Consider the following 144179-nt stretch of genomic DNA (forward strand, 5'->3'; position numbering starts at 1 on the left):
ACTTGCTACCTGGCCTCCCTGTGGGCAGGTCATCCTTTCTCAGACTCCCCCCCCCCCCCATCTGTGAAAGAAGACATAATAATGGACAAAAGAGACAAGGACCACACTTTGCATATGAACAGCCTGATCCTGCCTAAGGCCATTGGACTCAAAGGGTTTAGGTGTGCTTAACTCTTCTTAGGATTGGGCTTCTTAAACTGTGATTGATGGCTACTTGCCAAGATGGCTGCATTTCACCTCCACTCGCACAACTCTGAATGCCAGTTGCTGGGCTACACAGGTTGGGCAGAGTGCTGTTGGTGTCATGTTCAGCTTGTAGGCTTCCTGGCTGGCTATGGTGAGAACAGGATGCTGGACTCTTATTCCTTATACAGTGGTACCTCAGGTTAAGAACTTAATTCGTTCTGGAGGTCTGTTCTTAACCTGAAACTGTTCTTAACCTGAAGCACCACTTTAGCTAATGGGGCCTCCTGCTGCCGCTGCACGATTTCTGTTATCATCCTGAAGCAAAGTTCTTAACCCGAGGTACTATTTCTGGGTTAGCGGAGTCTGTAACCTGAAGCGTATGTAACCCGAGATACCACTGTACACGCAGCAGGTGTAGATTGGTACCCATGTCATTTTATTTTAGATTTCAAGCCTGTGGGCTGATTGTATGTAAGCCACTCTGGGAGCCTTTTTGGCTGAAGAGTGAGGTACAAATGCTCTAGATTAATAATAATAAGTTAGGCTTAAAATGAGCATTCTCTTAAAACCAAGAGAATCGGTCATAATGCATGTGTGTGGTTTTTTCAGTTTGCAAAAAGAGGTTGCTCTAGCACCAGAGCACTTGTTCCATTGGCTTTGGTTGCCTTGATGTACAGGCCACAAGAAGGGTGGCATCTATACATCCGATTCTACATTCTACTACATTGTACTTATGGGCCGGATTTAGGTTTGATGAGGCCCTAAGCGACTGAAGGTAATGGGGCCCTTTATATGTCCAGCTGTCCTTTGTCAACAACAAATTGTTGCTGTTTTTGTGTGTGTTGAATATATGCTATATGCTAATTTATGGACCTAATAGGTATCTAAAGCCATTTGCACATCACAAAATATGTATTTTATCAAAGTAATTGTTGAACTGAAATAAGAAGTATATTAATAGTGAAATAATTACCAGTGATATTTTAGGGAGCAGGCTAGCTGGCGGGGCCCATTCCTTACATCATAGGAACCTACACAACACAAAACACTGTTGCGGTATGTAGGTTTTATTTTATTTGTTTTTTATCTTATATTTTGGAAATGTACATCCAGGTTTCTTTCCTTTAAATTTTTTTGATGTCCCCAAGAGAGTGGGGCCCTAAGCTATAGCTTGTTTAGTTTATACGTAAATCCAGCACTGTTTGCAGTCCACTTAGGAAGTTACGCGGCATAAGCTGATCTTGCATCAAATGTACTATTGGGAATAATGGAGACTCCAGTTATCTGGACATGCCAGTTCTACTTGATGCACTCTGCCTAGTACAGTATACTCCTACTACTGAACCAGTACGAAATGTTGGGAGTAGAACATACTGTTCATTTTGTATCACTGACTGACACATCAAAGAGAAGCATTTCTCCTACAGCTTGGCACAGTCATGTCCAGGGTAGAGAAAGAGATCCAACTATATAGTCTCATAGAACAAAGCCAATCTGTTTTCATGCCTGTTGCTTTTCCCACTGTTGCATTTGACTATTCTCACTCACACACCTAATGGGGAGTATGATCTGTTGGAATATTTATGTTGTTAACCTTTCCATCTAAAAGTACTTCTAAAGGCAGCACATTTGGGACATTTATTCTCGGATGGGGATTCCCCCCTCCCACCCCAAATTTCATCCAGTCAGCATAATCATACCTTCAGTCCTGAATCCTTCTTGAAGCTTCTTGTTCCCACTGGAAACCATGAAGGCAAAGCATGCAAACATTCACTTACACCTTACGCTAGCCACCACCTTCCTACCAGCCATGGATTCCTTTGGGGTAGGTTTTCATACTGGCAGAAGGGAAGGCCACTACCAGCTCTTCTCCAAACTATAAACCCTCATCAAGTTTCCCAGCCCTGCCTGCATTGTACAGATTTGTTCTATCTAGAGCTGATGGTGCTCAAACACATTGAAGTCTGTGGCATTAGGTAGGTGCACATAACTCAGCATTAGTTTAGACTGCTAATTAAGTGACTGGGTGGGACTACCCTTGAGATTACGCTAAAAGAATGGGATATAGATCATGGCAAAAAACACACCCCCATTCCCAGGGACTGGCTTGTGATAGTCCTCTTGATGGTGTTACGTTTTTTCAACAAGTATAATTCTGCTATATTCCCTTACAATTTTCAGCAGGTTTTACTCCTAGAAAGGTGATAATGTACATTTTATTTGAATACGCAGCCCTGGAAGGACCACAAAAAAAATAGTGTTGTTTCTTCCCATACAGAAAGCCTGTTTGTACTTTGGCTTAATATGGATTTTATGCTGCTGGTGTGCCTATTAATTCCCCAGTGTCTAGGGCATGGGTAGGCAAACTAAGGCCCGGGTAGTCAAACCCATTGACTTCTAAATCTGGCCCGTGGACGGTCTGGGAATCAGCATGTTTTTACATGAGTAGAATGTGTCCTTTTATTTAAAACACATCTCTGGATTATTTGTGGGGCAAATGAATGTGTTCATTCTCCCCCCCCCAAAAAAACCCCACAGTCTGCTCCACCCCCCCCCGAAGATCTGAGGGACAGTGAACCGGCCCCAGGGCCAAATTTAGATGAAGAGAGGCTCTCTAGGCTACTCCACTTGTGAGGCCCCTCCTCCTCCTCCTCCTCCCCCACCCCCGCCCTCACAACTAGAAAAAAAGTGTTGTACACAAAATTGAGTGAAGCCAAGGATGATGACGGGTATTTAAAATTCTGCAATTCACAATTTCTCCTTTAAAGGGCAGGCCGCAGGTGGCTAGTGTAAGGTGTAAGTGAATGTTTGCATGCTTGCCCTTCATGGTTAAATTTAACCTTCATGGTTTCCAGTGGGGACAATGGGGATGGGCAGGCCGCAGGCAATTTACATATCTTTTCCATGTGAGTTTGTGATGTCTTACCTGCCATTAAACCGCAGAAAACCTTAAAATTGTTAATAAACCTATAGTTATCAACAGCTGTGTGTAGCCTGATAGTAATAGTTAAGATTGTTAAGATTCAGCTTACAACACACAACACGATCAGATCACAAGGTGAATATAATTGAAATGGAAAAGGAGCAGAAAAAAGGTTTGGAATGAGTTTACTCTTTAAAAAAAATAGAATTTAGGCAAAAACTAAGCATCTCCACTGTAAGATTATGGTTGTATAGTGCCATCTAGTGCTTTTCTTCATTATAACAATGCATAAGCAAATGCTCTTTCCTGGGTAACCTGTCTTCCAATAGAGTTTATAGGTTTATAGGTGAGGAGACAGTAGAGAGGTTTCATTGTATATGTATTAGAAATGGCCCCTGAAGCCCCTGAACAGTTTTCTGCTTCAATGCCACTGCAATCCAACTGAGGCATTAAACTTTTGCCTTAACGCTATGATTACAAAACTGGTAAAACACATATATCCACCAAGTAATCACATAAACTGGTCTGAACTTTGTTGGACACATCTGTGCTGTAAAATATTGCTAATATTTTTGATTGCTTACTTTGCATTGTTTATAACACATTGACATTGCATCATCAGGTATTTCTCTCTTTTTTAAAATTGCTTTTCTGTTTAATCATATAATCAATGCATACTGTGTTACAGTCAGGCACAAGGTAATAAGAAAAAAATAACTTAAATATAACACATATGCATATTAGTAATAATCTTAACATAACTTATTCTTCTACTCTTATATGCCTTGACATCATCAGCTATTTCTTAAGAAGCCACAGCCTGCATTTGCTTTATGCCGGGTCACGTATCTTGGAATACTTCATGTTTGCAGTACTTCATATGCTTACATATGCAGTACTTCATATGCTTACAAACCTTGCTGGCACAAAGCAAAACATTCAGACACATATATGCACACTGTGGTTTGTTGAGAAGGAGCAGAAGATACAGGGTCGAAAGCCATTGTCATTTTTTACAACCGTTCTCAGTGGCTGTATCATTTCACACAGAGATAATTAATAGCACAGTAATATTATAGGAACAAAAGTAAGCCTTAATAATCTGCCTGCATGCTTGTTGCAGTGCCTTAGTCTGAAGAGGGAATCTTATTCTCTTTGGACTGGTGCAATTTAATTTTAGTGCAATAATAGAAGTGCCTACACTGATTCTCAGATATTTTCAGTTCCAGCTGAATGCTGGTTGCAATGCAGATAAGCCCTGTCACCAATATCAAATCAGCAGAGGCTGTTATGTTTATTTAAGTCAGAAGATGCAGATACATCTATCCAAGAGACAATATTGACAAACATCTGCAAAGGAGAGGACAGAAGAAGAGAGGGCAAATAAATAAAATAGGAAGAAATGGATCTGATTAACAGACAAATCTGTTGAGCCATATGGATTTTAATGAAATTCACTTCAGTGGGTTCAGTTTCACTGTGACTGGAATGGAAGGGAGGCAAACAGTTCAGTGAAAGTGAGAGATTCTGAGATATATAAAAATAAACATAAATTAAGATTCTGGTTATGCAGCTAATGTGTACGCAATAATCATTGGGTATGCAGCCATTTAATAAATGTTAATTATAGCTTGATCCACAGTTATCCAGTTATACTTGGCTGCTTGTGTTTAAGCTGAGTTAAACTGAATTGAATTTGTTCCCGCACTGAGCTCTGGCAGAACCAGGTTCTCTGTTTACTCACTCAGATTAGGTCCTGCCCCCCACCATTTATTCCAGTAGTTTCCATCACACCTTCACAATCAGCCTTTCCTGCCTGGAATAATCTTCCCTGCAGCAGAGAAATCTCTTTCCATGCTCATCCAATCTTTCCCTTGCTCCAATGCTTAATTTGAGCCAGGGTCAAGAAACAATGCCTCTGAAGATATGAAGCCCAAGACATTTAGCTGCCTGAGGCAGAACAACAAATAGGGCCCTGCAACCTAGGCAGAGTGCATAGTCCTCAAGGCTGGTGAAGTTTTTTGGCACCCAAGACAAGAAAATCCCACCAGTGCTTCTCCCTGGCAGAAAATATAGCAATAATATATAACTAAGAATTTGCAACCACTCTTCCTAATGATAGGGCACAGAGCAATTGCAAACAGTCCTTGTGCCTGTGGGATAATAGAGAAGGCCTCTAGACTAGAGGACACCATTTTCTGGCAGATCTGACTTTTGGGTCCTTATTTTTTTAGAATTAAGCAAAGAGGACTCCCCCAAAGAATTCCTCTGTTAATGTGATACAATAGCAGTCACATAACATAACTTTGTCCATGTTCCATTCCTCCATATACTCCATGTTGGAAGTCTGTGTGCAACTCAGCAGAGGGGTTTTGCATGGATTAAGACAGAAGAGTTAGGGTCATCCAGATTCTCATATTATTCATGTAACTTTAACCTCTTGATCCGACCTATCTCTTTGTTGTTAGACTGATATTCTCAGGTTGCATCTTGTTTTTTAGAGCTAGACAATGTGCCATTCACGTTATGCACTTCCTACAATAAATAACTTTATTTTTCTTACCTATAAGCATCTCTGCAACAAATAAGCCTCCTCTTTAACCACGATTCACTCACCAAACACTGCTCACTCAGCAACCAAAAGGGTTTCAAGTAGGTGACTGATCCAGCTAATCATAATACTCCAGTTATTTTTATTTATTAGAGATGACAACCCTGGTTTTCTGGTAGATATCCTTAGTAAATCACTGTCCCCTTTTTGCTTTGGGGCAGGCTTTTTTCTTTTTATTAGCAACCATACACATGGAATTGGTTTTCTTCAAGTTTCAGCTTTTCCTCTCAGCCCACCCGAGGAATTAAACGCCAGGACTTCTATTTGGGCATTTACTTCCCTTAACTGAGGGAGAATGAGGGTATGCTGGCAAACTCTACACCTTGCAGCATGTCACATTTCTCATCTTTACAGCCCTCCATGCATTGAATTTTGATCTCCATGATCTTTTGAAGTGGGGAGGGAGACTTCCATACTTATGGATGCTTTCTACAGAATTTAGAGTTCTAGTTATGTGTTGTGAATAGGTTTTACGGTAATGGATGCATCTAATCACAGTGCACACGCATGTAAATGAACACATAAGGTACTGAGGAGTACACAGCCTGCCATTTCACAGGCTTGGCTAATTTGAAATGTTGGGAACATACTGCAAGAGGCTAGCTATCTTATTATAGCATAGAAGAACATTCAGCAATGCAAAATTGAGTGTTGGTGTCCCAGCTAGTGACGACTGGAGTTAGAATATGGGTGTTGCAACCATGCCAGAATGTTCCTATTGCTGCCAACTGGAATGTTGTTCCCTTCTCATTATGGACTGGTTTGTTTGCACAGAGGTTAGACAATGACAGCTATTTATTCAGCATTCATTCTGATCTGTTTGCGGGGAGGTTAGATGATGAGTCAAGCAAGTGTTATCCTGCACTTTCCAGTGCATTTCCCTGTCACTTTCCTTATAACAAAAAGTTTGATTTTGGGGGGAAGCAGGCTAGTTGTGCAAGACCTCTCAATCAATTAATTGCCACTGGTTTAAAAACCGTTTCCCTCTTCTTTTAGCTTGGATTCACAGGTGTGTGTTGAGTTGGGCTGTGTTTTGGAGAGTGCAGTTCTAGCTTTATTGTACTGAGGTGGGCTTAGTCCTGAACGGCAGCACGGAAAAATTGGAGGAAAAAACAAGAACTGGCAGTCATGAGGGACTGAACAGCTTATGGCAGGAAAGAAAGAGCCCATAGTAGTCACTTGCTGGGAACTGGAAAACCCTGTTTCCCAGTGAGCTACTCAATGGGCAGCAGCAGCAGCAGCAGCACTGAGCTGGATGTGCTGGACTAATAATGGTCTGATTCAGCTGAAGGCGCCTTCCTGGGGTCCTGCGGGTTCCGCCTGCCGCCTGCGCTACTCCGAGGCCCCTACAGACCCTCAGGGCCCTCTTCCCTCTTTGGGGCGCCCCCTTTCTCCTCAGACCAGCCGCCTCCCGGCCGAACGCGGGGAGGGAGGGGGAGCGGTTGCTAGGAGACGAGAGCGGCGGCCCGTGTACACAGCAGCAACGCGGCAGCGAGGAGGACAGGCCCTCTCGCCCGGCCTGTACGCGGGGTCCTCGCTCCTTTCTCAGGGGCCTCTGCGCTTCTCCACCCGCTGCAAAAATGGCAGAGGTGAGCCCCTTCCTCACGGTGCAGCCTCTTCCGTATCTCCCCTCCTCCTCCGCCGCTCTAGGGCTCCCCCCTCCCCTTTATTACCTTTCCTTAACAACACATTTTCCCCAATCCATCCATACCTAGGAATCGCCTCCTTTCTCCCCAAAAGGAAACAAGGGTTACTAGGCGCCCTTTCAGGTACTGTATTTCCACGTCCCCCTTCTGCTGCCTCCACCCCCCCGCCCCAATACTATGGAAGAAGTAGAAGAATATCTTCTTTCATTTGCCAGTCGCAGTAACATACATGATAGCGTGAGTTTCGCCAGTTTTAATAGATCTAAACTTTGCACGCTTGTACGTAGGCTCACGACAATGTCCTTTCTCGCCTTATTTTATAAAGACATGGGGTGTCAAAAAAACCCTCATCCCATCCCCTTGAGTATGTACACACACCACACATTTCCTCGCCAGAACTTAAGGATGCGCTCTCACTACCTTGCACCATTATTGTACGCAGAAGTAGCATGGTTTAAGAATGGTGAAAAAGTAGGATTGTAATCTGAGTTAGTGATGGAGCCAGGTAGAACTTTGTTCTGGATTAATTGATCCAGAATAGTTTACATGTCTGATCATACACCTATTTTAAGCGTTTCGCTCTCCACACTTTCCCATGCCTTACCTCTTGCCCAGTTCTTCTTCGCTACCCATCATTGTGTCCTAGAATTCCTGCCCATGAATTTGTCTAATTTGTTTTACCCTGATCCCTTCCTTTCCCAGAATGACTCTCTTAACTTGTTTCTCCCACATCTGTATTCCATCCTGCCCTGTATTCCATCTCTGTCATCATTCTCCATTTTGTTTTCTATTCCTTTTACTATCCTTTCTTCTAATTATCACTTGCTGACATCTGTCAGGGACTGGAGGAAAGTTTTTCTCTCTCCCCTCATAGCAGCAGAACTCACAGATGTGCAGTGAAGCTGGATGTTGGGAAATTCAGGACACCAAAAGAAAGTACTTCTTTATGCAGCACATAGTTAAGCTATGGAGTTCCCTCCCCCAGGAGGCTGTGATGGCCACCGACTTGGATGGCTTTAAAAGAGGATTAGACCAATTCATGGAGGATAATGCTATCAGTGGCACTAGCTATAATGGTTATGCCTTGCCTCCATGATCAGAGACACTAATGCTTCTGAATGCCAGTTGCTGGAAACCACAGGAAGAGGGTAGTGGTGCTCTTGCGCTCAGATCCTTTCTTGCTGATTTCCCACAGACGTCTGTTTGGCCACCATGAGAACAGGATGCTGGACTAGATGGGCCAATTGGCCTAATCCAGCAGGGTTCTTCTTATGTTCAGTTTCCCTTTTCGTTCTCATAATGCCTTCTCTATGTATATTGGTGACTGTTCTTTAAACCTTGTTCACTGCTTTCCTATCAACCATTTCCCCTGTGGGCTTGAGGAGACAACAGTAACTCCAACAGACATGTGTAGTGCTGAACTTGAAATGGAGAGAAAAAACGTCAGGGGCACAAACTCTCTTTTGTACTGGTGGAACATGTGCTGATCCTATGGGTTGTCAGTTTAGTAAGAAATCAACATGTGGACTAATCTTTGTGTATTGTTGATGACCATAATAATAATAATAATAATAATAATAATAATAATAATATCCCGGAAAGCATTTAACATCACTAGCCATCCCAAGGTCCCTGCCTCTATTCCATTTTTGTGGATCCCCCCCAACACAATGGCTGGATCTCTTTTCTGTCTCTTGTTTGTAGTTCCCTACCTGCTCACTTTCTCTTCCCTTCCTTATATCTTTTTTATGCCCCCGCCTGCTTTTACTCCTTCCTTCATCCCACTACCTTCCTTCTCTCTCTGTCTCATAACAACTTTGCTAAGGCACTTGGGATGGAGTGAGAACTCAAGTTTGTTCTCTATTACTAGTTGGTTGATCTCATGTTTTAAAGGATGCTTTATGCTATTTTAGTCATTATGTATATAAGATTATTTTAATGATTTGTCAATATTTTACTGTCAAAGCTTCCTCCCTGGGGACAGTTGGTAAAGGGTGGGATAGATAGACTCAAAATAAACAAATGACTCCTTTTTTGTTTCTCTTGTTTTGTATGTCTGTTATTATTTCAATCCTCCTTTCTTTCATCTCTCAAGTCTTTATTTTTCCCTCCCCCCCTCACATTCTGCAAGGGTTTCTTTAAGAGAGGCCATTTTTTGTGTGTCTTCTAGTACAGTTGTCCTATGCACCTTGTAGCTAACAATCTTTTTGTCATTTCAGCTAGCCGTTGCCTTTTCCCTTAGTTTTGTCCTTTATTAATTGAAATGTTCCCAGCCTGTGTTTCTTGATACTCTGGGCAAACGGGGGGCAATAAACCAAGCTTTATGGGCTGAATAACTGAGTTTGGCATGAACTCAGACAGGGAGAATAAAACAGAGGCAGCCTCACTGCTCTCCTTAGCCCACAAAACATCTTTACTTCCGTTTGATTTCACACATATTTTTCTGTCAGCAAGTAGTTTATCATGAGTAGAGAATACTATTACATTTTAAGCATTGTGAATTGAAATAGTTTTATGGTGAGGTGCAATATTGTGTGCTATAGGCTCAGTGGCAGCATGGCGATACAATTGTGATATATTGGCTTCTATAGCTAAAATATATTAGTTGAAACAAATGGGATCCTGTTCTCCTCTCTCCACATCTTTCTCACTTCCTTCCAGTTGATCAGCATTCATGCCCACTGAACATGCTTGGTTCTCATTGAACTGTTCTGGTGTTTCCCCCTCCATTTTGGATTTTTCTTTGTGAGTTGGGGTAGACACACTTGTGCACAGTTCTGGCTGGGTTAAAATCTTGGATTTTTCTATTTCTGTAGGCAGTTCTCACTTCTTAGAAATTCAATTGTTGGGGCTGTTTACAGTATTTTTACCTTTCAAATCAGTCAGTGTTATGTGGTCATTGAGTCCTCATTGGACTCCTTCAGGCTCCCTTACAGATGGGGTTTCCGGTGTGGGATTTGTGTGCACCACAGCTTCCTCAGAAACCTCCCCACTAGTTACCTGTCAAGCCCCCCTGCCTGTCTCTTTTTTTAAAGAAACGAGGGTTTGTGTGCTCTTTTGTTTAGGAGGGATTGTCTTTTTAGGGGTGTTTTAAAAAACTCTTTATTTGTTTTGAGATGTGTATAGGTGTTTTCCTTTTTTTTTTTTTTTTAGATATAATTTTTATTAAATTTTCTTTTACCAATTATTCAACAAAATCTTATTCTCATATTTTACAATTTTTTGAGCTTCCACCAGCTCCTCCACCAATCATCCATATTTCTAATTCAGTACGCATTTTTCGCGTCTTGTATTGCCAGTTAGTAATATCTTAACACTTCTGTTTTTCTTTTACAATACATCTTTAACAATCACAAAGCCTCTTTGAAACCGACTAACGTTGTCTGTACATCACATCTATTTTCCAGATAATCCGTAAACTTTCCCCAGTCCTCTATGAATTTGTGGTCTTTTTGGTATCTTATTTTCCCAGTCATTTTGTCCAGTTCTGCGTAATCCATAAGTTTCATTCTCCACTCTTCCAGTGTTGGTAGATCCTCTTGTTTCCATTTTTGGGCCATATAGGTGTTTTGCTTTTTGCCCGTTTTCTTTCTTTTAAGAGTCTGAGAATCTTCAGTTTTTTCTTCTATGAAATGGGTATTATGTGGTGCCCACGACAGTTTCTTAAATTTCTAAGTATGGCCCTGAGCTCCAAAAGGTTGGGGATTCCTTATCTATTTGTTAAAATGTGATGTTTAGTGATCTGTGTGATTTTATGTAAGAACAATTTAGGCTGCAGTATTATACTCACATGGAGGTAAATTGTATTAAACTCATTGGGGCTTACTTACTTTTGAATACAAATAGCAGTGTTTTTATTTCAGACCAACTTAGTTATTGAAAATGTAAACAACTCAAAATGACTTACTTCTGAATAAACATGCATAGGATTATGCTGCAAATCAGTTTCTTTTCATCAGACCTGTGCTTTATCCAACTTAAATTCAATATCTTGTTTCTAATAGTTGTTTCAGAGGAAGTGTACAGAAATGTAGGACAAACATTGTCAAACAAATGGCTTCCAGGCTGTGGCATGTAAACCATGCACTGTAACCTGCCAAGTCCTAGATATACTCTCTAACTTCCTGGGACTACAAAGTATTGATAAACCTAGCATTATTTTAAGGCTGAAATGGTGTTGATTTCCCCACCCCATCCCAAGTAACTGCTTAGTGAAGAATTGAAGAACAGCATACTTTGAAGTGACATCTTCAAGGAATATATGATCATGAAAACAAAGACAGCAGTTGTGATATAAACACTGGAATCTTTAAAAGTTTTGTTTTATAATTGGATACTTTGTGTAATGGTAAGTCTTTATAGATGGGCTGAAGTCATGTTTAAAAGACTCTGCTTGCCTAAAGGATTGTGCATTTAAAATAGGATGGAATGTAAGCTTCATATGGTATGAGTTGCCATAATCACAGATGTTTTAATCAAAAGGAGGTACCTTGGAGCTATTATACCAATGTCTTGGTATATGTCATTATCTTTATCAAGATGCCTTTGGTGACTGACTGATAGATTCTCCCTTTCCTTTCATCCAGGAAAAATATGACAAACCTGCAATAGAAGAAAATATCTTTGAAGCGTTGGAAAAAGACTTCCAAGAAGTCATCAATGAGCTTACAGGAGATCAAAGCCTTGAGAAATTTCGCGTGGAATATGAGAAGCTCCACACGGTGCTAAGAAAGTCCTATGAGAATGAAAAGCGTCTCATGGCAAAATGCAGGGAGCTGAATGCAGAGATTGTGGTGAATTCGGCTAAAGTGGCTACTGCCCTGAAACTCTCACAGGATGACCAGACAACAATAGCATCTCTGAAAAGGGTAAAGGAAGCAAAACATGTGAAATGCATAACTGATGCCATAGTAATAATGGAGGTCTTGAACCCGTAAAATGTTAGCACTTACATGATCCTTAGTATGATGACTTTGTGTGAGTTACAGTTTGTAGTGGAAGTTGATGTCCCTTTACTGTTGCTCTCAGCTCTTCTAATTCTGTTAATCATCTGTGGTGGAGAGGGAAGATCAGATTATGCAGAAAAACTCACGACACCTATACTAAATATTTAATAATACATATTTAAACCATACATTCACATTCAGTTACATTGACTTTATTCTCATGTCACTTGAAACAGTTGTTAAACTAGAGTATAATGTAAATGTATATGTGTAGTGTACGCATGCTGAAGTTGTGGGTCCTTGCTACTCCCCCTGTTCTTCTTCTGTATCATTCCTAGAAAAGTTTTTAATGAGGTCAGTGTTCACCATCAAACTGGCATTTTCAGAATGTAGGTCAAATGTACCCATGCAACGTTTGGCATGTGGTAAAGCTATTGTGTGATTGTTTCATCACATACATGCCTCCAGTTCTCAACAGAAGCCACATTTACAGTGTAACAGCAAAAGTGCTGAAAGTGAATTTAAAATAATATGCAGGAAATGGATTACTGCGTATGTCAGACTGCTCAGAGCGACACAACATACATTTACAATGTGCTAATTTCATAGTGTGAATTTGGTAAAAATATAATGTATTTATATATCTAATTTTAGGGGCTAGCATAAGATTAATTCTAGTTAGATCTAACAGGTTTTTGCATTCTTTTTGTTTTGTATCTTCAATCAGTCATACTTGAACTGCTTATTTTATTATCTTACCATATTAATACTTCTTTGTCCTTTTACCCTGATACAAAAAGGAACAACCTTGTGTTCCTCCATCTGAAATAAAACAAACAAACAAGAGGACACTTTCATAATGTTGTGTATAGTCATGCTCTAGCCAAAGTAAATGACAAAAACAAAAGCCCATTTGGGTATTAAGATGTCCTTCATCTGAGTGTACAGACTCCTTTGACTATGTCAATGAGAGCAGGAACAGTATGGAGATGAGAAGAGCAATTACTGTACATTATGCACCAAATTATCCAGTTGTGCCACTGTGGTCCTTTGGGAACTTTTGGGAATGCACAGTAAAGTTGCAGCTTAAGGCTATTTGATTGGACCATTTTTCACTTAGGCAGGTGAAATACGACACCTTTTACTTAGGCAGGTGACACTGATTTTAATGAAACTATTATGACAGTATTGTAAAAAATAACTGATATTATAGATCTGTAGAATCTATTTGATGGCTTGCTTTGGGGCTGCAGTGCTAAGAAAAAACATCAATGAAATTTTGTGGGGTTTTAATGGGATAAAGAGTGCCTGGCGTGTTCTGGTCCATGGGGTCATGAAGAGTCGGACACAACTAAATGACTAAACAACAACAACAAATGGGATAAGGAATATTCCTGTAAAATATTATTTCCCCCTTCATCTGCTTTGTTGAACAAAATTGTTCCTTAAACAAATTTAAATGTAACATGGATATTAAATACTGTTTTAAAACATGGAATTGTACCAGGATTAATTTTATGGCACCAACAAGTGGTTTTCCTTCAATGCAAATAATAGCTTTAGATGGGTGATTTCAGGACTAAAGCAGAGGAAAATCACACTGCCTGCTGTGAGCATGACAATTATCACCCCACTGCAGGACTGTTATTTGCATTTTAAAGAAATGAATATTAAATATAAAGATGCATTTAAAACCAAACCTAGATTGGCCCTTAGATTCTAAACACAAAAATAGTTCGTTTGAGGCTAATTCTTCTGTTCTTAAACATATTGTTAGTTATGTGTATAATGCTTTATTGAACTGGACAGTAAGCTTAATGTTATCACTTCAAAATCAAACAATATTTACATCATAATGAGATGTGGTATGAGAGCATAGAACATAGAAGAAATATGGTAGATGTAATAAGTGAAAACACATTTCAAAAGCTTTATGATAATCCTTTAGGGAGCTTGCCTTTTTGAAAAAAGTTTTACTCAAATTATCCTGAGCTGTCCCAAAAAAGAAGAGAAGAAGTTAGATGTGGTAGCAAGCAGCTTTCCTGACCTAAGAGCCACAGCTATTAAGGGGATGACCTACTTGCTACCTGAACTCTCTCCATACTTTTATGATTTGATGGACTAGTATATGATGGTTAACAAAGAAAGGGAAAAAAATCCCTGGCTATGTGCTGGAAATAATATCCCAAACAGTAGATTTTAAGTTCTGTGACAAAACACATGGCTTCAGGTCATGGTTGAGTACCCTTCCTTTGACCCCCATTGTTTACAGGCTAGCTTAACCATAAATTGCTTTGCATTTTAATCATTCTCCCAAATATTCATATCATGTTTACTCATTTATGAGATAAGCAGAAAATATTAAAAATACTAGCTTGCTTTCCCCTGAATTTCTTGTTTGAATCAAATAGAATCATAGAATCTTAAGAGTTGGAAGCTACCCCAAGGGCCATCTAGTCCAACCCTCTGCAGTGCAGGAATCTCAGCTAAAGCATCCATGACAGATGGCCATTCAGCCTCTGCTTAAAAACCTCCAAGGAAGGAGAGCCCACTACCTCTAGTGGGAGTCTGTTGCACTGCTGAACAGCTCTTACTGTCAGAAAGTTTCCCCCCGAATGTTTAGTTGTCATCTCCTTCTGGACTTTTTAAGAGAAAAGCTGGGTTTTTAAATTATGCTTATAGAAATGTTGGGCAAAATATGGATAAACTTGGCCACAGATTCCAGTGGACTTTAAGCAAGATTCATGCTGATGAAAATAAACAACTTTGAAAATACAATATAATTAGGTATAATGTTCCATATTAGTAGGTATGGATTGCTTAATTGAAAGTACTAATATTTACTGGCCAGACAGAATTGGCTAATAGAACAGAACACAGATGAAGACCAAAGGTTGAAAGAAGGCTGAAAACTTTTATTCATTAACCTGGAGGAAAATTAATTAGCTAATTGTTCATTTTTAATTAAATATATGAAACTGTTTTCTTCAACCATCCACAGGAGATCGAAAAGGCCTGGAAAATGGTGGATGCAGCTTATGAGAAGGAGCAGAAAGCAAAGGAAACCATCCTGTCTCTTAAAGAGGAAATTGTGAACTTGACTAAATTAGTGGAGCAAGGATCTGGATTATCATTGGGTCAGGAGCATAAGTGAGTTGCATCAGGACTGGGAGAAATTGCCATTCATTGAGACTACATTTGATAAAGATAATGCAAATAATCTTGCAAAAACCTGCACGTATTATCTTTTAGGTGGGAAAATATATTTCATGCATGAAAAGCTGTGTGTTTGCACCCTCAGAATAGCTTGACCAATTTTATTCAAAAGCCACAGCAGTCTATCCCCTAGCCAGGATGCCTTATGTGCCCCCTCCCAGCAAGTTTTTCTACCACTGATTTTAGCAGTGGTACAAATAAAAGAAGCATGGCACTGGGGTGGGCAGAAAGGTTTAAACTCCTTGGCCAAGTCCAGTTCCCTGATGAGGATACAAATTGCCCCTTCCTGGTCTTCAGATCAACCATATGATGAGTGGGGAGAGGGCAGTAATGGGGGGGGGGCTGTGTGCCCACACACATTTTCCCCAACACCTACCACTGGTATGTGGTCCCCAGAGTGTTGGCCAAAGGTGAATGTGGCCTTCAAGCCCAGAAGCACTTGCCACCCCTGATCTAGGATTTATGTTCTCGGGAATGTTAGGCCATGGGGGCATCTGCAATCTCTGCATTGATTAGTGGTTTCTATCCTTGAAAAATGTTAAGAAATTGTTGGTGTGCAAGAGTGTGATTGGTAGATGGGAAAGCAGTTGCCACAACCATTTGGTATTGCTATATTTAACTTGTACTGTTAATCTTGTGATTTTAGGTTTGCTGCTGGGAGCACCTGTGTAACAGTTGCGTAGCAGTTGTAGCATACTTGGAGCATAAGTTCAAGCTGCCTTCCACATGGCTTTTTAGTTGGAACCCAGTGTCTTTCATTGTTACTCAGTGTGTCTAACTTTTGCTGTTGATAATAACAATAATATGCAATCAGTGTAGATGGCACCTTCCCTGTGGGTCCCTGCTTTGAGGAGCTTACAATCTAAATTTTAGCACTGCAGTATGTGGTTGTTTCATTTACATGTACAGTTAATAGTTAATGCAGGGCACAGGAACTAGAGAGCTTTGCCAAACGCTTCATGGAAAAGGTGGGAAAGTATACTGGTCAGCAGGAGAGAAAGGGAAGTCTTCTTTGTTGGTCAGAAGGTCTTTGGAGGGCCGGATGAGCAGATATGAGCAGATATGAGCAGATATCCTGGGCAGATTATGTTCTTGTCTGTACATCTCTTGGATCCTGGACATTTATGTGTCATGTAATATCTCAGATTAGCTGAGACAACCTATTCAAATCCAAAGGGAGACACCCAAAAAACGGCAAGGCAGGAGTAGAGGAGTAGAGGAGTGGGCATACAGTGAACATGCTGCAGAGCATGACAGTTTAGAGTTCTGATCATTAGGTTGGAAGGAACTAAGTTTGAATCATGAATTCAGCTGAAGAATAAAAACTACTGGGTTATGATTTTTGCTACTAAGTAGTAATAGGGTGCTTTTAGTAAATGTTCACAGACATGCAATTTAGTTGACAGGTTTTGTGAGCTAATAGAAGGGGAGTTTCATGTAAAGCTGTTATATCTTTGAACTATCATTTCCCACAAAGCACCTTTTGTGGAGAACACGGAGAAGTTGACTTAGATCTTTTTTTCCCCCACAGCCTGCGGGAATTGCTAAAATTCAAGGAAGAAGTAACAAAGGAGCGAGACCAGCTTTTGTCAGAGGTTGTAAAGTTACGTGAAAATGTAACAAATATGTCAGATCAACAGCACGAAGCAGAAATGACAAAAACTGTGGCTGAACAAACCATTGCTGAGGTCTGTGTAAACCCTATTTGCTGTCACTTTTGTCTTTGTCTAGAAGGCTTTCCAAGCTTGCCAATTTGTCTCTGTTAACTACCACCTGCTATTTTACTTCCTAAACCTTTTCCAGGCGGGTTGGTGAGAAGTCGTCAGTGACAGAGCATCATCAGTGCATTTAATCTCTTTCATTGATCTCTGACATATCTTTTTCAGAACAGTTACAGATAGGTAGCCGTGTTGGTCTGCCATAGTCAAAACAAAAAAAATTCCTTCCAGTAGCACCTTAAAGACCAACTAAGTTAGTTCTTGGTATGAGCTTTCGTGTGCATGCACACTTCTTCAGATACACTGAATCAGAAGTTGCCAGATCCTTCTATATAGTGAGAAGGTGGGGAGGGGTATTACTCAGAAGGGTGGTGGGAATGGATGATTGGCAGATAGCTGTGATGAGCCTGTTGACGACTCTTAACGACTGCAATAGGTAAGTCTGAAGAAGTGTGCATGCACACGAAAGCTCATACCAAGAACTAACTTAGTTGGTCTTTAAGGTGCTACTGGAAGGTATTTTTTTTTCCTCAGAACAGTTTTCCTTCTGTAGGGGACTTAAATGTTTGCCAAATCTGCACCAACTTCCCAGGTCTGCTGCATCTGCTGCTTTATAAATACTGAGAGGACATGTTCCTACCCTGCTGAGTTTATAATCTAGATTAGATTGAGGGGAGACATCAGAGGAGAGGGCAGAATGGAGGCAGGAGTAGGTTTTTAACCTTAGGTAGAGGGGAAGGGGAACAGCCTGAGAACCAGGGTTCCTTCTTCTGCCGGTTCCATCCCTTTTGCTTGCATCCCATCTGGCATCCCATCTGAGTTTTGTGATCATTTCTTTCTTGTACTTGTAAAACCCATATGGGTTTGTGGGGTAGATAGTGGGGTGTTCAGCGATCTCTAGATTTTCTTGCCCCTCACTCCTCAAAAACATTCCTTTCACTGTTCATCAGATCACTTCTTTGTCTTCCCTGAAGTCTCCCTAAAACATATTTTGTTTCACAAAACCATTCCTTAACCAACTGTGCTTCACCCTCACCTCCATTCTTCATGTGAAGCATTGACTTTATCTCATTACCCCTACTTAGCCCAATACTGATTGTAAGTTCTCTGGCTGCGGTTCTGATCAATTTTACTGTGTAGCGACATGGGTAGCACTGTGGTCTAAACCACCTTGGGCTTATCTATTGTAAGGTCAGCAGTTTGAACCTGCACGACAGGGTGAGCTCCCATTGCTTTGTCCCAGCTCCGGCCAACCTAGCAGTTCAAAAGTATACCAGCGCAAGTAGATAAATAGGTACTGCTGTGGCGGGAAGGTAAACAGAGTTTCCGTGCGCTCTGGATTCCGTCACAGTGTCCCATTGCGCCATAAGCAGTTTAGTCTTGCTGGCCACATAACCCGAAAAAAGCTGTCTGCAGACAAATGCTGGCTCCCTTGGCCTGAAAGCAGAGATGAGCGCCACACCCCATAGTCAAATCCGACTAGACTTAACTGTCCAGTGGTCCTTTACCTTTTTACCTTTACCTTACTGTACTGTACAATGCTGTGTAAATTGTTTAAATAGCAAAAAGTAGAATGCTGAACTTATATGTGGGTAAAATACACACTTACCGATTCCCCTGATTAAAAGAAAAATATATTTTTGCCATTTCCTCCTCTATTGCTGTTTGCAGCTTAATCAGGAAATCCAGTTGCGTCAGAATGAGGCTTCGAGGGAGGCCCGAAGAAAAGAAAAAATGGAGAGGGAACTAAAACAGCAGCAGATGGAATTAGACAGTAAATTGGCTGAAATGAAGGCAATGCAGCAGAATATGAATAGAAACAAGGAGGAACTCCTGAGAATTGAACAGCAGCTCAAGGAGCAAAAGGTAATGTAGGGTCTGACATTGAACTTCCTTAAAAACACACACACATAGACTCTTCAGATCAAGGTCAGATTTTCAGGACAGAATGAAAACACTTGGGGAAACTAAACACTTTCTTTTTCTTGGTCATAGACGGCTAATATAGATTTTGACAAAAATCCCACCTGCTCCTTCACTCGCACTGAAGTAATTTGAGAATGCCTTCTAAAGATTTGTGGCAAAATAGAACAATAAAGCCACATGCACAAAATTACATCCTGGTCCCTTAGGTTTGTTAAAAGTATCTCTGAGTGTGAGCCTTTATTACATGACATGAGATAAATGAATGCATAACTGTGGGATTCTGTAACATGGGAAGCAAACATGGTTCCCTACTGTTGGACTCCATCTCCCAATCCAACAGCATCTGGACTGTACCCCCCGCCCCACTGTAAGATGACAGGGTACTTCCTGTTTCCTCTGAGGTCTGCCAAGGAACAAATACGAGAGCAGGAATCAGGAAGGATTCTAAAGATGGGACTCATGTCTGGTTTGTAAAATTATCCAGCAGCACATAACACAGTTTTACATATGTGAATCTAGCAATACCCATTATGAGCCCATTGATAGTTCTTGAAATTATGGTCTTTCCTTTGTTACTTAAAAAAAAAGTTGCATTGAAAATGTGGCAGCTCTGGATAGCGACTAGTAGTTGCATTTATGTCTTATTAAATGGGCTACTGGCTTTCTACTGAATATTTCTATGAACTTGATTCAGATGCGTTTGAACCTTTTTAGTGAATACATTAAAATGAATATGCCATATTTTCTTGTATATAAATGAATTTTATCAGAAAACTCACTTGAATGTATTTAGTTTCTGTAGGTCTTCAAGAACTCACTTTGGAAATTTCAGTGTCTCAGGGTATATTCACACACAGTTGGTTTAAGCAGCATGGCATCTGTGGGGGAAAATCAGCTTATGCTGACTTATTATTTGACTTATTATTGTGTGAATGCTGCTTTTTTTTGTGCAAAGGGATAATCCACACCACCACATTTGTGGTGTTGGGCCAGAAGCTGATTTTGGCTGAGAAGAGCATGTGTATGACTGTCTCAGTGTGGACTGATGCAGCTTGAGTAGCAGAAACTGATGTTTTTCTGCAGTTGCCTCAAACTAATAAAACATAAGAATGGACTTTCACTTCTGCCTAAAACAGTGTTCATGCTCTGATGCCATGGCTCACCAGACTGTCATTTCATACTAGTATATTTCTTAACATACAATTGTTGCTCATTTCCCTCTGAAATATTGAAGCCTGCAGATAAATAGGGAAGCATGACAATAATATTTTCCTATCTGTCACTTGTGAGGTTAGCTGTCAGAATGCTGGTAAAGATCTTTAGACAGAAGTTGCTGTCAAAGTGCAAAGTATTCATTTTTAAAAACCAAAATATCATTTCTTAGCATTTTTCTGATCAGGCCTTAAAATGGTCTAGATTATTTTTTCACTCCATTTCCCCTGATGCTGCAAAGCCCTATGAGAAGCAATTTTAGTAAACAGTAAAAGAGGTTTGGTAATTGTAAAGCAGTTTCTTCCTGGAACAAAAGTCTTCCTGGAGTTGCTTGTGTCATGCAAATGTATAGTCCTTCCTTCCATTCCCTGAGTGTATTTGGGTAGACGTCTGTGACAGTTGTTCATTTAGATGAAGTATTTAATAAAACCAAGCACAGATTCAGTGTATATGCAGAACTGAAAGGAAAATTTTATTGTCTCTGTCAAATACATTGGTCCTGATGTAGCCTTTTAAAATAGTGTGATGATCCATTTACACATTATGAATGGTAATTGTGGGCCAGTCCTGGCATAGCTATTAGCAGCCACAGAATGGCGCCAAGTTTGCTTTACTAACATGCTTCTCTGCTCCCAGAATGTATTGTGTGTATTGATTTTAATCAGTCTGTCAGATAGTGATGTCTTGCTACCCTTTTCTGTCCTTCCTATTGAGGTAACTGAATTTCACTGGAATATGCACTTCTATGGACTCAAGTAATTATGAGCATGTTGAACATATATGAAGTTGCTTTATATTAAAAATACTATCTAGACTAGTATTGTGACAGCACCCCTGAAGGTGCACTCTTCCACTGTCTCCCAAGACAGACGGACACCAACCCATCTAGACCAATATTATGACAGGCAGTGGTGTATCATGGTCTTAGGGGCAGTCTTTACCAGCTTTACCAATGGCAATCCTTTGCCTTGAAATACTTGAGATTGAGCCTGGGATCTTCTGCAGTGATACAATATGTAGTCTACCATCTCATAATAGTCCCTGCTTTTTATTAATGTAGCATATGTCTGCTAAGATTTATAATTATAAAAACCATTTGACTATTGCTCATTTGCAGTGATTACAGGAAGTGTTATACACTACCAAATGTCAATAAGGCATTAAAATATTTATTGGCTACCTGTGAGGGAGGCTTACAAAGATCCTACAAAAAAGATTATACCCCCTGAGTTATTCATTAGAAGCTGCCACTCTCATTCCCAGTTTCTGAACAATTGTCATATTTCTCAAATAGGATACATTACTAATATGGTGGTAAATGGCATTTGATTAAAAAAAAAAAGTGAAGGAATTCTGTTCTCCTTAGAATCTTTGTAGAAGCTGAGGGTGGTACTAGTATATTATAAATACATTTATGGCTTTGTGCCACAATTCCACAGATTCTGAATGAAAGAGCCACAAAAGAACTTGAACAGTGTACAGCAAGAAATCTCAAGCTCCAGCAAGAAAATGAACAGCATACTTTGGCCATTGATCAACTCATGCAGGAGAACCAGCAGAAAACCACAGAGCTGAGAGTAAGTTCAGTATGACATCAGATACTATCCCAGTTTCAAAACTGCATTGTACAAAATGGCTGCTTAGTAGGTGTGTAACTACTAGATTATGTGTCTAGATGTTTGATCGCTATGAGGCTTCCTTTGAAACACAAATAGCAGATATGGAAAGACAATTCTTGTTGGGACAGAACATTCTCACCCCCAGTGAGAATTACATTACAAAACATGCACATGAATTGCACTGACATCCAGGATAGCCCAAACTTTGGAAGTGGTGACATCATAATCTGCTCATACAATTTATTTTCTGCAAAAACCTTATTCTTCCTATTATGGCCTCTTTTCTATTCCAATTTGTTCCCCGACCTTTTGTGTTTTTTACATTGTTTTTGTGGCATCTTAGAGATTCCTGTCTTTCCAAGATAGGCCAATCTCTCCTTGAGATGAAAGGCACTATATATACCTAAGATATTGCCATTGTTCATCTCTTTTGTCTAATCTCCAGTCAAGAACACATCTGCAGTTACAACATGGTTTCTGTTAAAGAAAAGGACAGAAAACCAATAGTTTATTGAGCTTTAGTAATGTACAACCTGTTCTTCTAAATAGAAGAAGTCATTTGCTGATGAAGTGTTTGCTTCCAAGGGGCCTGGTTGGTTAAAACAATGGAAGCAAGTTCTAGAAGCATATAAAAATATTTATCTGGTGTAGTAAAAGGATTCCATTTCAGAGTTTCAGGCTATCACGATTATTTTCTGATCTATGTTCATGTTTATTAAAAAAGTCATTATCAAAAGCTATTATCACAGCCGATGACCTTCCTTTGGATATGAACAAAGAAACTTTGGGCACCTAAAAAGCTAAAAAATTAATTGTGGCACAAATTTCATCAGATACATGGAAGACTCAAGCCTACGAAAGCTTCTGTTGCACAGTTCTATGAGTGTCAACTTAGAAGTAAGCCTTATGAGTTTAATGGGTCTTACTTCCAGGTGCATAGGATTACACCCTAAAATGAACCTTGTTGTTGTTGGCATAAGTTACCAATATTCTAAACTCTTTTCAGGAGTGGGGCTACTGTTGGCTGATTAGCCAGAGCCCAGAAGAGGGAATATAATACTTTAAAATAGATGTTGGCTTGCACCACTCTTTTTGCCAGTGTAAGTAAGATCTGCTGAGTTGCCAGGTCATGTGACTGAACTAAAAGGTTAAGAATCAGCGTCTCTTGTTATCCTGTCCCGTCCCACCCCTGCATACGTTTGAGTTCTGCAGGCTGAGTCCCAGCTGAGCCACAATCAGGGAGTTACAGCAGCTGAACTAGGACAGCCCAGGATCTTCCTAGTCCAAACTCACTCATCCTGGTGAATCTTGGGTTTGGAGTGCACTGTTAGTTCTTCTGTCCAGCTGTCATTAGGCAAGTGATGGCAAGCTGAGTACTTGGTACTAAAGCTCAAGAGTGCAGCGGAAGAAAAAGGATAGAGAGAAAAGAGGATGAAAAACAAAAGCTGTGCTCTGTAAAGCCTTCAGGGCTCTGAATATTTTCATTTATTGCAAATGACAATGGCTATTATATTTTTTTTTTTACCCAACACATTGCAGTAGGAGCAAAAGTTGATATATACCTTACTAATCGTTGCCTCTCTATTCCTGTTCTTTTGTTTTCTGTAGGCGAGAGAAGATGAGGTGTCTCAGATGCGTCAAGAGATTTCAAAACTTTCTAAAGTGAGAGAGGTTATGCAGCGAAAATTACGTGCTGTAGAAGAGCAAAAGACTCATGCTGAATTCGAAAGGGATACCCTTAAAAATCAGATAAATGGGCTGGAGAGAGGTAGGAGTCAAATTTAATGCAGTGATATGGAAATTTGGTTGGGCAAAACAATTTCCCCCCAATATATGTCTTAGCTATACTTCAAGTGTTACAGAAAAAGGCAAGCTCCTGAATTCCCATGCTATGTCAACTGTGGGTTTATTATTGTTTAGTTGGTGGTGGCAGGTTGAGGGTATGACAATGCGCTTCAGCATATCTTAAAAATAAATCAATTCTTCTTTATTTTTGTAATGTTTGAAGGAAGTATGGGAAAGCAAACATGCATCTGTGAAATGTGGGCAGTTGCAGTTCCCCTTGCAAGTATTTTCCATACGTTTTGTATCTCTGAGTCTTCGTTCCAACCATTTCAGAAAAGACCTGGTTGACATGCTTGGGAAATCTGCTATTAGCAGTTCCCTGCAGGTGCAGGAACTTGCAGTTTCCAGTAGAAAATAGCAGAATGCAGAATTCCAAGTATTTTGATGCAGCAGGGCTGAGAATTGTGCCTAGTTCTTGGTTAGGAATACAATGCAAGTTGTGGGAGCAGCTATGAATATGTAGTTATGGTCCACTTCTCTTGCCAGGAATCCACCAGAGGTTTATCTCTTGTGTCCTGAGATGAAAGAAGTCAATGGAATATTAAATACTTCATTGTATAAAGGCGAAGTTGAATTTTCATTCTCTCGGTCTTAGAAACCAAATGAGCTTTTCCAAGAGATAAACAGAGTGAAAACAAGATAAAATCACAATATAAAAACACACAATACAGAATCAAAATAAAAAACAAAACCAACCCAATAACCCCCTAGTATTTGCCTAGTATTGTATCCTGTTGTGATACATGCTTTCATTATATAAATGAATAATTATTAAAGCAAACTTTTAATACAGAAATAGTAATTTAAAAAATAAAAAATGGAAAGTGGGGGTTGTTGTGTATTAAATTCTTGCCATGGATTCACTTGATCTGATTAGACTTTCTTTGTGATCAAGAGTCTTCTACTTTGTATGGATTTTGAGTGTTGCCAGTGAATTAATGAATTAATATTTTTCAGTTACCAGCTGTATGGATTAGTGTATTTCATCAGGGTTATCCTGTATTGCAAGGTTTTTAACCCCACACTCTACAGTAAGCCCAACAAAATCAGACCTCCCTGCAGCTGCAGTAAGCCCTGGAAAGAAACCTCCCACTGGCATGTTCATTTAGGAGACCTTATTGTTGGAACTACTCCTGGGCCTCCATACGTCTTAATTTGGCAGAGACATACTTAGAGGTTGGTTAGGTTAGCACCTGCCAAGGCCACAGACTCGGTGGGGGGGGGGAGGGTTGATGGACAACAATTGCAGCTCTCTCAGCACCTCAGCGGAACGATCCTGACATGGCATGGGCTGATGCAGCAACCCTGCAGAGCCCCCTCCCTAGTCTGCAGTGGTACTGTCTGTAAGGACGCTGCTGCTTGGTCCGCTGTCCTAGCACGGCAGCTGCTCCTGTCCCGTCCCCCGCTCCCTCTGTTTGCCCTGAGAGCGGCCTTTCAGCTGATGTGGTGACAGTTGAGGCTTTTAATTCACCATAGCTGATTTGCTTTCCCCTGTTTTCTCTCCTGCCTTGACCAATTTCCAGAGTGTGTGCCACTGCATGTTCACATCAAAGAGCAAGGGCCATTGACTTAAGCAGGGCTTACTTCTGAGTAAAGTGTGCACTGGGGCAAAACCTCCAAGTTAGTGCCTTTCTGCTGTCACCTTGTCAGAAGTAATGAATAATCATATTGACTTTTAGTTTTAAAGTAAAACTGTGTTTAAAAAATAAAATCCCATAATGTTTTGTTTTGTTTTGTTCAAGTTATGCAGTCTGACTCTGAACTCAAGGTTTATCAACTTTTCCTGTGTTTTAGAGTTGGAAGGTGCAAAAAAACAAGCTGAAATTGACAAAAAAGCTATAGATGAGCTGGTGAGAGAAAGGGACATATTGAACAAGGTGAGTGTGTACATCTGACTCTAGAAAATGCATCTCTCAGTCATTTGTACAAAACCAAATCCTAGTTGTGGTCATTAGTAGTCATTTGGTCAAGTATGAATATGCACACTGCTGCTGGAAAATGCTTCCCCTTTCTTGGGCCCATCAATCTTCTATGAAAGGGCTGCATTTTTGGTGGCAGGGGCTGGGAGAAATTCTATTACTTTTGTGGCTGATGTGGTATACCATAATAGAAATGAGGTGGCAGAGAGTTTTAGTCTTTCTTTTACTGGAAAAAAAACTTTGCCGTTCCATCAGGTGACCTGATGGACAGCAGCAGCATCCTTCTCATTGAGAGTGGCCCAATGGGAAAAACACGACAGGGGCATTATTGGTAAAACTAAAAATCAGTCTGACAGATATACATCTATTGATCATTAGTGATGACTGGATCAGCCTATTTCTGTTCCATGTCAGTTTTGCATGGACTCAGTCATACGTCTGTTTCCTTTTTGGTTTTGCAGATTGTGTTCTGATCCATGTAAGTCCAGGACTAGTTGGTTTGTGACATAATGCAGACTGAACAAATTTATCCTCCATCCCTATTGAAAAGAATTATTCTTGGATATAAATGTAACAAAGTTCTGCAGTTCTGTAGACAGTTTGTTTGGCAAAGTTTCACTGATGCCAGTTGTGCCCGGGATTGCAAACTTTGTCCACTATCTGTAGTAACATGCAAACTTTAAATGGAATGTCTTGCATCTTGGGAACAAGCATTTTAAAAAAATGAAATACCAGGTGTTAAGAGTACCACCTTGGGATGATTTATGTACTTTTCTGGCAATGAGAGTCAAACTATATGTTACATAGTCTCTCCACATTTCTTCTTTCATCAAAAGCTGTGGGAGGCTGCAGTGAGGGGTGAAGCAGGAATCTTCTAGATAAGGAGCTAGGAAGATTTGAGCAGGAAAACAGCCGGAGGAGACATAATTAAGCAGTCTTCTCCCCCACCCCAACTCCTCTGCTGTTACTTTCATTCTACTGCTGCCTCCTATGGCTGCTTTTCATTAAATAAGAAAAAGTCAGGAAATTCCCATGTCATGTATCTCCCATGTAATGTCATGTTTGGACATGAGTGCTTGGTATTATTAGGCTTTGTGAAATCACTCTTATACAATGTGTCCCCTAACCATCTTCACCGTTTGTTTGCAGAACTTGCTCAAGGCTGCTACCGTTACTCAAAAGCAGATGAACCTTGTTAAGCTCCATGAACAGTCAAAGAAGAACCTGGAAGAAGAAATTCAGAATTATAAGGATGAGGCTCAGAAACAGCGAAAGATAATCTTTCAGCTCGAAAAAGAGAGAGACCGCTATATCAATGAAGCCAGTGATCTCACACAGAAGGTATGAGAGAGTTGTTTGCAGACTTTTGCCTTCAGAACTAACAAGATGTTCCTTTCAGTTCTTGACTTTCTATATGAATTTTGCCAAGGTCCTCTCAGTGGTCTTTAGGGTACAAGAATAAAGTTCCAGTGAGTCATACTTATTCCTCTGCATGTTCTTTACATCTTAAAAAGTCCACTTAAGCATACATTCTGGTATCTATAGTTAGTGTCCTAAAAACCTTCCTGTTGCTTGCTAATCAAGAGATCTAGGATCTAAATTAAACATACTTAATTATGCTGCCAGAAAAACTATAATTCTGTGATGGGAGTAAATTATGCAGATTAAGGAAATTGACATCTTTTTACTTAACTAGCATGTTTTGCTTGATGTGAAAAATTTGCCGGTTGGGGACAGAATAATTTTGTTTTTGTTGGAACATATAAGCAGGATGCATGGGATTTTGTGAATTAGCTGGCATGCGGAAATGGGAGAAAAGGGGTGAAGAGCCTGCAGAGATTACAAGGAGCTGTGCAGAGCATGTCTTATCAGGCCTCAGATAGCATGCAGAGGGACAAAGAAAGGCAAGTGCTCCCTAGAAAATTGCTTGCCCTTCATTTCTCTTCCCATTTGAGAGACATTGCTAGGTTGTTACAGCTGTTAAATCCTGAATGACTATATAAGGGTTTTTTTGCATTTTTTAATCTGAAAGCTTGGGCAAGTGGGAAAAAGCTTCCCCTCTTGCTCTCCTCCAACCTTACCCTGCACTCATTAGCTTGTTGCTTTTGTAGTACAGCCCATACCTCAACCACTAACATTTATACACAGATATCTCCTGGCTTTGTGCACTTAAGGTGAAATTGCTTGTGTATTAATTATTTATCCACTATAAAATAACTTACTCTTTTCTCAGTAATATAAAGGACACTGCATTATAATTAAGAAGGGTTTTTTTAGATTGGCCATGCGGATATCTAGATTTATCTCCCTGCATAAAAAGCTGTTACTTCTCAGTATGTAACTTGAATCTGATCTGTTGAACTAACCACAAGTTGTGAATTTTTGCAGAAGCTATGTCATAGCCTGTTTTGTTCACTCAAGCTGGTTAGGTGGAGCTTTCTTGCTTGCTTGCCCTATGTGACTGTAAAATGCTCTGTTATTTGCTTGAGAACTGACTGAAGAGCTCTACATAAAACTCACTGACAGGCATGCTAGCTTCCAGTCTGTTTTCTACTCATTGTTATTCCCTCCTCACTTTATGATTACTTTCTGTATCTTCATCTGATTAACAGATATGTGCCTTCTTGTATGACAGCATGTATAAATTCCTTGTAATAACAATCCCATTTAAGTAAGATTTGTTATTATTTTGGTATCTTAAATTGTCTTGTGTTTATGGCAGTGAATCCTTATCAATAGCATTATATACTGTGTATCGGTATGTGTGTGCGTGTGTGGAAAGTGAGAGAAATTGATGTAATCACTTGTCCACAGTCTCTTGATTTGTTAAGTAAGCAAGAAGAGGATTTTTTATGTGGTAGCATGATTTTTACATTTCCCATTGTATGTATGTATGTATGTTTGACAAATGGATGCCAACAACAGGAGCCATGGCCCTTTCAGTACTGCACCACAGTTGATGTTAACCATAGGAAGGAATATTAAGAACTCTTGGGTATTCTTAAAAAAGATTATTGAGGCCTGTTATGAACAAGGCACATCAGTCATTGCTGCCACCTCAGAATGGGCCTTATAACTAGAGGTGATTGTCCAAGTTTGAGTATATGTAATTCCAGTCCAAAATGGAAACATCATAAACTAAGGAAAAAAATACATGTGAATTCTGACTTTGGACAGCCTTGGCACATAGCTGGTGCAAATACATTTTGCAAAAAGATCAGGATGTTTATAGATCATCAACTTTAAGTGATAATTAGCTAAATATCTGTTTTATCATTGAATGCATTTCATATGGTACTCTCTAGCTACACATAAAAACCAAGGAGCAAAAATGCTAATACCTAAAAATTGTCGATAGGTTGCACAAATAAAACTGTGAAAGAAGAACATAATGAATACGATTTTGGTGATTTTGATGTTTACTGCATTCCCTTCAGTGCTTCTTCCCTTTTTCCCTTTGTCTGAGAAGCTTATCCATAACAAAGCATGATCTTCCTGCCAAATTTCTATGTTTAGGAGACTTGGGGACTTTCCAAACCAGCTGCTTATTGAGCAATCATGCTGATATATTCACACACAACTTGAGCAGAAATTATACAGCATTGTCTGTTTATTGAGTATTCATCCTGATATGTTTGTGTTGAAGTTTTATGATATTGCCAACTAGTGGTTATTATCCCATACTTCCTAGTGCAATTTTCCATCACCTTTCTTACCAAACATTTTGCTATTAAAAAGGTAATGGGATATTTGTGCTAGAAATTGTTGTGTAACAATCAGGTTTTGTGCGAATAAACAATCCAACTGGAAGCTCCAAAATAATAGTAACGCTCAAAATCTTTACAGATAGGTAGCCGTGTTGGTCTGCCATAGTCAAAACAAAAAAAATTCCTTCCAGTAGCACCTTAAAGACCAACTAAGTTAGTTCTTGGTATGAGCTTTCGTGTGCATGCACACTTCTTCAGATACCTGAAGAAGTGTGCATGCACACGAAAGCTCATACCAAGAACTAACTTAGTTGGTCTTTAAGGTGCTACTGGAAGGAATTTTTTTTGTTTCAAAATCTTTAGTTCAGTATGTTGTTGTTGTTGTTGTTTAGTTGTTTAGTCGTGACCGACTCTTCATGACCCCATGGACCAGAGCACGCCAGGCACTCCTGTCTTCCACTGCCTCCCACAGTTTGGTCAAACCAAAGAACTCATAATTGACTTTAGGAGAAAGAAAAGTGTATTTTTACCATTGCACATAAATGGCGAGGAGGTGGAGAGGGTTGGTAGTTTTAAATACCTGGGCATTTATATCTCTGAGGACCTCTCATGGACTGCAAATATTAATATGGTTGTGAGGAAGGTGCAGGGGAGGTTGTATTTCCTGAGAATGCTCAGGGGACTGAATCTATATCAGCACCTACTTCTGTCCTATTATCACAGTACCATCGAGAGTGTCTTAACCTATAGTATATTATCGTGGTATGGGAGCAGCTCTGAAACGGATAAAAAAGCTTTACAGAGAATAATTAAAATTGCCCAGAATGTTATTGGGCTCCAACTACCAACCCTGGATGAGATCTTCACGTCTCGCACTTTGAAGAAGTCACACAATATCCTGAGAGATCCCACCCATCCTGCTCACAACTTCTTTGAACTGTTGCCTTCGGGCAGAAGATATAGGACAATGAAAACACGAACCACACGCCTTCTGAATAGTTTCTATCCAAGAGCTCTGATTGCACTAAATAATGATCTCAGGGCCAGCTGCAAGGAATAGCAAGCAGGGAGTAGGAAGGAATGAGATAGGTTTTAGGTTATGTTATGCCTTTAATAGGTTATGTTATATTCTGGATTATGTTATGTTTTTATAGATTATGTCTGAATAGGATGAGAGTGATGGAGATACGTGCAAATGTGTATGTGAACCCGGTCTTTGGGTGGGTGTTTGATTTTCGTTGTTGTGTATACTGTGTATATACGGACAATGACAATAAATTTATCTATCTATCTATCTATCTATCTATCTATCTATCTATCTATCTATCTATCATCTATCTAAACTCATATTGGTAGCTTCGAGAACACTGTCCAACCATCTCGTCCTCTGTCGTCCCCTTCTCCTATTGCCTTCAATCTTTCCCATCATCTGGGTCTTTTCCAGGGAGTCTTCTCTTCTCACGATGTGGCCAAAGTATTGGAGCCTCAGCTTTAGGATCTGTCCTTCCAGTGAGCACTCAGGGCTGATTTCCTTCAGAATGGATAGGTTTGATCTTCTTGCAGTCTATGGGACTCTCAAGAGTCTCCTCCAGCCCCATAATTCAAAAGCATCAATTCTTCGGCGATCAGCCTTCTTTATGGTCCAGCTCTCATTTCCATACATCACTACTGGGAAAACCATAGTTTTAACTTTGTCGGCAAGGTGATGTCTCTGCTTTTTAAGATGCTGTCTAGGTTTGTCATTGCTTTTCTCCCAAGAAGCAGGCGTATTTTAATTTTGTGACTGCTGTTACCATCTGCAGTGATCATGGACCCAAGAAAGTAAAATCTCTCACTGCCTCCATTTCTTCCCCTTCTATTTGCCAGTAGGTGATGGGACCAGTGGCCATGATCTTCGTTTTTTTGATGTTGAGCTTCAGACCATATTTTGCGCTCTCCTCTTTCGCCTTCATTGAAAGGTTCTTTAATTCCTCCTCACTTTCTGCCATCAAGGTTGTGTCATCTGCATATCTGAGGCTGTTGATATTATATACTGATAATTCAGTATATAAAGCCCCAAACTTGTGACCATTGTTAGGTCAAGGAAGTAGCATAACATAGCACTAGAATTTGTAGGCATCCAAAGAAGCTGAATGTTGAAAGATTCAGGACAAAGTATTTCTCCACACAGCACATAATTGAAACAGTGGAATGTGCTCCAACAACCTGTAGTGATGACACAAATTTGAATGATCTGCACTGGTTGCAGGTTTGCTACTGGGCTGGATTGGGTTAAAGGTGTTATTATTTGTATATAAGGCCCCTAACAACTTGGAAGAAGTATACCTATGAGATCACCCTATGCCACATGTACCAATAGACTGCTTTAACTCAGCAGAATAGGCGCTACTCTAGGTGTCACATAATACATAATGCATTTGCAAGAACTTGATATATGAAATAAATAGTTTAATTAAAAGAAGATTGATGGAAGATAAAGCTATTCATGTGGGCACACGTTACAGGACTAATTTTCTATGTAGGACAATTAATATATCTCTTTTCCTTTATTACTGTTTTTCACTGTAGTATTATTATTAAATGTTTTTTATAGAGCACTTCATGGCATAAAGCCATCAAAGCAGTGTATTAGTAAAAACAGAATTCTAAAACAATAAAACTATACATACAGACTCAAAAAACAATGAAACCATTTAATCAAATATAAAATTGATCTTCACAAATGACTAATTATGCTTCAGGGAAAACGTTCCTAAACAAAAATGTCTTTAGTAGGTGCCTAAACAGTATCACTCTAGGTTCATATCTTATGTGATTCCACAGAGCTGGTGTGACAACACTAAAAGCCCAGTTTCTGCTGTAGCCTGAGCACACTTCTGGGGTGTATGGTACTCTCAACTGAGGAATGCAGTTGCCAGGCTGGTATATAGTGGGTAAGGCAATCCTTTAGATATCCTGGTCCCCAGAGTACAAGTAATGCTCTGCAAAGTAACCTTTCAAATGTAGTCTGAAAGCAAAGATTGCTTAGTATTTATTATTATTATTAGTAGTAGTAGTAAGTGACGCAAATAATGTAGATCCAACGCAGAATTTGTGATAAGCAACTTAGTTCATTTAACAATGGCTGCACTCCAAAGCATAGTTACAGGAAAGTAAAACTTAATGAATTCTGGGATTTATTTCTTAGTATGCATGCTTAGGATTGCACAGTAGTTGGTGAAAATGGAGAGTGAAAAGCAAAATACAAATAGATCAGGGCCAGTGCTATTTTTCTGGAAAAGAGGTGCCAGAACTCACCATGAACACCTCCCTTATTCTCTTAGAATGGCAATGGTGCCCACTTGAGAGGTGCTGGAACTAAGTTCTGGTGAGTTCCTGCTGCAAAAAGCCTTGATCAGGGCTATGGCAAAGGTAGGAGAAGCACCATGGCACATGATGTCTGGGCTGAACAAAAGCACTAATGCAAATTGACCTAAATCTGGCTTCCTAGTATGAGGATATTGATGGAACCAGTGGCCAGCTATAGAGCTAATACTTCTGTGCTTTGAAGCAACTCAGAAGCAATTGCCTTTTTATATTGTTCTAGTTGACCCCAGAGAGCTTCCCAGGATCAAATAATTTAGTCTATTTTTTCAGCTGATCTAGTCACAACTGAGGTTTTCTTTCAGATTTTTTTTAATGTAGATCAGTTTCCAAAACTTATATACTGATTTGTAAATAATGTATGATGTGCCAAATTGTTTGTGAGAGAAACAACCCTCTCCAGGCTTCTTATTCCAATTTAGGCACATCAGTTTGCTAGATAGGTTGCTTGATGTACATTGTGCACTGTGGCCCCAGTCACAGTGGAAGGATGCTGACTGCTTTCAGTCTGAGATGACTACACCCTGTACAAGATCAGTACATTGAAATCCAGGAAGTTTAGCATTTACAGTTTCATATGAGTTTCTGATGAAGAAATGTTAGAGTTCATTAGTTCATTGAATCATGCCGTAGAGCAGAGGATTCAGATTACCTTTACAGATGACAACCTCCAGCAAATTGACCAAGTGTGAATAACAGGTGCTATGCCAAAAGTGAATCTAGAATTTTAAAAATGCATTTGAATTAGTAAAACTATTTCAGATGGTACAAGTTACTTGAGTCATGGCACATTGTCCTAGGAAGACAGATATTTGTGTCAGTAAGTAAGCAGTCTGTTCTGATCCAGCTTCATGTATGTATGGCAGTTGAAAATCTGACCTTCAATGCAAAATCATTCTACTGAAGCTCATCAAGTGATACTTTGTGCATTCTTCCCAACATGCTATCTGTAAAGGAGATTATTACAGAGTTCTCAGGAAAAAAAGAAGAACTCAGCATTGTAAGGGAAATGTTTTCCTAATCTCAGTTGACAACTCTTGAGTTATTCATAATAAAATATCCATTAATTCATCCAGTTCCAGTTTGAGAGTTATTGGAGAGGTGTTACTCCCACGCGACAATTTTATAAATTCTTATGAAAGCACAGTCAGCCTCAGAACCATGGATGCCAACTTGTAAAACATAGTAAAGTAGTTTATTATTGTACTTTTGTTCATCAACTCCCAAGATGCATGGTTACAATTCAGTGATCTGTTTTCTAATTTTGCTTCAGCCTATATAATCACTAAGCTAGGCTTCAGATTTGAAATACACATTATTGATTTTGAGCTCACTTTTATTGCTATTGGCAACTTGTTTTTAACAGGAAAAAGCAAAAGGTAGGAGTAGGAGTTAAATTATAAGCTGGGTCTCTGCTTTTGTTTTAAACTGTAAGCAGTTTTTAGGCATCTCTGCAGTCAGCAACAAATGCACTTGAGTACCATTGCCACTTCTGCAATAAAACTTTCTATATTTAGATGTACTTTATCTCCTGAGTTGGTTAGAGGTATCTGGTAATCAATTAATTAAGCATTCGCCCCAAAGCTTGCACACTGATAACCCTACTATACACTAGCAAAGCTTGAATTCTTTCAGCATAGACAAATGTGCTGGTTGCAAGGTCTACTACTGAGTAGCTGTTCTGAACATTAATGTTATCTCTTCCTTTGAAGGTTCATGAACATAAATTTATGAATTTAAACAATAGACCTCAATGCAAGGAAGCTAGGCAGGGTGGACGAATTCCAGCAATCTGTTTCATTACCATCTAATGTCAAGGTAATGAAGAAACCATTTCCAGAACCTCAGATATCTGAAATTTAAAATTTATCAGGTTTCTCTGGCTTCTCCTTATGAGTTTTATTAGTGAAAATACATTTTTAAAATATTCCCATGTCTCTCATTACTGCAAAGTTTGTACAGCTCTCCCCAGTCAGTTGGATAAATGAAGTGGAAACTACATAGCATATATGTAAATAATTATATGGGAGGGGGGATTTTGTACAAGAAAGCACAAAAAACCTTGATGCTAGAGATAGGTTTCTTCCAGTATCTTGCATGGCAGTGACAAACAGGAAGGCATATTTTCCAAGAGGAAGCTGTAGTAGTAAAATGTTTTTCCTGCGGGTTTCATATCTTACGAACTTCACTATTTGGAGGTTTTATGCTCTCCTTGCTTAATTTGAGAGCTCATATGTGCCCTGCTCTTCAAGAAGGCAATTTTCCTTCTTCCCTATCAATATAGTATAGTGTAAAAAAATATGGAGAGGTATTAAGATTTAAGTGTTTGTGACACCTTCAATTTCTTCATGGCAAACTGTCCAGTGCATTCCACATGATCTGCTTCCACTCATTGTCTCCATGTATTCTCCTCCAAATGCTTGTTTTCCTTAAGAAAGGTGAATTGTGATATGATTAGGCAAATCATTTTGGCTGTTTTTATCCTTGCAAAGAGGTATGCAGTACAATGGGATATCCGGATTGACAGTTATGATAAATGAGAATGACAAGAGCCCATAGTAGCTCAGATACTGAGGATTCTCATGCGCACCTGAAGTTATAACACAGAGCTGTCCAAGATTATTAAATTCCACTGACCATATAAAGAGTTATTCATTGGCTAAAATGTTCCATGTAGACACCTTTTTTTTAATAAACTATACTTTGCTCTCCTCTATTCGAAACTAATTGCAGCTCCTTAAGACAACCATTTCACACTTTGGCAGAGGGCAAGATTCATTACTAAGGTGATGTATTGATTCCTAGGCTAGTTTTCAGCAACAAATTTGAAATCTGTCATTAGACAGTTCAAACAACCTGGTCACTACAAATGAGAGAAAGACAGCAATGTTGCATTCTTCATAACATGTGGTTTCATTTCATATTAACTACATGCACATGTGTATATACATATACACAGAGGTTGCAGGATGCGGTTGGTGCTGTGGTCTAAACCACTGAGCCTCTTGGGCTTGCCGATCGGAAGGTCAGTGGTTCGAATCCACATGATGGGGTGAACTCCTGTTGTTCTGTCCCAGCTCCTGCCAACCTGGCAGTTTGAAAGCACAACAGTGTGAGTATATAAATAGGTACTGCTGTAGCGGGAAGGTAAATGGCGTTTCCGTGCGCTCTGGTTTCCGTCATGGTGTTCTGTTGAGCCAGAAGTGGTTTAGTCATGCTGGCCAAATGACCCAGAAAGCTGTCTGTGGACAAATGCCGGCTCCCTCAGCCTGAAAGCGAGTTGAGCACCGCAACCCCATAGTCACCTTTGACTGGACTTAACCATCCAGGGGTCCTTTACCTTTACCTTACCTTTACACAGAGGTTGCAATCCCCTACCCATTTACCGTACCTAGGAGCATATCCCTTTGAATGTAATGCAACTTATTTACAACTAGATATGTATAAGATTACACTGCAAAAATCTTTTTAATAATTGCAGAGTGGACTTGACCTCTTCCCAGCTGCTTTTATTCCTGTTGGGGGAAAGATCTCGGGAGATCCTGTTGGAGAAAAGCTGGGTAGAGACAATTTTCAGTGGGAAAATGGTGTGTGGGGAAAGGTTATGATCCTGCCTTCCCATGCTAGTCTCCTCCTTCAGATTGCAGCTGCATTCTTTTACAACACAATAAAGTCTGTAAATATAATCCAGACCTTAGCCCAAATCTTTCTGGTTGAACAGAAATCTTTGTATTTGCAGTTAAGTCTGTATATAGAGCACTGCTAGTCGTCATAGAAGGATGGTTTAATGATATTTATTTTATGCTTTCTCTGACAGGTCCTCCATCACATGGAAGATATCAAAGTGCGGGAAATGCAGATCTTTGACTATAAAAAGCAGATAGCAGAGTCTGAAACAAAATTAAAACAGCAACAGAACCTCTATGAAGCTGTGAGATCAGACAGAAACCTCTACAGTAAAAATTTGATCGAAGCCCAGGTACTAAAACGCAGTTCTCTTACTAAGTTTGTTTCCCATTTTAGTTGAGCCTTGCAGTGGTGGCTGGCAACATTTTGACATGGGAGGGCTGCAATTTTCAGATTGACAGAAATGACTCTGTAAATTAAAGACAGTATAAAATGTGTGTGGGACGGAAAAAGCGTGTGGCTTTGAGTTTTTGAGGATTATTATTATTTTTAATGGCTTGATATTTTCAGTAGGAGGGCTGTGGTCCTATAGCCCAGTCTCCACTTGAGCCACCCATTCTCGGTTAATATCTAGAAGATATAACAATGTTGACATGATTGTTTTCATATCTTTGTCCCTCCTGTGGGAAAAGTTATATTACAAACCTCAGCCACATTGACCTGACTGTTTATGCAAACAATCATGACTCTAGAACAGAGCTTTCCAAACTCTGTGTTGCAACACATTAACGTGTCAGCTGCAGTGTGTAGGTGTGTCACGTGAATGCTCCCCACGCTCATCCCAGGGCTAGAAAGGGGTTAGTTTAACCTCTAGTTTGCTAGTAAAACTGAATTACTGTGCTGCGAAAGGATGCATGTCTGAAAAGTGTGTCACCAACATGAAAAGTTTGGAAAGCTCTGGTGTAGAACATAGAGTCTAGGTGGCTGCAGGGGGACCATCCACGATACAATCTTCACATGTATGTCTTTGAAAGATGAAGTCAGGAGTCAAATTAGGAAAGTGACAAGTCTCTGGTGGTTCTGGATTACAGGAGAGCTTTCCATATCAGATGTCCTCCAAAGATGATCTAGCAATTTGTACCCAGTGGAGAAGGGAACCGTTTTTCAGATGGCCTAGCTCAAGAACATTACAAATAAATGCTCTTGAATGATATGGTTATCTGAATATAGTATTGTTTTAAAGTAGATGCCTTGAAAATGTCTGCCAAGGGGTATCCAAAGCTCCAGGGGACTAAAGGAGAGTCAAACAAGACTGTATCAGATTGATAGCTCAACCATCAATTTCCTTTTGTCTTCAGCTTTGTGTGAAGAATCAATAGACATGTATAAACCAATATTAAACAACAAATTATTTTCTACAGTAGGGAAAAGCTGTCATTGCAGCATGTAGGAAAAAGATACAGATTTTTTTTCCTGAGGGAAAGTTAGCCCATCAAATTAGTAAGGAAGTAGCTACAGAGGTGGCCTGGTAAAGAGAACATAACTTAAATTTGACTATGGAATTTCTTGCACAGACTTGTACCTGGCTAGGAATATAGCCCTTGCCCAAATGGAAGTGGGTAATTATGGCATCTATAAGGTGTTAATTTATTTCAAAAGAGTGTGGGGAGCAAGAGGATTCAGTTAGCATTAATTGCAAAATTCAGGAGTAGGAGAAAACATCTGTAGCTGAACATAACTTTTATAGTATAGTCAAGCTATGCTATAGCAATAAGACCATCATTCATAGTTCAGTAACAAGCCAGCCAGCCATGAAAACAAAGATGGTCTTATCTGAAAAACTATGCAGAATTGTCATCTCTCTTGGGATATAAGCTTAATTGGTGCAAGCTTGTTTGAGAAAGCAAACCTCTTGGTAGGCATTTTCAGATTATTTAATAAGGAAAATTCCGCCATTGCCCAACCCTGTTCACACTGCTTCTGATCTCCAGGGTATCATAAGCTCAGACACAGTAAAGCCATTTGATAAAGGAGTTGTGGCTGAATTTCAGTACTTGCTAGGATGGTTTCACATTTTTGGATCATTCTGGTTTTGGGAATTGTTGCTTGTTAATTTAAACGAATGTAACCTCAAGCTTTGCAAAATTCATGGGAGCTTTTCCATTTTCATTACCATAGTAGTAGATTTGGAAACATATGTGCATACCAACTTTTAAAATAGCTGGCTTTCTTCATGAGGATTTGTAACATATCTAGGATTATACTCAGCTTTCTCCTGTTCTCTTTACATGAGTGATGATGTGTATATCACATGATAAGCCCTAGTTTCAAAGGATGTGTGTGTTTGTGTGTGTGATATTTGTTATGTTGTGTTTACCTAAGTGAGAACCAGAGTTCTTATTTTGTCATTGTATTATACCTTTATATCAGACAGGGGCCTGAGACCTTGCTCCTGCTTCTTGATATTTTTTTTTGGCTTTTGATGCCATTGTTCATGGTATCCTCCTGGACTGGCTCTGGGGTGGAGTATGGCTATGCTGAAAGAAAAATGTGGATTTTGTATCTATCGCTGCTTTAGAACCATTGCTACCTGCATATAGTAAGCCCTCAAATCTGTCATGTTAGGATGAAATCAATGAAATGAGAAAGAAGCTGAAGATTATGACACACCAGGTAGACCAGCTGAAAGAAGAGATCTCTGCTAAAGAGGCAGCTCTTGTGAAAATGCACCTGGACCACCAGCGGATAGAAAAAGAGAAAGAGGCCTTAAAGGTAAGGAACTTCCATTAGAAAAAGTGTCCCAGTATTGATCAGAGGTAAAGGAATTGGTTTTAAGTTATTGAATTGGCAGAAATGTACCTGTTTACCTACTTGAATAGACTTTTTATTGTCTATATAAAAGACATCTTTTTTCTGTCAATAGCTGTTGAAGAGCAGTATTAAAATATATTTCGTCTTGTGTGGCTCTTCAGAGTGGACCAAGGGCAGGAGCTGCTGCACTAGTGCTGTTGTGGAACATTTATGGTTTTAGTAATGGTAGGAATGCATTCTGCAGTCATTGCCAGTGAAAGCAGGGAGAGCTGGAAGTCTCCCATTCCATTGCCCAGAAGAGGTCCTGCCATTTGGCATATGCTGGTGTACTGCTCATTCTGCTGTGATCCACCCATCAGCCTGAGCTGATAAAAGTGGTATCCGATTTGGTGTTGTGGATTCCTGGGGATTTCAGCAGCCATATTAAAGCTGCCAGATCCAGGTGCCTCAGGACTTAATGGCTGCGATGGCTGCAGTGGGGCTGTCCCAAAACGTCACCAGCTCAACATAGACACACTTGATCAAGTAGCTGGATGGTGATCTGAAAGGGGTTGGTGGGATTTAACATCTATCAACTTGTCATGGAGAACTCACTTCCTACTTAGGTTTAGGCTTGCATGAGCCTTTCCCCTCCTGCAATGATGGGGCACCTAATAAAATAGTCCCTCCTCTGGAGGCCATTGGATTCCATAGAGCTCTGGAGGATTTTCCTGCCAGGGTGCCCTGGGATGATTGGGAAATAACTGATTCTACTAACACTTGGGGTTCCTCAAAAAGACTCTGCAATTCAAACTGAGTTCTCTGCTGGCCCATGCTGGTTATTAATCATACTTTTTGGTCTACATTTGTTGAATTGACTTCTGCTTAACAGATTTGTAGGATAGGAGTATTTTAAATTAAGTGTTACCTAGTTTGTAAGTGGCAGGGTAGAGTCAATATTCCATGGTTGCCCTCATTTTTCTGGCAGGGCTTGTATCCCTTTAACATTTGTGTGATTCCTGGCATGGAGATGCATAGATGGAAAATTGTCAGTTCTTGAATTTTTGCTGGCCATGCAACTATAAAAAGTTTACGGTCTTGCCAGGAAAAAACATAGTAAAGAGTATTATAGAGATCTAATACTTTTGCTGGAAATGGTTCCTTTTTAGCTGAACATACATAGCTGTCTGATACTAAGCCAATGAATCTTACTACTAAGTAATTATATATAGGATTGTAGTCTTAGTTCCCTTCTTGACAGGTTGTACCAATGCCATTTTAGCCACCTGCCTTCATTCGTGTTTCATTAGCCATTTGTGCTTGGAATCCACTGAACTATTGGTGTCTGGATTGCTCTGTCATAACATTATTATTGTAAGTGTGGATATACCCAGTAAACCCTAGTGGTAGACTACACTGATATTTGGCACAAACTTCTAAGGTTAAATATTTGCAAGTTAACTTGAGGAGTTTGTTGCTTAATCATTAGATAATTAGGCTAAGGTCCCAGTCCAAACTCCCACCTCCTGCTTCTGGCCAGTGGGGCTTTGTGGAGTGGCAGGGCCACCGCTGCATCTGCAGCCCTGCTCCTCATGGTGCCTGTGGAGGCAGGTGATGGTGGAGGATGCTCAGGCCTGATCCATACATGATGGCTGTGCCAGCTCAAGCTAGTGCAGCGATTGGGCCTTATGCCATTGTGCAGTAGCTGTAAGACTGACTTGGGATCCAGTCAATCCTGGGCTGGCACAGCCCCCCCATCCTTTTGAATGCCCCACCCCAGGGCTTTCTGCTGGCTCCCACTGGTGAGCTTCACACCAACTTGCACAATTGGCAGCCTGTGGGAGTTTGGCTGAGTCCAGAGAGCTGGGAAGTGAGATACCACACCAAATCTAAACCCCTCCCCAGGTGTAAGGATGGGTATGGTGAATTGTATGGTGAATGGTGGGACTGAATAGCCACAGACTGATCTTTTGTAACTTTAGGGGAAAAGAAGATCAAAGATTTGAAGAGAGACAGCTGAACTGGTTGAAAATGGAGAGTAGACCAAAAGGAATAGAGAGGCAAAACCTAATATAGAGCAGAGATATCCAGGATTCTGGAGTTGTTCACTATTGGAAGCTGATGTGGAAATACTATTCTTTGCATAGTTTTATTTCTGGTATTGATGGATACAATTAACATTTGAAATGCTGTGCAAAGTTAGTAATTCCGCCTTCCCTGTAGTATATTAAGAAAGAAGAAAAGATACACACAGGGAGAGATTTTAGTTTTTCATTACCAAATAACTAGATTCCTTGTGAGTGGATTTCTGGTCAGGTGGAAATTGAGGAGCAGCAGAAAGTCATAAATCTGCGCTAAATCAAAAAGAAAGTAGGAGAATACTGTCAGTGCTAGCTGAATCTGGCTGCATGAAATGTAACTTTCTCAACTCTCTCTTTTTGTCTTTTTAAGATCAAGAGAAACAGCATCCATAGCAGGTCATTTTTATTTTCACTAAAGGGGGAGATCCCTTCCTTGCTACATTTTGCTTTGCTTTCTTTTTGTCAATTTTATGCTACGCTCCAGTGACTCTGTAGGTTTTCAACTATTGTCAGCACATTACTGTTATGACAGAATGTCAATAGAACTCTGTAAAGGGGTGATGAATTTGGGTTCTCGGTCTGTCTGCGAGTTGTTATATCAGCTATGGAGAAAGCATTCAGAACTTTACTTCTTGTGCAAAACTGTCTCCTTTAACTAGCCTCTAATGCTGCCTTGTCACTGTGGAGCCATCCACCAACAGTTTGACAGCAGCTTGATTGCTGTGCTCTTTTACCTGTTCAATTATTCAGCAGCAAAAGTGTCTGTGGCCTATCCTCACTTTAGTAACTGGCTTGAGGGCATTCTGCTCTGATGCCTACAGAATTTCTGCTAAATACCTAGAATGCTAAGAGTTTCCTCCTCCCTCTTTTACATCTTTCCCAACCCCAACCCAAATATTATGCATTCAATTCAGTGGGTGTCCTAGTATGCAACTTCTACATTTGTCTTTGGTGCTTTGGCTAGGATCCAGTGGATCAGTGGGAAAGCTTACCAATGCACCGTATGTTCTCTGTCACATGGGAATGTGCAGATCCTATACCTGAAGGTATTTAGATCATACCTTTGTGAGATTTCTGACACCTCTAGGGCTTCTGCTTAACATGGGGCTCCTGGATTGTCTGGTAGTTGTTTGGTTTTTGCTTTGCAAGATAGCTTAGATTTTCATGCACTTAATGCATCTGAACCAGAATATTTGCTTATATCAACAGCTTCTGCCAACATCTAAAGCTGTATCTTGTTTACAGCTTGTATATTCTGTGACAAAAAGGATAGCGTTTTGATATTAAAAAAATGTTTCAGCAATGCTGAACCACATGAACAGTTTTACTCTTCCAGACAATTACTTTTTACACGCTGTTGCTTGCATTTAATACTAGGCAGCATCCATTTTTGCTCTGCTGATAAGAGTTTGATTAGTGTCCAAACTGGAGTAAGTGTGGTGCAAATATTGTGCATATGGGAAAATAAAAGTTTTATTAAAGAAAACAACACGGGAGCAAGGTATTTTATTAGTATAACAGAACAGTTCTACCAGTTCTCTTAAATTATTGCTTTCACAACCAGTTTTGTTGTTGTTGCATTGCTTTTTCTCAAGAGACCAAACACACATCCCCATTTATTGGAACCGGCCCTTTTCAGAATCTGTTGTGACAGAGCAGGATCAAATGTCTCTGTCTCTGAAAAACATCCTGTCCTGAAAATATATTGCAAATGTTTCTTGCTTTTAAAGATATTTCCCAACTAAGGAATCAATAGGAATAGCCTTTTCCTTTCTATCACTTTAACAAAGTGATTGTCCCTTTAACAATTGAAGCACCACAGAATATTTGGTGGTTCCTTTGGCATGGTATCATTATCATATTTGAAAATAGCACACCTTGAGTTTCTCCCAGTGAACTACTGTACTAGCAATGTATCTAGGAATGATACAACTTTGCTAAAGGCAAAAGCAATAAATTACAGATAAATAACAGCCCTATTATGTGCAAACTTTATCACCTCAATTCTTGACTGTGAACGTGTTGTAGCTTACAGTATTACATAATATTATCTTATGTACTATCCTTGAATCTTTGTTTCTGAGTTCTCTATGCTGTTCCAAGCACACTATAAAAATGTCAGCAGCTTGAATGAAGGTGACCTGGACTGCTTCCATGGTTATGGGCTTTGTCTGAAAGTATTCTCTGTCCACTGCAGGGGTCATGCTGTTAAGTCATCTGATTGTAGTGATTTCATGATCAATCAACCGTCTGTGTGATTGTGTCAGAATTTTCTGTGTCAGAAAATGTATAATTTCACTTGCACCAATTCCAGACAAGTTTGATAAATTATAAAGATAGTGGTGGGTTATTACTGTAAGCAACTGAATTCTCCACTATCTACTACTGTTCATTTCCCCCCTCTGTAAGTTTAAGAAATGCCTGAGAATTACAAATTGAGCCTAAACCACACTGACATTTCTCCTGGGTATGATGTACAATACAAAGATGTTGGACATATTGTTACAACCTTTCTTTTATAAGAGTTTAGTGTGCATTTGTGTGGTATTTCTCATTTGCTGTTGAGAACCAGCAAACTGAATCCAACAAAACATGAGAACCTAAGCAAGAGTACAAGATTGTCTAAATCTTAATAATCCTAAATTCCCAGGTTTATAAAGTCGGAAGCTGTTACTAAACACAATTTATTTCCTGTTTCTTTTGTTTCTGTCAGAGTGAACTGCTTAAAATGAGACAACAAGCTCTGGAGACGAAACACTTTATTGAAAAACAAGAGGAAGAAGAAAGAAAACTCTTGAAAATTATTTCTGAAGCTGATGCAGAGAGGATCAGGCAAAAAAAGGAATTAGACCAGGTAAGTAATACAAGCACTGCTTCAGTGGCACTTACTCCAATGTGACTCAGTTGAAGCAAATTGGCATCAACCCTTTTAACATACCATAGTGTTATAAAACAGAAGGATGCCAACTTGTCCTAGTTGAAGATCTGGCCTACTGTCAGGACTGCTTCAGACCCTCTTCAGTAATATTTTTATTTACTGACAATATGCAACATTTTGGTGTTATGTTGTTGTTTTTTGTTTGCTGATGAAGGCAGTGCTCCTCCTTATGCTTTATGACTGACAATTTTCATACTTTCAGCCCATCTGTAGAATCTTGTCTTGGCCTGCCACTTTTTCTAGGTTATCAGTGAAAGAGACATTCTGGGGAGCCAGCTGGTTCGTCGCAACGATGAATTGGCTCTTCTATATGAGAAGATCAAAATCCAGCAATCAATTCTGAACAAGGGAGAAATGCAGTACCGGCAAAGAATGGAAGACATCCGACTACTCAAGCTGGAGATCAAGAAACTTCGTCGGGAGAAGGCAATACTTGGCAAGAGTGTAGCTAATGTGGAAGAACTCAGGTAGAAAGACAAAATGAATCAATTTTGCTTGTGGCTGCGGCCATGACACTGCTTTTGAGACACTGGGGAATGTTTGTTTTCATGCATGACAAAGATTTGTGTTGACATATCAGTTATTTCAAGGAATGATTTGCTTCACATGACCTCGTACAATACTAGATTTAAATTCAAGCAAATAAGCCAATCAATAGCCAGGAAAAAGAAGCATCATTTTAAAGGGAAGTTGCTGGTACCAAACTATCCCACTTCCAAACTTTACTTACTTCTACAATTGCTACAACGTAAAACTTGACAGGCTGCAATGGGGAAAGTGTTCAGAGTTCAGTGAATAACATAGTGGGGCCCAGGACCCACATTAGCAGAGCTGTTTTTTATTAGGTAATTCATAGTGGAAACAGAACATTTGACATATTTATAACAAGCCCTAATATGTTCTCAGTTTTTTGTCCTTTAGATTTATCAGGTAGCTTGATCCTAGTAGAAAGATTTGCTTAAATTTTCATTCGAGATTGTGTTTACCTCAAAGCAAAATTTTATGGGCTTGCTAGATTTATCTCCTCCTTTTTTGTGCTAATACTTTAAAAAGAAAAAGAAAAAAGACCTTGCTATACTTGAGACATATTTTGTTCTTTTGGGAAAACATTGTTATATAGTCACTGTGGGCTTGTAAGAAAATAGACTAAAGAAAAGGACTGCTTTCAGTGAGTTACTGGTTTGGCAAAGGAAGATTTAGTTCTGTCTTCTGTTAAGTAAGATTTATGCTGTTGGCAAAACTTCACAGACATTAATAAGGTTTGCTCTAGAGAGTTACTCTGCTAGTCCCAAAGAATAAGAACAATAAAATAGGTAAGGTGCTTTTTTTAATTAATTGGACTTATTTCTTTGGGTGAAAGAGTGTGCAAATTTCATGGAACTTTTTACTGTAGCTAATTCTCAAATGCTAAATGACTTTTAGGCAATTAAATAACAGGGTGCTTCTAAGCATTTTTCCTGAAAAGTAAATCTTATTGAAATCAGTGGATGTTACTGTGTAGTAAGTGTATATAAAATGCAGCCTAACATAGTTTTAAAATATTTTGCAGGTAATGTGCCAGTGGTGGCTATAATGAACAGATTTTTTTTCTCTTTTGGAAACTACTGGAGAAAGAGGCAATGGTCGTGCAATGTTTTTATTGTGAACTTTAGATATTAGAGAACTAACAATTTCTGTTGAGTGGCTTAGTAGACTGATACCTTTTTGTGGGGTGTGTGATATTTTTTCCCCTCTAGGCCCAATTGGCTAGTGGTTTTAATATATGGGGAGAGGTCCTAACAGAGGATTTTGTCTCAGTGCAGAACTTGAGAGAGATGACTTGAAGGTTCCTTCCCGCCCTAATTTAAGATTTTATTTAGATTTAAGCATTCTAGAAAGATGTGGCATTTATTTGTTGTCTATGGTCAATGACACACTTTGGATTTTGGGCTGAAATGTATTGGGCTGGGTGCTTGATTACCATGTGGAAATGCAAGTATATGCTACTGTGGCAAGGTTAACTTCTGTTAATGGCATCAGCAGCTCTCTGTTTTAATGAACTCCCCAATCATTGCTAGAATTGCCAGAAAATAGTTATTTCATCATTTGCAGTGCTAAGCTGCTTTAATTGGTAGTACAGTTACTTCTTTGGGTTTGGCCCATCCATCTAAGAATCGTTTCATACATTACAAATGTAAAATGTAAAATTGTTAATGCATCCTGTTTATGGCACTAGTAATTAATATTTTTATACTTGGAAATAGAAATGAAATAGAAGGTATATAACTAAAATTATAACAATAAGAACTTTGAAAATCACTTACATCATGGTGTATAAATTGTTATCAAGCTAAAGAGACTTGGCTCTTCTATATGAGAAGATCATATGTTTTTATTTAATCAGAGCATTTATACCTTGCTCCTCACCCGAAAAGATTCCAATGATGGCTTATGTCTGATCAATGAAACAAGACCATCTACTGTATGTCTACAGGCATACAGTGTAAAAGACACTATAAAGAAAAGGGGATAGGGGAAGAGGGGAAAAACACACTTGGGAGGTTGTCCTCCTCAGGACTAGCTGGAATGGAAAAAGTTCAGGGGCAGGAGGCACCCAATGAAGCTGATCTTTCAGCAGAGCTGAGGTAATGAGCTGTTCCCCATCTCTAAGGCAGTCTTCCGGCAGTAGCAGCTGGTGGAGCTGTGCAGGAGGCGCTGTGTTGCTCTGCTGTCTTCCCAATGCTGTATGTTGCTGCCATTTACCAAGAAGTCGAGGGGCAGGGCAGCAGGTGTTTAGCATGGCATGGTATGGGCAGTGGTGTGTCCAATCCAATATACCTGCATTGTGCTGAGCTTCTGTTGCCTTGTCCCCCTGCATCTTGGTGGCAGTGATGTCCAGCGTTGGGAAGACAGGAGAACAATGCAGCCCACCCACACTGCCCTGGCTACCATTCTTGATAGTAGGCTGCCTTAGAGACACAAAGCAGAGGGCATTCCTTCAGCTCTGCTGAAAGACCAGATCCACTACTGCCTGCTGGAATGACTGTTACCAGGTGATAGTTGATGGAGAGGTCTAATGGAGCTGGCAGTAATTAAATGCTGTATTTCTTGTTGCAGCCATGTAAGAAGTCACAGAGAGCCCAGTGCACTGGCATCTGCATTTGTAGAAAACACATGATTGAAAATACACATTTCTCATGTGTACAGATTACATTTTTTGGCATGCCTTAATATATTTTATAGGTATATTTTTACTCTTAAGTCTGGTGAAGAGATAATGAGGATAGGTGGGAGTTTTTTCAGTTCCGATATTTGGCTGAAACACTATGAATAGAAATGTAAGTGGGACTTCCTCAAGCTGCCCAAAGGAACAATTTAATGCATGTTTCCTCAGCTACAATAAACTTCTGGAGTCTGCCTGCCTTGAAACAGCCTTCAGTTTATATCCTTCGATGAATGTTCAGTTGTAGGGCCACCCCCAAACATTTTGGTACCTGAGGCAAACCACAAAATGGTGCCCGCCCCCCAACTAGGGAAGAAGGAATAAGTGAAGTTCCTACATTAGGAACAAAGGGGAATAAATATCTACATCATAGTTTGTTGCCTCTGTGGATCCTATTGCCTGAGATGGTTGTCTCAAAAAATAATAGCATTACAACATGAAACTCTTCTACAGCCAGTGCTGGAAATGTTTGCTTGAGTAATTGAAATTACTAGTAAATACATGCGAAAGAAGAATTGTACTGAGATGGCTACGCGTTTGTCTCTTACACCAAATAAGAGAGTTAATAAACATTTTGCCATATTGACTTCTTTGCAGAGGTCATGGTGTTTGTATTTCTTACTTTTTGAAGGCAAGAAGTTTATCATATGCAGAAGGAGTTACTAAAGGAACGGACCCGCTGTAGAGCCTTGGAGGAAGAGCTTGAGAACCCCATGAATGTTCACAGATGGAGAAAATTAGAGGTAACATTTCACCTTTCAAAGAGACCCGGTTTTTCAAATAGATAGCATGGTGCAAAGCATATTTTAATCCTGTGCAAACTGACATTAAAAAGGGCAGACAGGCTAAAATTTTCACACCATATTCTATGGTGGTTAATGACAGACAGGCTTTATAGGCACAAGGCATTTGGGGATTATTTTTGCGTTGCTTCCATGATGTATGATTGCAGAAAGTTTTGCAGAATGAAAACTGATAAAGCCCAAAGAGAAGAGAAAGGTCTGAAGGTGAGATTGAAAGTGAAATAGTTGATTAACTTTGACGGGGGATAGAGTATTAAACAATTCAAAGGGAGTCCCACCCACCTTAAAGAAGGAACGACTCTTCCATGGTCAAATGTGAAATGCTGCATTGGATGAAGTTTACAGAGAACAGAAGAGAGAACAATTGAGTTGAAGCAGAAAGGGCATGTATAAATTTGGGAAAGAAAAGAATCTTAGTAACCAGTACAACATTCTGTGTAGTCTATTATAAACACGTACACTCGTTTGCTTCACAACTGAAAGCAAAATAAATAAAGATCTCTTTTAATATAAGCTAAACCCATGAGCAGAAATGATACATTTGAACATTTCTCAAGCTGCTGAGATTTCTGTTTTGCATGCATGTTGGTCTTTTATGCAGTGCCAAATGTTGTTCAGCTGACCTCTCAAATTGGTTGCAGTATTCAAGTTTCTGAAGAACTCAAGCTGAATGTTTTGGTTGTATTGATTTGCCCAGCAGACAATTCTGATATTTTGATGCTTTATTTTTATCTGATAAAGTATTCTGGAATTTCTCCTTTAGAAGCAGATAGAATATAGAATATAATTGAATTTAAATGCTTAGAAATTGCTTATATTTTAGAAATATTTACTGTAACCTGTCCATAGCCTGTGGGATAAAGTCAGCTATACATCTAAATCTTACACATAAACAACAATTTGATACTTGCAGAAAATGAAGTCTTTGAATTCTAGAATCATTTTGAAATAGCTTGATCATCCAGTATATAGAATCAGTTGAAATAATTTGTAACAGTGCCTCAGTTCATCTCCAGAACAAAAAAATAGAACAATTCCTGCAAATCAACACTTTGGCTGTTAAAGGCATAAAGCATCTATGTTTTAGTCCTTAGGAATTTATTAATTGGGCATGTTTTTGTAAACAGATGGGAGGATTCTAGAAAGCTTCTCTCGGCAGCCTGATTCACATTTTACAATAAGCCAAACAATGGCTTATCAGGTTCATGCAAACATTTGTTCAGTGGTTGCAGCTTGTTGTTAAGGAGCAGAGACCTAAACTGTGATGCCAGGTTCAGATGACATTCTGAGCCAAACCTTGGCTTAACTGCCACATTGTTCTAAAAGGACTAGGGAGGAGTAAAGTGCATGGGAGCTCTTCTCTGAGAGCCAGCATGTTTGTGCAACCCCCGTAAGACATAGTTTGGCTTACTGTTGCATGCAAACAGGGCCAGTGTTATGAGCCAGTGTGTTGTGGTTGTGGTTGTAGAACACAAGGGAAAGTATTTGCAGTCTATCTCATTAGGAATCACTGGGTTCATTTGTTTTTCAAGTGTGAAGATAGAATAGCAATAGCATATATAAGAAAAATGTGGTTTGCTAATATCCCTCTCTCCGCTCGCTGTCCTGTGCTAGAAAACCCTGTAATTGCCTGCATTGTTATAGGACTCCCTTTGCTTCTGGGACCCTGCTGTCATAGGAGATTTTTCTTGCAGCATGTTGCAGTGACTAAACTTTCACACTACTGCCCTGCAGCAAAATAGCAGATGCCCCAGGGCAAACAGCTCTAATGTTGATCACTGTTGATAAAATGTTCTGGGACAATGTGCATGTCAACACAATTTTCCATGTGAGCACCACCTCTGGAAGTAATTGATGACAGTAGTCGCTCTGGAGCATTTTGCCAATGTATTCCAAAACTACCAGAATAAGAACCTAAGAGCCCTGATCAGCCCACAGACCCATGTGGACTAGCACCCTGTTTGCACTATGGTCAGCCACATACTTATGGGAAGCCTGTAAGCAGGATATATATGAGTGCAACTGCATTTGCCTCACTTGTGTTCCTCGACAAGTGGTACTCAGATACATGCCTCCTCCAGTTCTGAAGGTGGTGCACAGCTATCATGACTAATAGCCATTAATACTGTAATCCTCCATGAATTTGTCCAAACCCATTTTAAAACTCCAATTTAGTAGCCATCATTTCATCCTGTGGCAGCAAATTCCATAGTTTAACTATGCACTGTGTAAAAAAATACTTCTGTCCTGAAACTTCCAATATTCAGCTCTCATTGGGTGGCCCTGGGTTCTAGTGTTATGAGAGAGGGAGAAGAGCATTCCCCTATCCACTTTCTCCACGCCATGTATAATTTATTCATCATTTCTATCATGTCCTCCCTTACTGAATTATTGTATTTTAATATTTTGCTGGAAGCTGCCCAGAGTGCCTGGGGAAACCCAGCCAGATGGGTGGGGGTATAAATAACAACAACAACAACAATTATTATTATTACTACTACTACTACTACTCCTCACTCCTCCTCACCCCCAACTGAAACACCTCAAATGTTGTTTGCAACTTTCCATATAGGGAAGTTGTTACAGCTGCTTGGTAATTTTGGTTGCCCTTTTCTGCACATCTTTCAGCTCTAAAATACACTTTTTGATATGTGGTGGCCACAACTATACACAGTATTCCAACTGCCCCAAAAAGTACTGCAGCAATTTTAATATTCCACCGAGCAAAGGGAGGAAATTTTATTCCAGCTGCTGTTAAACTATTTGCTGAAAAATCTATAGCACAACTATTATATGGTACACAATTAGTTCCCCTCTCTAATTTGGACTCCTATGAAAAAATACAATCAGGATTTCTTAGGTCAATTCTCTGAACCCGTAAATGTGTCCCTAATGCAGCCCTGTGACTGGAGATGGGCCTATATAGGATTGAAGCCAAAGTGTGGCTACTCTATACACATGGCTAAGACTTAATAAGACTCCAGCTGGGCTGTTTCCCTTGTTGCTAGTTGATAACTATCAAACAAAATGGTGGAAGGGCATTACAAGAAAACTGTCCTTTTATGGCCTTTCTCCTGAATAGTTTGGAAATGGGAAGGGCCAGATATATAATCAAAGAACAAATCTGGGACATAGAATTCCAAACTGATTTTATCTGATCCTCTAAAATCTATAAATCTCTGCACAAATCTCAAATATCCCATCCAGCAAATGTTAAACATTGTTGGACATTTTCCAGAGCCCATTTTAATGTTCTCCCTTCAGCACTACTAGAGGGCAGATATGTCCATGCAATTCTAATGAGATTGAATCCATTGGGCACGTTCTTCTACACTGCCCGTGGTACCTGAAGAGAGCTTTTTTTACCTTTATTAAGGAAATTTCCTGGATGCTTAGAGGAAACTTCTTGCTGATAAAAATCTAGATATCATCAGGCCTGTTGCAAAACTCTGTTTTATAGCAACAAGGACAAGACAGGCTGTGGTGACAGTGATGGCTGACGAATGAGTACTGATTTTAATCTCCGGAATTCAGATTTTAGCTGAAGGAGTGTTATTTTTAATGTAAATAAGTTTATAGGCAATTTTTAATTACATCCGTTTCTTCATGTGGATGTGGCATATATTGTTATTGTTAACTTTGCTGCCTGGTCTTTGACCGCATTAAAAATTGATTGAGGGGCTATATCAAAAGTTCTTTGAAAGCCCAATAATACAAAGTGTAGCATGAATGTTACAATTCAGAAGATGGTACTACTGGCCAGAAGACAACAATCATGTGACTACGTTCTATTGTGTTCAGGATATGTTCTTGCCTGCACATGATCTGTTGATCAATGAAACTGATGCTTCCTCAAATCCTAAATGAGGTGCATAGGCAGATCTCCATGACTGCTCTGTGTGGAAGCAATTTGAACCTGCTACAGTCTAGATTGGTAGCTTGGGCTGTTCATATTGCTAGGGGAATAAATAACAGCTTTAAAGTTTAAGTTTTATTATGTAAGGCCATGTTTAGTGTGGAAGGTATTCATTTAAGTTTTGAGCAATTAGGCATACTACAAGGCACAGAACTTGCAACTAAAAACTTGTATTCCTATTCATGCAGGCCAGCGACCCAAATACCTATGAGTTGATACAAAAGATACATGCATTGCAGAAACGACTTATTAGCAAGACGGAAGAAGTGGTTGAAAAAGAGTTGCTCCTCCAGGTACAGTTGGCATGTTGGATGTATTCTGCTTACATACATGTGTTTCTCTTGGGTCATTTCCATATTATTGGGTTCATTTTTGCACAGGTGTTATTTTTATTTGCTTTGAGGGATCCATATATCATCCCCTAAGGCTGTGCTTCTGTTGCAGGAATACTGTACTCTCCAAGCAATCAAATAAGTATCTTGTGTTGCTGGGAAAATGCAAACTTCCTTCAGCTAGTGCAGTCAGTGGTGATGGGATCATGTGGAATGTGGATGTATGAATGACTGGTGTGATGAATAGTGCATGTGATGTGAATGGTTGCATGGAACAGAGATCTATTTGTCTTCAGAGCTCCTTGCTGGCTAATTTCTTTTTCTAATGAGCACACTCCTTAGAAGACTTGTCTAAATCAAAAAGGCTTCCTGCTGCCTTCTGACACATTGTTATACATAATTTTGCTAGATTAACACAATTTTGCTTCACATCACCAGTGCAGAACCACTCAGCTGTAGTATGCTAGATGGAAGGGAATAGTCTTAGTTGAGGCATCTCAGCTTCCTACATTCCTCCAGCTGAGCAATTCTCTGGGGTACAGAGCCGTGCTGTTCTTTGTTTAAAAATGGCTCTACAGCAAAACTATAGAGCCAGGGCCATGGTACCGTCACTGCACAAATCAAATCTGACTAGAAATGATCTCTGAGAAAGCTAATAGAATAAAGGAAGAAATGTGATGGATTGTATGCAAAAGCCTTGAGTGCTGTTCAGATATTCTGGTATTCAGTTTATGGAATTAAACACAGTGCATGTCCAGTAACTAGCTTTAGATGGCAGCACTTATTCACATATAAACTTTGTTTACATGAAACTTTGTTGCTGCAACCCACATTTCAGAATAAAAAAATGTAGTGAAAAGTCCACCCCTCTACTTCCACTTATAGCAACAACAACAATCAAAACACCAATTTTGCCAGCTTTAAAGGCAGCATTATTTCCTTGGTCAGGTCGTTCTGAATCATTTTGATCATGCCACTAATTACCAGGTCAGTAGAGAATAATGCCTGTTGGATTTCCTACTTTGCTTATTATGGCCTTTGGTAGAAGATTTCAGTGGGTTTTTTATGACTTAAGAGTAAGACGTGTTTTCTACATCACTGGTTTTTCTTGCAGGGGACGCTAAGTATTTCCTCCTTTTGCACATTATTTCTGTAGTTCATTTTTTTGTGGTACATACATATTGATGTGTTTGGGAATGCCACTAAAATCTGAAGGGAAGGTTGCACATCTTTAAGATGTACCTCTGCTTTGTATTACATTTCACACAGTATGCAAGTCCATTAAGTGCTCTGTGTCCCAAAAGGCAGTCTGTCTTTTCCCAACACAGAAAATACAAGTAGAGATGCAGGATGATGCTTTGACTTGGTGGAATGACACCGCCTGTGTTCATACATGTTCTCCCTCTAAGTAGAATTGTCTAAGCCTTGTGTTTTTATGTCTCTACACAGTGATTGTAAATGCATCAGGTAAGCAGAAATTTTTAATTGCCTGAATAATCTTATGTTGCTAAAATGGAGGCATACAGGATGCAAATTGGAAACAGGCGTTTGCCTCTTATTTAAGTAGCATGAGGTATTTTTTGGAATTTCCTGTTCAATATTTTATCACTTGATGAGCACAAGGAACATACTATTAATGAAGAAAGAGATAATTTTAGAAATTTCCTTAGGAAGTTCAGCATGTGTATATGGGTAAAACGTAGCAGTTAGTATATAGTCAGAAGAGTTAATTGGATTTCAGTTTACACTAAGATGTAACCTCTTCCTTCCTCCTCTTATCATCAGCTTGTTGATCATTTATAGGGTTTTGTTTTGACTCCTCTTGAGTCACTCCCTTGCTGCTAGTTTAGCATGAACCAGCATGAGATTTAAATTTAACAGGTTTTGACTTGCCCTATCTGCATTGTGGCTCATTTTTTAAGACCAGCTTAGCACATTGTCCTTTAAATCAGTTAGTGTGTAAAGTCAAGTTTGCTCCCTTCTGCTGGAGGTCAGTGTCTCTCTCCTCCCCTCTTCACTTTCCTCCTCTCTACCCCCAAATTTCTGGCATATATATGGTTGATAGTTCAGAATGGGATGCTGGGTGTTAATCAAAAGCCCTGGTTTTGGTACCTCCCGACATACAAAATTATAAGATGTATGATTTTCAACACAGTATGTTTAAATAAATGGCAACCTTTCCTACAATCATGAATCCGTACCCTGAGGTCTTCATCTCATCAAGAGACTAATATGAACCAAGCTGGACCTTGCTGTCATCATCTGAGGCCTTTCTTCCTGCGTCTCCTCCATGAGAAGCCTGGAGGTTGGTAACATGAGAATGGGTATTTTCTATGGTGGCTTCCCATTTGTAGAATGCTCTCCCCAGGGAGGCTCGCCTGGTGCCATCATAATATGTTCTTAGGCACCAAGCAAAAACTTTCATCTGTAACTATGCCTTTGGCCTTTAAGTATCTGTGGCCTTTTAGAAGTGGATAGGATGTTTTTAACGTATTTCCCCTCCTCTTGGCTTTAATGTATCTTTGTGGGGTGTTTTGTTTGGCTTTGGGTTGTCCTGGGCAAAATAATAATAACAAAGTAAGTAAGTAAGTACCGTAAGTAAGTAAGTAAGTCAGTAAATAAAACTTTTCCCTAGTTTGTTTGTTTGTTTGTTTGTTTGTTTATACATTTAATCCCACCTGATGTACACACTTTTCCTCTCTCTCTTTCTCTCCATTTTATCTTGAGGTAGATTAGGCTGAGAGACAATGACTGCCCTAAGTCATCTAGTGGGCTTCATGACCACTACAGCACACTAGGAATAAGGGAACTGAGCAGAAGATCTGAATGCCCCATACACCATGGCAATTTTATTCCTGTTATATTCTGAACATGATAGTTTGTTGGTGAAGCTGAACTGAAATGTTGAACTGTAATCAGTGCTAGTGTTGTCCAGGTAGTAGATGCTGTGCATAGCAGCATAGCTCAGAAGCTCCTATATATAGTTGTAAATAATCTGGATAAAGGCCCTTGTGTTCACAGATAGTTGACATTTTCCCACCTTCAGCTACTGTTCCAAATTGCCCAGCTCTCCCAGGAGCTGCTCTGCCATTGCAGGAAGAAATGAGGTCTTTTGTTGATTCCTGTCAGTCTCTGAGCCTTTCTTTTATGTTGCTGTGGGTGGAAGGTGATAACCTGGAAATAAATGGGTCCCTATACACCACAGCTGTAAATGCTACAGGAAGATTTGCCACTTCCAACAGGAGATGAATTTTTATGGGTCTTTCATTGCATTCAGGTCAGTTTGGTTTCCAAAGCCTGGGGAGATTGGGTCAGAGTGAGAGCCTGGCTAGTGTGGTACTTTTATTCTCTAGAATACTCTGAATTTGAGGCCGCAGTATTTTGGAGAAAGCGTTTTTGTTGAAAGAGCTATTGTAACTTTTTGAAAAATGGAAAGATACAGTGAATGTGTGTTTGTGTGTGTGTGTGTGTGTGTGTGTGTGTGTATGCGTGTATAAACTTTTGTCTACTGTTATAGTATCCAGTATATTTCGGGTGTATCATTAGATGTAATGCTAAATAAACTTTGGGGATTTTATTTTATTCATAATAAAAATGACTATTAGAGAAAGCCCCCTTATGCTTACTCCATTAGTTATGATTACGTACAAAGTCTGGAGACTTTCAATTGTGCAGCATCCTCACAGCAGCAATAAACTGCTTACACAGGAAAAAAAAAGAGAAATCTCATAATTAATAAAGCATCTGTGTCCCTTAACCCCTATTTATTTCAGTCACCTCTTCATCCCTAAAAATCATCATTTGATTTATCTCGTATGTGCAGCCTGTAGTACTGTTTATATTGAATGGTTGTTGTCAGCCTGTGTGTCTGTGGGAGAAGGGAGTGTCAAAGGAACCATGCCTGACTCTCAGATAGATGCTTTGTTGTGCTTTTAGCACAAGCCAAAGGATAGAGCCAGCACCTTTATTGCTTGATGCTTTGTGACTACTGTGGAGAGCAGAAACACAGAAGATCTTTCAGTGTCTTAACAAACTCTTCTTTCATTTTTCTTCTTCAGCAGTTCAGTACTTCAGCTGGTCTAGTTTAGTAAATTGGGGGATGGGGAAGATAAAATAAAAGTAAGAGCAGTTCCCAATTGTTTCCTTACCGCTTATTTTTTTCATTGGGACATAGGAATCTAAAACACACAATGATCATGCAGAGTACGAATGGTTGAAGCCTTGGAACTGTACTAATTTGTGGGGTGGAGGAGTAGTAGAAAATAATGACCCCTTATGGAATAAAGCTGCATTAGTCTGGTTAAAGGAACAAAAGTTTGATGTCTTAAGTTTCCTTTTGCCACCATTTTATACTTCCTTCTACACCTTCACAACAGCCATGTGAGGTAGGCTAGGCTAAGTTGATTACAGGCCCAATGCAGGAAATGAGCAAAAGCATATGCTTAGAGTATTTTCTTTTTGTTTATTAAGGTTTGCCCCCACCCCAAAAGTTCTTAGTTTGCTGAAAGTTGTGAACTGCATGTGCTCAGGGTCCTCCCCATCATGCCATAATGAATATATTGTGTTACTCTTTAAGATAACACTAGATTTTTTGTGGTACCTTATTGCATGTATGCATTTTGGGGGGGAAGGGTGGCCTATTTTGGGAATTGCACCAGGGCCCCCAACCACCTTAATCTGCCCTTGCTTGCCTGAGTTTTCTCTGGACCCAGCTTTGCCTTATTGTCTAGAATTTGAGGCCTCTTGTCTCATAGTAAAAGCCTGTTATCCTGTACTACACAGCTCCATCCAGATTTTGTGCCATGCCTCTCTGGCTTTCAGCTCAACTGCCATATGACATTTCCTAAGAAGAGTGTAAGGCATTTGGATTCCTGTAAAAAAAGAGAAGTTGACCAGTAAGCTTACATGTCCAGTAGAAGCAGTAGAATAAATGACAGAGAATCTAAGTTTTCTGTACAGAAATTTAAGACTGGGTTTTTGCATTTTTCCACTGGTACAGGAGCCATAGCAGTTGATTCATTCCCATATAATGTGACAATCATGGGAGACCCCTGCCCCCATAAACAAATGTTATTGGGTATAGATGCTTGCATGGGCTCCTCCTGTATCCTATGTTACTGCAGTGGAGCTGGAAGGTGTTGTGCAGCTGTGGCTCCTATGCTGATAAGAGTGTGAGCACTGGATCTAAGCCGGGGGAAAGGAGCTTTCAACACATTCCAGAAACTCTCGGTATATTAATGGCTATTCTAAAGATAATTTGCAGCTTTAGGCAGGAGCTGATAATTGGGTAATTCCAGTAAACATACTGAAGAAAGCTCTGACCCTACATTAAAGGACATCAACAAAACCATGAACAAAGGGATACTAGTAATCCAAAGCTTGTAACTGTAGAGGAATTATAAAGAGAAAGTTACAAGGAGAAAGTGAGCATTTGTCTATTTAGCTGTTTCATTTGTTTTGTCTGTAAGCTGCTTTGAGTCGCTTTCAGGGAAAAAGTTGGGGTATATTATTGGCATTCTTCTGTCCTGAGAGACAATGGAGTGTCCCCCAGGAGGAAAGGCAGACTCCTGTGTTAGCAGCACCAAAGTGACCTTCCCAGGGTTCAAGCCTGGGCAGTGTGCATGGAGGTTCTGGGCTGCCCAGACGACATGATCCCCTTCTTGGCCTTGCTGTTGTGGTCCAAAAAAAGCAGAGCAATATGGTTGGCACCAGCTTATCTGCAGGAGTTGCCAGAAGGAGGCATATATAACCATCTTAGGGACTCCACTCCATAATTGTATAAGTTTTACTCCTTAGCCTTTTCTTCCCCTGAAGATATCAGATATCAGAAGGATCAGTTTCCCTTCTTCTAGATAGACTACCTTCTCAGGTTGAGAAGCCCCATCTGCCCCTCACTTTCCTCTACAGCATGTGCAGAAACCACCTTCTTGACCGTTGGACCCACTATTGGTCTCGTCCACTCAATTTGCCATTGCCTTCTTTGCATGCAGGGGAAGTCCCTAACTCACCGAGGGTTTGAGACCCATCAGCTATCCTCACCTGGTATACTAGCCAGTTGAAGCAGTTCCCGGGGTGTGGCTACTGTCACATGCTGTGTGACAGCTTCTAGGAACTACAGGTGAGAACTGAGTGCAGGGTGGGGACCAAATGTGGACCAACTACCCCAGGAGGAGCACAAAGTGTCCCCCACCAGAGGTACTACCCATCCCTTAGTATATAAATCAATATATACTAATGCTAATAATAATTACAAGGGCTTGAACAAGTTGGAAAACTCCAATCCTTCCTTGGATGATACTGTGGAATGTGCTGACTCACTGCACTAGAAATGTCTTTTTTTTTTTTAAATATAGTTTTTATTAACAGGCCAATCAAATCACATTAATTCCTGTCAGGGAACTGCCATCGGAAGGACAGGAGGTGCAGAGGCTCAATAAGGTTGAAAGAGGTGTTGCAGCTGAAGAGGGAACCAGTAGGGGGCGAGCAGTAACTCCAAGGGAAAGTGAGTCGGAGGGATGGCTCAGAGACGGTTCCAGCGAAAACAGTGGAGAGGTCTCAGGACCTCCTATAGGGACACCCACTCCTCGCCGGAAACTGTCACGCAGGGAGGCCAGGAGACGTGTTTCCGTTAAGGAGCTTTTATGTTGGAAGCGTTTCCGAAAACAACCACTTTCGGATTCTGCCAGCGATTGACGCAGCCATGCAGGAGGGGCTCCGTCACAGGCAGAGGTTTGAAAACCTGGTCAAACTCTGAGGGATCTGGATTTTACACACAAGCAGCTTATCATCCCATCACAGCAATCCGAAAGTCTTCGAAAGCCAGCTTGTGCAGGCAAAGGCATCATGAGTGAACCAGCCGGAACCGGAGGAGCAGGAGCAGCTGGAGGAGGTCCAAGCCTGGAAGAAAGGTACAGGGCGTTGGAGCTCCAGCTTGCCATGCAAACGGCGAGGCTTGAGGAGAGGAGGGCTCAGGATGCAGAAAAGGGAAAGGAGAAAACCACCTCGCTCGCCAGAAAGGTACCGGGGTTGGTGCAGAAATTTGGGGGGGACCCCAGAAGTTATCATGCCTTTAGAACTGAAATGCAGTACGCTCTCAACCTGCAGTATGATGACTTCCCTGACGAGGAGTCGCGAGTGGCTTTTGTTATTGGCCATCTCGAATCGGGGGCGAAGGACTGGGTTAGACCCTTGATGGCAGTGAATAATGAGATCCTAAAGGACACAAGGAAGTTTTTTCGTGCCATGGATCTGATGTTTTCCAGCGACATTGAGCAGGGAGTGGTACGAAGACAGTTAATGGCTTGCAAACAGGGGAGCCGATCTGTTCGAGAGTACTGGACTGAATTTACTATGTTGATTCATAAATTGGGGTGGGACCTATCGGCGGAACCCATTCAAATGCTTTTCGAAGAGGGGCTTTCTTCGGCCGTGAAAGATGAACTGTCCCGGGGGCCCAGGGCGGAGTCTATGGATCAGCTGACCAAATCCGCGCTGGCCATAGGAGCGCGCCAGGAAGCGAGGGCTTTGGAAAGGCGGGAAGGGAAAGGAGAACGTTGGAGGGAGCTTCGCATTCCGGACATTCCAGAGCCACCTTTCCCGCCGGCAGAGCCGATGGAAGTTGGAACAGCGCGGGCGCGCGCAGTTTCAAATCCCAGTGATGGGCGGAAGAAGGAGGGAAAGAGCGCCAAGAAATGTTATCTCTGCCAACAGCCAGGGCACTTTGCCAGAGTCTGCCCACAGAGAAAGGAGTGGCAAGGGATGGCAGGGGCTGTTGGGGGAAAAGAGGAGGAGAGCAAGGAGCAAGTAAAAGCCAACGCCTGGCTGCCACCGTCGGGGCACAGCAGCCAGGCCAAAGAGCAGTGAAAGTGCCCACGCCAGAACCACCCAGACCCGCTTTAGTGATAGAGGTGTCTCTAGAGTTGCCAAACGGGCACCCGCTACAGATCAAGGCGCTTTTGGATTCAGGCAGCTCCTGTAATTTTATGAGTAAGGAGTTTGCAGCTGAGCATCAGATACAGACTATCCCTTTAAGTAACCCCTTGCAGGTGACCACGATTGATGGCAGAGAACTGCTGTGAGGAGAAGTTAGCCAACAGACTGTCCCGATGATAATGAGGGTGGCAAGGCACACTGAACAGATAGCGTTTAATGTGGCCACCTTGGGAGGAGCTCCCATCATTTTGGGGATGAGCTGGCTGGCACTACACGATCCACTAGTGGGTTGGCATCAGAGGGTGGTCTCCTTTGGGTCAGCGCATTGCCTAGAACACTGCAAGCAGGGGAAGGTTCCGGGAGGAGCCAGAGTCGCCCTAGCCGGAATGGAAGTAATGGATAAAGGGAAGGTGCCCCCGCAATACGCAGATCTCAGCGACGTGTTCAGCGAGAAGGAAGCTGACCAACTACCCCCGCATAGACCCTTTGACTGTCAAATCAATTTACTCCCTGGGGCACAGCTTCCTGTAGGCAAGTTGTACGCCATGTCAGACAGAGAAATGCAGGAGCTAAGGGAGTTCATTGACAAGAACCTGAAGAGAGGTTTCATCAGAGAGTCCAGAGCGGTGGGAGGTAGCCCAGTGTTTTTTGTGGATAAAAAACACACGGATAAGCCGAGACTGGTGTGTGACTTCAGGGGGTTAAACGCAGTGTCAGAACCTTTGGCCTTTCCAATGCCCAGGATTGATGACATTTTGACCAGGGTACGGAAGGGAAAGATTTTTACAAAGCTGGACCTAAGGGGGGCGTACAATCTGATACGTATAAGGAAAGGGGATGAATGGAAAACCACCATGTTCACCCCTTTAGGGGCATTTGAATATTTAGTTATGCCATTTGGATTACAAGCAGGGTCGGCGTGCTTCCAAGCTTTTATGAACCACGTACTGGGGCCTTTGCTGTACAAGAATTGTGTGGCCTTCCTAGATGACGTGTTGGTGTACTCTGAGAATGAGGAGCAGCATGTAAGAGACGTCAGAGAAGTGTTGAGCAGGCTGCAGGCCAACCGGCTGTGGGTGAAGCTGGAGAAGTGTCAGTTTCATACCAAGGAGGTGGAGTTTCTGGGGTACCGCCTGTCCGACAAGGGATTGGCCATGGACCCCGGCAAGGTCCAGGCAGTACTGGAATGGAAAACACCCAAAACAAAGAAGGATGTGCAGAGGTTCCTAGGGTTTGGGAACTTTTATCGTAAGTTCATTCGAAACTTTGCCCACCTGACGGCGCCCATTACGGACTGTCTCAGCAGTAAAAAGAAATTCGTTTGGACTGAGGAGGCGGAGCGAGCCTTTGAGGAACTGAAAAGGGCCTTCGCCTCGGAGGAGCAACTTCTGCATGTGGACTTACAAAAAAAGATGAGGGTCGAAACAGACGCATCAGACCGAGCCATAGGGGCGGTGCTTCTTCTGCAGCCAGGGAAGGAGGAGTCAGAGTGGAGACCGTGTGCCTTTTTTTCGCGGAAACTGAACAAATCCGAGAGGAATTACACGGTGTATGACCGAGAACTTCTGGCTATTCATGAGGCCTTCCGGAAATGGAGGCACCTGCTAATTGGCGCACAACATAAGGTGCAAGTGTGCACTGACCACAAGAATCTAGAGTATTGGAGAACGGCATGAGTGCTCAACCAACGGCAGTTGAGATGGGCTCAGGAGTTCTCCAAATTTAACTTTGAGATTTGTTACGTGCCAGGCCCAGAGAACGTTAGGGCGGACGCTCTCTCACGGAAACCTGAATATTTGGAGGGGGAGGGAGCACCCGAAGAAAGACATGTCATTCCAGAGGACCGCTGGGTGTGTGGGGCGGCATTGGTGGGGCAAAGAGAACTGGTAGAGGGAACGGAGAATGATGAATACGCCCAGGACAAACTCAGGGGTCTCAGGAGGGAGGGAGACAAACCCGGAGGTTTTGAGGAGAAAAACGGGGCGTTGTATTACAAGGGAGCGTTATATATACCTGAAGGAGATTTGAGAGAGAAGGTACTCAAGCAGCTGCACGATAGCCCCACAGCAGGGCATTTTGGGCAACACAAAACCATGTGGCTGGTTACCAGGGAATTTTGGTGGCCCAAGGTCAGGGAAGATGTGTGGGAGTATGTGAGAGGGTGTGACCAATGCCAGCGAGCCAAAGGGGAGAGGCGGGCGCCGGCAGGGTTATTAGAACCGCTACCCACACCTGAAAGACCATGGGAAGCAGTGGCAATAGATTTTATGACTGATCTGCCAAAGTCCAGAGGGAAAACAGCCATCATGGTTGTGGTAGACCTGTTAACCAAAATGGCCCACTTTATAGCCTGCTCACATGCTGTCACAGCGGAAGAAACAGCGAAGTTGTTTGTAGAACACATCTTTAGGTTGCACGGGGCTCCATTGAGGGTGGTCTCAGACCGCGGCAAACAATTTACTTCCAGGTTCTGGAGAAAGCTCATGAGCTTGCTGCACGTGGAAGTCAATTTTTCCACTGCCCGGCACCCTGAAACCAACGGGCAGGCGGAGAGAGCAAATGGCATACTCCAACAATATCTGAGGTGTTATGTCAATGACAGAGAGAATGACTGGGCCGAAAAGTTGGCGCTGGCAGAGTTTGCCTACAATAATGCAGAGAATGTGTCCACAGGGATGAGCCCCTTTTTGGCTAATTACGGGTGTCATCCCAGGGCATTCCCAGGGGATGGAGGGGAGAGGTGGAGCGTCCCAGCGGCCGAACATTTTGTAGAAGAGATGGAAGCGATCCATCATCAGCTCCAGCTCAACTTAGAAAGGGCCAAGGCACAATATAAGGAGCAGGCAGACAAGAACAGAAGGGAAGGTGAGGCCATAAGGGTGGGGGATCAGGTGTGGCTGTCCACCCAAGGGTTGCCGTTCAAAGGGGGGTGTAAGAAGTTGAGACCCAGAAGATTGGGACCCTTTGAGGTCATTCAGCAGGTCAACCCAGTGGCTTTCAAACTCCGGTTACCCAACCACATGAAATTGCACCCAGTGTTCCACAGGTCGTTACTGTCACCATACAGGGGGGGACGTGAAGGGGAGCACACCAGGGGACCAGCCTTGGAAGAGAGGGAACGCAGCAACCATGTAGCGGAAATCCTCGATTCCAGGTGGAAGGGAAATCAGGTAGAGTATTTGGTGGCGTGGGAAGGGGAACCGGAGTCAGAAAACACCTGGGTGACTGCAGGGGAGGTCAATGACGAGGTTTTAACAGAAACGTTCCACCAAAGATTCCCGAGAAAACCACAGCCGGTAGAAAGGTTTAGGAGGGAATACTTCGGCACCACCGACGAGGAAGAGGAAATGGAGGGATTCGCGGAGTCGGATTTGGAAGAGGGAATGGACTCTGATGACGAGGAATACCAAGAGACGAGGAACAGCAGCAAGTGGAGGGAAGTGTTCGAAACTACGGACGATGAGGAAGGTTCTTTCAGGGGTTTTACCTCCTCCCAGCCAGAAGGGGAGGGGACGGGAGGGGGTGAAGGGGGCCCTGGAGGGGAGGTGGATGTCAGGGAACTGCCATCGGAAGGACAGGAGGTGCAGAGGCTCAATAAGGTTGAAAGAGGTGTTGCAGCTGAAGAGGGAACCAGTAGGGGGCGAGCAGTAACTCCAAGGGAAAGTGAGTCGGAGGGATGGCTCAGAGACGGTTCCAGCGAAAACAGTGGAGAGGTCTCAGGACCTCCTATAGGGACACCCACTCCTCGCCGGAAACTGTCACGCAGGGAGGCCAGGAGACGTGTTTCCGTTAAGGAGCTTTTATGTTGGAAGCGTTTCCGAAAACAACCACTTTCGGATTCTGCCAGCGATTGACGCAGCCATGCAGGAGGGGCTCCGTCACAGGCAGAGGTTTGAAAACCTGGTCAAACTCTGAGGGATCTGGATTTTACACACAAGCAGCTTATCATCCCATCACAATTCCAAATCACATTAATTCCAAATTATACAGCCAGATTTTTAAATTTTTGTTGGGGGTACCCATACATCAAGCTCTGAAAGGGGACCAAACATCACTCATGTTGCTGCTTTAATTAAACAGTTCTATCCAGTTCTGTCCAGATAGTCTCTTTGTTACTTTCCTCATCTTCTTGTTATCATATATTCCTTTCTTTGCGATCTCTGATAGTCTTCACAAGCGGGTTGAAAACAAACATCCTCTGTGTGGATTTTGCACTCTCCAAAAATCATATCACATAAAGAACAGACGCCATTTCCACACCTCCATAAAGAACATTCCCTCCGTCTGTCCGTTGATTTCCCCAGGCTTGCCAAACATATCTCAGGGGGCCCTGCCAGGTCAAGATCACATTCCGATAACCATACGTTCACATTCTGATGACCCTGGTCCTCCTCCCCCTCGTCCTTCTATAGGCAAGCCTGTCTTAGCGAAACACCATTTGTAACTGCGTCATAAAACTTCCTCTCTTTGATCATTTCCACACAGTTCTTGATCTCCTGCTTGTGATTAATAATTTGCAACGATTCTTCTCACTGGAGGGGAGGGTTATTAATGATGATTCTTCACTTGATTTATTGTTTACCCCCTCGCTCCGCTCACAGAGATCCATTAATCAGCAGTCTACTCCCGATCTTCACTTCATGTATGTGCATTAGCTTCTTTCCAATTATATATTTCCAATTATATATTCTGAGCTAATGCGAACCAGTGCGCGAATTAGAGACAGCGTCCGGGAGAGCCGGCCTCACTCGAGGGCTTCGTGCCAAGTGCCCACACCCCCTTCTTTCAAATCCGGGGGTGAATTATGGACACCGCTGGCAAGGCAGCCCCCCCCATTTTCTTGGAGGGGGGTAAGGGAGGCTGCGTACTCCCATATCAGCCTCTTAATTACCTCGTGTGGGTCGGAGAGATGTTATTGTTGGCCATCTTCCAATGCGCCCCCTGGTGGGGCGCATTGGAAGATGTCAGAAGGATGCCTCTGGGTGAACACATGGTTTTCCCCATGTAATGTTTTGTTAATGCATATATTTGTACAAGTTTGCAGTCTAGGATGGTTTTGAATCAAATTGTGCAACTTTACTGGTTATGTACCTAAAAGGAATCTTCCTTACTTTGAACTTTGGGAGAGGCAGACTTTTCTAGAATGTTCTGCTTCATGATATGCTCAGCTACAATTCTTATGTTCACAGAATCATGTCAGGAACCTCAAAAGTCTAGTCTAATCTCTTGACAGTGCAGGAAACCTGCTACTGCAGCATCCATGCTATGTGGCCAGCCACTGCTTACAAATCTCAAATGAAGAAGTATGTACTATTACTGTGTAAGGGAGCAAATAACAAAGAGTAAATGAACAAAGTAATAGTAATTACCTTGTAGATATAGCTAGCATAGCTTGAGGAAAAAGTGAATTATGCATGTCTTTATTTGTTTAAAAATCTAGCCGTCTCCCTTTAAAGCAAACTTCCTTTCTAAATTTGATTTTCTGTCTTAACTGACTAACAGTCTGGTTTACTTATCTGCACATTCAAACCAGATAATAGTGCAATGACATCATATTACCTGCTGGTTGTCAATCATCTTCTCTAAAGACTTGTCATGATCATAAAGAAGGTATATGCAGGAAAAAGAATGGCTTTAGCTGAGAGACAGTGCAAAAAGAACTCTCTGTATTCCAGAATAAATTGTGAAATCCTCAACATATTAGATATTTCACATAGGTTTGGTAGCATCCCACTCCCAAAGTCTGATTCTAAAATCCACATAGTGAATTTTGAAGTCCTGAACCCTTAAACTGTTTTGGTTTAAGAGGACTCTTGTACCCTTAATCAAACAAATCTTTATGCTGGGATTTCTATTCAAGAATGTAAATATATTTCTGAGCAGTGTTTTCAGCCTGAAGTTGGTACTTCACCTTGATATCTGATTTAGCCTGAACCTAAAAAATGGTTATGGAGCATGTGCTGTATTATTTCAGTTTGATGGGTTGTATCCAGTGAAGTCCTGTTGGTTTCAAGGACTTTTGTCTATGCCCGAAATCTTTCCAGATGCCCAGGGTACCCCCAGAACAGATTTGGCGGGGGGGGGGCACGGAGGGAATAAGCCCTGTTTAGCTTCACTGATATAGGCCTGTTACACTTCACATTCTTGCTTTTAAGTCTTGGCATTTGTTATTCCCTAAACCGTTCAGGGATCTCAAATTGTTTGACATGCTTCTTCTCTGATCCCTTGTTAAAGTTTTCTAAAACCTTTCCAAAACCCCATTTGAGGATTGGGCAGCCTCCTTGGTCCTTGGGAGGCAATCTGGGATGGAGAGTCAGTTCTAGCTGGGCTGGGAGCTGTTGCTTGAACTTGGCCCTCCCTTCCCCCTTTTCCAGTTGCCCCCCCCCCTGCAATGTTGGTAGCCCCTTGATTATAATCGTTTTGGGCAGGAGGTGGACAGGTGAGCTATACCACATAGAGCAAGAGATGGGACACAAACATGATAATTGTGCAGAAGAGACTAAAGGGTGTGTTCACATTGCCACCTTATTATTTCTAATTCCAATTCATATTGAAATGGTGTGTAAAATAGGGAGGGGGGGAGAGAATCAGCATGGTTTTTAAGTTGAGAAGCATTCTGATGTTGGCACTAACTTTTCCTTCCTCCCCAGAGAACAAAACCTTCAGGAGGAGGCAACACTTTTAAATCTGTGCTTTTTAAAAAAGGAATGGCAATGATCAGTTTAACTTCATCTATTAGAGGTAATCAGCTGAATTTAACAAAAGGAAAATTGTTTTCCAATAAAAACCAGTTATGTTAATCTAGCATCAAGAGATGGAGAAAATAAAGCAGATCACTTAGCACCCAAATGAAGAATTTGTGATAAAAAACTTCCTCACTTCAGGTCTTAGTGAATCTTTGTACCTTTTCTTTAAGAGCACAAAGAGAGAAGAGGGTTTTTTGTGTGATGAATGTTCTTTTGGACAACAGCAAGATGCAAATTTGACAGAAGAATTAGACAAAATTGGATCAAAATTACAACTCTGGGGAATCCTCACCATTTTTAGCTATTTTGATGGGATCTCAGTATGAGATATTTTCAGACTAAAGGTGCCAGTTACAAAGAAGACAAAGTTGCAGCCGGAAGAGAAATTAGTTTGAGTTTATTGTTAGGAAAGCTCCATGAATATTTAATCTCCTTTATGTTTTAAGGGAATTTAAAAGATTCATTGGAGCTAAAAGGCAATTCTACTGGGTCATAAAATTGCACCCATTGCATCACATGGGATTTATATAATTTCTTCTTACCTATTCTTGATGGATGGGTGCCAAGGAAAGCTTTTGTTCTCTGCATTTTAATGGGTGTGCTCCGTTTTGCATGCATCTTAAAAATGAGAATAAAATAGTCTAAAATACATAAATAAATTTATATATTTATCTTTCGCCAGGCTCTCTGTCTAGTTCAGTGGGGGTCCAGAGTGTTTGTTCCTGGTGTTGCGTAATCGGGACAGATTAGGGATTCTGCTGGTTACCTCCCACTTTGCCGCCCAGCAGTCTTGCTGCCTGAACTGATCTTGGAGGTGGTATTGAGGACTTCCAGACTGCTAGTGTTGGGGGACTTCATCATCCATACCAAAGCAGTTAGCTCAGGGGTGGCTCACGACTTAATGGCTGCCACATAGAGTGCATTGCAGTTATCCAACCTCAAGGTTACCAACACATGGACTGCAGTCATCAGCCTATCCCTGTCCATGGACTTGGAAGAAAATCCTACAATGTTCAGTAGATTTTACCCCCATTTAGTTGTGTACAGGTCACAGCCTGTCAGGGACTGACAGGGCTTTGGTGAGTGTGTGATGGAGACAGGGGGTCTGGAGGCTGACCCAGGAGAGTAGGGCAGTGATTTATGGGGTTTGATGCCACCCACAATGCAGCAGCCAGGATAGAGGGAAGGGGAAGGGTCAGTCAAAGGTGGAGATGGGGGCAGGATGTGTCAGAAGCAGAGAAAGAGGCTCTTCATGTGACGGGTGAACTGGTCAAATCCCCATCATCCCCTGTCCTGTCTGCTAGAACCAGGAGGGTCTTGAATAGGGAAGTGGAGGGGCAACCTCTGTGCAGGAGAAGTCAGTCTCAGGTTACAGGCATGCACACCATCAGACAAGGATACATAAGCCCAGGGGAGGGCATGCTCCTAGTGTTGCTTCAACTGCTCCGCCAGGCGTGAACCTGGAAAAGTTAATGCCAGCTATGTTGGTGCAAGAAGTGTGTGCACGTGTGCATCTGGTGCACCTTAGGAAGTGCTGTAAGTGTTGCTTTTGTCATTAAAGAATTAACTATCAGCCATTTGCCTTCCATGGCTGTGTTTGTGTGGGAGAGCACTGGAGCTATTGATTTGTTGTCCTAGTAAATGGAAAACTCCTACTTCCCATAACAAAAGAAGATGGCAAGCCAACAAAAATGCAGAAAAGAACTGCTGTGTTACTTTGTTTTTTAGAAAACATGCTGAGTATAGTGATAGTACGTTCAACTCGTGTCATTGGAAGACAAGGTGAGGGTGAACATCTTCTAAGAGGCTGTAAGGTATCTTCTTCTCTCATTAAGTTGTTTTGAAAATGTTAGTCATTTTGGTGCAATCTGCTCCATGCTGTAGGGGACAAACTTACTACTTAAAAGCACTCGGAGAGACAGAGCGGCATGTCAGGGATGTAGCAGAATACAGACTACAATGCATTCCATCCGATGCAGAGAAATCACCCCAATCTCCCCTTGCTTGGCTGCAGGTTATTTTACTAGTCGTTCCTTAAACCCTTGTTATTGTGCATCCCTACAACTGCATGGAGCTGTTTGCCTATGAAAATATGATATCTTTTATCAATGACTCTAACTAAATGAAGTTCCTTCCTGAAGAGCAATCTTAAACTTTCAAATTCTGTAAAGTAGTTAAGAAGCTTGCACAAATATCCTTGCCTATTCTAGCACAGGTAAAACGGTAAGAGCAGACCTACTGCAGGGTAGTGCTCCTATTTCCAGCTTAATTTATCATAATTGATGGTAAAAAGGCTTTTGAAATGTCTGGAAAATCAAAAGGATAAAACTCTCTATCTCCTATCTTAGGTCAATAATGGCTACTAATCTTAGTGGCTATATTACCTCCAGTACCAGGCTTAATGTCCCTGAATATTAGTTGCTAGGACTCATGAGTGAAAGAGTGCTATCAGTATTTCCACTGATATCAGGCACGCCACGATAAGAACAGAAAGTGACACTAGATGGCCTTTGATCTGATCCAGCAGCACTCTTATTGTGTTCTTACTCACTGGGGGAACCAGAGTAGCCACAAGCCCAAGCCTAAAACCATATTGAATTGGCTTCAGATCCTATGGATATACTCTTAGAGGAATTGTTATTATGGAAAGAAGAATATGGCTCTAGGGTCTGACTGTCTTTCATCTTGAAATTGCTTTGAGTGAATAAGTAGCTTCTTTTCAAAGGAGTTTGTCGTTTGTCATATTGCCAAACTAGAATTTGTTGGCTATATGCCCCTCACTAGAAAGCAATAGTGAAGTTCATGAATCCAGCTGCAAGAAAATGTTTCCTTCAAGTTGCTTCAAGTTGGGTCTCACCGTTTGGATTAACTTCTCAGATATCCATGCTATGACATCAATTCAACATGGGGTAACTGAGGGCTAATTTATCAACTGTTAAAACAGAAAACCTAGCAAAGGATGATGCTTGCGTGTCATGAACACACCAGCTCCAAGTGTAATCTTGCAGCCGTCTGCAGAATGCAGTCAGGAACAGGGAGGCTGGGCTTTCAAGCCAGCACAGGAGAGCCCGCAGCTGCCAGCGTTGACTCCCCCTGACCTTAGATGGCTGGCTGATAAGGGAGGAACAGAGAGCAAGCTGGAACACAGCCAAAGCTCCCCGGAAGCCCAAACAGGCGCAGAAAGTCATAGAGACAGCTTTTCGAAACAGGAAGGGGCTGCAGCTGACCAAATAAGTCCGAGGTGTAAGCGTATAGGAAGGCTTCTAGATAGGAAGCAAAATAAGAAACATAAAGGTTGAAGGTTCAGTCTCTTTTCTCAAAGAGTCTTCTCTCTTCTGTAGAATATGATTTTTCAATGCTGATCAAGGAAGGTGGGATAGCTTTTAAAAAGGAAGCCAAATATGGCACACACATGACAACGAGTGAAGCTCATGGATTTCTTGATTTATATGAACTGAAACGTTGCAGCTTTCAGAAGTGTTTGCTGAAATTTATCACAAGTGAAAGACCTTTTAAGAAGAGTTTTTTGAGAACATCCATATTGCAGCTATCTTGGAAAGCTTAAGGCAACTTTTCCCCATTGTTGTAAAAGAAAAGAAAAAAGTGAAGGTTACTGTATGCTAATTTTTCATATGCCTCATAAAACATTTCATCATAGGCATCCTGAGCTGAAAATGTTCTTATTATGCAAAAACTTTAAAAAGAAGAAAACAACCTCACCTTGCTCATAGAAGTAAACTGAACAGGGCTATACATTGTTGCATTTAAACTAGTATCAGCTTCCTATGTAATATCTTGCAGAAGCCCACTTGGAATTTTCACTGCTTCATTACATCATGAACAAATAGTTCTGGAGTTCAGTGTAGTTGACATTTTGGTTATAATGCCAATAAACATGAAACCCTCAAAGCAGAGGGTTTTGTTTTCCTCATCAATGCAATGTCAAACCTCACTGTAATTCTTCCACTAATTGCAATTAAAGTCTTTGTAAGATTAAATGTTTTAGGACTCTTTTTAGAACAATAAGCAGCACAGCTTTTAAAATATTTTAAACTTTCTGTTAAAATTCTGCTCTTAATGCTGGAACCTTGATTATGACATTAGTCTCAGTCGCTGATGAATAGCAGCAGTTCTGGCTCCTTTCTGTTTGCTATAAATTCTTTTCTGGGTATAAATACCCAGAATCACTCTAGAAGTTGTATCTACCACCAAGCAGAGTGTGCTGAAATATTAGTTTAGGATGGTAGTTGCTAAAGAAAAATGTGAGAAGCAGTTTCGGGTTCTAATGTGAAATGATGACGAGAATTCTGGGGAGGCTGATGTTGGAGTGATAGGGGAAGAAGAAGAATGCTTGATAGCACCCAAAATAATGTTTGTGCAGTCTGTACATTTGTTAATAGCTGATATTCTACAAATGCTTTATTGAATGTCCCACCATATAGATAAAAGAAAGCATAAAAGATTACTTTTGTTTGCAGTGACCTGCAGTTGTCCAAGAACAACAAGTAAAACAAAAAATGCACTTTACAAAGATATGTAGTGCACATTTCTGCATGCAAAGCAGATGAAATATATAGCAGGGATTTGCAAAATGTAGTGAGAGGTTCTTGGTGTTTAACAAGGATCTAGTTATTTCTGAAATATGTAACCAAGGCAGCAGCATTGGAGGACTAGAATTGTAATGTGACTTCTTGGACGGTGAATAAATCTTCATTAGGAGTGAGACTGTTGATCATCTCTAGTTAAAATGACAGACTGGGCTTCCTAATGACAGAGTTAGCACTTGTGCCATTTTCTAGACTAGTGCAACAGCCTGACTCAGGAAAAAACCCCATCAAAGTGAACACCCTTGTGTGTTCAGAATTGTTAGCTGCTGCATTGGTGTTTCCCTGGGCAGCATTCTGTTATCTGCAAGAAGAGGACTACAAGAGCATGCAGTTCATAAGGCTTGAGATACTGGCCTTTGATAATCAACTTGGCTTGGGAAGAGTGATCAAAGTGAGCAAGCAGCAAATGTAATGTTCCTCTGCAAATGAATGATATATTTAGTGTAAGACTTCTAGCCTTTTCTATCTCTCCTTTTCTGCTTGCAATAGAATTGTAGTCTGGATTGCGGAGAGAGCTATTTGTGCTGGCCTGTGGGTGTGTTGCTAGGTGGTAGTGGACAGGTAAACATGCTGTAGTACAGAGCTTTTTTCTGGAAGTTCTGTTCCTTTCCTGAAAGGTTCTACTCTGGATCCTACCCAATATTTTATTCATTCATTCATTCATTCATTCATTCATTCATTCATTCCAAGATCTGACACTATTTGTGGGTCACAAGTTGTGCAGGCTTGCGTTGTACAGCAGAGATCAGTGAGCTGGGTTATATTAGCCTCCATCAACCAGCATGTGTGCAATTTAGTAGCTGAAATTCTGTATCCTGAATTTGTTTCATGCAAGGCACTAGTAGGACCAAAATCTGATTAAGACGGCAGCTAGTTCACATTCAGAAGAAGGAAACACAAAATATTAAAATAAATGGAGTGACAGGTTCAGAAATATGTTGTCATGGTTTAGCCTAGAGGCAGATCCATGGGCTTCTTCGAGCACTACTGGAAAAACAAATCTTACAGGCTGGCAGGATTTGCTAAAAATAATCCTAAGGTTTATTTATACAAATAATATACACTGGCAGAAATGCTGAAAAGCCTCAAACCCTCAGTCTGAGTCCCCTCCTTGATGTGCAGTTCTCATAAGCATTATTTACTATGGGAATGGGGTAGGAGTCTATCAAGGATATAGGGTCTCTGCTGTAGCCCTTTTCTATGTATTGTTTCATTTTTCTTTGCTCTGTCTTTATTGTTAACAGAGTGGTGATCCACTTTGTTATGTCCCCCTTTTCATAATTCATCATTAATTTATTCAATTGTGCATATACTCCATCCTTTTTCAAAGGAATAGAGCAGACATCAACATATAAAGCAATCTGAGTACTTGGCTATTACATTTTTTGTATTTTATTTTAAGCCCCCTAATGAGAATACTGTTACTGTTTTAATTTAATGTTTATATGGTGTACATTGCTCTGCAATGATTCTCTAATTAATAGGCTTTGTTTTACTTTAGTAAACAACTAGTTTTAAAGATGAGCTGCATTTAGCTTGGGACAGACCATCTTATGATCAGAGGGCATATTATGTTTACTTAAATCTGAATAAGAACTTTCACTCAGGGATGACTGGCATTTTAATTTGGAACAACCTATATTATTTTTTCTCATAAATGTCGAGCAGCAATAAGTCAGGCTTTAGAGAAGCAAAGTGGCATAAAACATCCAAATAATGAAAATATTTAATAGAAACTTGTGAATGAATGTCCAAGCTGTGGGCAGCCTGAAGCCAGAAGGGAACACAAGAGTATATTAATTGGGGAAGAGCTCTCCATGTTAGCTGTGCAGACATGTCAAATTCTCAAAGCCTCAAGCATGCTCTGGGGTCGGGGGCAGCAAACTTTTTCAGCAGGGGGCCAGTCCACTGTCCCTCAGTGGGGGGCTGGACTATATTTTGAAGAAGAAAAAAGTGAACGAATTCCTATGCCCCACAAATGACCCAGAGATGCATTTTAAATAAAAGGACACATTCTACTCATGTAAAAACATGCTGATTCCCAGAATGTCTGCGGACCAGATTTAGAAGGCGATTGGGCCATATCCAGCCCCTGGGCCTTAGTTTGCCTACCCATGGTGTATCGTTTCAAATACGGAATGGAATTAATGAGCCTTTTTTGCCACTTTTGTAAAAAATAAATAAAAATGGGGTGGTTTGCCTTTGAAGCAGGGAGGGCAAGAGTTGGGGATTGGAGGCAAACCCCTCTTCAAGCTATATCCAAGCTAGAATGGGTATGGGACTCGTTTGATTTGGTGCTTCTTTTTTTGAGAGGAGGCGATTTGCCTTTCAGCCTGCACACAGAGAGATACCAAACTTCTTTAGTATCTATAATTTTGGTTGCATTTGCTTTTAAGTAAATTGGAAAGATAAACTCTGTCAAATGGGATTCAGGAGTCCTGTCCGCCTTGTTCCGTGCAACTTCTGGCTTCCTGGAATACAGTAACAGAATGCAAATGACCACTGTTAACACACATTTTGTTTCTTCTTTGAAGAAGAAAGAATTAAGTATAATGGGCTTCCTTTTGATGTTTCCCTGACATTTGGTGATCTTAACTCAGTGACAAATTAAATGACAAGACTTAAAAGAAATAGATACTGTTTAGTGATAATAATAATGGGTGTAATACAAGACATGTGGTTCTGCTGCTGCTAGATGATGGCAGTAATACATATTGGAGAGGAAACCAGTTTCAGCTGCATAGGATAGATTTCACTTTCTAATAGAAATGTATGCATTGTCTCTAAATGGGCTTATTATCCACTCCATTGCACAATGTTCAGAGGACTTGGTTGGCCCTTGTTGAGGGTTACGAGAGAAATAAATTGGAAACCAATTGCAAATAAGACCAGCGGTCTATCAGCTGCTCCTTATTTATCCATATTACCAGGACCCTCTTACAAAATGCAAACATGTACAACATTCAAGGCTGGGACATGTTTGGTTGTGAAAACAGTTGCCATCTTCTATAGACACAATTAATGGAAAAGCCAACAGCATGAAAAACAGTTCAATCCTATTTTGAATTGCATAATGGAATTTCACCTATGAGTAAACTAGTGGTTTTTGTTGTGGGATAATTTCAAAACAGTGATCTCTGTAATAATTATGAGGTTGTATTGTGAAAGAAAATGTATCTTGTAAATGATATTGATATTTTTCATTTTATTTTGGTATCTTTGTTCATGGATACCAAAAAGTCTAAAACTAGGTAAGTTTTATTCATAACAAGTGCAGCCTCTCTGGCTCCAGGCTTCAAGATCATGAATTGCTTTTGAAAATATTGGCCACACTCCACGCAATTGAGTGATTAACTAGAAGTATGTGTACTGTAGATAGATGTTTTTTCTACAATTCTTTTTATTCACACCCAGGAGTCTGACAGGAAGACTTATAGTGCTACATAGTAGCAAGAAAAGCAGGCAAAGAGGATGATCAGCAAAGGCAGCTTAAATGTGAAGCAAAATATCCATGTGGGTTCAATCTTTTTTCTTCTTCTACATCTCTGTTTAAAATATTTTTCTTTCTTTCTGGTTGAAGTCTCATGATGCAAAGCTTTCTACAGAAATGCGGGTCTGAAACTCATTACTAGTTAAATACATCGAGCAAAAAATAAAAAATTGGTCAAGGATGTCCCTTTTAACATTACCATCCTTTTCTCTTGTTTTTCTGAGTCATTTATGGTACTGACAGATTCCCAACATATTTGTCTGTTTACTGTGCAGTACTTATTTTTTAAGGTAATCCAGAAACTAGTAGTTTAGGGTTTCATTTCTAACAGACAATTGCATTAGAACAGAAATCTTCTGATGAAGTGCTAAACCTGTATTAAGACAGATTCTGGGATTCTAGGTTGACTAAGTCATATTTGGAGTAGACCCACTGAAATTAACAGACTTACGGTAGGTTCTTTAAATCCATTGACTTCCATGGTTCTTCTTTGAGCATGACTAACAATGGATATCACCCCTTATCTTAATAGAAGGGCAAGATATCTCTACTGATTTCTTAAAAGAATAACACCAATGGAAAAGCAGAGGATGTTTTTTGTTTAAGTATTTGTTCGGCTGAAATGCTATCTAGCAACCATTTTCAGCACACACACACACACGGGAGACCCACAAAGTTTCCCAAAAGGCAACCCTCAAGCTTATATTTTTCAGACCTGTTGGCTTTATTGGAAGCCCCAATTGACTGTCACTTCAGCACCATTCATATGATTTAAAAATCAGCTTTCTCTATAATATAGTGAAAGTTAATTCAGAATGGCTTAATGCCTTTTAGGACTTTGTTTACTGTCAGTAGTGTAGTCATGTATTGAAATCTGACAAGATTTGTGATTAGGTCACTCTTGCTAGGAAGAATAAGGTGTATTTGAAGGAAAAAATTATTAAGCTGCAGCCAGTTGGGGCTTTGAAGTGGCTCACAATGGAGTGCATTGAAATATGAGGTTCAGTGGTGTGCTGTTGTTGCGTAGTCGTTTAGTCGTGTCCGACTCTTCGTGACCCCATGGACGAGAGCACGCCAGGCACTCCTGTCTTCCACTGCCTCCCGCAGTTTGGTCAAAATCATGCTGGTAGCTTCGAGAACACTGTCCAACCATCTCGTCCTCTGTCGTCCCCTTCTCCTTGTGCCCTCCATCTTTCCCAACATCAGGGTCTTTTCCAGGGAGTCTTCTCTCCTCATGAGGTGGCCAAAGTATTGGAGCCTCAGCTTCACGACCTGTCCTTCCAGTGAGCACTCAGGGCTGATTTCCTTAAGAATGGAGACGTTTGATCTTCTTGCAGTCCATGGGACTCTCAAGAGTCTCCTCCAGACCATAATTCAAAAGCATCAATTCTTCGGCGATCAGCCTTCTTTATGGTCCAGCTCTCACTTCCATACATCACTACTGGGAAAACCATAGCTTTTACTATACGGACCTTTGTTGGCAAGGTGATGTCTATGCCTTCCCCCCCTCCTTCTTTTTAAGTGGTGTAGACTTCTGAATTCGCAAACAAATGACAACGAATTACTTTGCCCTAGAAAAAAAGGGGAAATGCTTTTTATGGTGGAAGGAAAAAAGTGATTATTCTCCATTTTCAGTTCAGCTTCTAAAGGACTAATTGAATAAATACTAGATTTTTAAATATACTCCATTGCTGTGCTCTTTCACAGCATAATCTGACATTGGCCACAGTTCCAAGGAAAAAACACTGGGTTTGACAGACCGCTGGTCTGATCCAATATAGCAATTGGATGCCGATGATAACCCATCTGTCATAAAAGAACACTTGGGTTTAGCAGATAAAATCTGGGGACCGTGTTTGTTTTTTTCTGCTCCATGAAGAAATTGTAACTGGAAGGAAGCCATATGAAGAGGCATTCTGAAGCCACTGAGACCATTCTGTTTCTTTGTTTTCTAGCACCTAAGCCATTTCTAAGCTGTGCCATGTATTTGCTATTTAATTTCCCAAGACCTTTTGATTTTACTGATTAACATACACCGGCTCTTGCTAGTTGTGTCTGTTTGGCCCTCTACTGGCTTTTAAAGACATGCCAGAGCTTCATTTGAAAAATCTGTGCTGTACGAGCTCAGAATTAGTCTTCTTCATAATAACCTTTTCAAGGGCCAATAAACCCTTTCCACTAGGCTTTAGCTATATTCTTTAAATTGCAGAATCTTAGAATTGGAGGGGATCACATATGCCCCTAGAGCAGGCATAGGCAAACTCGGCCCTCCAGATGTTTTGAGACTACAATTCCCATCATCCCTGACAACTGGTCCTGTTAGCTAGGGATGATGGGAGTTGTAGTTCCAAAACATCTGGAGGGCCGAGTTTGCCTATGCCTGCTCTGGAGAATAACATATGCCAAAAGAATTCCTAATGGATGAATGCCCAATCTCTTAAAAATTACAGGAGAAGAAATTTTCACAGCTTCTCTAGACTGTTCCTAAGCTGCTATTGTCTTTACCCATTCCAATGTTAACTGAAAGCTGTATTCTGGTAGTCCAAGTCCATTGCTTTATCCTTATAGAAAATGTTGAGCAACTGTTAATCTTCTTTAATAACATTTTAAATTCCACAGAAGTCAACTTAACCCCCTTTCCCAGCTCCATTCAAAGCACAACTTTCCTCATAATTCTATGGCTTGCGTTTTAGACTGTTTGTAAGCTTTGGTGTCTTTTGAATCTTTTCTAGTTTATCAACATCCTCCTTTAACTGTTATGCTGCAAATCCAACACAGTACTCCAAGTGAGGTCTGAGCAGAGTTATATTTACTCCTGATTTTTGCACATATCATCCAGAGATTTTTGCCTTCATCCAGAGGTAACAGGGTAGTTCACAACATACCACTTATTTCATTTATTAATCACCTCCTATGAAGCATCTAGTGGCAACTTCACAAAACCTATATAAAAATATATATTAAAACATATTTATATAAAAACAGCTGAAAGTTAGATATATGAAAACTATTTTAAATCCAATACAGATTCCTGACACTAGGGCTCTCCCAGTTTGTTTCGGGCCCCACACATCAAGCAGGCCACACGCTGGATTTGATCTTTGGCGTCGGTATAGATGTGATCATGTTTCCTTCGATGAAGGTGCCATGGTCTGATCACTACGCTCTGAAAGCCAGGATTGACGTTCCACCCCCACCCTGCTTAAGTGGCGAGCTGATTTGGGCTCGCCCGCAGAGGCTGATGGACCCTGATAGATTCCATCAAGCCTTGCGGGACCTTTCTCCCCCTGGCGACTCATTGACTGAGCTTGTTGCGGGGGTGCAATTAGTGCCAGCACCATCCGTTAAGAGTTTGGGTGTAATCTTCGATACCTCCCTCTCCATGGAGGCACAGATTGCAGCTATAACAAAGGCGGCATTTTTTCATCTCTGCCAAGCTAAGCAGTTGGCTCCTTACCTCTCTCGCCCTGACCTAGCCACTGTGATCCATGCGACGGTCACCTCCAGACTGGATTATTGTAACTCGCTCTACGTGGGGCTGCCCTTGAGACTGACCCAGAAACTCCAGCGGGTGCAGAATGCCGCGGTGAGACTCCTTACGGGGTCTTCGCTGCGAGATCACATTCATCCGGTGCTATACCAGCTGCACTGGCTCCCGGTGGAGTACAGGATCAGGTTTAAGGTGCTGGTTTTAACCTTCAAAGCCCTATACGGCCTAGGACCCTCGTACCTACGGGACCGGCTCTCCTCGTATGCCCCACAGAGGAACTTACGGTCTTCAAATAAAAACATCTTAAAGGTCCCAGGCCACAGAGAGGTTAGGCTGGCCTCAACTAGAGCCAGGGCTTTTTCGGCTGCGGCTCCAACCTGGTGGAACGCTCTGTCACAAGAGACAAGGGCCCTGCAGGACTTGACATCTTTCCGCAGGGCCTGCAAGACAGAGCTGTTCCACCAGGCCTTTGGTCGGGGCGCAGCCTGACTCCCTCCTTTGGCAATCTTTACAGAACTTTAGTTTATGGTTGCCATCAATTTTGATTTTAATTAATTTTTATAATGTTTTTATAATGTTGCACTATTTTAGTGTTGTTAGCCGCCCTGAGCCTGGCTTCAGCTGGGGAGGGCGGGATATATATATATATATATATATATATATATATATATATATATATATAATTATTATTATTATTCTAACTGGGATAAAGAAATGGTAAATTGCAACTTATTCCTAGAGTTTCTTTGTCTTTCTTTGGTTGGGGTTTGAAGTGCACCTCTCTGGAGCCCATGACAGTTAGTGATACAAAAATATGCATAGTTTTCTGAACAGCAATAAAATGTTTCTCATGTATACACAAACAAAAAGAAAAATTCAAAGCATTTTTTAAAAAGGCTTTAAGCATATTTGACATCATTCAGCAACTGTCTTTTCTGCTCTGTCATGTTGCTTTTCAGTTTCCAATTAACTGGCCACAAAGCAAACCATGAAAGATGCAGCCACTTTGTTTGGACATTGTAAGGACATTATCAAATACAGTGGTGCCTCGCAAGACGAAATTAATCCGTTCCGCGAGTCTCTTCGTCTTGCGGTTTTTTCGTCTTGCGAAGCACGGCTATTAGCGGCTTAGCGGCTATTAGCGGCTTAGCGGCTTTAAGAAAAAGGAAACAAACTCTCAAGAACTCGCAAGACGTTTCGTCTTGCAAAGCAAGCCCATAGGGAAATTCGTCTTGCGGAACGACTCAAAAAACGGAAAACCCTTTCGTCTAGCGAGTTTTTCGTCTTGCGAGGCATTCGTCTTGCGGGGCACCACTGTATTGCAAAATGAGACTGGATTTAAAGCAGAAAGAATCCATGCAAAATATGAATGAAAAGATCAGTGACAAAGATGAAAGACTTTCTTCCAGCAAAGTGTTTAACTATGGCATCTATCATTTCAAGGAGAAAGTAGAAGAACTGCGGGTTTTTTTTTAGTTTTTTTTATTGATTTTCCAATATCATTCCAATAACAGCCTCATTATAACAAAACAAATTTTATCCAATTAATACAATTATTAATGCCAAATATTCATATGTCAAATTATACGATTTAATTAAACTAGCTCCCTCGCATGCTTGAGTTGATGAGTTCATTCTTCTACATTTTTTCTTTTTTTTATAATAAATTTTTATTAGTTTTCCAAACACATAATAAAAACAAACAATACACAATACACAAACATTCAAACATATAAACATGTATAATTTCATAATCTTATTTTCATACACCTTACTTCCCGGACTTCCCCATACCTCCCCTTTTCTGCATCCTTGTTTTACATTTCTTCAGCAACTCCTCCAATTAGCTAATTATTCAATTCAATTTCATTTAAGTTCTTTTTTAACTTATTGATTACAGCTGCAATTCTCTATTTCCTAATTCCTTGACATCTTAACACTCCTCAATTTTGCAACAATTTTTAAGATATGTTTTAAATTTCTTCCAGTCTTCTTCCACTGTCTCTTTCCCCTGGTCACGGATTCTGCCAGTCATCTCCGCCAGTCCCATATAGTCAATCACCTTCGTCTGCCATTCTTCCAGCGTGGGTAGTTCTTGTGTCTTCCAATACTTTGCTAAAAGGATCCTTGCTGCTGTGGTAGCATACATAAAAAACGTCCTATCCTTCCTTAACACCGATTGGCCGACCATGCCCAAGAGAAAAGCCTCTGGTTTCTTAGGAAAAGTCCTTTTAAGGACTTTCTTAATTTCATTATAGATCATTTCCCAAAAGGCTTTAATCTTCGGGCAGGTCCACCAAAGGTGGTAAAAGGTACCTTCAGCCTCATTACATTTCCAGCATTTGTTATTGGGCAAATGGTAAATTTTTGCAAGTTTGACTGGGGTCATGTACCACCTGTAAATCATTTTCATAATATTTTCTCTTAAGGCATTACATGCCGTGAACTTAACACCAGTGGTCCATAACTGTTCCCAGTCAACAAACATGATGTCATGACCGATGTCTTGTGCCCATTTAATCATGGCTGATTTCACCGTTTCAATTCTTCTACATTTTTTCTGCATTCCAAAAGTTTAATAATTTCCATTCCATTCCATCCAGATATAATAAACCCTTATATAAGAGCTACAGTCTTGTGATTTCAATTAGTGTTGGTATAATAGGTAATTTATAAAGTTTCAAGTGAGGAACTTTAGCTGTACTCCTTATTCTTTCCTACATGTGACAATTTTTCCCATGATGTTTCCCCATCCATATATGGTGGTATATCCGTTATTCCTGCAACTGTTGATGGTTCCCATCATGTCTTGGGAGAAGCTGTTATCTCACAGTTTCCAAAAGTCACTGCATCACTTCATCCCGTGATTCGGCTTCCAGTAAACAAGCCGTCTTCACCATTTTTCCAGACAGTCAATCTAGAAACTTCTATTCTCGCAGCTGGTAGGCTCATTTCCTCCCTGCCACTGATTTATGACCATTTAACCTTATCTCAAACACATTCCTTTATGGATAATGGAGATTAGGGAGGATTTTGCTGTATATTTTCAAAGCATAGCGTTTCTCTCCTCCCCGCCCCCACTCTCAGTTCCTTTCTCTCACATACCCATTTCCAATTTTGTTAAATTCCATATTCTATCCCAATTTATTCCATCCTCACTTGTGCTGATATTTTAAAATAAAACTTGCATTCTAGGTTGGGGGTTGCTGTATCATAAATGTAGAGAAAAACCTTGAGTAAGCAAACCATGGGCTCCTCTCCCCCCACCGTCTCTTTCACTAAATGAAATCTGCTCTCAATCCAAACCTTTCACATCCTTGTAGCTGCGTTGTTTTTGCAGCTTCTTATCTCATTGTCTCTGGCATGTGTTTGTAGTTTACTCCAATTAAAGCCCAATTAACAGGATAACCTGTGCTTCCAGGGACAGGATGGGGGGGGGTCGCATTAGCCGGAGTGCTCCATGCACCCAGTGCCTTTGCCTGCCATCACATTCATGGGGAAGTGAGTGCCAGACTGCCCAGCAAATGGTTCCTCTTCCAGCCGAAGAGAAATGCAGATAATGAAGATATCCATCATTATCTGATTATCTCTGTCTGTCTGTCTCCCGCTGTGTTGAGAGAAACTCCATTCCTGGCGCACCGGAAACAGGAAGCCCGAAACTAAAAGAACTTTGTGTAGGATGAAAGGGAGACCAGATTTGGTGACTTTTGGTGAATAATTGCTGGCACTCTTTTTGATTGTTGTAAAAAAAAGTCTAAGTAAACTGGGATACAACAGTGGTTTTGCAGGTGTATGGATTCCTACCCATACAAGTATTCTCTACATTATTATTATTATTCTACCACGCTTTCACTCTAAGATCTGAGGGTGGGTCACAACAATTTAAAATACAGCGCAAAGAGTTTAAAACAAATTGCAATTACAAATATAGTGTGGGTCCCAAAAGCATAGTGTCAATGGCCAGGGTAAAGTGGTGTGTCTTCAGCATCGGTCAAAAACTGTATACAGTGGTGCCTCGCAAGACGAAATTAATCCGTTCCGCGAGTCTCTTTGTCTTGCGGTTTTTTCGTCTTGCGAAGCACGGCTATTAGCGGCTTAGCGGCTAGTAACGGCTTAGCGGCTAGTAACGGCTTAGCGGCTTTAAGAAAAAGGAAACAAACTCGCAAGAACTCGCAAGACGTTTCGTCTTGCGAAACAAGCCCATAGGGAAATTCGTCTTGCGGAACGACTCAAAAAACGGAAAACCCTTTCGTCTAGCGAGTTTTTCGTCTTGCGAGGCATTCGTCTTGCGGGGCACCACTGTAGTGAGGGCATGTTTTACAGTACTAACATATTCACCTCTCTTTCAAACCATTGCCTAGATTCCTTGAAGAAAGGGCAGGATCAAGATCATGAAAATTAGGGAAGACTAAATCAGTTTTGTTAGTACATCATTGCATATTTCAAGCATGATGTTGTTTCAGCAGAATATTAATTTTGAGCAGGTGATTGTAACTAAGTATAGAATACTGGTACATTAGGAGTGGATTTGGTAATGCAAATCTTAAGCATGTTGCAAGATAAACTCTGCATGTAAAAAATGCCAGTGGCTAGGATTATTATTTATTTTATAGAATTTACACACAGCTTGATTGTTTTAAAAAAACCTCAAAGATAATAAAATCAATTTAAAAATTACAACAAAGGATTGAATTTGAATTTATCTTCAGCAGTGTATGCTTCAATATGATATGTTAAACACTCTGGGGTTTTAAGCCCAATTATATAGCCTAGGGAAAAGGATGAAAGTGCAACTGCAATCAGCGAACTCAAGCCTTGAGTTCTGCACTAGCCACCTCAATAAACATGAATACCTGCAAAAGTAGAACCATATGGTTTGAGATACATTTGCCATACTTCGTTAAAGAGACGCAAAACTATAGTGAAAGAGATGCAAAATTCAGTTCAAATTAACAGTGAAAAGATGCAAAACTTTTCTATTTTGCTTGAATCAGCATTATAGGCCAGCATGTTTATATTTTCGCATATGCTCTTGATAAAAGTTCTGTGTTGTGCCTATGAGTAATCCATATAATTATGTATTTGTATGGTGGTTGTTAAATCTGTGCTGCCCTGTTCTAATTATGTTGTTAGCTTTCTTGGGTTTTTGGAATATTAGTGCTTGGCTAATTGTTATATATGTTATATATGATTATTCTTGCAGGCTGGCTTAAAAGCACTATGATACTGAGTGGCAGAGCAAATGTTTTAAGATAAAAATATAAATAAAATAATATCTTAGTATGATCAGTTTTTAAACTGTAAAACCTTGTGAAAATTAGAAAGGATTACCTCATTACTGTCTTACAGCGTGATTTACAGTTTTCATTAATATACTGTGCAACATTTTCATATGCTTGCTGGTAGCCACTTGGTGTAGTACAGGTGCAAAATAGATTCATCGGTAGAAGTGGACTCACTTGTTGGAGGAATTGACTCAGGATAAACCATATTTACTAAGATAGCAGATAGGATTTTTTGTTTGAGAAGAAGTAAAGCACCACAGCTAAACCAAAACAGTTAGCTTATGAAAATCTTTATGGTCTGGATTGTTTTTATATTTCTGTTCTCATGTCTTTGCATTCCCTCTCCTTACATACATTCTAAGGTGGCAAGTGAACAATCGTAACTTCCAAATTGGTTTCATCTCACCTTGTCTCCTAGGAGAAGGAGAAACTGTATGTAGAGCTGAAGCACCTCTTGGCCCGTCAGCCTGGACCAGAAGCAGCAGAACAGTTGCAGTTGTATCGGCACACTCTGCGGGAGAAGACCAAGCAGCTTAAAGTAAGAGTCATTTCCAATAATTCATTATATAAATAGTGAGTGTAGAAATAGATAGCTTGTATTCCGCAGCCCCAGGAAGTAGGAAATCATTGTTGTCAGGGACATAAGGACTTGTGTTCTGAAAAGTCTTTGGAACCTGGAGGTATACTTCTTAATTCATGGATAAGTACTTTAAGAATAGAACTACAAGTATGTTGTCACCCCAGAAAGGTAAATGGGACTTCCACATTCAGAGGCAGAATTCTTCTGAGTAACATATCGAAGCAGAAGCAGCATGCTTTTGGTAAAGTCTTTTTCAGAGGCAGTTTGCCTCTGAATACCAGCTGTTGGGTAGAGAGAATGCAGCTGCACTGCTGGTGGGCTTTCCCTGGGCTCGTTGGCCACTCGGACTACAGAGTGCTGGACTATATGGGACTTTCACCTGACCCTGCAGTCTGTTCTTATGTTCTTGTACCACTAACCTCTTAGAGTTCTTTGAGAGTGTCAGCAAACGTATTGGTAGAGGTGAACCTGTTGATATTGTATACTTTTGAAACAATACCTCACCAAAGGCTCCTGAGTAAGCTTAGCAGTTATGGAATGACTAAAGGTTCTGTTATTAATCAGTAACTGGGTAAGAAACAGGAAGCAGAGGGTAGGAGTAAATGGACCGTTCTCCCAACAGAGGGATGTAGAAAGTGGAGCTCCCACAATGATAGGCATTAGGACCTGTGCTTAGGAATGAGCAGTGAAGCAGCCCAATTTCCTGATTGTACCAAATTGTTCAAGGTGGTTAAAATGGAAATGCACTGCGAGGAGCTTCAAAAGGATCTCTCTAAACTGGTTGAATGGGCAATAAAAAGGGAATGCAGTTCAATGTAAGCAAGAGTAAAGTGATGCACAATAGGGGGGAAATGATTAATTTCACATATATGCTAATGGGATCTGAACTGATGGTGACTGTCTAGGAATGGGACTTAGGGTCATAGTGGATAACTTGATAAAGATGTGTGTGGCAGCTTTGAAAAAAGCAAATTCCATGTTGGGATCATTAGGAAATAGAACAGAAAAAAACCTGCCACTATCATAAAGTTTGGTGATCCATAATTTAGCATAGGGGACGCGGGTGGCGCTGTGGGTAAAAGCCTCAGCACCTAGGGCTTGCCGATCGTAAGGTCGGCAGTTCGAATCCCTGTGGCGGGGTGCGCTCCCGTCGTTCGGTCCCAGCGCCTGCCAACCTAGCAGTTCGAAAGCACCTCCAGGTGCAAGTAGATAAATAGGGGCCGCTTACTAGCGGGAAGGTAAACGGCGTTCCGTGTGCGGCTCTGGCTCGCCAGAGCAGCGATGTCACGCTGGCCACGTGACCCGGAAGTGTCTCCAGACAGTGCTGGCCCCCGGCCTCTTGAGTGAGATGGGCGCACAACCCTAGACTGGCCCGTACGGGCAGGGGTACCGTTACCGTTACCGTTAATTTAGCATAACTATTCTTATGAATCACATGAACTGTGCTTTTTGGGAAATGCCCATGAGTTCTTTACACATACAGTTCTGAAGAAAGCTATTGTATGAATTTCCTAACATTGTTGTTTGCATTTCATGGTATAATATTTGTTTATAAAATTAAGAAATTAAAATCTAATTAGAGCATAAATTTACAGCCTATTACTATAAATGTGCATCCCACTTGGGTCTTTGGAGATGCTGCCAGATTTTTATACGAGACTTAATTTCCTTTTTAAATGAGTTTTTTTTTTAAACATCCCCGTCAAAACAGTTTTCCTTCTGTCCTTAACAAGCTAGCAGAAACGGATTGAGAAAACATTGCTAAATCCTTCATTTTTCTCTAACGGTGCATTGACTTATATTAGTCTCGCATCTTATTAGAGGGCTGACAAGAGTAATCTTTCTTAACCCCTTGTCACTGTAAGACAGGATTTCTTGGGTGAGAAAAGCTTGTTTATGCCTCCTGGAACCGCTTGATGCACCATGTTAAGCAGCAACAGCTAATATGTAATGTAGTGCTCTTCCTTCATTTTCATTGCATGAAAATACAATAGAGTACATTCTTTCCCCTCCTCCCATCCCTGTTTACGCATTCTAAGGAAAGCAGCGTGAAAAGTAATACCCATTTGCCATAGGTGGTAATAACTAAGGCTGCAGCTTATACCTCGGATAGGAGATGACTATTAAGGTTTTTGTGCTGGCTTTTGCACTCAACATATTATGGAGACATTGGATAAAACACAGCAATTAGTTGTCTGGGTTGTTTTAAAGTTTGTGGGCTCATAGAGTAATGTTTGAAACTAAAATAGCAGTCTATGCTTATGGTCAAAGAGTTGTAGCCAACAAAGGTAGAGCAGATCCATTGAAATTAATGGACCTAAGTTAGTCATAAAAAAAAAAAAAAAGTGTAGTGGCACCTTAGAGACCAACTAAGTTTGTTCTGGATATAAGCTTTCGTGTGCATGCGCACTTCTTCAGATACGATAAAACAATGATTTAGTTTCATTGATACCAATATTGATAGCAGTTATTACATACAGACTACTTCCATTTGCACTGCACATCAATAGATATACTATACTTACTGCGACATTCTGATAGTATGAAAAATCTTTTGAGATAGTCAAGAACAATATTCAATATTCAATATTGGTATCTGAAGAAATGTACATTCACACGAAAGCTTATACCCAGAACAAACTTAGTTGGTCTCTAAGGTGCTAGTGGATTATTTATTTATTATTTATTTCAACTGTGTCAGACCAACACAGCTACCTACTTGAATCTAAGTAAGTCGTGTGCATTAATTTCAGGGGGTTTACTCTGTAAACTTAGTCTGATTCAACTCAGAGAAACAAAAACACAAGTACAAAACATTCAATTTGTTCTTTTCTAAGCCTTATGATTTTTAAGCCACTTGAATATTGTTCTTGAATTTCTCAAAAGATCAGAATGTCACAGTAAGTATAGTATATCTATTCATGTACTGTGCAAATGGAAATAGTTTGTATATAATAACTGCTATCAATATTGGTATCAATGAAACTAAATGATTGTTTTATTGTGTATTTTAAGCTGTTCATTGTGTATTTTAATTATGGCATGCTTTTAATGATTCTGTATTTTAACCATGTTGTGAAACTGGTTTTTATGCTTTGTAAACTGCTTACAAACATCCAGACACTAAGCAGTATATAAATTAATGCATCATGATGATGCAGAATGAGAGAATTGTTACCCGGTGCAGGGACAGATTTAAATAACAATTATTTATAAAAGCCGTATAGGTACAAGAAGACAACAAAGCACCCATGGCATTTGTTTGTTCTTGGTTTTTTTAAGGTTTTGTCTTCTGAATTGAACATGTATGAATCACAGAGTCAAGAATACAAATATGAAATTGAAAGACTTGCCAATGAGCTTCTAAATGTAAAGAAGAAATACCTCACCCAAAAACGCAAGGAACATGAAAACAAGTAAGTGATAGTACCAGTGGTGGTAATAATTACATTATTTAATAATAAATTACTGCCCTCCTGAGATCAGATTATGACAGCAATCTCATGTGTGTGGATACATGTCCCCCTGGTGAGATATGTGAAATTGCCAAATATTGAGTACTTCCTGTAAGTTACTTGTGTGAAAATTCCCCCAAGTGTAGTTTTATCTCTTTTCCCATGTCAGTGCCCAGTTTTCTTAATCCTTTAATTGCAACTCTTTTTTTCAGCCACATCCTGCCCTCCTCCCCCCTGCATTTAATTTCTGTTCTGGTCTTTTTATGTTGGTCCAGACTCAAGTAAACAGTTGCACTAGCAGGAGACAGTGCAATGAGTCCTGCTAGTGCAACAGGGCTCCCCCCTTCTCCCCTGTACATACCTTGTGCACCCACTTCCACCCCCAAATTGGCTGTAGGGGAAGGAAAGGGGAGATCATTTCATCTTCCAAGAAAAAATGCTTGCACTGATGTAATGATCATAATAGCTTGATGCTGAATTGCTCTCTGAGTTTGCTATTTCCAGACTTGATTGAATTGCATCCCATCACTGCTTTGTTTGGTGTATGGGGTGTTAGCAGTTTGACTTCACCCCAGAAGGCGCATTCCATTGTCTCTCAAGACAGACGGATGTCAATAACTGCTTTGGTGTTTCTCATTGATGAGGGCTTTGTTCCTTCACATTGGAATCTGAACAGAGTATATAGTCAGTCTTCCAAAATCAGCTACATATTACAAAACCCTGGACCAGGGGTTGGCAAACTTTCAGCAGGGGGCCGGTCCACTGTCCCTCAGACCTTGTGGGGGGCCGGACTATATTTTGGAAAAAAATAATGAACAAATTCCTATGGCCCACAAATAACCCAGAGATGCATTATTATTATTATTATTATTATTATTATTATTATTATTATTATTATTATTATTATTTATTAAATAAAAGCACACATTCTACTCATGTAAAAACACCAGGCAGGCCCCACAAATAACCCAGAGATGCATTTTAAATAAAAGGACACATTCTACTCATGTAAAAACACGCTGATTCCCAGACCATCTGCCGGCCGGATTTAGAAGGTGATTGGGCCAGATCCGGCCCCTGGGCCTTAGTTTGCCTACCCATGCCCTGGACCATCCCTGCTTCTGGAAATTCTCAATATCACACCTGTCAATTCAAAACCATTCAAACATCGCAATTTGCTTATGCAGAAACCACTTAACATGAGAGAAACCCCATGTTTAGAACTTCATGTGATCACACACATGCTTATTTAGCTGCATGTACACGTTATTTGGGACGCGGGTGGCGCTGTGGGTAAAAGCCTCAGTGCCTAGGACTTGCCGATTGAAAGGTCGGCGGTTCGAATCCCCGTGGTGGGGTGCGCTCCCGTCGCTCGGTCCCAACGCCTGCCAACCTAGCAGTTCGAAAGCATCCCCGGGTGCAAGTAGATAAATAGGGACCGCTTACTAGCGGGAAGGTAAACGGCGTTCCGTGTGCTGCGCTGGCTCACCAGATGCAGCTTGTCACGCTGGCCACGTGACCTGGAAGTGTCTGCGGACAGCGCTGGCTCCCCGCCTATAGAGTGAGAGGAGCGCACAACCCTAGAGTCTGGCAAGACTGGCCCGTACGGGCAGGGGTACAGTGGTGCCTCGCAAGACGAAAAGAATCCGTTCCGCGATTCTCTTCGTCTAGCGGTTTTTTCGTCTTGCGAAGCAACCCTATTAGCAGCTTAGCGGATTAGCGCTATTAGTGGTTTAGCGGCTTAGCGGCTATTAAAGGCTTAGCGGCTTAGCTGCTAAAAGGCTATTAGCGGCTTAGCGGCTTAGAAAAAGGGGGGGGAAGCGGGGGGAAAATCGCAAGACTAGCAAGACGTTTCGTCTTGCGAAGCAAGCCCATAGGGAAAATCGTCTTGCGAAGCAACTCAAAAACGGATAACCCTTTCGTCTAGCGGGTTTTCCATCTTGCGAGGCATTCGTCTTGCGGGGCATCACTGTACCTTTACCTTTACACGTTATTTACTTGATCTAATAGTCTCTTGATTCTGTTCTCAGTCACCAGTCTTGATTTTTGCAATCATGCTTCTCCCCATCTATGAATTATATGTGCATTGGGCAGTTCAAATAATTTAATATATTCCTGTTTCGCTCCTTCCTGTGCTAGAACGTGATTTTTAGAACCTGCACTAGTACCCATTTAGGAATATGGAATTTGATTTCAAACTAGTTACTTCCTTTACCACCCGAACTTCATGTTTTTAGATAGCAAACAGTTCTGATGACTGAATTAGCAAAACAGTCAGCAATCAAAGGCGACCTCTGCCCATCTGCAAATGGCATAATGTTGCCTTGATGTTTGGAATTAGCAACAATTGTTCGTGGCTAATGGCCTTCCTGGGGCTTTATGATCAATACACAAAGCTACCATAATGTCTAGCAATCCATTTCCAACAGCTAAGTGTCCTTTTGAAAACAGCTACAATCTTTAGAATTTGAACCCTGGGCCTAGCTTTTCCATTTCAGCATTACAGGGGAAGAAATTCACTCTGCCGTATTTTATTTCTAGAATTTCATTTCCTGCTACTATTATATTTTTAAAGGGCAATGGACCATCTATAAGGAATAGAGTTACGCCTAGATATATATGAGTATTACATACGGTACTATGAGGTTTTCATTTTTGTCAGTTTTATGCCACTTCCATAGTAAATTATGTTTATAAGTCCAGAAAGGAGAATTAAGCTATCTCCTTTCTTCTTTTTTATTTTTTTTCTTACTATTTCCTTCTCCTTCTGCCTCCAAAATAGTCATGTAGTCAAGGGGACCTGCACATGTTTAGCTACTTCTTTCTAGTGTAGTATATAGTCCAGTGTCTATAACAGCTTGAATAAATTTGCAGTGTAGGGCATGATTGTGGGACTGCTACAGAAAATCGTCATAAGCTCTCTTTTGCTTCTTGCTCTCTGTTGCATGTTGAGATCACAGCACATTAGTCATTATTTAGGAGAGTTTGGTGCACAGTTGCATACATGCTTGCAACAATCTCACCCTTTCTCTTTTCCTCAGTGCCACAGTCCTTGAATTACTTTTTAAAAGAAAACATTTACTAGGAAGCAAATTTAAAATGTTCTCCAGGAAACTATTTAGTTTTTTGAACCATAGGGTTGTATCCAACGTAAGTTCTACTCAAAATATATGCAGTGGAAGTAGTGGACCTTAGGTGAACCGTGCCCATTAATTTTAGTGGGTATGCTTTGGGGATAACTAGCACTGGATACATACAACCTATTGTTAGCTTCAGACATTTTTGAGGCTTTGGTCTGTACCATCAAAAGTCCAAAGATTTTTTAAAAATTGTTAGAAAAAAATATAATACAGCATTTTTGTGCTTTAGTACCACCAGTTTACAGTGATCTGATAAATTTGTTTGAACATTTTGCTCCATTTATGTAGTTGTACATCTCAGTTCAGGAAAATGTGTCTTTCACATTGCTCTCCTGGCTCCCCCCCCCTTTCCTCATTAAATATCTGAGTGGATAGTTAAACTATGCTGCTTTCTCTTAAGGCTGCTAAATTCAAGTTGTGATTGTTCTTCCTATGGCTTTAAGTCTAATGGTCACACCTATCAGTTCAAAGTTATATAGGCAATGTTGGCTTTGTGTAAAAAGAACTGGATAATTATCTCTATAAATCTGTTAAATGGTGAAAATGGCTAACACAATTTCTTCATTAAAATTCAACAAAGAGGGGGAAAAAATCCCTTTTTTGCCTTTGATGATTTCAGCTTTTTATTTGAAAAACAAATAATCATATGGAGGAACAGTGCCAAGATTAGAAATTCCAAGTCTTACATTTATTATTCTTTTAATGAGAAACTGTGACCATTTTGAGGGGGTAACATTAGGAGAGCTCATTTAGTTCTAATTTTTAATAATTCTGCGTACCGTAAGCAGTCACCTAATTAGATCCAAACAGGCATCTAATTGTGGTTGTTTAGCTAAACAAGCTTTCATCAACTTATTTTTAATGATCTCCTGATAGAGCTATTGCTGCTATTAAAACTTTTGGAACTTTTCAAAATGATACTGAGATAAAAAATGTAATAATATGCCCTCTTTCTTTCTTTCTTTCTTTCTTTCTTTCTTTCTTTCTTTCTTTCTTTCCTAATTCTATCCCTAAGGGAAAAGGAGAGAGCCTTGAGTAACATAGAGCATGACTACCAAGGAACGAGAGCCAGAACTTCACGCTTCACCGGAGGTGGTTTCCCGCTTAGCAACCCACCTCCCAAAATTGTAGCCTAACACTATGGCATCATTAAACCTCATCCACTAGAATGGAAAAGAGACATTGGCATGTCCAGCTGAACTAAAATGTTTTTGAATACAGATTAAATAATATTATGGTTTTTAAAATAATTTGTAGCAAAATATTTCTTCGAGGTTACTGTGTTCTTTCATTAAAGGTAGCATTCTGGCATAGGCAATGCTATTTTTTATGCCCAGTTAGTTGAATGCTGCGCATAATGAAGTCACTCCCCATCCTATAGATATATTTGGAGCAGATATTTCGATTTTACAGTTTTTGTTGTACTTCAAAGTACTCAAGACTAGAAGTAAGTTCAGTTGAAATCAGTGATACATGCTTCCAAGTAAATATATTGCATATAAAATTGTAATCAACTGTAAAATATCCATATCTATATTGGCTTAAACTACCTCTTCTTCAGCATGAAAAAACATGAAAAATAACTAGAATGCTAATAATTTAGCTTAAGAAAATATAAAGCTTAGAATTCATCACTTTATCGGAACAACATTAATCTGTGAAAGTTTAAAGTCATTCTCAAAACTGATTAGGAACATTGGGAAGGTATGCGATAACATTAAGCCCATACTGGTGAATGTATTTCCTTTTTATGCTAGCTAGCTAGTATGATGGCAACATCTTTGACTGTCTGTACATTTAGATTATGCCTATCTTTCATTAATTTGTTTCTCAATCTAGAGTCTAAATATAACCAACCTTACATTTTCGAACCTGTTAAAAGGAAGACACTGATTTAGTTCTGCAACATTTAAAGATTGTTTACATTTTACATCATATATACCTCCCCACACCAAAACCTTTTCAACCAAAGAGATTTAATTAACATTCATTAGCAAGCCATTTAATAATGTCAATATGTGAGGTGCTGAAGAATGGGGATAAGAGTTTAAAATAAAATGTCTTTGATGTATTCTTGCCTCAGGGATAAAAAACTCCCAGGAGAGAGCCTGATAAATATTTCATTAAAAAAAACTTTTGCAAAGATATTGATCTTTTGTTTGGTGGAATACAGAATTGTATATTAAAGCCCCTTTGGAAAACTATTAATGTTAAGTGTTTATTTCATAGAAATCAAGTAATCTGTGATGGGGAATCATTTTGCTTTTATATAAAGGACAAAGATACTTAGTTATTGGAGGAATTGCCATTGTCTTTAATTTCTGAAGCAATTATTATTCTTGTTAGGGTCTCTGTCTTTCGTGTCTTGTTTCCTGAAGATACCAGTGAATACTTAAAATTATATTTCTTACCATTTTCTTACCATCATAACAATCAACCCACTATAAACAAAATATGCAATGTACAACTCCTAGTATCTTTGCTGCATCGGCTGCATGGACCAGCAGAGACTGATTTAGGTTGGAGCATCCATCTTACCAGTACTGCATTGGTGAATTAAATGCAATCAGAAGAAGAACATCTGAGCCAGCTTTGTGGGTAAGCCCTTAGACATGTTGGTTTTTTATATTCTTTCCCAAAACATCTTCACAACTTTCTTAAAATGCTATTATATGCATATGTGTTTATTTTGTTTTCTTTATAATGAAATTTGTCTCCATTCAGTACAAATTGGAACAATACATAGTTGAAGGTGTAGCTGCTTTACCCTGGCACAATGCCACCAGAGTCAACAAAGCTAAGTTTATTAATACCAGCAGGTAATCTGGCATGTTTCTGTATAGACAGGTGGCTCCTCGTAGGATAAAAGGATGTATGCTGACTTTAGCAGAATCATTGCTCTCATTTCCCCCTACACCTTGACCCTTTTGCTAATGAAAGCAGCAAAAGCATAACTGAAACGTCATATCGGGTTCCTAGTGAGCTCATATTTTCCAAGGATATTTGAGTCATTGTCCTGTATAATGTCAGCATGATCCAGCTAAAGAAAAGCACTTTTAACCTCTGTTGATTTCAACTGAGATAGGCAATCATGTGCTAAGTCAGTGGAAATTGTAAGGCTACAGTTCCTAATAAAACTTACCAGGAAGGAAATTCTTTTCAACTCAAGAGGATTAAACTTCAGAGGAAGCATATGTATGAGCAAGCTGAAAAGTGCTTTACTTCAGCTGGATCATTCCCAGCAGATTTTAAGGTTGGGTGAATATGAATTTTGTTTTTATATGGTCAAGCTGTGTTTGCTGATGTTCTGCAAAAAAGGAAAGGGGTTTGTGATGTGTGGCTACTGCCCACTTAAATAAGTGCTCAATTAGAAAGACGGGGTTCAGATTTCAATCATTCCACAGTAAGAATGGTTTGTCTTGGTCAAATTACTTTTTTTATTTGGCAATTCATATCTGCGAAATGCAAACTGTCAAATTGCCTCCACACCAGCAATGAGCATGTGAGGCTGGTTTTGAGGTTAAAGGTCACACTTTAATTAAGGACCTGCAAGGGAAAAAACTAGAAAAAAGTGTGGGTCATCTACCTTAGTGAAGAGTAACATCTTTTCCCTTTACCATCCATGTTCAGCACCTCTAACCTGTCTGGTAACTGATCAGTGATCAGTGCCCTGATAGCCTGTTCACTTAAAACTGCAAGCTAAGGAGCAGAACCATCTCCTCCTGCTGTCTAGCATTCAGAGGGATGGCCTCATCAGCACCATATCCACTCTCCACAAGGTTGGTCAGCTATAATGATGGGAGTGGGTAAACATCCCTTCACCAAATTTGTACTGTTTCAGTGCTCACCACTGAAGTGAAGCCAAGTCCCCTCCATGGCTGCACCACATGCCTGTTATGCTGGAAAAGCCTATTGAATTGATCAACAACTCTTCAGATTTGCAGTATGGAGTAGGTGAAAAAAGGTGGTTTCAGCAGTCACCCCAAAATTTCCTACTTGGCTCCTAATGGCAGCTGGCTAATCCCACATGGCAAAAAGGGATGGATGATGCAGGACAGCTTATACAGGCAGCCTGATTTTGTCACACAGATGTTGTTAGGGCTGCCAAACTTCTGCATTACTAGGATTTCTAAGGCAAGTCAGTTTGGCATTTTTGTATATAAACCCCCCCCCAACAATTTTGGGGTCTTCTTAAAAAGCTCAACAATTTTCAGTGTGTCCTGGCTTTTACTTTTTGAAATATGGTGTGAGACTTTCACAGTGCCATTTCCAAAGGGTGTTAGAGGCAAAAATGGGAGTAAAAAGTGCCGGATATCTTTTTAAAAACGAACAAGACACATTTGTTGAGCTCATTTCTTGGAAAATTGCTATAAAGCAGTTTCTGCTCAGAAAAGTACCTCATTCATTAGACTATAATTAAAGGTCAAACGTTAGGGAATGGACATAACGGTGAAGGGGGGGATGAAACTGTCAGGTTTGGAGTCTGGTTTGGGGCCATGTGGGCAGCAGGTAAGTGCCAGCATCTCAACACTGCTTGCTTTATAAAGGAACAGATGCACATTTCTAGGGCTGTCAACCCGGTGCCCTTTACAAAACTGAAAATTCAAATCAAGGAATATCAAGGGGAAATGCATGCCAGTGTTGTTTCTCTGATCAAGAGCTTCACCTCATGTCTTCTCAGGGGATCTCTCTCGTAATTTACTTCAGTGCTTCAGGGTAAGTGATTTTCCATCTGCCTTTATCATCTGCCAGCAAGCCAACCTTACTGTGAGCAGTGTGTGCTTTCGGCACCTTTCACCTTCTCACATTGGTATCCCTTGAACTCAGCTCCAGGCTCAGAATGCAATTCTAATATTCTTTGTCTGTTTTATTTACCTCTGTGACATTTTCTCAGCATGTGGCAAAGTGTGGTTTGGATTAGATGAATATGCTGAGGTCTGTAGTAAATACCTTCAACTCTGTGATTAGATCCCCTTCAGAATACACTATTCCAAACTATCCAGTGAGCTCTTAATAGCTAACAAATTTATCTTGGCATGAGTTTTTGTAGACAAGATGAACACTTTTGCCACATTAAATGTGTTGATCCTTAAGGGGGCACCTGGAGCCAGTTGAGGGTATTTTTATTCAGGAGACAGAACAGCAAATTGTGCTGCTGCTTCCCTAAGTCAAGGTGCAGGTTGGCAAGTTATGGTGGCACCTGAGAGAGAAAACCCTATAAGCATCTCTCTCTGGAAAGAAAAATGCATCAGTAGTAAATTTTAAAGTTACAAATTGATGCCGTTTCATGACACCCACATCAATTCTGTCTAATAATAGGGCTACCCTTAGAGGCACAGGACTATTTTAATGCTTTACTGCAACATGCTAGCACAACTTGGAAGCTCCCTCTCTCCCTTTCTTTCTGGCCAAAGTACATTGAACAATCAGTTTCACTGATAGCAAACCCAGTTGTCACCTGACCAGTTTTAAAACAGTTTTGGTTTTGCCCTTCCTCACTAGAAAGTTTGGGACGCAGGTGGCGCTGTGGGTTAAACCACAGAGCCTAGGGCTTGCTGATCAGAAGATCGGTGGTTCAAATTCCTGCGACAGGGTGAGCTCCCGTTGCTTCGTCCCTGCTCCTGCCAACCTAGCAGTTCGAAAGCACAAAGCGCAAATAGATAAATAGGTACCGCTCTGGCGGGAAGGTAAACGGAGTTTCTGTGCGCTGCTCTGGTTCGTCAGAAGCGGCTTAGTCATGCTGGCCACATGACACAAAAGCTGTACACTGGCTCCCTTGGCTAATAAAGCGAGATGAGCGCCGCAACCCCAGAGTCGTCCGCAACTGGCCCTTATGGTCAGGGGTCCCTTTACCTTTACTAGAAAGTTTATTTCACTAGTAAGTGGTGATTCAGAATGTGCATGCATTTAAATGAACAGTATTATGCCAAACAAGAACCAGTGTCCTTGCAGGAAATGGTTTACTAAGCAATTCAGGAGATACCCACCAAAGATGCAACACATGCAGGGTAACCTGAGTACCAAATTGGAATTCCAGGCTAACCACACAACATTTTGTCACTACCGTGTCTGCTTTTCAGGTGAGTTTGTGTACTGTTTCAGTGAGGTGATTGTCAAGGTAGTTGTGCACTTGTCCACTGTTTATAGCCTGAAGAATTTACTCTGATGGTTTGTTTTTCCTATGGCAGTTGATGAGGTCAGATTTGTAGGTCACCACCTGGAACCTGATTAACATACCTGTAAAATGGAATGCTAGACCTGACTACTAGCCAACTTTCAGGAACAAAAAGATAATTGACCTCAGGAAACTGCCTTTGGCAGTCTCTTCATTATTTTTATTGGGGTGTCCCACAAACCAATTACTTTTCACAATGGGCCTTTTATGAAGCTATTTAGTTTAAAATGGATTTTAGAAAGACTAGTAGTTGTAAGGGAGACAGTAATCCCAAAACAAGCTCAGTAGAGTGGTTTATTATTATTATTATTATTATTATTATTATTATTATTATTATTATTATTATTATTATGTATTTGGTTGGAATAACCAGGAAAGGAACAATCTTGAACAATAATCCCGCTAGATTATATTGGTGTCTAAGTCTAGGCAATTGATTAAAAGAAAAATTCTGTATGTAGTGCAGATGTATATGCAGTATTGAATCTACTAAGATGACCTGAGAGAAAACATGGGATTCCAAGTTTTGTTCTTCTTCCAAACAAGGTAAGTGCAAGGATTCTCACTCTTTTTTAGTTAGTTATTTTTAAAAAATAAATTCTAAACTATCCTTCATTCAACAGCTTCCAGGGTAATGCACAATCATAAAAATACAATATAATAACGTCCTTTAAACAACAATAAAACTGAGAGGCAACATAAATGCAAAACTACTAAGCAGAACAGACACCATAAAAACAATTTAAAATGTCTGGGCAAATAAAAATGTCTTAATCTGGCACCTAGGCCTGAGGGTGCTTGCAAAACAAATAGCTCTATGATTCAAGCTGAGCCACCTATTGCAAGGGGATTTGTTTTCAAGGAGTTCAAGACAATGCATATTATTTATTTATTAGATGTATACCCTGCACGTTCTTCCAGAGTAGCCCAGGGCAGCAAACATATCAATACTAATACAATTAAAACTTCTAAAAAAACAGTTTAAGGCTCCTAAAAGTAATCACCTCCGAAATTATTAATTTCAGGGTTGCCAGGTACATAACTTTCAGCAATCAAATGCCTGGGTAAATGGGAGGGAGGGAGCAAGAGGGAGCATACGCCGGCTATGGCGTATGGCGGCCTCACGGTGTCCATCACCATCATGAGCATGTTCTGGGCAGTGGTTGGCGGTGTCCTGCCATGGTTTGTGCCTAAGGGGCCTAATTGGAGTGTTATCAACACAATGTTGGTGACATGTGCTGTCTACTGCTACCTCTTCCGGCTGATTGCAATCCTGGCTCAACTGAACCCTTTCTTCGGACCACAGTTAAAAAGTGAAGTAATTTGATATCTAAAGTACCATTGGCCCTTAACCGATGTGCTCTTCTACTGCAGTTTGTGAACTGGGATATGAAGATGTTTTCTCTATGTAAAGCCCCATCGATCCAAAGATGCCTTCTAATGTACTTTGAATCTGACCATGTCTGCTCAGTGCCTTACTGTTTGTTTTATTACAAGAAAGGTTTGCCTAATCTTGTTGCTTTTTCACCTTTGAAAGTGCCTAATATATATCTATATCTCTACAGAGTACAACATTGTGCTTGAATTTCAAGTATTATAAATAATATTCCACCCCTCTTCTTTGCACTGACAGTGGCTAGATGAAATTGAGAATTGCCTCTGAGCATTTATGTGCTCTTTCAGGTACTTGGGTGCAAGGCATTTAGGGCCTTGAATTACTAATACCTTGAATTGGGCCCAGTAGCTCACTGGCAGCCTGTGTAGCCCTCTAAGGACCAGTGACACATGGTCCCATTTTGCTGCCCCTCTTACTCACCTAGCAGTCGCATTCTGCACTAGTTGCAGCCTCCAAGACAGCCCCACATAGAGCGCATCACAGTAGTCAAGCCAGATGGTCACAAAAGCATGGGCAACTGAGGCCTGGCTATCCTGATCCAGGAACAGACATACATAGCTGATGAACCAGCATTTATGTGCTCTTTCAGGTACTTGGGTGCAAGGCATTTAGGGCCTTGAATTACTAATACCTTGAATTGGGCCCAGTATTGCAGCAGAAACAAGAGGAAGCTAATCACGGCAAGCCAAAAGCCAACCAGAAGCAAATTGGGCCAATCCTACTCAGTTTCAAAGATAGAACTCAATGTTGACCATTATAAACTAGGTAAAGTGGGAAACAAACTTATGTAGCATGGATAATGTCCAGGGGATCCCACTGAGTTGTTTCCCGCTGTGATCTAAAGTTAGTCACAGAGGAGCTAAAGTTAGTAATGTTTGGAGCTTCCCTGCCTCACTCTGAGAAACATGAAGATGACCTCCACTTTTCTGTTGAATATCCACTGATAAAAGAGCATTATGTTGCATAACCTGTTTACCATCACAATTTCATGGAACTTGAAAAGTCTGGAGCTCAGAAGCCAGAACCCCAAATCAATGAGCCTGAAGACCAAAACAAAAACCAAGAAGCCACAAACAAAGAAGCAAGTGCAGACTCAGAAGGTGAGAGAAAGATGAGGAAAAGTCAGCAAAGACAAGTAGCTTAACATTGCTGCAGCACTTTCTGTGTCCTACTTTGGCTTTTGTAGCACTGAATGGCCATTGGACTGTCAGTGAGAAACAGCAGCATGTAGCACACTCTAAAATAGCGCAACTTATAGTGAGTTCATTTTCTAAGACAAAGATGAGCAATTGTCTAGCTGACCTAGCAAGGTTTCCTCAAAAGCAAACCCAGAAATGAGTTCCATGTTACACTGCAATATAGTCACCTTAAAATCTTACAGCTATAGTATTTTCTTGTACTGCTTAGCATGTTCATATTGAGATGCCTCATCCAGTGGATTCCAGATGGGCAGGGCTTGAGGGATCTAAATACATTTAACAAGTTCCTTAAATTCACACATTGCAGCTCCTCCTTTCATCTAGGCAGATTGAGATAAAATAGTAGAGGTGGGAATGGAGTGTCACGGGCAAATTATACAAACAGAGAGAGACTATTTCCAGAGACAGATGGACCGTAACTCCCCTGTAATTTCATCGTATCGTCTTGAAAGTGGTGTGGTATGAAAGCCAATTCAGAATGTGAACAGTGCTGGAGAAAATAATGTGCTGGATGCTTAAAAAAAGAGAACAATTTGCACTTTGGGAACTTTTCAGAGTTTAAGGAAGAGAGAGAGAAAAATTGCACAATATCAGGTACACAAACAGCCCAAAAGGACAGTTTAAGGTGAAGAATATCAAGTTTGTGATGGCTACCAACTTGGACGACTTTAAAAGAGGATCAGATAAATTCATGGAGAACGAGGCTATCAATGGCTACTAGCCATGATGATAAAGAATTGCCTCCACTGTTGGTGGTGGTCTGCCTCTGAACACCAGCTGCTGGGAAACTCTGGGTCCACCAATGGAAGTATTGCCCAACCCACTTTTTGCCAACTTGTAAAATGTTTGGATGGTATCCAGCAAAGTACTAGCTCAACTAGTATAGAAGGGGTTTTTTTGTCTACAAAACAGAATGTTCCCTCCCTCTCCTCTTTCTACGTGTCACCATAAATATGTTCTGGGGCTTCCTTCCAACCCTCAGGAGCAGATCTGTCGAGGGCTCAGAGTACTTCATTGGACACTGCCCTTGGTAAAAAAAATTCACCCTCCTTTGTGGACCCCACTGTATGCACACTTCCATCTGACAAAAGAGAAGACCCACAGAAGGAACTGGAGTGGTGGTGATGCAGAGAGAGTTATGTTGAAGAAAAAAAAGCAAAATATGGATGGCATAAAAGGGACTCCTGACCGTTGGGTCCAGTCGCGGACAACTCTGGGGTTGTGGTGCTCATCTCGCTTTACTGGCCGAGGGAGCCGGCGTACAGCTTCCGGCTCATGTGGCCAGCATGACTAAGCCGCTTCTGGCGAACCAGAGCAGCGCACGGAAACGCCATTTACCTTCCCACCGGAGAGGTACCTATTTATCTACTTGCACTTTGACGTGCTTTTGAACTGCTAGGTTGGCAGGAGCAGGGACCGAGCAACGGGAGCTCACTCCGTCGCAGGGATTCGAACCACCAACCTTCTGATCAGCAAGACCTTGGCTTTGTGGTTTAGACCACAGCGCCACCCGCGTCCCATGGATGGCATAAGTGTTGCTAATTACAGTTGCTATGTATTGATGAAACTGGCAAACCATCTGTAAACCTTTCCAGACTGTAGACCAGGCATAGGCAAACTCGGCCCTCCAGATGTTTTGGGACTACAACTCCCATCATCCCTGACCACTGGTCCTGTTAGCTAGGGTTGATAGGAGTTGTAGCCCCAAAACATCTGGAGGGCTGAGTTTGCCTATGCCTGCTGTAGACGTTGGCAATATGATCATGCACAAAATGCAGCTTCTGAACTAGCTTCAAGGGAAGCCTCACACAGAGAAAGTTACAGTAGCCCAACTTTGAGGTTGCCAGTGTGGGGGTCACTGTAGTGTGGTGCTACAGAAAGACAACTTGAGCCTCTCTGTTGCTTTGGAATGAGTTTTCTGGAGATACAAGGAGGTGACAACTCCTGAAACACTTTTACTGTTTGCTAGCATATGATTAGGTCAGTTAGCTTTCCAGACATCTGAAAGTCAGTTTCAATTTAGAGAGAAACTCTAGCGAAAGGGCTTTTTTATCACAGCTATAGTCCCAGAAAGAGATACAAGAATAAAGAGTTAGAAGAACATTTGGATGGCATGCTAAGATTATTCCACTGCTTTTTCTGTGGAGAAATAGTGCATGGACAAAGTTTTCTTTTTTCTTTTTAAAAATACAGTGAATCATTAATGTTTGTACTGTTTTGCAAAGAAAGATTCATGACTATCAGAGTTCAGGCCTAGTATTAGATTTATATGTATGAACTGAGATAAAGTATTTTAAAGCTGGAATGTATATTCAATCAGGCAGCATTTTACTGTGTTTTACTGTAAATTGGTTTGATGTTGAAAGGTTTATTTCACTATTGTCCAATAATTTATTTGTCCCTCCCACTTCTCTGAAAACAAAACTGAAGTCTTAAACATTATTAGTCAATGATTATTTTTAAGATTGGTATTAAAGTTTAAAAGTACATAAAAAAGGAGAATGGACTTTCTGAGTTTCTTGCAGTTTTGTGTGGTGTATTCTGAGTTATTGAGTCTAAACAGCAGAAATGCAATGCATTTGTTTGAGCAGAGGCCAAGTCTGGACCTCCAGTTCATTTTTAATTGACTACCATTAAGACATGGCCTAGATCAAACGGTGCCCAGACAAGGATATATTTGGCGCTTCTTCCACTTACTCAACTTTTGTTTATCTTTTTTAAAAACGGCATTTGTAGCTCCTTTCACAACTTTGATGCATGATTTGCATGCATGATTTATCCCTATAACAGAAGGTGATAACGTGCATGCATGGATCACATCAGAATTCCTAACGTGCACAGCAATTGATGAACCGGCACAGATGATGTGAATTCTCCCCTTCCCACACATACAATGATAGTATGATATTGGCAACACAGGTCAGCAATGTCAGCTTTACAGCTGTTCATACTATTTGTTTCAGCTGTTAACAGCTTGAGAGTGCCCCGTTACCAGGTTTGGTACCCTGGACTATCACAGGCCCTGCTAGCAATTACTATGTGAGAGTGCTTGTGTGTGAATTGGATTGCCAAGTATTTATTTACAAAATACTGGTTCCTTGGGTGGCAACAAGGAACAACACAGTGGGTCAAATGGTGCTTGGAGGAATCTGGTGGTTTAGGACAGAGTCACGAAAAAATAGGATGTGTTGGGAAAGGGCTAAAATTTCCATGAACTTTGTTTTTCCTAGTAGGTTGGTACATGGACACATTACGTTGAGGAGGGAGTTATAATGACGAGTGGTTCTGGATGCCTTAAGGCAGGGATAGTAAATGCCATTGTCCATGCTGGTTGAAGCTAATGGGAACTGGAGTCTTAACAATACAGTGGAACCTTCGTTCTCAAACTTAATCCATTCCAGGAATCTGTTTGACTCCCGAAACTGTTCAAAAACCAAGGCACAGCATCTGATTTGCTGCAGGAGCTTCCTGCACTCAATCGAAAGCTGCGGAAGCTGCGTTGGATGTTCAGCTTATGAAAAACATTCACAAACCGCAACACTTGCTTCCAGGTTTGTGGCGTTCTGGAGCCAAGCCGTTTGGGAACCAAGGTACCACTGTATAAGGAGGTCACTACAGCTGCCCTTGTTTTAAGAGGACTAACACATACAGGATACAGGATACAGGACAGGATGTATGTATGTAACGTCAGGTGGGGGTGGATATATAATGCCTGATCCTACATTGTGGGCTGTGCAAAATAGATATAAAAGAAATTGTGGAGCTTTTGGAGAGCAGCAAAGACTAGAGGAAACAGTGGAGTAGAGAAACTGAAGAGAGAACTAAGGAAGAAGAGAGAAGGAAAGAAAACGGATATATTAAGCAGAGAGAAGGGTTGGCTCTTGATAGACTGAAAAGACCTGTGATAAGTGTCTATTCAGCTAGCAATACTGAATTGACTTTTTTTTTTTTAGTTGTTCGTTTATTCAACAAATCCACGGTTGCCAAGTAACAGTTGTGCAGGTGTTTTAAACGCTCATTAATTGTTATAATTGTTCATTAACTGGCTGCCTTAGCAGTTTCTAATATTATGAGATAAAGAAATATCGTGAAAAGTCCTGATCAGAGCAACAAGAGAAGTGAATGCTTTGCTTAGTAGCATGCTGGATTGAGATGAGGGGTTCAAGGTGAAACAATGCCGGACCAGAGAGGAGAAAACTCCTTTAGTCTGAGAGACAACCAGGGCAGGAACCAGGGTTTTACTGAGAAGACAGAAAGGAAGGACATGTTTTTGAAACATTTCAATAAGAGAAGCAATGTGATTTGGTGAGGGACTTAATATGGGGGACAAAGCAGGCAGAGGAGTCAAAGCCAAAACTATGTGCCTGTTACAGGGTGGATGGTGACATTTTCAATTGATGTTGTATGTGAGGAGGAGGACTGAGAAGGAAACATGAGACATTCGTTTCATGATTAGAAAGAATCGCTGTATATTGGCGATACTGCATTCCTGCCTCTTCCCATTTTGCAGCTATGCCTTCTGAGGCATGGATAAGGTAAAGGTAAAGGTACCCCTGCCCGTGCGGGCCAGTCGTGTCCGACTCTGGGGTTGCGTGCTCATCTCGCTCTAGAGGCTGTGAGCCGGCGCTGTCCGGAGACACTTCCGGGTCACATGGCCAGCGTGACGAAGCTGCAGCTGACGAGCCAGCACCAGCGCAGCACACGGAAACGCCTTTTACCTTCCCGCTATAAAGCGGTACCTATTTATCTACTTGCACTTAAGAGTGCTTTCGAACTGCTAGGTGGGCAGGAGCTGGGACCGAACGACGGGAGCTCACCCCGCCGCGGGGATTCAAACTGCCGACCATACGATCGGCAAGTCCTAGGCACTGAAGTTTTACCCACAGCGCCACCCGCGTCCCCTGAGGCATGGATAATTGTTGTTAATAAGAATAATTTTGAAAAATCATACGAGGGTGTCATGCAGAATGTTATGTATTATCTACCTATCTATATACACTTATAGGCAGAGAGATATAAATACAGCAGGCATAAAGAGTTTCAAAAAGTCTCCTGTGCGCATGATCTTCCTTCGTGATGTGACTGCAGCTAATGTCGCAGTCTGATTTATTTCCCAAGGACTGCAGCAAACGGTGTAAGTGCATACAAGATAATCGTGTTGGTGATGGACGCACAGGAGAAGAATGCATTGTGCATAATAAAGAGGCATCTAAAAATAGCAAATGGTTTGTCTTTGGTTATGTACAATGGTAAACATGTTAACATATAGATTTCATAAAGTGTATTGATTCCAGGTTTGTTTGGCTACCCGTTTACATCTGCTGATGAAAATCTGCTGACCCTGCCTCATTTTAGTAACTTCTCCCTCTGCTCCATTTTCAGCTGCCATTCTCTGCTAGTATACTCTCTCTAAATACAGTTGCTTACTCATCTTTTATTATAAAATGTATTGAATTGTTCTCTGAATGAACAACTTGTAATATTCAGATGACAACAGAGGCAGTGTAGCAAATTTTATCAAGGGATTATAGGAGGGTAGAACCACTAACATTTTCCACTGTAACTACATCTTGATATGTAGCAATTAGCTGGTAAAGCTTTTAATGGCATAGCTAATTGCAGTGTTGCTGTTGAGGGCACACTTACAGAGACTGGTTGGAAAGTTGGCAACCCTGTAGGAGGGATTAATTTCACTACCAAGCTCTGTTCAGGTGTTATGCATGAAGAGGGAGTGGCAACCCAAGTAGGGGCCATGAGGCTGCAATGCATATGCCAGCCTTGTCCCCAACACCTCCATCCATTCCACCTGTGCCCTTTCTGTGTTGAGTGGGAAGAGCTCCTTGAAGAAAAGGTAGGATATAAATGCTACAAATACCTAATAAAAACATGCTTAAAGGTCTCCCCATGTTTGGGAACCATGCATTATCAGAGACCCTGATTTTTATTTTTATTTTGCTAATATGAACATTAATTATACTGTACATATTAGAATATGTTAAAAAGATGACATCCAATCAATGCCTAATGCAAAGAAAGTCCTTTTGGAACTAATTGTAAATGGTTCTAGAATGTATAAGCTCAGAGAGACAGCTGTATCTTCTGAGAAGTCCTTGGTATAGCAAACTTGTACTAGGCAGCAGATGGTAGCCATTTTTCAAATTAATTCTTATTGCCATCTGAATCTGCTGTTAGCCTGGTATGTGTATATATAATAGGGTTTTGTAATCTCTTGCTTTTCCCATTAGCCATATTATACTTGGCCATGTACTCTGTGCTAATGCAACCGAAGACGAAGAAAGCCTCCACAGGCAATGGTGCCAACTTTGGTTTGGCTACCCTGTTCCACCTCCAGACCCCCAGTCCCCCCCTTCCCTCTAATTCCCCTCCATCACTGGCCTTTGTTATAAAACATTCCCAATATTGTGCTAGCAGAAATAATGCAAAGTAAGCAAATATGGCATAGCAGGTTTGTAGAATTTTTAATTCCAGGGGCTTCCTTCATGAATGTTTTGAATATTTTTTTAGTGCCAGAGACATCCAGACCTGGCAATAATGTCCTCCTTTCTTGAAAATTAGCCTATCACCCCTGAAATGAGGTGTTTCAGCGGCAATTGGGGGGCAGAGTTTGGGGACATGACCTTCCAGAAAGTGGAGATTGATTCACTTTCTCTTTATTTTTATGAGCGCCAGCAAAGCCTTAATTGAATTATACCAGCTGGCTTGTTTTTATTGCAGCCCTAGCAGACTTTCTGTATTCTGCTCCCCCCAACCGGAGTTTTAGCAGACCATACACTCCATACTAGGTCACAATCCCTGCTCATGGGGAGGCTATTTCTGGGAGCGTGATCTTGGGATGCTCAGAAAAGCATAATAAGTAGCTTGGACCTGGGAGCCCTTCTGATTTTTTCAGTGCTGATCGCCTAACAGATGCCTGGAGTCAATGCATCATCAGTGCATTGAGTCACAGCCGCGAAGTTATTAACAACTGATTTGTGTGGAAGCAAAGCTGGCCACAGTAGTTATCATTTCTCCTCATAGCAAACATTGAGTGGCTTTTAGACAATAATGGAACTTCCATGATTTTGTTGCGCATTGCTCAAATGGATAGCATTACTGTTAGTTATTTGCTTCCTTTCCACCGCTCCTCTCCCCTTTTAATTACGACAATGTTGAGCCCCATTTCACTCCCTCAAAGAGCACAAAACAGCTTTCCCTTTCTTTTGTAGTGTGCATGTTTGTATGTTGTTTTATTCTGATCACACTACGTTAGCTTTAGACCTGAATGCGAGGAATCTTCTTCTGAAGGCATGGAGGAGTAAAGGATATGTACACTTGTGAAGATATCCATGACCTGGGAACATGGATGGCAGATTGAGAGTATATGGGTAAAAGATGTAGGAGAGGAAAACAACAGTGACCGCACTGTGAGTTTCTGATGTCTGATGGAACTCAAACTCTGCCAAGAATGTAAGGTCCAACAAATTCCTCTACAGCCTCACTGACAATTTCATTTTCCAGCAAAGGGAAATCTATCTTGGACCTGGTCCTCACCAACAGGGAGGAACTCATCACTGAAGTAAAAGTACAGGGAACCTTGGGAGAAAGTGATCACGTACTCTTGGGTTTCATGATCCACAGGGAAGTGAAAGCTTAAGGTAGTCAAAGTTGGATGGGAGTTTCTTAAAGGTGAAATACTGAAGGCACAAATGCAGACAATTCCAACAAGAAAGAAGAATGAGAAGCACGTAAAGAAACCAGTGTGGCTGCGTAAACCTGGCATGTATAAGAAATGCAAGAAAGGGGAAATCACAAAGGGAAAGTATAGCCCATAGTTGCAGGGAGAAGGTGCCTTAGCTGAGATTTCTGCATTGCAGGAGGTTGGACTAGAGTATTGGGGGCTCCTTCCAACTCTACAGTTTTATGACTAGCAGGTGGGAGGTCTCACCCAGCTGTCAAAATGACCTATGGAAGAGGGTTGTCAGGGAAGTCAAAGGATCTGACTAGCTGGGAGGATTCTGTTCCCCACCCCTGGCCTTGATGGAAAAAGAAGGGGAGGTATGAGGGCAGCGAGAAGAAGGAAGCCAGAGCCAGAGTTTCAGACCAAGCTCTAATAGCATTTCAGCCTTCGTGTTATGACCTTTAAGATGTGCAGTTGCATTTCCACATATTATGGCTGCTGACATAGTTCTAGAGCAGGTGTGGGGAACCTTTGCTCCTCCAGATGTTGCCGAACTACAGAGCCCATCAGTACCAGCTACCATGGCCAATGACCAGAGATGATGGGGATTGTAGTTCAGCAACATCTGGAGAGCAAAAGGTCCCCATACCCAGTTGTAGAGGGATAATTGTAGTGTGATAACCCCTCCCCCTTCACTTTTTAAAATAAGGTCTGGCTTGTGCACATTCCAGTATAGGAGAGGGAAACTGCAAAGTCTGCAAAGATATTTTTTAAAAATAATAACACAAACTTTGTAGAAAGTGGACAAATCAATGAGATATTGCTAGGATTTAGATTAGCTATTTGGTCACTTAGGAATGGAAGGGGGGAAACCATTGCAAGGTAAGTGCTACTGAGCAGGGCTTTTCATGTTCTTATAAAGTAACTGATATAAAAGCTAAATTCAACAAATGTTTATAAGGTGCAGGCATAGAGTAGGAGAATTGAGTGGTTCAGTGCTTATTTTCTTTTTTTAAAAAACAACAACAATCATACGCTCGCAGTACTGTACAGCAGGGGTCTGAACGTTCTGCAGATGCACAATGGTTATGATAAGGATAACAAAGGACAATGTGAAAATAAACCAAGCTATTAAGGACTTTGAGAGAGCGCTTTGGGTGCAGGCCCATTCTGATGTGCTAAGCATGGTGGAAATTGGACTCCTAGTGCAATCCTTTCAATGTCCACTCAGAAGTAAGTCCTATTGAATTCAATGGGGCTTACTTCCAGGTACATGGTATGAGGATTGCAGTCTTAGGGCAGGTACACACCATACAATTAAAGCATATGATTTCCCCCAAAGAATCCAGGAAACTGTTGTTAAGGGTGCTAGGAGTTGTATCTCTGTGAAGAGTAAACGACACTTCCTTAGATTCTTTGGGGAAAGGTATATGCTTTTAATACTTGTTGAGTGTGCTTTAAATGAATGGTGTGAGTCTGCTGGTAGCCTTTCTTTCCCTTCATAGAGTTTAGAGGCATGCTGTAGATTATTGGTAGGTACTAAATTAGTTGAAAGCTAAAGTCCTTTATTCTTCCTAATTTTCATCTACACATAGACCATTTCTCTTTCAACTGGCACATTTTGACCAAGATCTATTTTATGTCTTTTAGGACAAATCATATCCACTGCACTGTATTCTTTGGTAGTATTAGCAGGAGAAGTACATGATCCATAGTGTGAGATTTATGTCCTCCTCTCCCCAAGGAGTGATGAGTTACCCCAGGCTCCTTCTAGATTTCAGGTAAATCTTTCCCTGGGCTGTGGCTTCCCAATAATTACTTTTTTTAAGAAGAGAGGGTGACACGCTGTTGTAATGTGCCTCTTGACAGCTTACCTACCATGTTCTGGATCAGATGTAGCTTCCAAGAAGAGTGTCATGTAACTGCAGCTTCATGTTCCAAGAGGAGCTTCATGTATGTGGAATATTTGTTTCATGTGTACACCTGCAATTCACTATAGCTTCTATTTATCAAAATTTCCAAGTGATTCTATCATCCTCCTGTGCACAATGGCCAATTTTACATTAACTTCTTGTTCTTTTAGGAGCTAGTGTTCTTTCCAACAATTAGGGTGCTTCCGATCCTGCAATCTTTTGGGAAAACTTGCTTCTGCCATGTGAATAAGGAACTGATGTTTGCATTAGGACAATGCTCATTATATTGCTCACCAAAGTCCTTATTACAGGTTCCGTGAAAAATACTTATTTTTCAGCATTTGTAAGCAGTGCAACCAGACAAGTATCAAACAAAGGCGCTAGATGCCCAGCAAACCTGGGAAACAAATGCGTCACCATTTCAAATCCCATAAACATTTCACTAAAAAGATACTTATTTTTCTATGCTTGTTGAAACTGCTTCATCTTTAAGTCATCCATGGCTTTCTCTCTGTCGGTTGTTTAATGATTTCCTGCCCCGCCCTCCTGGCTCCTGTGGCCAATTTGCTAACCAGTGTGGTTATTTTTATAATACCCCTGTCTCCAGTCCCTGTTCCAGTGTCTAATGTCTCATTTTCCAATTCAATAACAAGGATATATTTCTTTTTTAAATCTTGTTAGATCACATAGTGAAAATTATTATGTCACCTACATAGGAATTGTGTATCAAGAGAAATGCTTGTACATATGTTTTACTCTAAGAATTACGTCCTCGATGATGAAAATACGGTTGCAGTGCTGAAGCACAGTACAGTGCTACCTTGGGTTACATACGCTTCAGGTTACATGCGCTTCAGGTTACAGACTCCACTAACCCAGAAATAGTGCTTCAGGTTAAGAACTTTGCTTCAGGATAAGAACAGAAATCGTGCTCTGGTGGCATGGTGGCAGCAGGACGCCCCATTAGCTAATGTGGTGCTTCAGGTTAAGAACAGTTTCAGGTTAAGTACAGACCTCTGGAACGGATTAAGTACTTAACCTGAGGTACCACTGTATATGAAATTGAAAGAATATCCAGGTTGTGCCATCAAGGGAGGACTTTGCAGCTGATGTCCATGGCCCCACTCATCAGAATCAGCAGGTTGCCCTTTTCCAACTTGACAATATCCTTTTTGAGGTGAGCTGACAAAATAGCACTCGGTGCTAGAGACTGTGGGAATCTTGCCACATAGGCTGTTTATTCCACTGCTATTATTGTGTTTTACTCTGTTGCTTGAAGAACACAAAGACTTATAAAGACTTACCTTTCTGCCCAGGTTTTCCCTGACCCATAAGATTAGATGCTGTCTTATGTGTTTGAATCCCCTGCACTATGTGTGTTTTCATAGAATTGTATAATTGGAAGGGACCCCAAGGGTCATCTAGTCCAACAACCTTCCATGAAGGAATGCTGCCCACAGCCATCCCTGGTGGGGCTTGAACCACCAACCTTCTGGTTAACAACCAGATGCGCTGACCATTGCGCCACCTGAGTGAGGTCATTTTATTTGCTTTTGTATGCTTTTACATGAATTTATATGTTTTGTGGTTTTATTGGCATTAGGATGTATTCTTGTTTCAAGGATATTGTTTTGTTACATTGTATACCATTCATGCTTTTGTGAAAAAAAATACACTAGGTGGTTTATAAATGCTTTAAAATTAATAAATAATTATGAGCGTAGCATCACAAGTGTAAACTCTGGTGTAGTGCTTGCCATAACTAAATTCTTTGGCAGTTTAATGTATTAATGTTAACAAGATGAACTTTAACAGGGAGAAATGTAAAGTATTGGACTTGGGCAAAAAAAATGAGAGGCACAAATACAAGATGGGTGACACCTGGCTTAAGAGCAGTACATGTGAAAAGGATCTAGGAGTCTTGGTTGACCAAAACTTGACATGAGCCAACAGTGTGACGCGGCAGCTTAAAAAGCCAATGCAATTCTGGGCTGCATCAATAGGAGTATAGCATCTAGATCAAGGGAAGTAATAGTGCCACTGTATTCTGCTCTGGTCAGACCTCACCTGGAGTACTGTGTCCAGTTCTGGGCACCACAGTTCAAGAAGGACACTGACAAACTGGAACGTGTCCAGAGGAGGGCAACCAAAATGGTCAAAGGCCTGGAAACGATGCCTTATGAGGAACGGCTAAGGGAGCTGGGCATGTTTAGCCTGGAGAAGAGGAGGTTAAGGGGTGATATGATAGCCATGTCCAAATATATAAAAGGATGTCATATAGAGGAGGGAGAAAGGTTGTTTTCTGCTGTTCCAGAGAAGCGGACACGGAGCAATGGATCCAAACTACAAGAAAGAAGATTCCACCTAAACATTAGGAAGAACTTCCTGACAGTAAGAGCTGTTCGACAGTGGAATTTGCTGCCAAGGAGTGTGGTGGAGTCTCCTTCTTTGGAGGTCTTTAAGCAGAGGCTTGACAACCATATGTCAGGAGTGCTCTGGTGGTGTTTCCTGCTTGGCAGGGGGTTGGACTCGATGGCCCTTGTGGTCTATTCCAACTCTATGAATCTATGATTCTATGATTTCAGAATAATAATCTCTGGACATAAGCTAAAAGCCAAATTGGTAAGAAAAAATAATTATACTGAAATATGGTTTACCTCTTTGGTTTGGATACAAAGCTCCCCAAGTGTTGCATATTTGAATACGACAAATGAAGGAAAGCGATAAAGACGAAAATACCTTAACCCGCTTGAAAAGTACAGCTCACTTCAGTTCTAATAATAGGCTCCCCATCCCATATCCTTGTAGAGAATGTACTTTCTCAACATGTCAGAGTTTTACTGACATTATCACAAGAAGAAGTATGGAATTAAAAGGACAAATCCTTGGCTTGCTCTCTTTATGGCACTTTATGCTTCCTACAATCCGTTTTGGAACAGGAGCACATCAACTCTCCTTATAAAAGTTTATACTGCATATATATATATATATATATATATATATATATATATATATGCAGGTTTTGGTGTCCTCGGGTATCTTCCCGTGTAAAAGTTGGGGTGTCTAGGCGACGTTTCGACGAGGTCTCACTCGTCATCTTCAGGCTGGTGCTTTCGGCTTCTTGTTACTGGAACAGAGCAGGATCTCAGTGTTTGAGTTCCTATAAATACTGTTGAGGAGGTGTGGCCTCCTATGTTCTGGGCAGAGAGGAAGTTCCCAGGCTAGTGTGCCTTTTCTTCTTTTGTTCCTTAATTGCTTGAGGGATATCTTGAGTGATTTCTTGAGTGATATCCTGAGTACCACTTAGGTGGGTCATTAGGTGTGGATTAGTTGCTAAAGAGGTCAAGACACAAAGGCTTTAGCAACTAATCCACACCTAATGACCCACCTAAGTGGTACTCAGGATATCACTCAAGAAATCACTCAAGATATCCCTCAAGCAATTAAGGAACAAAAGAAGAAAAGGCACACTAGCCTGGGAACTTCCTCTCTGCCCAGAACATAGGAGGCCACACCTCCTCAACAGTATTTATAGGAACTCAAACACTGAGATCCTGCTCTGTTCCAGTAACAAGAAGCCGAAAGCACCAGCCTGAAGATGACGAGTGAGACCTCGTCGAAACGTCGCCTAGACACCCCAACTTTTACACGGGAAGATACCCGAGGACACCAAAACCTGCATTCCTGTACCCGTGAAAATCTACGAAAGCAAATATATATATATATATATATATATATATATATATATATATATATGCTTTCGTAGATTTTCACGGGTACAGGAATGCAGGTTTTGGTGTCCTCGGGTGTCTTCCCGTGTAAAAGTTGGGGTGTCTAGGCGACGTTTCGACGAGGTCTCACTCGTCATCTTCAGGCTGGTGCTTTCGGCTTCTTGTTACTGGAACAGAGCAGGATCTCAGTGTTTGAGTTCCTATAAATACTGTTGAGGAGGTGTGGCCTCTAATGTTCTGGGCAGAGAGGAAGTTCCCAGGCTAGTGTGCCTTTTCTTCTTTTGTTTCTTAATTACTTGAGGGATATCTTGAGTGATTTCTTGAGTTGTATCCTGAGTACCACTTAGGTGGGTCATTAGGTGTGGATTAGTTGCTAAAGCCTTTGTGTCTTGACCTCTTGAACTTTGTGAAGAGTTTTTTCTGAGAAGATGGTTGTACTGCATTTTGCTGTGCTCTGGCTTGGCTTCGTGTATAGGGGCGAGCTGTGGTTTTGTGGTCTGTGCCAGCCAGATCTGTGTAGGGATTGCAGGGGGGTGCAGCATCCGGAGGTGCCACCATGGTTTGGCTACTGGATGGTATCTGTAATTCATCTGTGGAGAGGGTCTTGGTCTTCTTCAGAAAAAACTTCCTCTCTTTTCCAACACATGAAAGAAACAGGACACGAAATTAATTTTGCAGATTCCAAATTGCTCTTTAACATGGAACATCACCACAAGAGAATAATCATGGAAGCCATCGAGATAGAGAAACACCCTCACAACATGAACAAGCGTGACGACACATCCCGCTTGCCAGACATCTGGAAATTAGCCCTCCCCACAAAAACTGACACCAGAGCCAGAGGCACACAGAACGCCATCACCAATCAACCACACCAGACCCAAACCCAGACCCTCTCCACAGATGAATTACAGATACCATCCAGTAGCCAAACCATGGTGGCACCTCCGGATGCTGCACCCCCCTGCAATCCCTACACAGATCTGGCTGGCACAGACCACAAAACCACAGCTCGCCCCTATACACGAAGCCAAGCCAGAGCACAACAAAATGCAGTACAACCATCTTCTCAGAAAAACTCTTCACAAAGTTCAAGAGGTCAAGACACAAAGGCTTTAGCAACTAATCCACACCTAATGACCCACCTAAGTGGTACTCAGGATACAACTCAAGAAATCACTCAAGATATCCCTCAAGTAATTAAGAAACAAAAGAAGAAAAGGCACACTAGCCTGGGAACTTCCTCTCTGCCCAGAACATTAGAGGCCACACCTCCTCAACAGTATTTATAGGAACTCAAACACTGAGATCCTGCTCTGTTCCAGTAACAAGAAGCCGAAAGCACCAGCCTGAAGATGACGAGTGAGACCTCGTCGAAACGTCGCCTAGACACCCCAACTTTTACACGGGAAGACACCCGAGGACACCAAAACCTGCATATATATATATATATATATATATATATATATATATATATATATTCCTGATGAAGTGGCAGAGTTACATCTTCACATCCTGGAAATCACACCAGTCACATGGAGTGGAAAGATTTGTTTTTAAAAGCCTGATCAGTTAGCTGTTCCAGGCTCCATAAAGGAAGAAATAATGGTTTGTGACAAAGAACTGTAATAAAAAAGTTTGGTTTTTTTTAATGACAAAGGAGAGAACCCCAATAAAGTGAAAATCCAAAGGTTTGGAGTCATGGATAGAATGACCTGGTTTGATCTCCTGTTCAAATTGCAGATCAGTCACACCCAAGTGGGGATCAATTGTATCAACTTCAATTAGGTAAACTGGATTTTTGAAGAAGACATCCAATGGCAAGTTGAAAGCTAGCTCTAATATCCAGCATGATGCCTGATAACAAGTCCGTGTGGGGCTATGGCCATCTCAAAATACACAGGAAATGCTTATTTAATCCAATGATCCTAGAAAGCACAGTTCTACCCAGAGAATATTATTTTTTAAAAAATGAGGGAGGAGTAAGAAAGAACACTGAAAAAAGAAAGTGCAGTGCTTCCCAAGGAACTGTTCACTCCAGAAAATCACAACAATGTCTACTGCATATGATTTTAATATTGAATGTAACAAGCTGGAAGAATATACAAAACATGGTGAACTGTGATAATACAAAACAGAAGCAACTTAGTGTAAATTCCCAGGTGGTTCCCTGTTTGTGGAATGCCCTCCCTGGTGAGGTGTATCTGTCTCCCTTGCTTCTGACTTTTAGAGGAAATCTAAAGATGTTCTTGTTTATTCAAGGATTCAATGACTGAGAAATACCGACTGTGCCAACCTTGAAAGTAGTAACTATGGGGGTATGTACAGTAATTGTTTTTAAATGTGTGCATATCATAGCTGTCAACTTTTCCCTTTTTAAAAGGGAAATTCCCTTATTCCAAATAGGATTCCTTGCAAGAAAAGGAAAAAGTTGACAGCTATGTTGCATATGGTTTTTATTTGCTTTCCATTTTTTTAAAAAATGTTTTAGATGGATTTACTTATTTAAATATGTTCTATTTTATCTGAAGTTGTAATTTTTAAATATTTTGTTGTTTGTCAACCTGGGCTCCTTTGGGAAGAAGGAGGGGATACAAACTTAAATAGAGAAAATATCTGAAGGAAAACATTTGGTGAGAAGTGAAACTTTGTTATGAATCAAAAAGTTAGATCATTGCAAAGATCGCTGTAAAAGGGAGAAGATATGGCCCTCTCACAAACAACAGAATAGTAGCATAGCGCTGAACATATGTGATATTTGATTTTTGATGAAAAGCTGCCATTTTAAAGGATGTAAAGTAAATAAGGTTTGCAAACCCTCCCGACTTAATGAATTAAGTCATAATAAATCCCACAGGTGCTGGACCCTAATTTCTCTTGTAATATTTGCAAGCTTACAAATGAACCACAGAAACTGGATTAGAAGGAAGAAACATTACTTACCCCTATGCTGCTAAACTCTAACCCACTATATGCGAAACTGAAACTAGTCAGCTCTTCTTAAATTCCTTTCCCTGCTGGTGTCACCTATAACTGATTCCTTGCCCCCCATACAACTATTTCTAAATTACTAGTTCCTGCTCACATTGCACCCATCTTTCTGCCACTCCGTGTTAGCCAAATCATGCCCTGTCTAGCCTTTGGAAGACTGTAGCCAAGTGGACAGAAGGTAAAACTCCTCCGGTGGTAATTCAAGTGCTGGTTCTAACTCTTTCCAGGTCTGCTGCTGCTTTGGTGCCATTGGAAGGATACTTGGGAGGATATTGACTGTGCCTTTTCCCCAGCCTCGTTGCTATGAACTGGTGCCGATCCTAGGCACCTTATGAAAACTCACTTGTTGCATGCAGAACCACATAAACTTCTAATGTTGAAAGCGCTGCAATCCTAAACTCACTTTCCTAGGAGAAAGTCCCATTGAACTCAATGGAACTTACTTTTCAGTTGGTATATCTACACTTATTTAAAGAGCTGATTGCTGGTTACTAGAGCACACCCAAAGGCTCTCTTTAAAGCCTATTTATTTGCACTAGTGCACATTTAAAAAGTATTTGAAACCCCATTCACATAAATGGGTGGGTTTAAAAGTATATATGCATTGAACATTGAACATTTTTGTCTCTTCCCTCACTCTGCTGGAAAATTGCTGATAAGTGGAAGCTCTTTTCAAGAACTGTGTGACAATGTTCACAAAGCTCTACCTACCCAGTTCGGCTCAATGCTAATAACATCTCTTGAATGCTCATCTGACTTTGCTTCAGCCCATTTGTACCACTATGCAATTACCCTCCTGGCATAGTGTGACTGTCAAACGGCCCTCTTGGATGGAGCAGCCGACCATGGCTGATGTCAGCCTTAGCAGTCAGTTTCATTGGGGGTGACTGAACAGTGGATGCATGTTTCTATCTGGCTTATTGGAGAGCTGCTTCCTTGGAGGTAATAATCAAGAGATGGACCTAGGTCATGTATGATCTACTGTTGAGATTCCTGCATTGCGGAGGGTGGACTAGATGATGTCTGGAGTCCCAACTCTACCAATCTGTAATTCTCATTCAGTATTAATACCTTTTAAATTCAGCCTGTTTTTATCCTCTCTGATTCCATGCCTGCTCAATGCTAAATTGTCATAGAACTTCAGAGCTTGCAGGGTGAGGTTTTTGTATAGGTTTGTGTGCTTGTACATATGTGAATTGTGGCTGAATTTTCAGTACAGTCCGCCGGTTGCTTCTGCCAAATATTGCTGCAGAAGGCCAAAGCTAGCCCATTTGGGGAGGGCAGAAATGGAGAGAGGCTTTCCTTTTGATTTGGGTCAGTAGCGGGTTTCAGCACACATTGAAGCGAGGAACATTTGCAAGTGCCACTGGAGGCAATGTGGAGTTCAGTGACAAGCACTAATTTTGAGTGATTGTTCTTTGCTTGTGGACAATTACACCCCAATCGCAGAAGGAATCTGAGCATGGCTAATCTAAATGGCCTGGCATTTTGCTATTCAGTGAGGAATGTGGTTGGTTTTTTTTATTATTTGTTAAAGTTATTGAGCATTTAACCTGTACAATAAAAGTTCAAGTGTTTGTAGCAGCTTGCATTTATTCCTCACATTTACACAGCTTAAAGGCAGGAATGAAACACCTGAGCGTATTTGGTGTTTACCACATGGAAAATAGGTTCTTCTAGACATTTATATTTAGGAAACTTTTTTTCATTGCCTGAGAAAGGGGTTCTCGTGATTCTCAGAGCATGTCCTATCCCCAAGACAGATTGTAAGAATTTAATATGAAACAGATATGGCCTTTATACCTGAAAGTGCTCATAGCAGCAGTAAAGGACCCTAGGGAATGGGGAAGTTTATGCATCATTCCCAGAAATGTCAACACAAGCTTAATGATGATATCTTTTGTCCACACAGAGCAGTGACCTATTGTGGCTGCAAAAATAGTAGCCCTCCAGATACTGCTGGGTGATACTTCCCATTATCCCTGACCACTGTCCTTCGTCATTGGAGCTAATGAAGTTGGAGTTTAACATCATTTGGGTGACTATAGGTCTACTCTCCTTTGCTGTGGAAGGTGAGGGAGAAACCTCATCATCAGCCCCTGAGATTTTTGAGCTGTTAAGTGCTACAGTAGGGGTGGGTAATCTTTTTCACCCACCTGCCAGTGACATGGCCAGAGACAAAGTAGGTGGAGCAATGGATGCAAATGTTACCTTTGTACAGTTTCTACTCACATTCCTATGTTCCTCTCTGTCCTCTGTCCAAGAGAGGCAGTGGCATCATCTGGGTTTAAGGGCACATTCCCGACAGGCAAAAGAAAGTTGCAAAGCAGGGTCAGACAGTGATCCTTGAGCAGCTGCATTTGGCTCCCAGGCCTCAAGTTCCCCTGTGTTATAGGGTCAGGATACTGGTTTAACCCCAAACCACCATTTCACGAGTAGAGAAGCCTTGCTTTTTCCCATCATCAGTCAAGTTAGGACTGAAAGATGTATAATTTTCAAGAGCCATCCTCTTTTGTGAAGTGTTTGTTTTTGCACAGTTGTGTAGCCTCAAAAGAGGAAAAACAAATCTGAACAGAATACTTCCTTTGTGCCCGAATCATAGTTAGTAGCATCACACCAGTGAAATTGATTTCTCCTGCACTGCTTGACATCCTATCCACAGCTGTTCTTGTCTTTGCTGGTGGGCGCTGAAGGTTGCATCGTGCTTGAATCCTCATTGCGAAACGCTGTTGGCAAATGATGGAAGCATGTCAAAATAGACAGAAACTTGGCTGCCATTGCATCACAGAGCAAATCATCACTATACTTGCTTCTTCCTGTGTCTCCTTCCGAGAATGGTGAGTGGTTTTGGATGGAAGGATTTATTATTTTGGGGGAAGGGAACTGAAGTATGTAGCCCAGGTCTTTAAGCAAATATGGCCTAATTTGTTGTTTAGTCGTGTCCAACTCTTCATGACCCCATGGACCAGAGCTCGCCAGGCACTCCTGTCTTCCACTGCCTCCCGCAGCTTGGTCAAACTCATGTTCGTAGCTTTGAGAACACTGTCCAACCATCTCATCCTCTGTCGTCCCCTTCTCCTTGTGCCCTCCATCTTTCCCAACATCAGGGTCTTTTCCAGGGAGTCTTCTCTTCTCATGAGGTGGCCAAAGTATTGGAGCCTCAGCTTCACAAATGGCCTAATAGACCACCCCTTTGCTGATTCATACTAGAGAAGGACCAGTATCTTGGAGGCCCCTCGTCATCAGCTAGCAGCTCATTAGGAGTGCCCAGATAATTGTGAAACTATAAATACTGAAGTCAGACATAAGATTACCAGGAGGTGTAATCAATTAGGCAACGAAAGCATCAGAGTAATGTCAGGTTAAAAATAACCTTGAATGGCGTAAGATTTATTTTTTTGTGTCGTTCAATTCATCTTCCCTCTCTTAAGAAATGAGCTATGTTGGAAACCTTCATTACTATTTTTTTAAAAAAATAATTTATCACAGAAGGATATGATCACAGAAGCCCATGAAGGAGGTGCAATGCCAAAGAGGTTCCTAATTTTCATAACTGAAGGCTGCAGTTCTAAGTTTCAGCCTCTGGTAGAAGTTCACTTAGGACCAGCCTGCTGCAGGGTGGGAAATGATTCCATACAAAAATATTGCCAGTCACCTGGGGATGATGTTTGTATGGGGAATATAATGAATAAACTGGCCTGTTCCTGGGTACAGCTGCAGTGACGCAGCTTTGATATATACCACTGTGGTGGAAATTGTTTTCTGTTGTTGTTGTCAGCACCATGTCTGTGAAAAGACTAAATCACTTGATGGATTTTTCTAAGTACTCAGAAGCAGAGTCTACATGGAGCTAATGGTCACTGTATGTACCAGTTCTCAGGTTTTATCATATAAGAATGTCAAGGGCAAGGGATAATTTTCTGCATGCAACGGGACATCGACACAGTATGGTTTATCCACATAGGATGGCTGGCTTTTCAAAACCATGTTGGTATTTATGCAAAGTATTTTTGCTTTGGAGAGCTGTTAATGAAAGAGCTTACCCAAAGTTCTTAAGTCCTGAGGGGCAATACTCAAGATCACTTTTACTTGTACACACACACACACACACACACACACACACACACACACTTAATGAGGGATAGCTCAAGTAGGTAGAGCATGAGACTCTTAATTTCAGGGTTGTGGTTTTGAGCCCCACTTTGGGCAAAAGATTCCTGCATTGCAGGGGGATTGGAGTAGATGATCCTCATGGTCTCTTCCAACTCTACAATTCTATGATTCTATATTCTGGAATTAGAATAAAATGCAAACTTGCATAAATCTTTCAGTTTGGATTCAGTACTGTGGACAGGGATGGGAGGGAATCCATTCAGTCCAAATTTAAAGCAGATGTACCAAATAAGTTCTCAGACTAATACATGAACTAAAGCACAACACTCTTTCAAAATATGCACTTATCTGAATTTTGTGATGCAGTTCTCCAATCAAATAATGCATATAAAATGCACATATTGCTGAAAAGTACTTGTCCAAATGTGTACACTGTTGAAAATAATGTACGGAAATGCATTCTGTTAGGGGAGAAATTGCTTTAAAATGCATATAACAGGCATTCGTACAAAAACATGTATATGGAGAGAAGCATGTGCCGAAATACATATGCATGTTCATGAACACTTTGCTGTTGGAATCAAATGTGGAATATATATGTGGAAATGGGAGAAATCAAATTTAAGATGGGAAGAATAAGGACCTGAGAGGAAACAAAACTGGTCCATTTCCAGCTGAGGAAAGCTTCAGATTTCCATTTGGCATGCATCTATTAAAGCCACAGGAGCCATGCTGGGGGGGGGGGGGGTTTGACAACCCTAATTGTAGTAATCTGTCACACTGCACTGATACTCTTATCAGTGAAAAGGGAATGATTCATGTCTATTTAGTAAATCAATGTAAGTTTCCAGCTTTTGAAATCCAAAATGCAGATTTATTTTTTTCTGTGGGCAGCTAACAACAGGCATCAAGGGAGAAAGCCTCTCCTTTTCTGTAGTGGAATGCTCTCTCCAGAGATGCTCACCTGGCCCCAACTTTCATGTCTTTTAGGACCAGGCGCTATTAATAAGTAGGACTACTAATTATTATTTCTCTAGGCTTTTAAAATATTATTAAAAATTGATGTTAACTTATCCTCTGTGTTTCATGTTGGCTTAGGATGTTGGTTTTCGCCCTACAAAGATGTTTTTGTGGTTCACTGTGGTTAGTAGACTTTGGCTGAGATTCTCCCGCCCCCTTCTGATGTGGTTGTTTAACGTATTGGATTTTTGTATTGGATTTTGTATTGGGTTTTTTAATTGGATTTATGTTTTCAAATTGTTCTTGACGGTTCATCCTCAAGGAAACTATGCTTGTGGAAATGACTAACAAATAAAGTAAATATATAATAATAATTAAATTAGAGACCTAGGATATTGGTTCCCTAACAATTCTAATAAGCAGACTTACTCTGCTTAGGGAATCTCATTCTCAGTGACTTTCTGAAGCTAAATGGTACGTGGGAAAGTTTGTTTGTTCCTGCTTTGCTTCCTGCTTTCGTCTGCCCCTTTTGCCAGGGAATTTGCTTTTTTTGCAGCATTTTCCAAAGCTAAAGCGGATGAGTAAGCCAGCTAGTCTAAGCAATCAAACGATATCCTCTGCATGGGCCATGCCAGTGCTTGCTTTAGAAATGGTAAATAAGAGAGGATCTTGGTATGTTGCCGTGGCTGGATCCATCCCCACCTTTCTCCTCTTCTCTGTTCATCCTAATTATAGCTTCAGAAACTTCCTCTGAAACAGCAAGAGGGATTAGTTGAAGTTCTATTGCTTTTTGATTAAGTGGCTGAATACTTTGATTGATGCTTTGTTTGCTCGTTTCTTATCTCTGACAGTCTTTCTTGACACTGCAGAATCTTCACCTCTTGAGCTGAACTCGGAAGGCTTGAAAGTCCTTAATTTCCAAGTCCTTGTGAAAACCTGGACTCCAGAGCAGGATGGGAGAAACAGTCCTTGGGGAACTGCTAGGAAATGGATTTGATGTTCACATTAGACCCAGGTGAGCTTACCTCTGTGTTGCTTCTCATACAGTATGCAATCCGTAAGTATACCCCATGTGCACCCCTTAATGTCTATATAAGAAAAGCACGCCCTGCTTTTTCCTTTATTATTTACATGTTGGGACGCGGGTGGCGCTGCGGGTTAAAGCCTCAGCACCTAGGACTTGCCGATTGAAAGGTTGGCGGTTCGAATCCCCGCGGCGGGGTGCGCTCCTGCTGCTCGGTCCCAGCGCCTGCCAACCTAGCAGTTCGAAAGCACCCCCGGGTGCAAGTAGATAAATAGGGACCGCTTACTAGCGGGAAGGTAAACGGCGTTCCGTGTGCTGCGCTGGCTCGCCAGATGCAGCTTGTCACGCTGGCCGCGTGACCCGGAAGTGTCTGCGGACAGCGCTGGCCCCCGGCCTATAGAGTGAGATGGGCGCACAACCCTAGAGTCTGCCAAGACTGGCCCGTACGGGCAGGGGTACCTTTACCTTTACCTTATTTACATGTTGCGGGGAGCATTTCTCACCGGTAGCTTACCACTAGGGACATCGTGCTCATTCAGTTAGGGGCACTGACAAGAACAGAAGAGCCCTGTTGAATCAAGCCAATGGCCCATCTGGTCCAGCATCTTGTTCTCACAGTGGCCAGCCAGATGCCTTTGAGAAGCCTGCAAGCTAGAGATGAGTGCATAACAGCACTCTGCCCACCTATGATTCCCAGCAACTGGTATTTTGAGAGCGGAGAGGCAGGATGTAGCCATCCTTGCTAGTAGCCATTGATAGTGTTGTCTTCCATGAATTTGCCTAATCCTCTTTTAGAGCATTCCAAGTTGGCTGCCTTCACTGTCTCCCATGAAAGTGAGCTCCATAGTTTTAACTCTATGCTGAGTGAACTTTGTTGATAAGCACTACATCAAGTACAGTGGTACCTTGGGTTACATACGCTTCAGGTTACATACACTTCAGGTTATAGACTCCGCTAGTTTGAAAGCACATCAAAGAGTAAGTAGATAAATAGGTACCGCTCCAGCGGAAAGGTAAACGGCGTTTCCGTGCACTGCTCTGGTTCGCCAGAAGCGGCTTAGTCATGCTGGTCACATGACCCAGAAGCTGTACGCCAGCTCCCTCGGCCAATAAAGTGAGATGAGCGCCACAACCCCAGAGTCAGTCACGACTGGACCCAATAGTCAGGGGTCCCTTTACCTTTACCTTTAACCCATAAATAGTACCTCGGGTTAAGAACTTTGCTTCAGGATGAGAACAGAAATTGTGCTCCGGCGGTGCGGTGGCAGCGGGAGGCCCCATTAGCTAAAGTGGTGCTTCAGGTTAAGAACACTTTCAGGTTAAGAACGGACCTCCAGAATGAATTAAGTACTTAACCCGAGGTACCACTGTACTCCGAAAGATCAGCATCCCTGTTCAAAGGCTTGTGAGCAGGATCAGGGTGAAATCCCACCGAAGGTTGGACTAGGACAATGGACTCTTAACATCCCACCAATAGTGCAAACCAGGGTCAAAGTTTGTTTCTCCATGCTTGAATTTTTAAAAAGCAGAGGTGCAGTCAGCAGGGTGACCTCCAGATGTTGTGGACTACAACACCAATCAGCCCGGGACAAGATGTATGTATTTCTGGTTGTTTTATTAATTGCATTTATATCCCACCTTGTTCTTCAAGGTGGCGTCCCCATTCTCCCCCTCCTCATTTAATCCCCCACCAAAAGCCCGTGAGGTAGGATAGGCTGAGAGGCAGTGACTGGCCCAAGGTCACCCAGTGAGCCTCATGACTGAGTGGGGATTTGAACCCAGGTCTCCCAGGTCCTGGTCTGACACTCTGACCACTACATCAAACATGGGTAATGGATGATGGGAATTGGAGTGCAGTCTGGAAGACTGGCTAGTCGGTTTAGTCTCGCGTCCTGTTTCCAGCTAGTGATAAGGAGCTCACCAGCAAGGCATGAACCAGGCAGCCTTTCTCTGGGTTTTCTGCCTTCTACTGGGTGTCAAAAGGCATAGGGCCTCTGGACATGGAAATCCCACTTGCCAGTTATGGTTGATAGCCATTGATAGCCTTATCCTAGTCTTTTTTCCTTTTTTTAATGGATTGACATGGCTTTCTGTCTCCTTTGTAATTACAGAGTTGATAATACGCCTGATTGGGTTTCTAAAATGTTTACAATTTGTTGTACATTTCCCGGATTCTTTGCTTCCAGGAAGAAGGATGGACACAGCACAGACATGCATTCAAACCAATGTGAGAATGAGTACATGGCAACCAGGCATCACCCGCTGTAGTCACTGGTTGCTGTTGCTGTTTGGTGAAGGGCAAGGAGGCAGCCTAGGATGGAACTGTGATAATGGGCCACAAGCAAACAGGAAATCATGAGGGCAGCTCATTCTGGTAGACTAAGTGTATCAGTTCTGATTATCGGATGTCACAGCAATGCAGGACTGGAGTATAGTCTGTTTTGGACAAAGAACCGCAGGCTAAGCACTACAGTTTATTGGAACAGTCTTTTTGAATCAAGAACATCATAATAAAAAGGAATCCTCACGGGACAGGCAATCGAGTGTATCTAGTCCAGGACTCATGCTTCCAGCAGTGTCTCGAGTGACATATTTCTAAAATTGTTAAAAACAGAGGGCAATGACAAAGCAATCTATCCATTTCTGGCCCCTTCCAGGCTTTGGAAATTTAAGATACTGGAGGTGTTTAAGTCATTAGGGTGAATTTCCTGCACATTCACCCTACCTCAAAGTTATTGATGTTTGCATCTTCCAGAATAGCTTGATTGAGGGAAATTGCATGCCTGATGCTTTTAGCACAACACACCTTCTAGCAAACTCAGGTGTTGAGTGTCAACAGGATTGTGGCCCAAACAAGGGCCCCAAGGAGAGAAGTATCAGCATGAGTTGGGGGGGGGGGAGGGAGCACAAGGTTTGCATAAGCACATTTCAAAATAAAATAAAAACAAATCCAAGCCACTGAAATTAGTGAGGAATGAGCATGCACAGTAGCAGGAAAATTATTATTACTTTATTGATTTTATGTTGATTAGCAATTCTGAAAGAAAAACGGTATGCCCTGCTTTGAGGAAATAGCTTGCTGGTACCCTGAAGAGGAGACTTCCTTTTAGGAAGGAAGATACACGGCAACATTTTGTTGTCTCCTGTGTATCCCTGTTTGTGATAAAAGGCTTTGCTATGGCCAAACCTAAGCTGTTGGAGCTTCAACTTAGAAATACACAACTTACATGAGCAAATACATTTCCCCACTGTTCAATTCTATATAGCTCTTTGCTGGGCTGGGCAAATTTTATTTAACAATTCTAGCTTGACAAATTCTAATCTAATCTCTTTTTTAATATGGAAAATGTAACTTTTATTGCAAAAGGGAAAGATCCATTTTTTCTCAAACAATATTTTATGCTTCATTAAATTGTCTCTTTTAATTGCCTTGCCAGGAACCAAATTATATACTTCTTGTTGTCCCAAGCTAAAGTGATTTTGTTCTTTATCAATATTATCAGCTGCTTAAAATTGTGTTTCACTGAAAAATCCCTTTCTTACCCCCCTCAATTGCCCAGGGGAATAAATAACCTATAATGGAGGGAGGGAACTCCACCATTTTTTGTGTGTCATTCAAATAAGTCTCTTTTTCATGAAGATTTTCTCCATGAAAATTGCATTGATGGCAATAACTGCCTAAAGCGCCTTCCCTTTTTCTCCATGGACAAGAGCGCTAGCCAAGAAAATAAACAAATGAGGCATCCCGTGTAGCAAAAACCATTATGCAGAGGGAAAGCAATAATCATTTAGATATGCACATAAAAGGGAATAGGTTGTAGCAACAGTATAATTGCTTAATTTATATTATGCGGGGAGGATTAGCTCATTGCATTGACAAAATAAGCTTTTAGTTGTAGGCCAGCCGGTTCCTGATTAGCAATGGGCAGGCCGTTTCCAAAATAGAGGGAGGGTACCTGGAAAAGGGAGGCATTTGGCCATCTGCTCATTGCTGATCCTGATACTTTATGACTTCCAAGCCACCTGCCCCTTGCTGCAGTGCTGGTTTCAAACGTAAACACAAGTGAAGTATTGCAACTGACTCCCGTTTACTTTGCAACTATTAATTAAGCCCCACTCCAGCCCAGTGAGGTATTGTTCTAATTTTAGAAGCGATTCATTGAGAGAAAGAGGGGGCAAATGTTTGTGCCTGACACATTTGTGACTAAAATACCACAGGAGTCTCTAAGTAGCGAGACTCTGAAGTCTGCTGTGTGTTTATGACTGGCTGATTTTCTGTTGAAGCAAGATCTGGTCCTGTATACCACAGAGGCACACGGCCCCAGTCATACTATACATTTAAAACACTTTAAGCAGTCATAGCTTCTCTCAAAGAATTCTGGGAGTCATAGTTTGTTAAGGGTTTGCTGAGAGTTGATAGGATACCCTCATGTTCCTTTCAATGAGCTACAATTGCCAGAGTTCCTTGATTGCTAAGCTACTCAGAACTGTAGCTCTGGGAGGGGAACAGGGGTCTCTCAACAACTCTCAGGACCCTTAAACTACAGCTCCCAGAATTCTCTGGGGGGAAACCACAACTTCTTGAAGAGGTATCATAGTGTTTTAAAAGTATGGTATTAATGAGGCCATTGTCCTTCTCTCTTAAGTTAGGGGAAATCCTCATTATGAGACCCCAACCAGGCAGTCTGGTAGAATAGAGCTAAGTTGGGTCTTCTGTGTGAGGCTTGGGAAGACTCTGGAGCCAGCCCTTCTGGTAATAAAGCAAGGAGAGTGGTGGCATCTGGGTCACCACCCAGCTCCAGGAGGTGCCATCTTAGAAGAGGCATCTAAGTTTGGATTTGATATCCCGCTTTATCACTACCCTAAGGAGTCTCAAAGCGGCTCACAATCTCCTTTCCCTTCCTCCCTCACAACAAACACCCTATGAGGTAAGTGAGCTGAGAGACTTCAGAGAAGAGTGACTAGCCCAAGGTCACCCAGCAGCTGCATGTGGAGGAGCGGGGAATCGAACCCGGTTCACCAGATTACAAGTCCACTACACCACACTGGCTCTCTACTTGTTCTCCTAAACATTCTCCATCCATGCAAGCCAAGTTCACCAGCTTCCTCATGTTAGAGTGGACGTCAGAAGGGCAAACTAAGACAGGAACGGAGGCCTTGTCTCCTAGTATCAATGTGGCTCTGAAGGTTACTAATGGAGCTTTCTTTCAGACTTCACACTGAGCCTCACCTCTCCATTGCTTTAGTTGCTTTCTGAAAGAGTACAACAAACCCGTCTTGTCTGCTGTCCCTTCAGCACTCCACAGAGGCTTACAAAGCTATGTTCAGAACTGCCTCTGCCAGCCACCATATGTGTCAGTTCCTAGGGGCCAAGGCAGTTCTCCCCCAATATTTTTTTTTGAGGGGGCCAGGCCCCCTCAATGTTCAGAGGGTGTTTGACAACACCCTCAAGCTCCTTGCAACGTTGCTCATGCAATGTCAGGATGTCACGTTTGGCCCCCTCAATCAACTTAAGATGGCCCCTCTGCCAACCGCCATTAATTTATGCTACTTTTCTTTCTCCACTCCACCCCACCCTTCAGTTAACAAAATATTTGTTTCCTGTTTAAGCAAACCAAAGCTTCAGTTTCTCGCATATTCTTGATGCGCTGCAAGAGGGCTCTGGAGGACAGGCCTCATTCCTTCAAGGACAAAATGGAGGAGATGCAGGGAAAGCAAAGTGTGGAGAACACAGAACTTGCACATCTTCCTCAGACAGCCATAATCAGATAATTGGCTGTGTGAGAGGGTAGGATGGGGGAAATTGCCTCTCAAACAGCAGGAGGGAAATGCAAGGGATGATCAACAAGAACGGCAACAACTCAGTGTGTGTGGGGGGTGTCTCTTTCCACCTGCATGTTTTTAAAGCTGTTTTTAAAATTCAGGATTTTTCACAAGAATCCTCCCCTGCCACCTATTTTTAGCAACGTTGGGTGCAAAACTGTCATACCATATCCCCCCCCCCCCCCGCTTTGGGACATATCTAGTCTCTCTCCTCCTTCCATCCCCAAGCCTCCTACATTAGGGATAGCCAACCTGGTGGCCTCCAGACATTGCTGGATTGCTGTCCTTGCACAGGTTTCCACTAGGGCAGTGTTTCCCAAACGTGTTTTTGAACTACAACTCCTATGATCCCTATCTTGCAAGACCAGTGGGCAAGGATGATGAGAATTGTAGTCCAAAAACAGTGGGAGACCCAAGTTTGGGAAACAATGCAGTAGAGGGACCTTTTTGGCCAATTTATCACAACCCTGCTTTGTGCATAGCAGTGTGGGAACATCAGGGAATATGTGTAATAGTACTACCACAGAGGGATGTGGGTGGCGCTGTGGGTTAAATCACAGAGCCTAGGACTTGCGAATCAGAAGGTCGGCGTTTCGAATCCCCACGACGGGGTGAGTTCCCGTTGCTCGGTCCCTGCTCCTGCCAACCTAGCAGTTTGAAAGCATGTCAAAGTGCAAGTAGATAAATAGGTATCGCTCCAGCGGGAAGGTAAATGGCGTTTCCGTGCACTGCTCTGGTTCGCCAGAAGTGGCTTAGTCATGCTGGCCACATTACTCAGAAGCTGTATGCTGGCTCCCTCGGCCAATAAAGCGAGATGAGCACCGCAACCCCAGAGTCGGCCACGACTGGACCTGATGGTCAGGGGTCCTTAGTACTACCACATGGGTGGGGCCAGTTGCATTAGCCTTTAGGCCACTTTTGTTCTGGGAATCCAATCTGGGAAATGAACTTTTAGTGGTGTAAATTTCCCTTATTTTCAAAACGCAGTTCAGTAACAATTGATTCCTATTACAGTTCCATGAAGAGGTCCTAGCCCAGAAAAACCAGTGGATATGATTTCCCTCCATGTATTGTAATATTTAATCTTCCTTCTCTCTCTCGTGCTGAAAGGCTCCTTGTGGCTTCGAGCTTGCAGGTAGTTAATGCTACTCTTGGGAATAACTAAGCCATTTGGAGCAATTTTCCCTTTTATCTTTCTTTTTTAAAAATTTGATTAGAAGATGTAGGCCAAGGGATGCAAGGGAATTTAAAAGGCAAGTTCAAAGCCACCAAAGGAAAGCTAAAGGAAAAAAGAACAGATAATTTCATATATATATATATATATATAATTGAATCAAAGGCAAATCTCTCAGCAACTGTTGGAACTCTTTTCAGAATCTCTTGCATTCTGAGGGCTTTGTTTGCAGAATGGTTTGAACTCATGGACCCTGAGTCTATACTCAAAGTTGAGTGAAATGAGGTGAGAGGCTATTCCCTTTCTTCCCAGGCTATGCTTAAACCACCTCACTTCTTTGCAATGGATAGTATTGAGACAGACATAATTTGAAATGAAACACCCCCACTCTCCCACCTCCAAAATGAAATAATCCCACTTCATTTCCCCCCGGCCTACACAAGTCTAGTTCTGTCCTGGGTGAACTTAACAACAACAACAACAACAACAAAATTCTCCCAGGCAAGCTGCTCACATATGTGTCTACCATCCTGAATATCCCATAATTTAGGTTCTTTGGTTCACTCCGAGTTCTAGTATTATTGGGGGCAATACACTTTCCCTATACAGTGGTACCTCGGGTTAAGTACTTAATTCGTTCCAGAGGTCTGTACTTAACCTGAAACTGTTCTTAACCTGAAGCACCACTTTAGCTAATGGGGCCTCCTGCTGCTGTTGCGCCGCCAGAGCACGATTTCTGTTCTCAACCTGAAGCAAAGTTCTTAACCTGAAGCACTATTTCTGGGTTAGCGGAGTATGTAACCTGAAGCATATGTAACTGGAGGTACCACTGTACCATGCACTTGTTTCACTTTTAAAAAAACAAAACAAAATAAAAAAAATTAAATCTCCAAAAGCCATAGTCTGTCCATATTGGGGGGGGGGGGAATCTCTAGACCATAATTCATTTTTGAATCACTGAGTTGACAGACTCTCTCTCTCTTTTTTTTTCCATTTTAAAATTTTATTAGGTTCCAACAAATCATACAAACAAATCATAAACAAATCATAAACATTTTGGACTTCCTTCAACGTCATTGGCCTCATTCGTAGTAATATCTTTAGTTCACATTCCATTCTTTCCTATTGCCATTTGTTCTTCCATTCCTCAAGATTTCAAATAAGCAATATTTACTAGTTGTTTACAGTGCCTCTTTAAACCCCACTAGCATTGTATTTACATCACAGTTGTTTTCCAGATACCCCACAAATTTCTTCCAATCCTCAATAAATTTTTGATCTTTAGTATATCTAATTTCCCCAGTTAATTTATCCAGTTCCGCGTATTCTATCAACTTTGTTCTCCACTCTTCTACCCTTGGGATCTCTTCCTGCTTCCATTTCTGAGCTATTACTATTCTAGCTGCCGTTGCCGCATACTGAAAAAGCTTACAATCCTTTTTCCTGATATCTTTTCCTACAATGCCCAGTAAAAAGGCTTCTGGTCTTTTCACAAAAGTGTATCTTAGCATCTTTTTCATTTCGGTATAAACCTCTTCCCAGAACCCTTTTACTTTCTTACAGACCCACCACTGATGGTACAATGTCCCTTCTTTATGTTTACATTTCCAGCATTTGTTGTCTACCTTGTACATCTTTGCCAATTTTACGGGTGTTATGTACCACCTATAGAGCATCTTCATCATATTTTCCTTCAGTAACGTGCACGCCGTAAATTTTATGTTCACTCTCCACAACCTTTCCCAATCCTCAAGCTGGATATTGTATCCAAAGTCCCTTTCCCACTGTACCATCACCGATTTCACTTCCTCTCCCTTCATAGTCCCAGCCAGCAGCATTTTATACATCCTTGATAAATTTTTATAATCATTGTCAATTATTTCATTTTGGAAGGCTGATTTTTTTTTCTCATAGCCCCTTTCCTTCACTTCTTTTTTAAACATTTCGTTTATCCTAAAATAGTGCAGCCAATCGTATGTAAGCATTTTAACCTGGTCGTATGGTTTTATTTTCCACTTCCCACCTTCCTTGGTAACCATCTCTCCGTACTTTCCCCACTTTTCTCTCATATTAATCTTCTTTACACCCATTATCTCTAACGGGGAAAGCCAGAGTTGACAGACTCTCATTCCTACCCACCATGCTCAAAAATCAGAGGCAAAGGGAAAAGCCCATGCAGAGGACTGGGAAAGATGCACAAAAATAGAATGGTCATTGCACTCTTTGCAAATGCATTTGTTTATATTTCAAGCTTACTTATGTTCCAGCAGAGCATTTACTGTATAATAATATTGCTGCCTGAGGCACCTTCTGCAATTAAGCTGAACTGCCAAACTCATTTGTTATATCCACAGTATCAAACCTGATTGTTTGCATTTGGCACCAGAAAACCACAAAAGGAGCCAAAAATGCTGCTCCTTTCTATTAAATTGAAATCCACATGCAAGTTCCATGGTTCTTCCCTTCTGTTGTGTAAGTACTGTGGAAGGCACCATCATTTTAAAAGGGTTGAAAATGGTATTCATGCAATCTAACATAGACATTGCCTTTCTATAACCAAACGGGTTTGCATGTTTGGGAAGTGCTACAGGCAATGACATCTTTATCATACTACCTTCAACCAGAGCTAGTCCTTCCATTAGACAGCATGGGACACCTGTCTTAGATGGCAGGTGCAGAGGGACAGGCAGGGGCAAGGTATTGAAGGACGCATCTGAATGTGACATGCAGCCTGCTCAGTGTCCACTATTCTAATCTGACGCCTTTGGGTGTAGCTGGGAATGCTGCCCTGTTCCCAGTGTTAAGTGTTATTTCATGGCCAGTCTAGGCACCTTCTGTACAAAGGAGGGGGGGGGGCAGTATTTTGACCAGCAAAGTTTCTTGGGCCAGTACTGCCCTCAACTCTCTACAAACACTAACAAACCCTATCAGCCATTTTGAGCCTAGCTGACCAACCAGGAAGTAGTGCTGAAACAATGGAATTGACCCTACGGTAGTATCCACATCCACTATCCACATCTACTTCCACTCTTTCTATCATCCTCAAGAGGCTCAGCAGGAGTTGGAATGTCTCATTTTGTCAGTCTTGGAAAGATCGAGAACATCCTAGAAACTCTCTGTAAACACACTCATCCTTCCTAGTCCTGAAAGTGGGGGCAGAGATTTTTAAACATGAGAAATTCTATTAACTCCGCAAACTCCAATGAATTATACACATTGATTTCCACATCATTTTTTTTTTTAGTGTTATTGCCTTTATATCTGTCTCCTTAACTATTTCCAGCAGGCCTCCCTCTCTCTTTCTTGTTCTTCTTCTGCAAGCAAGGCAGTATGTAATGGGTTTGCTTTTATGCTCAAAGCTGAGTAATTGCTGTGCACAAGGAGTATTCATATACTGGAACCCTAGGACATTTGGTCAATTGGCAGCATTTATCCCATGCTGTGTCCTCCCTTACCTTGTTAAAAAGTGGAGGAGAGAAGAAGTACACAGGCAAAGAAGGGCCAGGCACTCAGCTGCAGGAGGGGATGGTTGCAAAAGCCACCACAGTGACAAATTTAAAGAAAGAGGTGTTTTAAATCCTATCTGCGCAGAGGAATCTAGAATCCTGTTTTAAAAGAGACAGCCTAGAACATACATTTGGACTTCAGTGCTACACCAAAGCTGTCCCCCCAGTGCTGGCATCTCTTTTTGTTGTTAAAAAAAGGGTGGCACTTACTGTAACAACTTCATGGAGAGAACTAGCACCTATTTTTCTAGAAAAAAGCACTGATTTCCACCTTTCCATTAAAAACTGCAAAAATAAATAGGCTTTTCTAGCAAATAAATTAAGGGGTTACATGGGTAGGGACCTTGACCATGCTTAATGACCTTTTAATTAACCAGAGATTGTTTTGAATCTCCAGGGTGTTGCAATTTCTAGAGTCTAGTCTACTGCAGCCATAGGTGCCAACTCTTAAGGGGCCCAGACCCCTTTGCCCACCCAAATATTTGTCCCCATCCAAATTCACCTTGCCGAGCTGCCCCAGCCTCCTTCGCCATTACTGCATGAGAGCGCAGATAAGGTGCCCGATTGCCCACCCTCCTCCCTCTTTCCTGGGGCACCCTCCTTTTCCCTCTTCCTTCCTTCCCTTCGGTGGCCTCAGCCTGGCCGCCTGGTCCAGTTGGGGAGAAGAGGGGGCGGTGCATGGGCTGACCTGCCCTTGTCCCCCAGCAAGCCCCCCAACACTGGCCCCAGCCTAGGCGGTGCTGCGTCCTGCACTGTAGCCCAGCTGCCCAGGCCTTGGAAGCACTGGGTGAGGGAGGACAGCAGCACAGCCTCCACCAGACCAGGGGGGCTCAGCCTGGGCCATGCTCACTTGGCTCCAGCCTCCCTCTCTCTATCCTTTTGGCAATCTTCCAGCATGGTACTCCTCCAATACCTTATTCAAGTTGGAACGACTGACTGCAGCAAAACTAACCAAAGAGTCCTGTGGATCTTAACCACTAATAAAACGATCACAGAAAACATTTTTTGTGGGCCAAAGGAAATGAAATGCATAAAGTACAAACAGAATCAATCATGCCATTATCAGCAACCATTCACAAGTGATAGGTAGGTGATAACACAAACATGCTGGTAAGCTGAATAACCAGTAGAATCCTATATGGTAGAACAAAGCCACACTCCAGTCCAGCTTATCTGGAAGGGGCTGGAACAGAGTTGCAGTGAGATCAAGTGCACTGGGTTCTGCCCCACATTGTGGGTGCCAGTCATGCACGTTACATGCATGTCATCACATGACGCAATGGGCCCTGTTGTACCCTTCCACGGCTGTGACAAGCCCTATCAGGCCTTGGTGCGCCATGTGATGTCATTGTGGCACCCACAGTGAAATTTTTGTGGGTGCCTTGGCACCCAGGGCCCCCCAGAGATAGCCCTTGTGAGACCTATGGTGTGGGTATACCCGTGGGAGCCTTGCATTTGGTCCAATGCAATACTTTTCACAAAAACTATGCCAAGATAAAAGTTTACTTTGTTGTTGACTCGCCCTGAAAATACTCCCATGAGTAGGCATGTTAGTCTGTGACAATTCCACGTTTTCTGTTTTGTGTAGAGCTTTTCAGGTTAGCTTGTCTTTTCATCATTACCTTTCTTTATGTTTTTGTGTCAAGGACTTTGAAGAAGAGTCAGTCAAGTATAATAAGAAATGGTGGAGTCACTGAAAATACAATTGAGGGGAAATTAGAAAGAAAAAGAGAAAGAAATGGGGATGTGCAATTAATTACAATGTAAGATACAAAACAATTAAAAAATAGGTTGAATGACATGTTTGTGAGGATATCGAGTTGTCTTTGCTGATACCGTCATGACAATAACCCAGCAAAACAGTCTGGGAGATTAATAAATACTTCTCTCAATCAAGTTTTGTTTTGGGGGAGGGCTACCATACTAGTATATATGTAAACAGTGTTTCCGTGTGCTCTGGCACTTGCCACGGTCTTCCGTGTGCCAGAAGTGGTTTAGTCATGCTGGCTACATTACCTGGAAAGCTGTCTATGAACAAACGCCAGCTCCCTCGGCCTGAAAGTTAGATGAGCACCGCAACCCCATAGTCGCCTTTGACTGGACTTTACTGTCCAGGGGTCCATTACCTTTTTACCTTTATATATGTGACTGTTTTGCCCTGGAAGCAATGTTCACAAATTACATTGATTGAGTACTGTCTGTGTACCTGTGCACATCAATAATTGAACTGTACACTTGTGCAGTAACTCACAGGAACCATTCATTGAGTGAAGAGTCTCTGTACCTGTAAACACAATGGCTGAGCTGTACAAATCAACAAGTATACACTTTAACACAAACAGCCCCTCAGCTCTGCTTCCCTTTGGTACTTTGCATGCTGATTGCAGCACCTGGGCTTGACGAGGCAAGTGACCCTCACCTGTTCCAAGCCTACTTCATCTGAGGAATCTCACATCTTCTCCCAGAGCTAGCAAGCTCTACATGGCCAGCTAGGGAGCTGGTTTGTGGGTCCTTGCCTGCCACAGCCTCCTAGAGCATCCCTTCCACTGCTCCCTACGCCTCAGAGCCCGCCATGTTTGTGGAGACAGGGGCCCCTCTGGCTTTGGTGATGGGACCTGCTCCTCTGGTTCCTGTGCACTGACCCCCATCCCCTCATCATCCTCCGTCACTCTGTGAGTACTTCCTTCCTGTTGGTGGTTTAATTCAGACAGAAATGAAAAATGTCTATGTGTTAATGAAGATTTAAAATGGAAAATGGCTAAATGTATATTGCTAACACAAGTTTTTCCATAAGAGATTTTCTAAAGGACTCTGAGCTCTTACAGAGAGAATTATTAACGGACTCATTGTTGCTCTCTGGTAGCTAACATGTGATGGTTGTAACCTGGGATCATGTGAAAGATATTGGGTTGCAATCGCCATTTTGAAAGGTGTTGCTTTGAGTCTTTGCCTACCAAAATTAATGAACTGAATATGCAAATAAGAGTGTCTCTCTGAACACTACTAGGAGAACATTGCATGCAAATGGTTGTCTTGAAGGGAGAGTGAACAGCCTCAAGGCTGGAAAGTAGGAGAGAGAGAGAGAGGGAGAGGGAGAGGGAGAGAGAGAGAGAGACCTTTGCTGATAGGTCTGTTTGCTTATAGGTCTGTTTGAATTATTTCCTATTTTGTAAGATGCTGAGCCTGTGCTGGATAGCACAAGACATTGTGTGGATATTTTTTAATGTTTTAATTCTGTTTTAAAGAAAGTTCTGCCAGTAAGATTTTAAATAATATTTGTTATCAAAGGCGCCAGTTCTTATGCTTCCTGTGGCTGCAAACTGTGCAATATTTAATATCTTCCCCATTCCCTGCTTGTCCTAGTGTGTCCCAGTCTCTGCTACACCCCTCACCAGAATCCTTTCCCTCCTCCCCATCATCCTGCCAGGTTATGACATAATTCCACCCCTGGAGCTGGTGTAGTTATTTTCCCTTGCATGGTTTTTCTGCCATGGACTCTTCTACCTCCATAAGGGTTGCTCTGATAGTGAAATACAGAGTAAGAAAAACAACAGTTAGCTTTCAGATTCTGTTCCAAAATCCCTCTTCAATTTGATGTCCCATATCTTTTTCTCATTACTATATATCATTAGTTCAAAGGGTTTAACTCCCATTATGATCCTGTAGATTGGTGAGTTTCTTTACTTATACACCCACCTTTTCCAATTTTAAAATATAGTTACTGTTTTGATTTGGTTAATATATAGCATCTCATTTGAAGAAACTGAAAGTGGGTTAATAGATTCTCATTATCTTCTGAGAATAGTAATTAGCAAACATTGTTTTTAAATAAATATTGGTATCTAACTCATGTTCACCCAATCCAAGTGGAAAAGACACCCCTAATTTTGTTTGAATTATGTCTTCTGAATAGAAGTCTATTGTAAGATGAGAAATAGAGGAGCTTATTAGAGATTTGAATTTATTCTAGAGTCTCAACACATGCAAGAGGCTGGGGTTATTTTTAGTATTTCCTAGTTTGCATACCTCTGAAGTATATAATACATATTTTAATGGGATTTTAAAGTATCTCCGTTCAAATACCTTCCATGGACCACCTCCTTCAGTAACCCACTATGACAACAACTGAAATTGATAGGAATGATGGATCTTTGGTAGGCCTTTGAATAACACATCTGCCAATCATGGATGTTTATTCACCCCAATTAAAAGCTATTCATTTGTCATCCTCTATCCTTCAATTCAGACTGCAGAATTTCAACAGGCAAGAATTTAAAACAACACCGATCTTGGCAGGTCATTTCTTGAAATCAAATATATTTCATCTAGCCAGGAAATCTTTAATGACCATGGACGGAATTAAGGAAATATTTAAGGATGGTTTTGCCTTAATCTCTTTCTGCAAAGGCAAATGTATTGATCCGTAAACCATCTTTTTCATTAATCTTATTCAGGGATAGCAAACCCTTTTCAACCTGAGGGCCACACTGAAGGTTGACCACCCTGATAGAGGCCATGTCCTACTGGTTGTCATGGCCCGAGGGAACACTCAGACAAATGCACACACCATCATTACACATACACCACATGTACAGTACACACATAAAGACTACACACTCATACAGCACATAGAGGTGGGCACACACACATACAAGGACATGCAGATAGACAGACATTTTTGTAGATAAGAGATCCTTTTCTCCTTACCGTGTGATATTGCCAGGCTTTTGTGAAAGCCTGAAAGAAGGTCATCTTAAAATGTTACACCTAGATAACCAGGTGAAGTAAGGCCTCTACATAGCAGGATACACAGACTTGGGTATCATCCACAAAATCAAAAGGGTTTTACCATAGGAATATATGAAGCTGCCTTATAGCTAGTAACACCATTGATCCACTTGGCTCAGCACTGTCCACACTGACTGTCAGTGGCTTTCTAGGATTTCAGACTGCGGACATTCTCAGCCCTATCTGGAGATGCCAGGGATGGAACCTGGGACCTTCTGCATGCAAAGCCACTGAGCCATGGCCCTCTCATCCTTGTGGGCCACTGGACAACCAATTTAGGTTGCAATCCTATGCCTTGGGGAAAATCCCAGTGAACACAATGGGACTTGTTTTCGAGTGGACATGTATAGGATTGTCCTGTGAACCATTTTACAGTCCATATGCTCTTGAGAACTTTCCAATCCAGTGCTGTAGCATGCCCTGCTATCTCACAACTAGGAAGCTAAATTTCTAATCATACTGTATCTGTTATGCTGGTTTATTGTGTGTTCATGTGTGTATGCACTTAAAATTAGAGATCACATTTGTTCTCATATACAACTATATACAACTAATTTGCACGATGCTTGCCCACCTCTACTCCCTTGGACTTCTTTGCACTATATTTTAGTGGCTAGAACCTCATTCCTTTGCTAATTTTAAAGCAATTGGTTCCTACAGTTTATAAACTTTAGCTGAACTGACAGGATCCCTTCATCACACCCTCAGTTTCTTCAGTTAGATTTTCTCTACCCTAAAGCAGACTTTGCCCCTAGATTTACTGACCCCAATGCAATAATCTGGCTTCATAATTTTGTTGCAGTAGACCTGCTGGCAAGTTTATTAAGTAATAAGGGATGACAGGCAGTGCATTTCTTCATGGTTATAGTGTGTCTTGGGTGGTGTTGATAAGGCACAAGGTCGAAGACTTGTGGTTTTAATAGCTCAAGAAGTGCACTCTGGAGATAGAGTATCTTATAGGTCTAATGAAGTGGAACTGAAACATAAAGAAAAATGTGATAGTAAACTGGCTCTTACCTCTCTGCTTAGGAAAAAAGTGGTGCTGAGAACACAGAATCAGTATATATGCATTTCAATATATCTATAGCTTTGTGATTTCACCTGCATATCACAGAAAACTGGAGGGTGATTTACAGAGCTGATGGAAATATGGTGATCGTATGAAGTTAATGACAATATTTCTACATGCTTTAACAAGTGTGTGTGTGTGTGTGTGTGTGTGTGTACATATATTCAATAAAAAGAATTTTGGCAGGTGCAAAAAGCATTTCAGAAAGTGGACAATTCCAGAGGAGGGCAATTGCAGAGGAAGCTGCTAGTGTGGAAGCATTCTTGGAAGCAGTGAGGAAATAATTGCCTGTGATACACATGCTCATTTTGGGGGTGGGGGCGGTCCTGGTATGTTCTTAGAAAGAACAGTGGAATGAGTAGAATGCTTCCTGTAAGAGGGAAATAGACTAGGCCAAGCCTGGTGGTCTGGTACAGTCACTTTTAGCATTCTATTGACTTTGGGGGTGACTAGGAGAATTGGTTTTGATTAGACATTAGGAAGATGGAGCCAAGAGATTTGTCTTCCTCACTCTGAATCACTTCTCTTCTTCCAGAGTTAAAGAAGGTCACTACTCTGTTCGCAGCCCAAAAGTGGTGCAGAGTGTGGACACAACTCTGTCAGCAGGGGTGAGAAACTTGAATCCTTCTGGCCAGATCCAGAGGTGGACAGTCTTCCACACGCTACTTCGACAAGTAAGCCAACATAGCATGATTTCAGGTGATTGCACCTTCAATCTGTGGCTGCAGAGGAAGGATCAGGAGTCTGCTGCAAGCACACTGCTGATTTTTCCTTTGAAGAACTCAAGCCACAGCCTCAAAGGATGACCCTTTCTTTGCAGCCCTACTTTGAATTCAAGCTGTGGCTGCACATGAAGTATCAGGAGCACACTTGGAACAGCTTCCAATTCATTTGACTTTGGTGCCTGACTAAGCCATGGCTTTGCCTTCCCCACACCTGACATCAGGTGGTGGGCAGGTGGGTGTAGGACTGACAAACCTAATTAGGTCCATGGACCAATGGTTCCCCACTGTTGCCATGCAGAAGAAGTCAGAATAGGAGTGTGTTTCTGGTAGCCTAGCCAGCTTGTTAAAGTTCACTCCTAAATGATAACAAATAAAAACGCTGACCAAACATTTCAAAAAGGCGAAAACGTGAACTCCATTTACCTTGCCTATAAATGTATACCACACTTCTTATGTTTGATGGGAGTCTATGGGGTGTTAGGGAAAAGGTGGTACCTCTGGTGTGGGACATGTCATGCTCCTTCTGGGGTAGTTTGTCCACCTTTGGTTCTCACCCTGCTCTCAGCTCTCGCCTGTGGCTTCTAGAAGCTGTCAGCCAGGAATGGTTTTGAATGCCTGGCTAAACCAGGTGAGAGTAGCCAATAGGTCTCCAACCCTCAGTGAACCGGGGACTTCCCCTGCATGCGAAGACAGGCTCTGGTGGATTGAGCAAACAAAACCAATAGTGGTCCTAACAGTCAAGAAGTCTGCTACTACATGTGCTATTGAGGGAACTGAGCAGCAGGTAGCCCATCTAGAAGAAGGAAAACTCTGGTCCTAAACCTTTGCTGCCTTGTGGCTACACACATTCACAAGAAAGCCTTCAGGAGTAAACCCTGACAGAAAACCTGTACCTGCTGCTTCTTGGAGAGAAGAAAAGGCTAAGAAGTAAACCCTGCACAAATCTGGAGTGGAGTTCCTAAGATGGTTGGATGGTGACTTGAACGCCTCCTTCCGGCAACTCTTGCAGCCAAGCTGGTGCCAAATGTATTGTTCTGCTTTCCTTTTGTCCATAGTAGTGATGCCAAGGATGGTGGGGTCTTATTATCTGGGCAGTCCAGGACCTCCATTTGCACTGCCCAGGCTTGCATCCTGGAGCGGTCACTTCGATGCGAACGCAGTAGAAACAACTCGTGAGGCAGCAGTTATGAGTCTCTGCAGCCGCAGCAGATGCTGTGATCCTCTAGCACAGGGGTCAGCAAGCTTTACCGGACAGTGGGCTGGTTCACGCTCCATCCATCAGAGGATGGGCCGGAGCGTGTGCACACGTGCTCTCTTCCAGGTCGAAGGAGCACCCATGCACATGTGCCAGTGCTATTTCCAGCACTCCTCCGACCCAGATGTGCGTCGGAAATAGCGTGTGTGCATGCGCACAGGCGCTTCTCCGTCCTGCATGCATGCGCACACACTATTTCTGGTGCACATCCGGGTCGGAGGAGCACCAGTGAGCATGTGCACATGCACCATAAACCTGGAAGTCGGTCCCCACGCCGCACCGTGCCAGTAAGAGCGGGGGGCGGCAGGGGATGCCACGGGGCAGTTAGACAAGCCCTGTGGGCCACTACTGGCCCACGGGCCTTAGATTGCTGACCCCTGCTCTAGCAGTTTGACTTCTTCCTCAGTGGCACACTCCATGGTCTCTCGAGACTGACGGATGCCAACAATGATGCTGGACTGGCATCAGCACCACTGTAGTGCTAAACATAAAATGTATTTTTTTTGTGCTGTGTAGCTAAGCCTCTCAGTATTAAATGTTTATATCATTATTGCTTCCCTGTGGATATTCTATCAGATGTTGAAAGATGTCATCTGTGCAATAAAGACATTAAAACAGTCTAAGAAGCCAGCCTTGCTTCGCAATCCAAACACAGCCGGTGCTGAGAAAACTGTTAAATCTCCATCTCTGTAGAGAAAGAAAGAAATAATTAATGTATCTATACATAGCCTTGGAGATTGATAGCTGTAATTTAGACCTGGCTGCTCAGCACTTCTATCAGAAAATGACAAAGTGCCTTGCAGAATTACCTGTTTCCCAATCAATCACTCACTTGCTATTCAGAGGGGAGTGGATTTGCTATCCGAGGAGACGAGATCCTAAAAGAAACTAGGACAGCCAAGCCATATGGAGGGCCATATGGGAAATGGAACATCTGCAGAAACCTTAGAAAGACATCTTTGAGCAAATATTTTCCCCCATCTTATTCATTATGAAGGGAGATTGGATTAATTATGTAAATCATATCCATCACAGATCCACAATGCTCTTTCACAAGCCTTTAATCAGCCATAGACTGGCACAGTAGGGGCCAATTCTGTGCTGTGGGGATTTGCCAAACATGGAATTTTATATTAAGAAGACAGTTGGGAAGGAAGAAGTGTGCTGTGCTCCACCAAAATGTGGAATAGACTCTTGGAACTCCATTTTGACACATGGTCAGCAAATTCATAAATAAGTAAAGGTAAATGGACCCCTGACCGTTAGGTCCAGTCGCAGACGACTCTGGGGTTGCGGCTCTCATCTCTCTTTATTGGCCGAGGGAGCCGGCGTACAGCTTCCAGGTCATGTGGCCAGCATGACTAAGCTGCTTCTGGCGAACCAAAGCAGCACACGGAAACACTGTTTACCTTCCCGCCAGAGCGGTACCTATTTATCTACTTGCACTTTGATGTGCTTTCAAACTGCTAGGTTGGCAGGAGCTGGGACCCAGCAACGGGAGCTCACTCCGTTGCGGGGATTCGAACCACCGACCTTCTGATCGGCAAGCCCTAGGCTCAGTGGTTTAGATCACAGCACCACCCATGTCCTAAATAAGTATGGGCCAATAAAACATCACTCCTAGGCTGGCTGATCCTGGAATACTGAGTTAACAGTCTGAAGAACGGCAACAAGGGGGAAGCAGAGCATACAGGGCATTGCTGAGAAGAAGAAAATGGAGTTCAGTTAGACACAGCTTGGTGACCTACGGACTATAAGGTGGAGAGAATTGTGCAATTGGCCCAGCACATGCAGTTTGTATGTGCTTACTAGAGCAGCATTTGCCTCAGCTGCAGCAAAAGCATGTTGCTCCCATGCACAGCCACAGCAATTTCTGTAACCGTCCAACAGTTTTGACTTCACCCCAAAGGCTCACTCCTCCATTGTCTTCTGAGACAGATGCCAACCAACCAACCAACTAACCAGAGCAGCACATTGGAGTGTACAGTAAAAGAAACATCATTTAACCCTGTACAAATCACACCACAATTTAACTCAACATGCCTGATGGCTGTCTCTTTGCGTGTGTGCCAGAATAACTTCCTTCCATTCATGTTCTGCAGTTCCCGTGATTCTGCTTGCAGTACATATGAATGATTACAGATCATGAATGGGCACATAGGCTCAGCCCTTTAGCTCTTTTCTAAGCTTTCACTTTCTAATTTCCCTATCATTCAGTTGGGACCATATGGGATATATGGTATCTGAGGAATGTCTGGATGTGGGCTACCAAATACCTGAATGCTTCCCGATGTAAAAAAAGAACAACACGTCACTACGCACAGTAAACTAGCAATTTGGGGAAAGCCCTCTAGGTTATTCATGTGCTGTTTCAAATAGAGAGCTGACAGAAATATACCTTAAGACTGGTTCCTGGCTTTTTGTGTTCTAATTTTTCTCCTCCTCACATTTTTATAGTGGTTCTCTAGGTCAGAACACAAAGCCATTTTTATGGAAGTGTGTCACTTTGCCCGACTGTCGAGTCTTCTGTGTCTACATTTCGAATCTACTTTTATAGTCTTCTCAGCTCAAGTTACTAGGTCAGATGGTGTGACTCAATGTAATTCTTCAGCCTCCTTTGGGATCAATGACTATTTATGCTATCTGAGGATCTATTCCACTTACTTTAAATTTCTAAATGTAATTAACCAGGAGGTAGCTGTAAGAACGGAGGTTTCCACACACCCTGGAGTCAAGCACATTGATTTTTAAACACTTCAGGCCAAATTGGTGCAACTTTTTCCCCCAACAGAAAACAGTTCGTAGAAGGGGGGAAAAAACCTAAGTTCTTGAAACGTTTGATTCAAATTCATCTCCTGGGGCTTGTTTGCATGTTTCCCAGTATTTACATGGCAACCCAATATTTCTATGCCACCATATGAAGATCAATGTTGTGAGCACCATTTGACAATCCTGGAGAGGTTCATCAGGCTTCCATTAGGGTTACCCTTAAAGGTCGAGCAGTCAGGATGCTGACCTGTATAGAAGGCAGGACAGCTTAGTCTATGAATTGAGCAATGGGATCTCTGCAGTTGTGGATTCAATCTCTGCATTACTCAGGCTTCCAAATGCCGATGGAATGTGTATATTGACAAGGCTTGGCCAGATGTACTAAAAGTCCTGTGGAAAATGGTACATAAACTTTCCACGGTATAGATTTTGCCCTCAGGTTTTGTACAACTGCACTGCTGGATTGCAGCATTCGGTTGTGCTGAAATGGTATTGACTGAAGTTAAAATGTAGGTATTTATCTACTCAGTTTTATATCTGGATACTTTATTGCCCACTCATGAAGCAATTGTTTTTAAGTACTTCCTCATGTCGAGCTGGCTCTGCCTGGCTCCAAATAACCTGCATCAGTGCTGCTTT

The 144179-nt window shown here is 41.3% G+C and overlaps 1 protein-coding gene, 1 long non-coding RNA gene and 1 pseudogene across 2 annotated transcripts; all 3 read left to right on the top strand.

The window, feature by feature from the left end:
* Positions 1–7061: 7061 nt before the first annotated feature.
* CFAP58 (cilia and flagella associated protein 58) lies at positions 7062–93455 on the top strand. The gene is made up of 18 exons (XM_028730340.2): positions 7062–7309; positions 11953–12234; positions 15314–15462; positions 17060–17216; positions 18918–19112; positions 21824–21961; positions 23612–23771; positions 25643–25725; positions 26917–27108; positions 36655–36816; positions 39090–39236; positions 44049–44189; positions 44517–44740; positions 48107–48218; positions 52383–52487; positions 84495–84614; positions 87939–88072; positions 92267–93455. The coding sequence occupies exons 1-18, from the start codon at positions 7301–7303 to the stop codon at positions 92385–92387; spliced, it is 2631 nt and encodes an 876-aa protein (XP_028586173.1). The 5' UTR covers positions 7062–7300; the 3' UTR covers positions 92388–93455.
* LOC144328120 (uncharacterized) lies at positions 58397–67199 on the top strand. Its single transcript, XR_013393359.1, has 2 exons — positions 58397–58644; positions 67109–67199. It is a non-coding gene; the product is annotated as an uncharacterized LOC144328120 (long non-coding RNA).
* A 5076-nt stretch (positions 93456–98531) lies between the features above and the next one.
* LOC144328121 (V-type proton ATPase subunit e 1 pseudogene) lies at positions 98532–99363 on the top strand (annotated as a pseudogene).
* Positions 99364–144179: the final 44816 nt, after the last annotated feature.

This window comes from Podarcis muralis, chromosome 6, assembly GCF_964188315.1.
Source record: "Podarcis muralis chromosome 6, rPodMur119.hap1.1, whole genome shotgun sequence".
Classification (NCBI taxonomy): Eukaryota; Metazoa; Chordata; class Lepidosauria; order Squamata; family Lacertidae; genus Podarcis; species Podarcis muralis.

Coding starts and splice junctions, on each gene's coding strand:
- CFAP58 (XM_028730340.2), top strand. Junction 27,109..36,654: donor CCAGTGATCTCACACAGAAG/GTATGAGAGAGT, acceptor TTTCTCTGACAG/GTCCTCCATCACATGGAAGA. Junction 88,073..92,266: donor CGCAAGGAACATGAAAACAA/GTAAGTGATAGT, acceptor TCTATCCCTAAG/GGAAAAGGAGAGAGCCTTGA.